The sequence below is a fragment of the Hyla sarda genome, chromosome 1 (assembly GCF_029499605.1).
Source record: "Hyla sarda isolate aHylSar1 chromosome 1, aHylSar1.hap1, whole genome shotgun sequence".
NCBI classification, from domain to species: Eukaryota; Metazoa; Chordata; class Amphibia; order Anura; family Hylidae; genus Hyla; species Hyla sarda.
Genome location: NC_079189.1, coordinates 601,939,694 through 602,083,872, shown reverse-complemented (window position 1 = coordinate 602,083,872; position 144,179 = coordinate 601,939,694). Strand labels below are relative to the sequence as shown.

At 44.6% G+C, this 144,179-nt stretch overlaps 4 protein-coding genes across 4 annotated transcripts in view; 3 read left to right on the top strand and 1 right to left on the bottom strand.

Moving 5' to 3' along the window:
• Positions 1 to 460: 460 nt before the first annotated feature.
• Positions 461 to 6,968, top strand: LOC130296890 (serine/arginine repetitive matrix protein 1-like). Its single transcript, XM_056548934.1, has 10 exons — positions 461 to 497; positions 2,615 to 2,704; positions 3,034 to 3,101; positions 3,195 to 3,263; positions 4,614 to 4,682; positions 4,770 to 4,874; positions 4,957 to 5,019; positions 5,213 to 5,441; positions 5,518 to 5,677; positions 5,756 to 6,968. Exons 3-10 carry the CDS (start codon positions 3,048 to 3,050, stop codon positions 6,786 to 6,788), a joined length of 1,782 nt encoding a protein of 593 aa, XP_056404909.1. The 5' UTR covers positions 461 to 497; positions 2,615 to 2,704; positions 3,034 to 3,047; the 3' UTR covers positions 6,789 to 6,968.
• Positions 6,969 to 7,109: 141 nt separating this feature from the next.
• Positions 7,110 to 8,065, bottom strand: LOC130297319 (uncharacterized). Its single transcript, XM_056549669.1, has 2 exons — positions 7,599 to 8,065; positions 7,110 to 7,527 (listed from the first exon to the last, which is right to left on the bottom strand). The coding sequence occupies exons 1-2, from the start codon at positions 7,916 to 7,918 to the stop codon at positions 7,224 to 7,226; spliced, it is 624 nt and encodes a 207-aa protein (XP_056405644.1). The 5' UTR covers positions 7,919 to 8,065; the 3' UTR covers positions 7,110 to 7,223.
• A 26,493-nt stretch (positions 8,066 to 34,558) lies between these two features.
• Positions 34,559 to 106,521, top strand: LOC130294315 (zinc finger protein 208-like). The gene is made up of 7 exons (XM_056543959.1): positions 34,559 to 34,894; positions 38,007 to 38,157; positions 38,241 to 38,308; positions 39,538 to 40,324; positions 46,216 to 47,945; positions 95,547 to 95,817; positions 103,324 to 106,521. The coding sequence occupies exons 1-7, from the start codon at positions 34,829 to 34,831 to the stop codon at positions 106,167 to 106,169; spliced, it is 5,919 nt and encodes a 1,972-aa protein (XP_056399934.1). The 5' UTR covers positions 34,559 to 34,828; the 3' UTR covers positions 106,170 to 106,521.
• Positions 106,522 to 134,968: 28,447 nt separating this feature from the next.
• LOC130294238 (oocyte zinc finger protein XlCOF7.1-like) overlaps positions 134,969 to 144,179 on the top strand; it is a 29,202-nt gene continuing 19,991 nt past the window's right edge. Inside the window, exons 1-3 of the mRNA XM_056543857.1 lie at positions 134,969 to 135,416; positions 136,081 to 136,486; positions 137,214 to 138,336. Of these exons, the coding sequence (XP_056399832.1) occupies positions 135,078 to 135,416; positions 136,081 to 136,486; positions 137,214 to 138,336 (1,868 nt within the window). The 5' untranslated portion in view covers positions 134,969 to 135,077. The remainder of the gene's footprint in view (positions 135,417 to 136,080; positions 136,487 to 137,213; positions 138,337 to 144,179) is intronic.

Sequence of the window (144,179 nt, the reverse complement as noted above, 5' to 3'; positions counted from 1 at the left end):
TCCTGATAAGATACCTAAATTGACAGCTGCACTTTAATAATCTTTTTTTACCCTAAAACATTCTAAGTAACTTCTCCTACTGTCTGATGACTTTTACGATATTTCTTCTACAGCTTATGGATCAGGGTAAAGATCTGAACTATATTAATGCTACAGACATAAAGGAAGAAGAGACATATGTGAGCGGTGATGAGCAGTATATGGAGGACATTCCTACAGGGAAAGATATGAACTATATTAATACAACATACCTAAAGGAAGAAGAAGAAGAAGAGACAGATGTGAGCGGTGAGGAGCAGTATAAGGAGGACATTCCTACAGGGAAAGATCTGACCTATATTAATGCTCCAGACCTAAAGGAAGAAGATGAGGAGAAAGATGTGAGAGGTGATGAGCAGTATAAGGAGGACATTCCTACAGGGGAAGATATGAACTATATTAATACTATAGACATAAAGGAAGAAGAGACAGATGTGAGCGGTGATGAGCAGTATAAGGTGGGCATTCCTACAGGTAACCCCCAAGGTGAGTAGTAACCACTAAATGTAGGGAAGCAATTTTACAGGGAATTAACAAAAATATCTAAAAATTAGTGTACGGCTGTTCTGTCACTTTTTGTGCTGTATATATTCCTCATTTAACCTAAATATGAATGAAATCTGGATAAGATTGTGACACTGTTATAGGCTATGACACATGCTGTGAGCTTATAATATGGATGTAGAATCATCTTCTGCTGTCAGTCATTATGAGGGAAATTTTTTATTTTTTTTTACAATTTTGGGACTAAGACATATTATCATCTTTTATATGTTGGTGGATGTATTTGGAAGTCAGCAGGTGGCACTGTGTTAGGCTGCTTTCACACTATAAAATTCTTCCGTTTTAATGATCCGTTTGATGTTCCATTATGAAAACCCTGAAAATCAGCCATTAAACGTCCATTACAAAATCCCATTATAGTCTATGGGATTTTTACATTATCCGTTTTAATCCTTTATAGCCAGTTATTAATAACGGACATTATTTTGTGACGGGAGAATGAATGGAAGAAATAGTGTATGTACTACTTCACCCGTTACTATCTTCCGTCACAAAATAACGTCCGTTATTAATAACTGACTACAGTGACCCCCCCCCCCCCCCGACCTACGATGGCCCCGACATATGATGAAATCGACATACGATGGCCTCTCAAAGGCCATCGCATGTCGATGTCAGCATCAACATACGATGCTTTTTTATGTCGGGGCCATCGCATTAAGTGCTATCCGGCAGCGCCAAATGCTTAAGCTGCTGCCGGATAGCAGCTTATTGTTCCCCATGTGGTGCGGTGAGTATTACTTACCCCTCCACGATGCTCCGGGGTGCCCTCCGGGTCCAGCGCTGGTCTTCCGGTGTCTTCTCGGCCCTCTCTGATGACGTCAATACGCTGCTGCGCACGTCATCCAATAGGAATGGCGTACGCAGCGGCGTAATTACGTCGCTACGCAGGCCCAGTAAGGTCTTGCGGAAGACAGCGGAGGACCGGAGAAGACAGCGGAGGACCGGAGAAGACAGCGGAGGACCGGAGAAGACAGCGGAGGACCGGGGAAGACAGCGGAGGACCGGGGAAGACAGCGGAGGACCGGGGAAGACAGCGGAGGACCGGGGAAGACAGCGGAGGACCGGGGAAGACAGCGGAGGACCGGGGAAGACAGCGGAGGACCGGGGAAGACAGCGGAGGACCGGGGAAGACAGCGGAGGACCGGGGAAGACAGCGGAGGACCGGGGAAGACAGCGGAGGACCGGGGAAGACAGCGGAGGACCGGGGAAGACAGCGGAGGACCGGGGAAGACAGCGGAGGACCGGGGAAGACAGCGGAGGACCGGGGAAGACAGCGGAGGACCGGAGAAGACAGCGGAGGACCGGAGAAGACAGCGGAGGACCGGAGAAGACAGCGGAGGACCGGAGAAGACAGCGGAAAGCCCAGCGGAGGCCGGGGTCACCATCGGGAGCGGCGGGGACACCATCTCGAGCGGCGGGGACAGGTGAATACAGCTTCCTATACTTTACATTGCACGAATCCCTCAACATACGATGGATTCGACAAACGATGGCTCGTTTGGAACGAATTACCATCGTATGTTGAGGGACCACTGTATAACGGATTAAAAGGGATAGTGTAAAAATCCCATAGACTATATAATGGGATTTTCTAACGGACGTTTAATGGCCGATTTTAAGGATTGTCTTAACGGATCCTTGAAACGGATTAATTTTATAGTGTGAAAGCAGCCTAAACGTCCGTTAGAAAAGCTTTAAAAAAGGATGTTAATCGTCCGTTACAAAATCCCATTAAAGTCTATGGGATATTTGATTATCCGTTATGACCTATTATAGTCCGTCATGACTAACGGACGTCACAAGAAATGGATAAATTAACGGCCGTTATTTTTAACATTGAGGTCTATGGCTGACGGACGTTGGCAAATACATCCGTTAATGTCCGTTATTATAGGAGACGTTATTTTATCTGAGGATGCATAGTAAAGCCCTCGCGACCTTGAAGTCACATGGTGTAGTGCTCACACCCCCTGTCACACCCGCTCTCTTTTCTTCTTGAATCCTACAGGAGGCAGCATTGAAGTTGGCCCCAACGCAATCCTTTGCCATCCTTCGCCATCCTTCGCTTTTTTACTGAAAAAATCACCTTTGACTGAAGGTGGGTACATAGATGGCTGCTATGCTGTATGTTTTGTGACTTTTTCAGTGTATTTGTGAACATGTGCTTGTAGCTACGGGCCTTTTGGTAGGGAAGTGCGCATGATCATTTTGGACCGTGTGGTGCCACTCTGCGGCATTTGTCTGTCCACCATTTTTGCAGGACACGGGCATTTTTGCACGCAGTTTGTATGGGGGCATGAATGCTTTGGCTAGGGTAGTGTGCAGAATGATTTTGGACCGTGCGGCGCAACTTTGCCTTTATAGATTTATTTTTTTTATTTTTTTTCTGTCATTAAAGTGTAATTTTTAATTATTTTTTTGTTTTAGACATTTTAGACAGAATGCCTAAGAAAAGAATAAAAAAATCAAGAGAGCCCAAGCAGGCAGAAAAAAAGGTGAGTTTTCACATTTTGGAATTATTTTATTATTTTTACATTATATCATTGCTATTATTTATTTTTTATTTTTGGTAATTTTGTATTTTTCAGAACGTAGACCCAACCTTATCCGAGGATGAGGAGCCAGATTATCGGAGGCAAAGTTCTCCAAGCCCCAATGTGAGTATTTTTTTTTTTTTCAGGATAAATGTTTCCATATTTTATCTAGATTAAATTTTTTTAATTCCAGTTGGATAATTTCTTTTGAATTGCACAGTACAATTTTGGACCATGTTGCGCCACTTTGTTTTTTTTTTTTTCCAATTTAGATCTTATTAAACTTGAATTTTTATTTTATTTTTTTTTCTAGCCCCACCGTATTCCAAAGGGAGAAACAACAACGAAAAAGGCACAATCTAAAAAGGTCGGACCCGACCTCTAACAACGGCCGGGACACGTGGCTAATAGCGTGCGGCACTGATTGCGGTGCCGCGCGCTATCAAGCCTTTAGACGTGGCGTTCAAAGTTGATCGCCGTGTCTAAAGTGAAAGTAAACTACCCCTGGTTAGCTCAGGGGGCTGTTCGGGATCATCACGGTGAAATCGTGGCATCCCAAACACCTGTAGGACAGCAGGAGGGTCCCTTACTGGGTCCCTCCTGGTGTCCAATCGCTGAATGACTGCTCAGTGCCTTAGAGCCAGGCATGAGCGGTCAAGCGGCAAAATGATTGATCAATGGTTTCGTATGAGAAACCATTGATCAATGTAAAAGATCAGTTTGTGCAGTGTTATAGGTCCCTATGGGACCTATAACACTGCAAAAAAAAGTGAATAAAGATCATTTAACCCCTTCCCTAATAAAAGTTTTAATTGCCCCCCTTTTCCCATAAAAAAAAATACTGTGTAAATAAAAATGGTATGGCCGCGTGCGGAAATTAAACAGCACGGTCAATGGCGTACGCGCAAAAACATTACAAAGTCCAAAATAGCATATTTTTTGGTCACTTTTTATATAATGAAAAATTAATAAAAACCGATCACAAAGTCCGATCAATACAAAAATAGTGCCGATAAAAACTTCAGGTCACGGCGCAAAAAAATGAACCCTCATAGCGCCCCATACGTGAAAAAATAAAAGTTATATTGGTCAGAAAATGACAATTTTAAATGTATAAAATTTTCCTGCATGTATTTCCTATATAAGTAGGGTATCATTTTAATCTTATGGACCTACAAAATAAAGATAAGGTGTCATTCTTACCGAAAAATGTACTACGTAGAATCGGAAGCCCCCAAAAGTTATAAAATGGCATTTTTTCTTCAATTTTGATATTTTTTTTTCTTCATTTTGCTGTAGATTTTTGGGGTAAAATAACTGATATAATTACAAAGTAGAATTGGTGGTGCAAAAAATAAGCCATCATATGGATTTTTAGGTGCAAAATTGAAATGATTATGAGGTGAGGAGAAAAAAAACAAAAATGCAAAAAAACTGAAAAACGCTCAGTCCTTGTTTTTTTTTTCCCCCCAGAAGCACGTAGGGCAAAAATCATCCTCCTCTGAGGAAAAATCCCAGAGCGAACATTCAAGTAGCCCAAGTGTGAGTATTTTTCTTTTTGAGTAATTATCATAAATTATTTTTCTATGACTTAATTTTTTATTTTATTTTATTTTTTGGCTTTTACAGTCAGAAGAGGATATAATTTCACATGAGGAATCCGAGGAGGAGAGTGTCCCTCAAGTGTCGGCCCCCCAGGACTCCCAGGATAGGCCTTCCAAAGAGCCTGAACCAGTATGTATTGTACAAATGATATTGCATTTTTTTCTACATGTTGTTATACCGTAATTTAAATTATTATTTTTTTTTTAAATAGCGTCCCGCTCCTCAGCCAACCAGAGGAAGACGCCTCATGATTCGTGGCAGAGGACGTGGTCGTGTGAGTATTTAATAAATAAATATAATTGTTTTAAGTGTACTTTGGAAGTCAGTTGCCCATAGCAACTATTCACATTGTTTCTTAATTTTTTTTTTCTCTCTATTTCGATTTAGAACCAATGTGATTGCTTGCGTAGTCAACTGTATACACTACAGTTTTTTCAAAACTAATAGCAGAATCGTTATATTTTCAGGGTGGCGCTCGGCTCGGTCGGACGAATATTGAAGGGGGGCAGGACGAGCCTCAGGTCATCATTGATACTAACCTCCTGATTGCGATGGTCGAGGCTCGGCCTGCTCTTTGGGATTCATCCGACCCAAACCATGGCAAGCGCCAATACTCCAAGGCTCTTTGGATGGAGATCTACAGAGCAATCTGTAATTCCTGGGAGGACCTGTCATCACAGGAAAGATGGATTGTCGGTAAAAATGTTACATTTTTTTCCATTTTTTGATTTTTTTTTAATTGTTTTTATTATAAATATTTTTTTCTTTCTAGGTGATCAGATTAAAAATCACTGGCACTCCATCAGGGACCGGCACATGAGGGACCTTAGGGAGGAGGAAGAGAGGCCCAGTGGATCCGGGGCCTCAAGCAAAACTCCGTATGTGCACCGCCCACTCCTCGGATTCCTCCAAAAGTGCCACAAACTGCGGAAGTACGTCCAAAGCTTTTTATTTTCTTTTATTTTTAATCTTCTGTGTAAATTTTACTAATTTTTATTTTTCTCTTTCAGAACACATTCCAGTGTAAGGGCGCACCAGACCCTGGCAGTGGCAACCCCCTCCCACCCCCCTCCCCTCCCTGGACGAGCCCACAACACTGCTGATAAAGGGCAAAAACCTTCTCCCCTACCAGCTTCCTCATCGTCCCAACCAAGTCGCCAGAGGATTGAAACCTCCTTTGGAGATTTGGTCCGGCCGTTGAAGACTGGTAGGAGACAGCATGGGATCCTTGAAGATCTCATAAAGCTCACAAAGGAGAGCTTTATGAGATTGGATGATAAAGTGGAAGTCTTAAGGAAGGAGATTTGCCAGTTACGGCAGGTGGGGGCAGGGCCGTCTACTGGTCCCCCTTCAGGCTCTCTACTCTATCTCCAAAGCCTGGCTCCCATGCTGGAGAAACTGCCCCTTGATAAGCAGTGTATTTTCCGTAAGGAGTCAAGCGACCTTATGAGTAGACTCTGCTGCCCCCCTCCTCCCATCCCCCCAAATCCCCCTACTGCCCCAAACCGCCCCACCCCACCCCCTATCCACTCCCCTTACTTGACCATGTCCCCTGCCCAAAGTAGCATCCGTTCCCCTTCCCGTCACCACTCCCGTTCCCATCACTATTCCCGTTCCCCTTCCCATCACTATTCCCGTTCCCCTTCCCGTCACTATTCCCGTTCCCCTTCCCGTCACTATTCCCGTTCCCCTTCCCGTCACTACTCCCGTTCCCCTTCCCGTCACCAGTCCCGCTCCCGTCACCAGTCCCGTTCCCGCTCCCGTCACCAGTCCCGTTCCCCTTCCCATGGCCGTTACCCTTCTCTTTCCACTCCCCATTCATACGGCCATCACCTTTCCCCTCCCCGTTATCCCCAGTCGATGTCCCACACCCTGCCCCACTCCCTGGAACATTCCCAGCATTTGGGCCAGTTATCCACCCCTTCTAGTAGCATGGTCCAAATGCTGTCCCAGTCCCATTCCACCCCTTCCTTCACACCTCCCAATTTCCCTCTGCCCCCTAATATTCCCTCCCCTTCAACACCTTTCCAACATTTTTCATAATTTCCCACTCCCATTCCTACTCCATGGAAACCCCAGAGTCCCAGATTGTACTCACAAAGTAGAATAGACTCCTTACGGCCCCCGGAGGACCCCAGCTCCCAAGACCCTTCCCATGCTCCCCTTACCCTGCTGTCCTTCATGGACTTATAGGGCTTATTCTGAATAAAAAACATTTTCTTCACTAGATTTAATGACTTTGTCTAATTTTTTTTTTTTGGTTTGCTTTCAGGAGTTTACTATGGTTTGCTTTCAGGATAGTAGAGGTCTTCTACAACCCAGTGTTAAATTAACACGGGGAGGGGGGGGGGGGTTGATGACTGCTGTAGTCCAGGCGGAACTGCTTCCACTTCTTCAGGATCACTGGGGAAGGCTCCTTGGTTAGGATGAAGTTGTGTAGAACAGCTGCCTTAACAACAGCTGCCTTAACAACCGCTGTCACGCCCCCTTCCCATAGATTTTCATTGAGGGGGCGGGTGTGATGTCACGAGGGGCCGGCCGCGAACACGGAAGCCCGCACACAGCGTTCGAAGTAATGAATTTCTGGACGCTGCGAGCGGAGCTCCGAAAGGCAGGGCAGCGCACAACCCCTTTAAGCCAATGTTCTGCTGAAGGTTGTGGGAGATATTCTTCTAGAAGGCAATCCCACAGGGCATCGCAAGTGGTCCGGACAACACCAGAGATGGTGGAAATTCCCAGGCGAAAGTGGAGCAACGAAAAACTCTCACCGGATGCCAGGATCCTGAAATTAAACAGTTAAAAAAAAAAGGGGTTTTAGTATTGTATAAAACACATAGGATTTTGATTACATACCTGAGGGTTACAATGAGGCGTTCCTCTGGCGAGATGCTCCTTCTGAGGTGGGTGTCTTGGCAGCAGATCCTTTCACTGATGCGTGGTAGAAGGTTGTCAAATGTTTCTACAGACATCCGTAGATAGTTTGCAAACTTCTCGGGGTGCTGGTGCAGCTCCGCGTACAAAGTACTGTGCACCCCATGGGTCATCCGTGCTGCAGTGATGGGATGGATCCAATCTCTTCGGCAGCGGCGCCGTGTCTCATCATCTTCGGATCTTCTTTGTTGGGCACGCCACAGCAGAACATCGAAACTGTAGAAAAGGTGCGTGGGAAACATGGTGAAATTCACAATGGTAAAGTCTGACAGCAAGCAACAGTACTCTCCTTCTCAATGCTGAAATTCAGACTGCAGCCGGATCATTGTGGCATCCTTTTATACCCTCCCCTTGGAATAGGAGGCGGAGCTTTAGGTGTTGCAATGTGTGACAGGTAGGAGAGGTCAAAAAGGGGTTAAAATAACGGACATAATAACGGATGTTTATAACGGACAAATTAACTATAGTGTGAAAGGAGCCTAAGATGGAGGATAAAGAGAAGACTGATAGAAAGTGGATAAGAATACCAGAGGAACCAGGAACATGGATAAACATTCACATATATCTTATGTATGTGTTCTGTGTATTCTCCACCATGAATCTCATGTACGTGTTCCCTGTATCCTCCATCTTATATCTCATGTACTTGTTCTCTATTTACTAATAAACAGGTAATTCTCGCACAATGGGCCTCATTTACTAAGCTGAAACCGACCCAGTTTTTGTCTGGTATTTTGGCGCAGAGTGTCTGAGACATGTCTGCGACAGTGAGCGCCCTGGAAAATCCGACATTGCACTGTGAAAAGCCTAAAAGGGGTGTGGTCTCTCACAAATGGGGCGTGGTCGGTCTGAAAGGGGGCGTGGTTTCACAACCCGACCGATTTACTATTGAATTCACAGAAAATCCCGTGGATAAATGGCTGGAAATATCTACCTAGAAAAAGCTGGTCAGAAAATGTTCCCGACTTTTCCCAATAGTAAATAGAGAGGAATCATACAAGTCAAAGCAGGCTCGCTGTCTTGGAGTTCTACTTGACTCTGATCTGTCTTTCACTCCCCATATTCAGTCCATTTCACGTTCTTGTCACCTGCATCTCTAAAACATTTCCAGAATCCGCCCGTTTCTCACTACTGAAACTGCTAAAACTCTCATTATTGCTTTGATTCACTCCCGCCTCGACTACTGTAACTCTTTACTAATAGGCCTTCCTTTCTCCAAACTTTCTCCTCTCCAGTCCATCCTTAATGCCGCAGCCAGACTCATCTTCCTCTCCAGCCGCTACACCGACGCCTCCTCCCTGTGCCAGTCACTACACTGGTTACCAATTCAGTCCAGAATACAGTACAAAATCCTCAGTCTCACACACAAAGCTCTCCACAATGCTGCACCTCCCTACATCTCCTCTCTCATCTCTGTCTACTATCCTACACGTTCTCTCCGATCTGCTAATGATCTCACACTAACATCTTCTATAATCCGAACTTCTCACTCCCGTCTCCAAGACTTCACTCGTGCTGCACCGGTTCTCTGGAATGCTATCCCTCAATCCCTCAGACTCAACAACAACATCCATAGTTTCAAGCGTGGCCTAAAAACACATCTCTTTAGACAGGCCTATAACAGTCTCTAATTGGCCTCAACATATCCCCAACATATCCTCAACATATCCTCAATATATACCCACACCTCTTGTTTGAATAGTTGTGTAATATTATGTCTGATACTTGTCTTTGTTTGTACCCCATAATTGTAAGCGCTGTGGAATCTGTAGGCGCTATATAAATAAATAAATAAAATAAATAAAATAAAGTCTGAAACAACTTTTCACACTAGTAAAAACCAGACACTCTTAGTAAATGATGCCCAATGTTTGAATGCTGAGCCTTATTTCCTCATCATCCATTGTCACTACTTAGAAGTGAATGTCACGATTCGGCTGGCTGGAGGTGGATCCTCTGTGTCAGAGAGGGATTGGCGTGGACCGTACCGGTGGACCGGTTATAAGTTGCTACTGGTATTCACCAGAGCCCGCCGCAAAGCGGGATGGTCTTGCTGCGGCGGTAGCAACCAGGTCGTATCCACCGGTAACGGCTCAACCTCTCTGACTGCTGAGACAGGCGCGGTACAAAAGGACAAGGCAAGAGCAAGGTCGGACGTAGCAGAAGGTCAGGGCAGGCAGCAAGGGTCATAGTCAGGGGCAACAGCAGAAGGTCTGGAACACAGGCTTGGGACATACACAAAACGCTTTCTCTGGCACAAGGCAACAAGATCCGGCCATACTGGGAAGGGGAAGTGAGGTTATATAGGCGTGGAGCAGGTGGAAGCTAATTACAGTGATTGGGCCAGGCACCAATCAGTGGTGCACTGGCCATTTAAATCTTAGAGAGCTGGCGCGCGCGCCCTAGAGAGCGGAGCCACGCGCGCCAGGACGTGACAGCCGGGGACCGGGACAGGTGAGTAGCTTGGGGTGCGATTCGCAAGCGGGCGCGTCCTGCTATGTGAATCGCATCCCAGTGTCAGTGCAGCGCTCCCGGTCAGCGGGTCTGACCAGGGCGCTGCAGAGAGGAAAACGCCGCGAGCGCTCCGGGAGGAGCAGGGACACGGAGCGCTCGGCGTAACAGTGAAAAGTATTTTCCCAATTTTTTGACTAAGGAACTTAAAGATATGTAGATAAAAAGAGAAAAGATTTGTTGAAATATAAGCAACAGCCGCAGATTTGTTAAATGTTGTCTGAAGTATATTGAAGTCAATAGGTGGCGCTGTGTTAAGTGTTTGTTGATGTGTACACTGATTTCTTTTGTATAAAGAACCACTTTCTACAGTTATAAGGTTCATCTGCTCTGTGTCCTTCATCTTGAATCTGATGTACATGATGTTCTCTACATGTCTTAAAGAAGCACTCCGGAAAATTATTTGCTTATATAGTGCAGTATAGGCTATTGTTAGAGGACATAGAAGACAAACAAAAACAGACAGCAGAGGGGGAGGGGAGCACAAGAAGTAAGGGATCAAAAGCGGGATGGGAAGGGGTCAGGAAGGCCGCCCGTCTACCAAATTATCCCAGGGTTCCCATATGGAGGTAAATAAGTCCATAGTATTATTCAGTGAGGCTGTGAGGGACTCCAAAAACCTAATTTCCTGCACCCTGACTATTAGGTCCAACAGGGAAGTGGGGGCTAAGCTTTTTCCAGAATTTAGCTATCAGTGTTTTAGCCGCTAAAAGGACATGTAGAAGTAATGTAACACCCTTCTACCCCAAGGAAGGAAGAGGGACAAGTAGAAGAGGTAAATCATAGGGTCCAAATATACAACCCCAAACAAATCCATCACCAACCGGCCAACCTCAGCCCAAAACCCCCCTATCAACGGGCATGACCAAAAGATATGAAGGGTCAACCCCCACCACCCCATCGCCATATCCTATATAACTGAGCAAGTGATATTACCTATGAGCAGGCGCACCATCTCCCACCGGAGCATTATAAAATAGAGAACATATCAGAGAGAAGGCCCTGGCTGCAGAACTGTTCAAACTTCATAGGGATAGATACCGCCAGCGCCCCCAATTTGGAGAACATGATGGCGTATGTGTAGGTCTCGCAAGAAGGGAATTCCGTATTTAGGAACGCAAAGTACAGGGAAATGGATCCACCACATCAGCGTAGCAAAAGACTTTTTTTGGGCCCCATATACGAACCGTACCCGAAGTCACACTAGGATGTGTCATGAAAACGCCAGCAGTCTAACAGAACCCGAACTTCGCGATAAAGAGAGGAAAAATTAGCTTAGTAGAGGGAGAAATAGTGAGGAGTGAGGTGGATACCCAAATATTTAAAGAGGTTCTCCACTGCCCCACATTTTGTTCCGAACACTACGTGTGGGCTGCGGGGGTAATGATGTTACACCACGTGGCTGCCACGCCCCCTCCCATAGACTTGCATTGAGGTGGCCTGGTGTCATGAGGGCGTGGCCATGATGTCACAACCCCCTGCAGCCCACACCCAGCATTCGAAACAAAATGTTCTGAATGCTGGGGCAGTGGAGTACCCCTTTAAGGGATTAGGGAAACCACTTGAAGGAAAAGTCTGCACGAAGAAGGGAAGAGGGGGAAGGAGGGAGATTAAGGGCATAGCTTCTGTGTTGCTGGGAGTTGTTGTTTTGCGACAGCTGGAGGCACCCTGGTTGGGAAGGACAGCCATAAACAGTAGAGGAAAATATAATAGATTCTTTCCTACAGTGTAATATGCTGGGCTTTGTAGTGCCATCAGTGTTGTTGGGACATATCTGGGGTTCAGAAAATGATTAGATCAGATGGGGAGAATGTTCTATGATGTCAATTTCTATTGTCAAATTCTATGATGTCGTGGAATAATTCAGCACCGACTGTACATGGGACTGACTGTACATGGGACTGACTGGACATGGGACTGACTGGACATGGGACTGACTGGACATGGGACTGACTGGACATGGGACTGACTGTACATATGTGCAAAATGTTTACGGTTCTATTACTGATAAATAACAATCTGTTTTATCCTTGGCAGATGACTGTACCAGGAGATCAGAGGAGAATCTTATATCTTCAGATTATAAAGCAGATGATGATATCACACAAGATACATATGAAGAACATTCCATTATCCCAGATACACCCTCAGCCCTTCACAGACAAGATCTGTCATTTTATCTTCTTATACCCGTCCTGTTTTCTGATCCATCACAGAATGTTCAGTCACCTCTTGTTGAGCATCAGAGAATTCACACAGGGAAGAAAACATTTTTATGCCAGGAATGTGGGAAATGTTTTATTTTTAAATCCCAACTTGATAGACACGTGAGAACTCACACAGGGGAGAAGCCATTTTCATGCCAAGAATGTGGAAAATGTTTTATTTTGAAATCACAGCTTGATAGACACGTGAGAACTCACACAGGGGAGAAGCCATTTTCATGCCAAGAATGTGGAAAATGTTTTATTTTGAAATCACAGCTTGATAGACACGTGAGAACTCACACAGGGGAGAAGCCGTTTTCATGCCAAGAATGTGGGAAATGTTTTACTATGAAATCATATCTTGTTGAACATCAGAGGATTCACGCGAGGGAGAAGCCCTTTTCATGCTCAGAATGTGGAAAATCTTTTATTTTCAAATCAAAACTTGATAAACATGTGGAAATTCACACAGGGGATAAGCCATTTTCATGCTCAGAATGTGGAAAATGTTTTATTTTCAAATCAAACCTTGATAAACATGTGAAAATTCACACAGGGGAGAAGTCATTTTCATGCCTAGAATGTGGGAAATGTTATTTTTTCAAATCACAGCTTGATAGCCATGTGAGAATTCACACAGGGGAGAAGCAATTTCCTTGCCAAGAATGTGGAAAATGTTTTATTTTGAAATCAAAGCTTGATACACATGTGAGAACTCACACAGGGGTGAAGCCATTTTCATGCCAAGAATGTGGGAAATGTTTTACTATGAAATCTTCTCTTGTTGACCATCAGAGAATTCACACAGGGGAGAAGCCATTTTCCTGCTCAGAATGTGGGAAATGTTTTACTGTGAAATCACATCTTGTTCGACATCAGAGAACTCACACAGGAGAGAAGCCATTTTCATGCCAAGAATGTGGGAAATGTTTTACTGTGAAATCATATCTTGTTGACCATCAGAGGATTCACACAGGGGAGAAGCCATTTTCTTGCCAAGAATGTGGGAAATGTTATTTTGCCAAATCGCAGCTTGATAGACATGTGAGAACGCACACAGGGGAGAAGCCATTTTCTTGCCAAGAATGTGGGAAAGGTTTTACTATAAAATCACGTCTTGTTCGTCATCATAGAACTCACACAGGGGAGAAGCCATTTTTATGTTCAGAATGTGGGAAATGTTTTACTCAGAAATCACATCTTGTTGAACATAAGATAATTCACACATAAAAGAAGCAAATTTCATGACCAGAATGTGGGAAAAGTTTGTATTGTTAAAAATCAGTTTTTTTGGCACAGTAAACATGTTTGCGTTTTTTGTGACTTTTCATCTACCACACACTCAGTTTGGGTTCACTGGACGGTAATTTATGTGAAGTGCGACGTGAAAAGGTGCAAAAAAACTAAACAAAAACAATTGTATCCCATTTGTTTGTTGTGTGTTTCACACAAACACTTGGTTTATCTACACTATAATCGTGTAGAAATGAATTGTTTATTTTATGGACATATATTATACAATTAAAGGGGTACTCTGCCCCAAACAGCTTATCCTCTATCTAATGGATATGAAATAAGATGTTAGATCGTGGGGGTCCTGCCGCTGTTAACACCCGCGAATTACGCTCCATGCTCCATTGGATAGGGGATAAGATGTTTGTGAGTACCCCTTAAAGGGGTATTCCGCCCCAGACATCTTATCCCCTTTCCAAAGAATAGGGGATAAGATGTCTGATTGCGGGGGTCTCGCCACTGGGGATCCCCACGATCTTGGCTGCGGCACGCTGCCATCATCATTACAGAGCACACTGGCTCTGTGCATGATGATGGACGATGCAGGGGACGGAGCATCGTGACATCACGGCTCCACCTCCGTGAATTCACGTCCCGCCCCCTTAATACAAGTCTATGGGAGGGGGGCGTGACGACTGCCACGCTCCCTCCCATAGACTTGTATTGAGGGGGAAGGACGCGATATCACGGAGGTGGAGCCGTGATGTCACGATGCTCCGTCCCCTGCATCGTCCATCATCATGCACAGAGCCAGTGTGCTCTGTAGTGATGATGGCAGCGTGCCGCAGCCAAGATCGTGGGGATCCCCAGTGGCGAGACCCCCGCGATCAAACATCTTATCCCCTTTTTTGCAAATCTGACCATTAATAACTCTGGGACGCTTTTACTTTTCATTCTGATTCCGAGACAGTTTTTTCGTGACATATTCTACTTTAACATAGTGGTAAATTTTCGCTCTTACTTGCATCCTTTCTTTTTAATCGCCAAGTCAATTGGTAAGTTGCGCAAATTGACAAAAAAATCCCACCATCAATTCTACATTTAACAATAATCTGGGATATATGAGAAATGAATAAAAATAAAACATAAACTTTATCGGGTATACAATAAAAGCAAAATGGTGGTACGTTATTTATACAAAAAAGAAGGTTGCAGCAGCACCCTTGGTCAAACAAAATGGAGGCTCTTAGCGCACTTTTTGATCAAAACGTGTCCCCCCATCCACCAGGGGCAGTGGCTCCCTCTGTAGCCGTGCATCCCCTCCCCTATTTTCACAGTAGGATGTTTTAGGTTGTTAGTGGATCCAGCATGTCGCCCAGCCTGAGGTGAGTGAATGTTAGGGTCCCATCTAGAGATGAGCGAACTTACAGTAAATTCGATTCGTCACGAACTTCTCGGCTCGGCAGTTGATGACTTTTCCTGCATAAATTAGTTCAGCTTTCAGGTGCTCCCGTGGGCTGGAAAAGGTGGATACAGTCCTAGGAGACTCTTTCGTAGGACTGTATCCATCTTTTCCAGCCCACCAGAGCACCAGAAAGCTGAAATAATTTACGCAGGATAAGTCATCAACTGCCGAGCCGACAAGTTCGTGACAAATCGAATTTACTGTAAGTTCGCTCATCTCTAGTCCCATCCTATATGAGGCCACCTCCGCGTGGTGGATGGGGGGGGGGACACGTTTTGATCAAAAAGTGCGCTAATAAGGGATAAGATGTGTGATCACGGGGGTCCCGTCGCTTGGGACCCCCGCAATATAGCACGCAGCACCCACCTGTTACTGCTCCGGAAGCGCTCGAGGGTCTGGCGCCACACCCTCCAGCGCTTCTGGAGCCGTAACAGGTGGGTGCTGTGTGCTATATTGTGGGGGTCCCCAGCGGTGGGACCCCCGGAATCAGACATCTTATCCTCTATGCTTTGGATAGGGGATAAGATGTCTGGGGGTGGAGTACCCCTTTAACTTTCTGGAGCCAGTTCATATATAGAAAAAAGTTTTTTCCTGGATAACCCCTTTCATAAAAATAGAGAAGAAGAATAGAAAGGAACTATTGAAAAAACACATAAAAAACAAGAAAATAAAAGATGTTTTCTCCGTTGCAAACACATGTATGAACTATATAATAAAGAAAAGTATTCTTAATAACTGGTTAATTTTTGAACATGATCCGGAACTACATGAATTTGCAATGGAGAGACCGATTATCACTTTTCGGCAAACAAAAACCAAAGGTGACACGATTAAAAATGTAAAACGTCAAGTTCAAAAGAAAAAATAGAATTGTCTCACTGCGTCTACTCCAAAATACTGCAAATTAAATTTAGCAAAACACAATTTTATATTAGGAGGTAAAAATATTTTCGGGAGTCAATTCATCTCTTGTCAAGCAACTTGTGTGGTTTACTCTTCAATTCATTCATTCCGGCTAGAGGAAGTGCGCTTAGATGCACCAAACAGCTTGTTCCGGGTCCCCGCCTGTAACCACCGATAGCATGACCGGACTGCAATAAAGACCTGAATGGTGAGTGCCCCTCTGCTTGTTCTTTGTTCCCACATTACTCTTAATTAATTTGTTCATGTAGGGGGAGATTTATCTAAACCTGTGCAGAGGAAAAGTTGCCCAGTTGCCCATAGCAACCAATCAGCTTGCTTCTTTCATTTTCATGAAGGCCTGTGAAAAATGAAAGCAGTGATCTGATTGGTTGCTATGGGCAACTGGGCAACTTTTCCTCTGCACAGGTTTTGATAAATCTCCCCCGTAATTTTTATTACGTTGGAAACACAAAAAGAAAATTGTGTACATGCATATGTGAACATTTCTATTCACTCCAGACCGGCAAGGGAGCAACCCCTTTTATTATGCATATGAAAGAGCATCATGAAAATAATATTTGTGCTCGGGCTCCACACATGTACTAGTGACGGGAAAGATTGCCTATATACCTTTACAAGATATATATATATATAGCGGTCTGAGTTGTGCCATAACCGCGCAATGAGGGCACGCCCTATAGTGAAGGAATAAAATAAGGGAGGGTTCCACAAATGACATGTGCTCCGCCCCTGTAGGAGAGGGGGGAGTTATATACACACGCCCCCACCTGTTCCGAATAAGCCCAACCTGGAAGTGCAAGGAGCGATTCATTACTTCTGCCCCTCGCACAAACACAGCCCTCCGGGCTTTATACTTGTGCTCAGGCTCCATACGTGTACTAGTGACAGGAAAGATTGCCTACATACCTATACAAGATCTTACCCTAGCATAGCGGTCTGAGTTGTGCCATAACCGCGCAATGAGGGCACGCCTATAGAGGGCAAAAAGCCACCATGCTAGGATAAATACGATTCCTGAAATAACACATCCTACACCCAGCATCAATCTTCACCTACCCGAAGTAGACTATACCTAGTGTGCTGAAAGAGTAGCGAGGACCGACTAGTGACAACTAGAGGAGGTAACCATACCTTGGAAACTGTGGTAGCAACTAGTGATGAGCGGCATAGGCCATATTCGAATTCGCGATATTTCGCGAATATATGGACGAATATTCGTCATATATTCGCATATTCGTTATCGTTTTTTTGGGCATATGCGAAAATATTTGCGCATATTCGCCAATATTGCTCCCTCCCTTCTTTAATGGTATGAGGGAACTGTGACTGGTGCATTAACTCTGTGATTTTTCACCTATTAAAACTAATAGGCCCATTGTGGTCTATGGGGATCTCAAGCCATGTAAAACAGTAAGCTAAGCAGGACTGGCTCGGCAGCACAGTGGATGGGAGACCACTAAGGTTTTGCGTCCCATGATAGCGTTTTACAGTGTTGTGGTTAAACTTTACTTTCTTGGAAAAGCTGCAGAGTTGCCCATAGCAACCAATCAGATCGCTTCTTTCATTTTTCACAGGGCCTCTGCAAAATGAAAGAAGCGATCTGATTGGTTGCTATGGGCAACTCAGAAACTTTTCCTGGGAAAGTTTCTGAGTTGCCCATAGCAGCCAGACTACTTCCTTCATTTTTCAGAGGCCTTTTCAAAAATGAAGGAAGCAATCTGATTGGTTGCTATGGGCAACTGCACAACTCTTCCTCTACACTGGTTTTCCGCATATGCGCATATTCGCGAATATTGAGACCTCCCTTCTTTAATGGTATAGGGAACTGTGACTGGTGCATTAACTCCATAATTTTTTGCCCATTGTGGCCTATGGTGATCTTACACCATGTTAAACAGTAAGCTAAGCAGGACCGCAGCACAGTGAGATGGGAGACCACCACAGGTTGAAGTCTCCGGGTGGGACAGTGTTACAGTGTTGTGGTTTAACTTTACCTTCCTGGAAAAGCAGCCCATATCAACCAATCAGATCGCTTCTTTCATTTTTCACAAAGCGGAAAAAATATGCCTATGATAATAGTACGGTCTGCATATGACCAATATATTCCCGGATAATTGAAGTAGAAAAAATCAACAAAAAGTAGTAATATTTCTTGTGCTGATCGGAGGGGAACTCCATAAAATCTAGCTTTTAATGTTTATAGTTAAAAGCCACCAGAGTAATCAGAAAGGAGTGCTCAAAACTAAATCCAACACCAAATCATAAATCAAAGGATTACCACATGTCAATGTGGATTTATCAAGAATGATCCCATTCTAATGCTCGTAGTGTAGACCCAACGCGTTTCTACCACATTTGTGTGGTGTCATCAGGGGACTAAAGAAGATACTAGTATGAGGCTATTTGTTCTAAGCCTACCATGCACTAGAAGTAATACAATTAGAAAAAAGTTTAGAAACTGAGAACCACGATTACTCATGGAAGGGGTACACCCGATACATAGTGTGCCCCATGCAAACTTTCAGGACACGGACTCCTAAGCAACAGGGTTAGTTGTCATCAGTGGATCTGTAAAGAAAACGTACACAGAATGGATGGTTTCAATAAACATTCCTCAAAAGTACTAATAGATTCCACTTATAAAATCACTCACATAGCCCTGAAGAGTCCAAAGGTACCTAGAGGGAAATAGAATATAACTTCCATAAGTGTACTGCTTATGTGTACCTGAAAGGAAAAGGGTGCAAAACGCACCAGCAGATGTACTCACTGTTAGGATGTACTTGCTTCCGGCAAATAAGGTCTCAGTGCTGCGCTCCTACCCGCAGTGGCGGGGAGCCGTCTAGTAATCACGGCTGCTGAGCGCACACTGAGACCATGCCGGCGTCTGACGTAATATCCGCTGCCAACCGGAAGCCGCGTCTTAGCGCCCAGCCCTCTAGACGCGAACAGAGGGCGGCGCTAGGTGAGACAAAACAGCGTCCTTAGTAACCGCAGCGATATAATAATAATAATCTGACAATATGCCTGATAGACAGAGGGAACCCCAATGTGTCACTATATATGTATATACTCGGAGCGAGGTAAGTTAGTTCCTACCAGAGGACAAAACATTAGAGACCAAAGCGTATAAGAATTACGTCACAGACAAAATTAGGGGGTTTGTGTGCCTAGCTAGGAGAGGAAGGGGAGAACTGCAGCGCATCCATGACCTTTAAAAGGATGCAAGGTCCCGCGAGCTAACTAAGCAGTAAAAACCCATGAATTATGACTCTCCTCACAAAGAAACCCCCATATAGGTGGAAGAAATTAATGGACTATGATCTGGAGCACCCAAATGTCTCTATGCTATTCTAGAGTATATGTATATATAAATATAGATGAATACTAACCCCCACACACATATAACATATCATGCGTATAAAATGATAATCGCTAGTGTGAATAAGTACAATAGGGGAAAAAGACTCTTGGTCCATATCTCTAGAAAAATAATCGGTCATAGTGTTACCAGAAGGAATGGTAGTTATTTATATAGTGAATGATTAGAAAATGATAATGCCCTGGTGTATGTTGCAGGTCACAAGGGGCCCCCGCATGTTATCCCCCCTTGGGATTTCCAAGCCGCTCCAGCTTTTGAGCCTCTAACCATCTGGTTTTTGAATTTCCTAATCTACCTATTTAGGATATTTAATTAGGGTCCACATAGTTGGATTAATCTCCATATGCACTATTTACCCTGACCTCTTATTCCTCATATATTGGTTGGGTTGATCCTTGCAGGTCATGCTCTTATTCCTCAATTATTGGTTGGGTTGATCCTTGCAGGTCATGCGCTTTCTCTAGTCATTATCATTTTCTAATCATTCACTATATAAATAACTACCATTCCTTCTGGTAACACTATGACCGATTATTTTTCTAGAGATATGGACCAAGAGTCTTTTTCCCCTATTGTACTTATTCACACTAGCGATTATCATTTTATACGCATGATATGTTATATGTGTGTGGGGGTTAGTATTCATCTATATTTATATATACATATACTCTAGAATAGCATAGAGACATTTGGGTGCTCCAGATCATAGTCCATTAATTTCTTCCACCTATATGGGGGTTTCTTTGTGAGGAGAGTCATAATTCATGGGTTTTTACTGCTTAGTTAGCTCGCGGGACCTTGCATCCTTTTAAAGGTCATGGATGCGCTGCAGTTCTCCCCTTCCTCTCCTAGCTAGGCACACAAACCCCCTAATTTTGTCTGTGACGTAATTCTTATACGCTTTGGTCTCTAATGTTTTGTCCTCTGGTAGGAACTAACTTACCTCGCTCCGAGTATATACATATATAGTGACACATTGGGGTTCCCTCTGTCTATCAGGCATATTGTCAGATTATTATTATTATATCGCTGCGGTTACTAAGGACGCTGTTTTGTCTCACCTAGCGCCGCCCTCTGTTCGCGTCTAGAGGGCTGGGCGCTAAGACGCGGCTTCCGGTTGGCAGCGGATATTACGTCAGACGCCGGCATGGTCTCAGTGTGCGCTCAGCAGCCGTGATTACTAGACGGCTCCCCGCCACTGCGGGTAGGAGCGCAGCACTGAGACCTTATTTGCCGGAAGCAAGTACATCCTAACAGTGAGTACATCTGCTGGTGCGTTTTGCACCCTTTTCCTTTCAGGTACACATAAGCAGTACACTTATGGAAGTTATATTCTATTTCCCTCTAGGTACCTTTGGACTCTTCAGGGCTATGTGAGTGATTTTATAAGTGGAATCTATTAGTACTTTTGAGGAATGTTTATTGAAACCATCCATTCTGTGTACGTTTTCTTTACAGATCCACTGATGACAACTAACCCTGTTGCTTAGGAGTCCGTGTCCTGAAAGTTTGCATGGGGCACACTATGTATCGGGTGTACCCCTTCCATGAGTAATCGTGGTTCTCAGTTTCTAAACTTTTTTCTAATTGTATTACTTCTAGTGCATGGTAGGCTTAGAACAAATAGCCTCATGCTAGTATCTTCTTTAGTCCCCTGATGACACCACACAAATGTGGTAGAAACGCGTTGGGTCTACACTACGAGCATTAGAATGGGATCATTCTTGATAAATCCACATTGACATGTGGTAATCCTTTGATTTATGATTTGGTGTTGGATTTAGTTTTGAGCACTCCTTTCTGATTACTCTGGTGGCTTTTAACTATAAACATTAAAAGCTAGATTTTATGGAGTTCCCCTCCGATCAGCACAAGAAATATTACTACTTTTTGTTGATTTTTTCTACTTCAATTATCCGGGAATATATTGGTCATATGCAGACCGTACTATTATCATAGGCATATTTTTTCCTATTAAGCTGTTATGGCAAGTCTGGTCACAGAGGTACCCAATTTGGCTGAGTGGCTCACAGAGGCCAAAGAAGTATTCTCTGAGCGAACATTTACACAACCTAAGTACACTCCATCATTGAAAATAGCCCTGAGAGATCTGGTTGTATGCTATAAACAGTATGCCCTCTCTTTCTGGGAGATTCAAGCATTTGAGAACTATCTGAGACATAAAATTGTCCCTAGAGGCCTCCGTATTCCAGTATTACCAGCAGCTAGGCTGAGGACCCCATTGGTCCTAAAGAAGTGGGAATCGGAGGCTACGTCCACCTCTCTGAGATTTATTGAAATTCTCCTGGAGGAAGAGAAGGCCAACTTAACTTTAGCTGAATCTAAATCGAAAGAACAGAGAGAGATCGTCCTGAAATTTAAGGACGACCCTGATTTCAGCACAAAAGAGACACATACTAAGACTGTCTTAGAGAGATTCCAATATCAACTTAAAGAGCGTAAACATACCCAGTTCATTAGGGATTTGCAGGAATTCCGTGAAAATAAGGCTTACACTGTACTATCTAGGAGTTCTAATTATCGGGACACAGATACAGAAATATCATCATCAGACACTGAACCCGGGGAGGGTGATAAAACAGGGTCTCGAGGCAAACGTGGACGAGGCAACTACTACCCAAGACGAGGTAGAGGTTCAGGTAGAGGTAGAGGAGAGAATAATAATAGAAAGCCCTATCCAGGTACAGAATGGTCTGGCGAAAATCCCTCTGGGCCCTCTCCCTCGGGCTCATCCTTTATTCCACCTTTTTTAGGGGGGGATTCTCGGGAAACCTCCAGGGACCCCTACCCTCAGCGAGTCAGGGAACCCCGAAAATAAACTACAATGATGAGGGTTCATTACAAGTGATTAACCTATCTAAATTCACTCTTACTCCTGCACAGATGGGGGTCCTTGGCCGTGGTCTGTCATTTGTCCCAACTGTGGGATTTGACCGTTTTACGTGGACCAAGGACCTCCATCTGTTCATACGCAAATTGAAATGGCATAAATTCCATAAAATTCGAGAGAGAAAGGAATGCCAAGAACTAGGAATCGGTATTCAAGAACTCCCAGTGGTACGTGACCTGGCATCTCTGCTTGACGATAACCCCAACATTCGAGGTGAGGGACCATTTACTACTTGCAAACTATCTAACAAGGCCTTCTCCCCGATTGGAGAGACGTCTTGTATAGATGTATTTCTAGAACTTGTCTGTAAAGATATGGAGATGATGGAGGTACCCACCCTATCTGCATCTAGGATGAATTTTTCTCGTGTAGAAAAACAAGCCATCCAGCAATTACAAAAAAATGAACATCTGATAATAAAAACTGCAGACAAGGGTGGCAACATCGTAGTACTGGATCGTTTCCAGTACATTAATATGTGTAATAGATTATTGAACGATAGATCTACTTATGAGATAATGACCTTAGATCCTACGAATATTTATAAACAGGAATTAAAGACTATTGTGACACAAGCTAGATCCAGGAGACTGATTAGTGACCAGGAATTAGATTTTTTACTAACAAAAAATCCCACCATTCCGACCTTCTATGCCCTGCCAAAAGTCCACAAGGGTGTTACGCCCCTTAAAGGACGACCTATAGTGGCAGGGATAGGAGGTCTCACACAGAATGCTGGGATTTACATTGACCGGATACTAAGAGATTTTGTAGAAGCTCTTCCTTCCTACACTCGAGATACAACCGACCTCCTCAAAAAACTAGAGGGGATATTTGTAGATAGGAACACTATCTTAACTAGTATCGATGTGGAAGCGTTGTACTCTTCAATACCCCATGAAATAGGAATGAAGGCTGTAGCCTACTTCTTAGCATTTCGAGGTAACCAGTATAAGGCACATAATGATTTCATTCTCGAACTGCTGCAGTTCACACTTACCCACAATTATTTTTTATTTAATGGGAAATTCTTCCACCAGCTCAGAGGGACCGCTATGGGGAGCCCTTGTGCCCCCAGCTATGCGAATCTCACTCTGGGCTGGTGGGAGGCTACCCAAGTTTTTTATGATTTCAGAGAACAGTTTACTGAGCGTGCCCTATTGTGGGCACGCTATATTGACGATATTTTTATTCTCTGGCAGGGGAACACGCAGCAGTTTGAGCAATTTTTGGAGTCACTAAATGTGAACAATATTGGTTTAACTTTTACTTATGAATATCATGAACAGTCCCTCTCTTTCCTGGATATAGCCATACATAAGAATTTTGACGGTAGCATCCGTACCACAGTACATCGTAAAGCCACTGCTACCAATTCTCTCCTGAGGTGGGAGAGCTGTCACCCGGTCCCCCTTAAAAGGGGGATACCGCGGGGACAGTACCTCCGCCTCAGGAGGAATTGCTCTGACAAACATGATTTCATTCGAGAAGCGCATGACCTGAGGAAGAGATTTACCAATAGAGGTTATCCTCAATACACCTTACGATCAGCATATCAACATGCCTTGAGGACCCCCAGAGACACACTTCTAGTACCTAAGAAAAGCCCGGATACTATTCCATCTATGCGTGTCATCGCCACCTTTGACCAAGGTGCCACCCATATGCGGGATGTCCTGAAAAAATATTGGGGCATCCTACAAATGGATGTTGACATCAAGGACGTAATTCCTGATTACCCCCAGGTCACATATAGAAGAGGTCGTAACCTGGGGGATATGATCACTAATAGCCATCTTTCCCCAGTGACATCGGATCGGATGACTTGGCTGGATAGAACCCATAAACCAATGGGTAACTACCCTTGTGGTCATTGCAAAGCATGCCCTCATATTCTCAGGAATAAATCCTTTCGAAGTGCAAGCACAGGTAGAGAGTTCAGGATCCGTAATTTTATTAACTGTACCACACGAGGCATCATCTACATGGCCATTTGTCCCTGCCTTAAAAAGTACATAGGAAAAACCTTTAGAGAATTTAAGAAACGGATCCTTGAACACCTTGGAGATGTGAGGCATGACCGAGATACTCCCTTAGCTAGACATATGAACTGTTTTCACAGGAATGACTCCAACAATTTAAAGTTCTTTGGGATTGAAAAAGTGGAACCTTCACCCAGAGGGGGAAATTTCGATCAACGGTTATTACAGAAAGAGTGTCGCTGGATCTATGAACTAGGTACTAGTGGCCCGGAGGGGCTAAATGAACAACTAAATTATGCGTGCTTTCTGTGACCTGCTCTCACCTTTATGGTGATTCCTAGGCAGTTAGTGGAGACCCTAGTGGGCCTATCAGTCAGTATCACCATATAGTTAGGGCTCTATGAGGCCAAGTAGGAGGTACGTGAGCGGGGCCGCCCTTATTAGGGCGTCCACCCTGCCTAGGGATTAGGGCATTCTAGCTAGATCAGGGATAGATTAGGCACCCTAGGCCCCTGTCTATCCCCTGTCACTCTCCCCTAGTTTTTGCCCTGGTGTATGTTGCAGGTCACAAGGGGCCCCCGCATGTTATCCCCCCTTGGGATTTCCAAGCCGCTCCAGCTTTTGAGCCTCTAACCATCTGGTTTTTGAATTTCCTAATCTACCTATTTAGGATATTTAATTAGGGTCCACATAGTTGGATTAATCTCCATATGCACTATTTACCCTGACCTCTTATTCCTCATATATTGGTTGGGTTGATCCTTGCAGGTCATGCTCTTATTCCTCAATTATTGGTTGGGTTGATCCTTGCAGGTCATGCGCTTTCTCTAGTCATTATCATTTTCTAATCATTCACTATATAAATAACTACCATTCCTTCTGGTAACACTATGACCGATTATTTTTCTAGAGATATGGACCAAGAGTCTTTTTCCCCTATTGTACTTATTCACACTAGCGATTATCATTTTATACGCATGATATGTTATATGTGTGTGGGGGTTAGTATTCATCTATATTTATATATACATATACTCTAGAATAGCATAGAGACATTTGGGTGCTCCAGATCATAGTCCATTAATTTCTTCCACCTATATGGGGGTTTCTTTGTGAGGAGAGTCATAATTCATGGGTTTTTACTGCTTAGTTAGCTCGCGGGACCTTGCATCCTTTTAAAGGTCATGGATGCGCTGCAGTTCTCCCCTTCCTCTCCTAGCTAGGCACACAAACCCCCTAATTTTGTCTGTGACGTAATTCTTATACGCTTTGGTCTCTAATGTTTTGTCCTCTGGTAGGAACTAACTTACCTCGCTCCGAGTATATACATATATAGTGACACATTGGGGTTCCCTCTGTCTATCAGGCATATTGTCAGATTATTATTATTATATCGCTGCGGTTACTAAGGACGCTGTTTTGTCTCACCTAGCGCCGCCCTCTGTTCGCGTCTAGAGGGCTGGGCGCTAAGACGCGGCTTCCGGTTGGCAGCGGATATTACGTCAGACGCCGGCATGGTCTCAGTGTGCGCTCAGCAGCCGTGATTACTAGACGGCTCCCCGCCACTGCGGGTAGGAGCGCAGCACTGAGACCTTATTTGCCGGAAGCAAGTACATCCTAACAGTGAGTACATCTGCTGGTGCGTTTTGCACCCTTTTCCTTTCAGGTACACATAAGCAGTACACTTATGGAAGTTATATTCTATTTCCCTCTAGGTACCTTTGGACTCTTCAGGGCTATGTGAGTGATTTTATAAGTGGAATCTATTAGTACTTTTGAGGAATGTTTATTGAAACCATCCATTCTGTGTACGTTTTCTTTACAGATCCACTGATGACAACTAACCCTGTTGCTTAGGAGTCCGTGTCCTGAAAGTTTGCATGGGGCACACTATGTATCGGGTGTACCCCTTCCATGAGTAATCGTGGTTCTCAGTTTCTAAACTTTTTTCTAATTGTATTACTTCTAGTGCATGGTAGGCTTAGAACAAATAGCCTCATGCTAGTATCTTCTTTAGTCCCCTGATGACACCACACAAATGTGGTAGAAACGCGTTGGGTCTACACTACGAGCATTAGAATGGGATCATTCTTGATAAATCCACATTGACATGTGGTAATCCTTTGATTTATGATTTGGTGTTGGATTTAGTTTTGAGCACTCCTTTCTGATTACTCTGGTGGCTTTTAACTATAAACATTAAAAGCTAGATTTTATGGAGTTCCCCTCCGATCAGCACAAGAAATATTACTACTTTTTGTTGATTTTTTCTACATTTTTCACAAAGCCTCTGCAAAATGAAAGAAGCGATCTGATAGGTTGCTATGGGCAACTCAGAAACTACTGTGTACACATACAGCTCAGCTACATGCACATTACACATATACAGCTCTACTGTGTACACATACAGCTTAGCTACATGTGCATTAACCTCTTAAGGACCCATGACGTATGCATACGTCATGAGTCCCGTTCCTGCGATATAACGCGGGGTCACACAGTGACCCCGCATCATATCGCGGCGGGCCCGGCGTCATAGTGAAGCCGGGACCCGCCTCTAATAGCGCGTGGCACTGATCACTGTGCCGCGCGCTATTAACCCTTTAGCCGCGCGCTCAAAGCTGAGCCGCGCAGCTAAAAACGAAAGTAAAAGTGCCCGTTTAGCTCAGGGAGCTGTTCGGGATCGCCGCGGTATAAACGCGGTATCCCGAACAGCTGTAGCACAGGAGGAGGTCTTCTTACCTTCTCCTGTGCTGTCCGATCGCCGAATGAATGCTTCAAGCCTGAGATCCAGGCTTGAGCATTCAATCGCCGAAAACACTGATTGATCCATTCCTATGGAGATGGATCAATCAGTGTAGAAGATCAGTACATGCAATGTTATAGCCCCTTATGGGAGCTATAATGTTGCATGAGAAAAGTGTAAAAAAATCATTAACCCTTTCAATTATCCCTTCCCCTAATAAAAGTTTGAATCACCTGGCATTTCCAAAAATAAAAAAAACATTATGTAAATAATAATAAAAATAAACACATGTGGTATCGCCGCGTGCGGAAATGTCCGATTTATAAAAATATACCGCTTTTTAAACCGCTCGTTCAATGGCGTACGCGCAAAAAAATTCCAAAGTCCAAAATAGCGCATTTTTAATCACTTTTTATACCACAAAAAAGTGAATAAAAAGTGATCAAAAAGTCTGATCAGAACAAAAATGGTACCGCTAAAAATTTCAGATGACGGCGCAAAAAATGAGTCCTCAAAGCGCCCTGAACACAGAAAAATAAAAAAGTTATAGGGGTCAAAAGATGACCATTTTAAACGTATACATTTTCCTGCATGTATTCATGATTTTTTTCGGAAGTGATACAAATTCAAACCTATACAAGTAGGGTATCACTTTAACCGTATGGACCTACAGAATAAAGATAAGGTATAATTTTTGACAAAAAATGTACTGCGTAAAAATAGAAGCCCCCAAAACTTACAAAATAGTGTTTTTTCATCAATTTTGTCGCACATTGATTTTTTTTCCCGTTTCACCGTAGATTTTTGGGTAAAATGACTAATGTCATTACAAAGTAGAATTTGTGACGCAAAAATTAAGCCATTATATATAATTTTAGGTGAAAATTTTTAAGAGTTATGATTTTTTAATGTTAAGGAGGAAAAATTGAAAATGAAAAAAACGAAAAAGCCCGGGTCCTTAAGGGGTTAAACACATACAGCTCAGCTACATGTACATTACACACATACAGCTCTGCTACATGTACATTACACATACAGTTCTACTGTGTACACATACAGCTCAGCTATATACAGCTCTACTGTGTACACATACAGCTCAGCTACATGTACATTACACATATACAGCACTACTGTGTACACATACAGCTCAGCTACATGTACATTACACATATACAGCTCTACTGTGTACACATACAGCTCAGCTACATGTACATTACACATACACAGCACTACTGTGTACACATACAGCTCAGCTACATGTACATTACACATATACAGCTCTACTGTGTACACATACAGCTCAGCTACATGTACATTACACATATACAGCTCTACTGTGTACACATACAGCTCAGCTACATGCACATTACACATATACAGCTCTACTGTGTACACATACAGCTCAGCTACATGTACATTACACATATACAGCTCTACTGTGTACACAGACAGCTCAACTACATGCACATTACACATATACAGCACTACTGTGTACACATACAGCTCAGCTACATGTGCATTACACATATACAGCTATACTGTGTACACATACAGCTCAGCTACATGTACATTACACATATACAGCTCTACTGTGTACACATACAGCTCAGCTACATGCACATTACACACAGCTCTACTGTGTACACATACAGCTCAGCTACATGCACATTACACATATACAGCTCTACTGTGTACATATACAGCTCAGCTACATGTACATTACACATATACAGCTCTACTGTGTACACATACAGCTCAGCTACATGTACATTACACATATACAGCTCTACTGTGTACACAAACAGCTCAGCTACATGTACATTACACATATACAGCTCTACTGTGTACACATACAGCTCAGCTACATGTACATTACACATATACAGCTCAGCTACATGTACATTACACATATACAGCTCTACTGTGTACACATACAGCTCAGCTACATGCACATTACACATGTACAGCTCTACTGTGTACACATACAGCTCAGCTACATGCACATTACACATATACAGCTCTACTGTGTACACATACAGCTCAGCTACATGCACATTACACATATACAGCTCTACTGTGTACACATACAGCTCAGCTACATGCACATTACACACAGCTCTGCTGCAGACATATATAACACACACATACACAGCTCTGCACCACGCACATCACACACACACAGCTCTGCTGCATACACATAACTTCAGCTCATCCAGCAGCGATCACAACCAGCACAGCAGAGTCCTGCATACACTGAGCAGATGAGCCTAGAGCAGCAGCCCCTGATCATGTGACTCCTCCTCCTCCATGTGACTGATCACATGACTGTGACATCATGGCAGGTGGTGTAAGCACAGGGTAAGTACACGGCTCTGTACAGTCTGTGGTGGAGGTATGTAGTGTATATATATATATATATAAAACTCAACGTGGGTGTGTGTATATATGTATGTATGTGTGTATATGTATGTGTGTATATATATATATATATATAAAACTCAACGTGGGTGTGTGTATATATGTATGTATGTGTGTATATGTATGTGTGTATATATATATATATATATATATATATATATGTATGTATATATGTATGTATGTATGTTCCACAAAAACTTCCATACGGCTAAAGATATTAACATGAAACTTGGTCACATGTTACTTATATGTCAACAACAAACATAGGATAGGTGATTTAACCCTTAGGCTATGTTCAGACTACAGAATTCTCGCGGAATTACAAGAGCGGAATTCCGCGGTGTGAACTTTAACATTAGTGTGAATGGGTCTCCGCAAGACCCGTTCACACTGCGGAATTTCTGAGGCAGACAACTCCGCCGCTGAAATTGTTCCGTGCAAAGGAAGAACATGTTCATTCTTTGTGCGGATTCCACGAGCACTGCATAGCCATCAATGGTGACGGCTCAGTGCCCTGCGGCCCTAGCGCCGAAGACACTTCGGCGGCGGCCGCCAGGCGGAAACTCCGCTCGCGGAATTCAGCGAGCGGAGATTCCGTAGTGTGAACGGGGCCTTACTCACCCCCATTTGCCAGGGTCAGGGTTTATGTTTAAAGTCCCATACAAATCAATGGGAAATGTTCCCACATAACTTCCGTATGGCTGGAGATGATACCTGGCACACTTATTACTTATGTCATATAAAAAGATATGATAGTTAAATTAACCCTTACCTACACCCTTATATAAAAGATGGCCTTTTGTTTCAAGTCCCATGCAAGTATATGGGACTTCCAGTACCTTACTCCACAAGCTGTGCTCTGCATCTCCTGGTGAATGTCAATCCGGCTTGCAAGCCACACCCCATCTCACAAAGACATGCCCACTGTTTAAGCCCTACCCCTTTTATTCTCTACCCTTTTAATTATCGGTCTGGCTTGCAAACCATGCCCAGTCCCACAAAGCCACGCCCCCTTCTATTTTCAGCTTACAATAGCTTAATCACAAATCAGTCCCACCTGAGGACAGGATATGAGGATGTGGCATGAGGACGGCATATGAAGTCGGGACAGGAGGTCGAGATAGGGGGACGGGGTATGGGGTCGGGCTATGAGGACGGGATATGAAGATGGGATATGAGGACGGGCTATGAGGTCGAGATATGAGGACGGGATATTAGGACGGGATATGAAGATGGGATATGAGGACGGGCTATGAGGTTGAGATATGAGGACGGGATATGAGGACGGGATATTAGGACGGGATATGAAGATGGGATATGAGGACGGGATATGAAGATGGGATATGAAGATGGGATATGAGGACGGGATATGAAGATGGGATATGAGGACGGGCTATGAGGTCGAGATATGAGGACGGGATATGAAGATGGGATATGAAGATGGGATATGAGGACGGGATATGAAGACGGGATAGGAAGATGGGATATGAGGACGGGATATGAAGATGGGATATGAGGACGGGATATGAAGACGGGATATGAAGACGGGATATGAAGACGGGATAGGAAGATGGGATATGAGGACGGGATATGAAGATGGGATATGAGGACGGGATATGAAGACGGGATATGAAGACGGGATAGGAAGATGGGATATGAGGACGGGATATGAAGATGGGATATGAAGATGGGATATGAGGACGGGATATGAAGATGGGATATGAGGACGGGATATGAAGATGGGATATGAGGACGGGATATGAAGGCGGGATAGTAGGTCGGGATAGGAGGTCGAGAGAGGAGGTCAGGATAGGAGGACGGGATATGGGGTTGGGATATGAAGTCAAAAGCTTCCTCCTTTGTGGATTTTCCTCCCCAATAAGGATTAGGAAGGAAAAACCGGGCAACGCCGGGTACTCAGCTAGTAATATATTTGTGGTCACATGTGAGGATTGTGATGTCATCAGGAGGAGTCGCAGTTCTCGGTGACGTCATTACGGGGGACATAGAAATTATTGAAGAACTTTTATTTACTTTGTATTTGTGGATGTAAACAGCAGCGATTCCTCCATTGTTACCATTAACCCTTTAGTTTCCCTCTTACAGACCCATATGAAGACTTGTTTTTTGCGTCACCAATTGCTCTTTGTAAAGACTTTTAATTTTACCTCATGTTCTATAGCAAGAGCAAAAAAAATAAATTTTTAGGGTGATATTGAAATAAAACGCCATTTTGTACATCTGGAGGCTTCGGTTTCTATGCAGTGCGCTTCTCAGTAAGTATGACGGGTTCTCTTTATTCTGTAGGTCCGTACGATTACAAGAATACCCGGTTTATGTAGGATTTGTTTTGCTACAAAAAAAAAAAACTTTTTATAAGAAAATACTTAAAATTGTCCTCTTCTGACCCCTTTAACCCTTTCATTTTTATGTGTGAGGGCGCACTTTTTTCTGTAGTTTTTATCAATGCCATTTTTGTTTTGATGGGACTTTGTAATCGCTTTTTATTAATATTTTATCTGGTATATCAAGGGACCAAAAATCAGCAGTTCTGTTATTTATTTTTTTTGTACACCATTGACCATGTGATTTAAAGAGGTATTCCGACTTTAGACGTTTTATCCCCGGCTCGTGATACCGCGATAATAAAAAAAAAATACCGTGATATTCATTTTAGGCCATACCGCCCAGCACTACTAGTTGGTAGTACCATCAGTAGGAAGTTCCCCCAGGTAGGTAATGCCCCCAGTAGATAGTAGGCAACCCTGTAGTTGCAGCCCCTGTACTGATTTTAAAGGATCTGCAGCCCATCTTGTGAATAGGGGCACACGAAGGGAGTTTAGGTAGAAAGACCTGGGGTTAGGGGCTGGAAGCGAGATAGATATGAGATAGATAGATATGAGAGATAGATAGATAGATTTGAGATAGATAGATAGATGAGATAGATAGATAGATAGATAGATAGATAGATAGATATGAGATAGATAGATATGAGAGATAGATAGATAGATTTGAGATAGATAGATAGATGAGATAGATAGATAGATAGGAGATAGATAGATAGATAGATAGGAGATAGATATGAGATAGATAGATAGATAGATAGATTTGAGATAGATAGATATGAGATAGATAGATAGATAGATAGATATGAGATAGATAGATAAATATGATAGATAGATAGGATAGATATGATAGATAGATAGGAGATAGATTAGATAGATATGAGATAGATAGATAGATAGATAGATAGATAGATATGAGATAGATAGGATAGATATGAGATAGGAGATAGATAGATATGAGATAGATAGATATGAGATAGATAGATAGATATGAGATAGATAGATAGATATGAGATAGATAGATAGATAGATAGATATGAGATAGATAGATAGATAGATAGATATGAGATAGATAGGAGATAGATAGTTATGAGATAGATAGATAGATATGAGATAGATATGAGATAAGAGAGAGATAGGAGATAGATATAGATAGATAGGAGATAGATAGATATGAGATAGATTAGATAGATAGATAGATAGATAGGAGAGATAGAGATAGATATGAGATAGATAGATAGGAGATAGATAGATAGATAGATAGAGATAGATATGAGATAGATAGATATGAGATAGATAGATAGATATGAGATAGATAGGAGATAGGAGAGAGATAGGAGATAGATATAGATAGATAGGAGATAGATAGATAGATAGATATGAGATAGATTAGATAGATAGATATGAGATAGATAGATAGATAGATAGGAGAGATAGATATGAGATAGATAGATAGGAGATAGCTATAGATAGATAGGAGATAGATAGATAGGAGATAGATAGATATGAGATAGATAGATAGAGATAGATATGAGATAGATAGATAGATAGATATGAGATAGATAGATATGAGATAGATAGATAGATATGAGAGATAGATAGATAGAGATAGATATGAGATAGATATAGATAGATAGATAGGAGATAGATATAGATAGATAGGAGATATATAGATATGAGATAGATTTGTAGTTTTGCAACAGCTGGAGGCACCCTGGTTGAGAATCAATAAGATGGACGTAAATAGACACTATCTCATTGTTTCTTAAAGGACAAGTCTCATGCTCAAAAACTAGTTCTAGATCGCTGGGGTCCGAGCGCTGGGGCCCCCCGCTATCTCATGTACGGAGCCTCTGTACTTTAGCACAGGAGCGCGTCATGAGGACACGGCAGGATCAGCGTTGTCAGCCACATGACATGCACTTTGTCCAGGACCTGCCCCCCTTATCTGTATACCTCATGCTGTATCTTCTAGGGGTCTGTGGCGTCACGTGCCTTTATCTATTGACTGGTCTTACCCCGAGGGTTTGTCTCTCAGGGCACTGGCACATCTGACTAAGCCTTACCTATTGATACTGAACACCAATATGGGCTAAAACACCCTGAATGTCTATCAAAACCTGTGCCCAGGAAAAGTTGCCCAGTTGCCCATAGCAACCAATCAGATCACTTCTTTCATTTAGCAGAGGCCTTGTTAATAATGAAAGAAGCGATCTGATTGGTTGCTATGGGCAACTTTTCCTCTGGACAGGTTTTGATAAATCTCCACCTTTGTGTGTTACCTGTGGCTTGTGTACTTACCGTATTTTTCGCCCTATAGGACGCTCCGGCATAGAAGACGCACCCAATTTTAATGGAGGAAAATCTAGAATACAGTGTAAAGTATAGGACAGTGATTAGAGATGAGCGAACTTACAGTAAATTCGATTCGTCACGAACTTCCCGGCTCGGCAGTTGATGACTTTTCCTGCATAAATTAGTTCAGCTTTCCGGTGCTCCGGTGGGCTGGAAAAGGTGGATAAAGTCCTAGGAAAGAGTCTCCTAGGACTGTATCCACCTTTTCCAGCCCACCGGAGCACCGGAAAGCTGAGCTAATTTATGCAGGAAAAGATATCAACTGCCGAGCCGAGAAGTTCGTGACGAATCGAATTTACTGTAAGTTCGCTCATCTCTAACAGTGATCTTCAACCAGCGAACCTTCAGATGTTGCAAAACTACAACTCCCAGCATGCCCGGACAGCCGTTGGCTGTCCGGGCATGCCAGGAGTTGTAGTTTTGCAACATCTGGAGGTCCGCAGGTTGAAGACCACTGGTATAGGAGTTAATACTCACGTGTCCCCGTCGCCCTGGACCCGTCACCGCTCGTCACCGCTGCCCTGGATGTCGCCCTCCATCGCTGTCGCCGCGTCCCCGGGGTGTCCCCGCCGCTCCAGAACGTCTCTGCTGCCCAGTATCCTCGATCTCTGTCGCCGCCATCACGTCATCACTACGCACGCCGCTCCTATTGGATGACGGGACGGCGTGCGTGATGACGACGAAGGAGAGCGCCGGCCATGCAGGGGATCCCGGCACGGAGCAGACACCGAGGAGGCAGGTAAGGTCCCTCCCGGTGCAGCCGGGTTAGTTTCACTTTCCCTTCAGACGCGGCGGTCAGCTTTGATCGCCACGTCTGAACGGTTAATACAGGGCATCACCGCGATCGGTGATGTCCTGTATTAGCCGCGGGTCCCGGCCGTTGATGGCCGCAGGAACCGCCGCGATAGGACAGGGTTTTAATGTGTATTCGCCGTATAAGACGCACCAACTTTTCCCGCCCAAGTTTTGGGGGAAGAAAAAGTGCGTCTTATACGGTGAAAAATACGGTACCTTCATACTAACATGTGGCATTTATGTTTATTTGGTGACCGTACCAACCTTTATGCTTCATCTGTGTCTTTATCTTACATGTATGCTCTCTCTGACTGAGCCTTGTGTAACCACTAATCCCAGACGAACACCTATTGACCCGTTCTATTCCGATTGTTTCTTTCTTATTATCATTATATTGTTGGAACAATTGTGTTCATATTCCTAACTATGATGTTTCTTATGTAACTAGCAGCATCTGTTGCACCATACTGTGGTCTCCTCTTATTCCCTGATGAGCCCTCATAACTAGTGAGCGAAACACGTTGGCAAGAGGTTTACCACAACGTGTACTATACATTTTTATTGAGTTCTATTCTGTTATCATCACTTCCCCCTTTTCCCTCATCCACACTTAATATATAGGAGGCTGTATTCCTGGTAGGGCCTTGTAGAGTAGGTATTCATCTGTATCCCGTCCCCGGTCTCACTGATATACCATGGTGCTTACTTTTATTAAAAGTATCTTTGTTTTTTTTACTTTTATTACAATTTCGAAGTAAAAGTTAAAGGGGTACTCCGGTGGAAAACTTTTTTTTTTTTTCAAATCAACTGGTGCCAGAAAGTTAAACAGATTTGTAAATTACTTCTATTAAAAAATCTTAATCCTTTCAGTACTTTTTAGCAGCTGTTTGCTACAGAGGAAAATCTTTATTTTTTGAATTTCATTTTTGTCTTGTCCACAGTGCTCTCTGCTGACACCTGATGCCTGTATCAGGAACTGTCCAGAGCAGGAGAAAATCCCCATAGCAAACCTATGCTGCTCTGGACAGTTCCTGACACAGACAGAAGTGTCAGCAGAGAGCACTGTGGACAACACAAAAAAAGAAATTAAAAAAGTAAAGAATTTCCCCTGTAGCATACAGCTGCTAAAAAGTACTGGAAGGATTATGACTTTTTAATAGAAGTCATTTACAAATCTGTTTAACTTTCTGGCACCAGTTCATTAAAAAAAAAAAAAAAAAAGTTTTCCACCGGAGTACCCCTTTAACCCCTTAAGGACACAGGACGTAAATGTACGTCCTGGTGAGGTGGTACTTAACGCACCAGGACGTACATTTACGTCCTGTGCATAACCGCGGGCATCGGAGCGATGCCCGTGTCATGCGCGGCTGATCCCGGCTGCTGATCGCAGCCAGGGACCCGCCGGCAATGGCCGACGCCCGCGATCTCGTGGGCGTCCGCCATTAACCCCTCAGGTGCCGGGATCAATACAGATCCCGGCATCTGCGGCAGTGCGCGATTTGAATGAATGATCGGATCGCCCACAGCGCTGCTGCGGGGATCTGATCATTCATAACGCCGCACGGAGGTCCCCTCACCTTCCTCCGTGCGGCTCCCGGCGTCTCCTGCTCTGGTCTGTGATCGAGCAGACCAGAGCAGGAGATGACCGATAATACTGATCTGTTCTATGTCCTATACATAGAACAGATCAGTATTAGCAATCATGGTATTGCTATGAATAGTCCCCTATGGGGACTATTCAAGTGTTAAAAAAAAAAAATAAAAAAAAATGTAAAAGTAAAAGTAAAAAAAAAAGGGAAAAATCCCCTCCCCCAATAAAAAAGTAAAACGTCCGTTTTTTCCTATTTTACGCCCCAAAAAGCGTAAAATTTTTTTTTTATAGACATATTTGGTATCGCCGCGTGCGTAAATGTCCGAACTATTAAAATAAAATGTTAATGATCCCGTACGGTGAACGGCGGTGAACGAAAAAAAAAACAAAAAAGTCCAAAATTCCTACTTTTTTTTATACATTTTATTAAAAAAAATTATAAAAAATGTATTAAAAGTTTTTTATATGCAATTGTGGTATCAAAAAAAAGTACAGATCATGGCGCAAAAAATGAGCCCCCATAACGCCGCTTTTACGGAAAAATAAAAAAGTTAGAGGTCATCAAAATAAAGGGATTATAAACGTACTAATTTGGTTAAAAAGTTTGTGATTTTTATTAAGCACAACAATAATATAAAAGTATATAATAATGGGTATCATTTTAATCGTATTGACCCTCAGAATAAAGAACACACGTCATTTTTACCATAAATTGTACGGCGTGAAAACGAAACCTTCCAAAATTAGCAAAATTGCGTTTTAATTTCCCCACAAAAATAGTGTTTTTTGGTTGCGCCATACATTTTATGATATAATGAGTGATGTCATTACAAAGGACAACTGGTCCTTAAGGGGTTAAAGGGGTACTCCACTGCTCAGCGTTTGGAACAAACTGTTTCGGGAGTTCTTGACGTCATAGCCCCGCCCCTCATGACATCACGCTCCACCTCCTCAATGCAAGTCTATGGGAGGGGGCGTGACATTAGTCACGCCCCCCTCCCATAGACTTGCATCGAGGGCGCAGGGCTATAACGTCACGAGCTCCCGGCGCCGGCTCCAGCGTTCGGAACAGTTTGTTCCAAACGCTGAGCAGCGGAGTACCCCTTTAAGTTTTATTTTATCTGAGCCTCATTGGTGATCTCCTTTTTTAATTTATGTCAATTCAGTAACCAAGGGCCCTACATATCTAGCGGATCATGGTTACTCTCTTATTGTTTCTCCAGATAAAGCTATATTTTATTATTATTATTATTATTATTATTATTATTATTATTAATATTGTATAGTTAGTACGGTTTGAAAAAAAGCCTTAGGTCCATATGTCTGCAGATCTGCCATGCACAAGGCTCAAAACGTTGGTTATTCTGGATTTTTTGTGGTATTTTCTGTACTTTCCTAATCTCACTAACCTGCCTGTCTGTGTCCCAATGGATGTAACTAATATAAAGTAACATTCCTTATATAGAGAACAGTGCTGAGGTCTCTCCAGGTTCCTATAAGGTGTCAGGACGTGGCGGTCTATTTCTCCATGGAGGAGTGGGAGTATGTAGAAGGACACAAGGATCAGTACAAGGATCAGGTGATGATGGAGGATCAGCAGCCCCTCACATCAGCAGGTAATAGACATGACTATATACACACGTCCTCTCATTATTTGTATGTAAAGAATGAATTCAGTCTCTGTATGTGTTCCCTACAGTCAGATCCAGTAAGAGAACAGCAGCAGAGAGGTGTCCCCGTCCTCTTCTTCCACAGGATCAGGATCAGGTAGATGGAGATATTCCCTATGATCTGTAGAAGGGCTGTGAAGCTCTTGTGTTCAGTCTTGTTTTATCCTACAGTATTATATGCTTTATACTTGTGGAATGAGAAAGGTGCACAGCTATGGGGCTCAGATAACTCCTCCTGTAATCTCAGTTTTGGCATCATGATAATGAAATGGTTACCATTATGGGGGGATGAATTTAGGGAGAAGAGACACACAGAGACTGCAAAGCTCCTGGTTTGCCCCCTAGAAACAGGGGCCCCAAAATGTATTACATTCTCCTCCATTTCTAAAGCCTGTGTGCACCTGCCGTTCCCAACACTCAGTGCCGCTGGGTTGCAGACACTGCTAAGGTGTGTTGTTTCTGATTTGTGCTGCAGAAACTATGCTCGGGGAAAAAAAATGCTAAACCTGGGTTGTCTACCACCACACTTCCACTACCTCGCTTCCAGCCTACTACTAACTCCTCCATACAGTCCCACCTCTGCCTGATTCCCGATGCCTGCCACTTGGACCATGTGCCCCACCTGGTAAATGGCTACAGACACCAGGACCACTCTTGTAAAATGTCCTGGTGTCTTCTACCAGCAGAGTTCCAGCTTGCACATCCTGGAGTGGGATAAAGGGTAGGAACCTTAGAGGGTACTTAGACTCCACTCCTGCAGTGGAAGTTGGAACTCTGCTGGTAGAGAGTACAAGGTCAGTACAGTTGTCCTGGCCTGGGTAGCTGCTTTTCAGGTAGGCCAAATGGTCCCTAGAGTGGAGTCCTAAGATATACTCTGGTTGAGTAGAGCAGCAGGTCCAGATCCATTGAATTTACCTCAAGGCTTGATTTTCAATGTAGACTACTCACTACTGATCTATAATGTCCTCCATGCTACAGTAGCTTTTTAGAGTGTACTATAAAGAGAATAATACGATCCTCTTGGTATGTGTGTGCTTGGGAGTCATCATAGAGGCTAGGCAGCACCCACCAGCTTAGAGACAACTAAAAATGAAAAATTAAGCCTCTAGAGCAGAACTCTGATGAAAAATGCCTTGTATGTTATTGTATGTAATGGCCAGAAACAGTGCTACTTGATATGTACACACACACACACACAAGGAAGCTTATCCTGATAAGATACCTAAAATGACAGCTGCGCTTTAATAATCTTTTTTTAACCTAAAACAATTCACATGACTTCTCTTCTTCTACTGTCTGATGACTTTTACGATATTTCTTCCACAGCTCATGGATCAGGGTAAAGATCTGAACTATATTAATGCTACAGACATAAAGGGAGAAGAAAAGAAATATGTGAGCGGTGATGAGCAATATAAGGAGGACATTCCTCTGAACTATATTAATGCTACAGACATAAAGGAAGAAGAAGAGACAGATGTGAGCAGTAGTGAGCAGTATAAGGAGGACATTCCTACAGGGAAAGATCTGAACTATATTAATGCTACAGACATAAAGGAAGAAGTAGAAGAGACAGATGTGAGTGGTGATGAGCAGTATAAGGAGGACATTTGTACAGGGAAAGATCTGATCTATATTAATGCTACAGACATAAAGGAAGAAGTAGAAGAGGCAGGTGTGAGTGGTGATGAGCAGTATAAGGAGAACATTCCTACAGGGAAAGATCTGATCTATATTAATGCTACAGACATAAAGGAAGAAGAAAAAGAAACAGATGTGAGTGGTGATGAGCAGTATAAGGAGGACATTCCTACAGGGAAAGATCTGGTCTATATTAATACTACAGACATAAAGGATGAAGAGACAGATGTGAGCGGTAATGAGCAGTATAAGGAGGACATTCCAACAGGGAAAGATCTGATCTATATTAATGCTACAGACATAAAGGAAGAAGAAAAAGAGACAGATGTGAGTGGTGATGAGAAGTATAAGGAGGACATTCCTACAGGGAAAGATCTGATCTATATTAATACTACAGACATAAAGGAAGAAGAGAAAGATGTGAGCAGTGATGAGCAGTATAAGGAGGACATTCCTGCAGGTAACCACCCAGGTGAGTTGTAACCATTAAATGCAGAGAAGAGTCACTGATTTCATTCAGTCAATTTTACAGGGATTTAACAAAAAATATCAAAAAATTAGTGTACGGCTGTTCTGTCACTTTGTGCAGTATATATTCCCCACTTAACCTAAATATGAATGAAATCTGGATAAAATTGTGACACTGTTATAGGCTATGACACATGCTGTGAGCTTATAATATGGATGTAGAATCATCTTCTGCTGTCAGTCATGATGAGGGAAATGTATTTTCATAATTTTGGGACTAAGGAGCTATTATCTATAAAAAAAAAATTTGAAATATAAGCAACAGCCACAGACTTCTGGTATTCTCTAGTATTCTTATCCACTTTCTATCAGTCTTCTCTGTATCCTCCATCTTATATCTCATGTACTTGTTCTCTGTTTCTAGTAAACAGGTAATTCTCGCACAATGTTTGAATGCTGAGGCTTATTTCCTCATCATCCTCTGTCACTACTTAGAAGGGAAAAGTATTTTCCCAATTTTTTGACCATAAGCTCCTTTTATATGTAGATAAAAACATAAAAGATTTGTTGAAATATAAGCAACAGCCGCAGACTTGTTAAATGTTGTCTGAAGTATATTGAAGTCAATAGGTGGCGCTGTGTTAAGTGTTTGTTGATGTGTACACTGATTTCTTTTGTAATTTGCGTTTCTTTTCAGCTTCTTTGTAATTCAGGAGTCAGAGAAAGCTTTGGCTGTTCAAGCATGCTGGGAGTTGTAGTTTTGCAAGAGCTGGAGCTGCAGTGTTTGTAAAGCACTGTGTTAGAGCAGTGTTGCCTTTAGCTGTTGCAAAACTACAACTCAAAGCATGCCCACACATCCTTTGTCTTTAGTTTTTTAAGAGCTGGAGGCACACAGCTGGAGAATACAGAATAAAGAATAAATACAGAATAAAGATTGTACCACCAGCTGTTTCAAAACTACAACTCTCATCATGGAAGTTTAGGAACGAAAGCTGTAGTGGTGCAATGGTGATCTCCTATACTGGATACCATCACACTTTACGGCCAGTATTCACTATGCTGCAAAATACAGAGTAGTCTTTCTGCATAAAGACAGATGATCCCTAGTGGTGGATATTTTCATTTTAAATTTTTTAGTAAAATGTAATTTTTGTATGTATGTATGTATTGAAAAAAGTCATCTAATCAGTAGTACTACAAAATATAAAAGGTTTTTCATAATGACAGTGCCTCTTTAACCCCTTAACGACACCGGACGTAAATGTATGTCATGGTGCGTTAAAGCGCAACTGTCATGAACTTTTACTGCAATAACCTGCACACAGCATGTGTACTGTGTGCAGGTGGTTGTTATAACAACCTTTCAACCTAATAGTTCCCGGCTTTTATTACCCTAAAAAAGGCTTTTTATGAAAGCCACGGACAGTCAGGTAGGCGTGGCGCGAGGTCCGCGATGCCCTGCCGCCAGCCACGCCCACCGACTGTAATTCAGCGCTGGGACTCAGTCCCAGTGCATGTGCCGTTCACTTCTTCTAACATGCGCACCGCTGCGTATAATGCTTGCAAGCGCTCGCTCCCTCCGCCGTCTTTCTACTCAGGGCGCACTGCGCAGGCGCCCTGAGTAGAAAGATGGCAGCGGGAGCGAGCGCTCTCTGGGGGAGCGAGCGCTCGCAAGCATTATACGCAGCGGCCGCACGTTAGAAGAAAGGAACGGCGCATGCGCTGAGAGCTGTGTGTCAATCACACAGAGTCCCAGCGCTGAATTACAGTCGGTGGGCGTGGCTGGCGGCGGGGCAACACGGACCTCGCGCCACGCCTACCCGACTGTTTTTTAGGATGATAAAAGCCGGGAACTATTCGGTAGAAAGGTTGTTATAACAACCACCTGCACACAGTAAACATGCTGTGTGCAGGTTATTGAAGTAAAAGTTCATGACAGTTGCGCTTTAACTCACCATGACATACATTTACGTCATGGACATGACCGCGAGCAGCGGACCGGTGCTCGCGTCATGCGCGGCAGGTCCCAGCTGCTATCATCAGCCGGAGACCCGCCGGTAATGGCTGACATGAGCGATCGTGTGCCAATGTTGCCATTAACCCCTCATTGTAATACTTTGCCAGATCCCGTACTGCCAGACCTTCTGCAGACTTACTGCCCATCATAACAGACATGGGCAAACTATGCCGTTTGGCGTTCAAAATTAAGCGGAAAACCGATTGCATGAAGCGGATCGCAGAAAAAAGGAACCCCAACAGGAAGGGTCTCAAAAAAATAAAGCAACTTAAGGAGGACCGTCTTCTAAACCACCACAATCCACCCATAAAAAAGATAAGTCATGGGAGCGCCAGCGGTCTAGCAGAGCCCAAATCTCGCGAAAAAGAGAGGGAAAATTAGCCAAGTAGAGGGAGGAATAATGAGGAGTGAGGTGGATACCCAAATGTTTAAAGGGGTACTCTACTGCCCCAGCGTTTGAAACATTTTGTCGTGACGTTACGCCATGCCCCCTCCCATAGACTTGCATTGAGGGTGCGTGGCCAGGACATTACAATGCCCGCAGCATGCACCCAGCGTTCGGAGCTAAATCTTCCAAACGCTGGGGCAGTAGAGTACCCCTTTAAGAGATTAGGGAGACCACTTGAAGGAAAAGTCCACATGAAGGAGGGAAGACGGGGTAGGAGGGAGATTAAGTAGCATAGTTTAGGTTTTGGAAATATTGATTTTATAACCCGAGACACGGCCATAGGACTATAGGCCAGGGGTTCAATGCAAAGAATGAAAATTAAGGGGACAAAGAACATCTTCTGGCGTGTACCATTGTACAGGGGGAAACTAAAAGAGGTAGAGTGGGGCAGATTTTAACTCCTTTAGCAAAAAAATTATAAATTAAAGTAAATCATTAAAAAAATGTGTTATCGTTGTAATCGTACTGACCTGAAGAATAGGTTCAGTAGCTGCTGCCAGACAGCTCTGCCGATGGCTTATCTAATGGAAAACAAAAAGGTCAGGTACCTATAATCCAACATGCCCAGCCCTTTTTTCTCCCAACATCATCTGTCAGGAGTTAGGAGGCCCTCATACCTCTTAAAGGGGTACTCCCATGCCCTAGCCTTCTGAACATCTGGTTCAGAAGGCTTGGAGCAGCATCCGCGGTCACAACGTCACACCACGTCCCCTCCATTGATGTCTATGGGAGGGGGCGTGACAGTCGCTACGCCCCCTCCCATAGACATCAATGGAACGGCGTGGCTGTGATGTCACAAGGGGGCGTTGCCGTGACCGCTGCCGCTCCTCCAAGCCTTCTGAACCAGATGTTCAGAAGGCTGGGGCATGTAAGTACCCCTTCAAAGGGTTCACTTGTCTTGTTGAAATCAACAGTGTTGGCAGACTTTTCACTAAAATGTATGTGGAATATAAAGGGGGAGTGAAGAGTATCTTTTTTTGATTATTTGATAGATTGCGCCCTTCCTGGTTTTAGGGTTGGGGGTATGAGAAAAGTGTAGACAGCAGATCATTTGCTGATTCAAGAGGCCAACTTAATGCAGACTCCTGTACATGTACGACAGCTGTTTTCTAACAGAAAATGTAGTGAGCTCGGAAGTGGCTTCATATATGGCGGGTGTCGGCTGCTATCAGCACCCACCACTCATTGTCATTGACTGACATCAGTGATCCTGCCGATGTTGGTTATTTGAGCCTTTAAATGCCATAAACAATAGTGATTGCGGCATTTAAAAGGCTAAGTGTCAGGTGTCGATTGGCATCCCTGCAATGTGATTGTGCCGCTGATCGGTCACTATGGCAGCCGTGTGCCCACCATAGTAATTCTACCGATAGTTTGCCTCAGGCAGGCTGTGCCAGCAAAGCACTGATCTAACTAGCATAGCATTGATCTGTATAAGCAATCACTATGTCTGTTTGAGGGGGGAAAAAAAAAAAACTATTTTAAACAAAATTTGAAAAAGTAAAAAAAACCTTATAAAAGATTTAATCACCACCATTTCCATTTTTCAAATAAAAACTATAAGCAAAATATAGAAAGAACTATCAAAATATGTCATTGATACCAATATTTCCTTGGTATAATGGAAAGGAAATATTAAATGCCAGAATTGCGGATTTTTTGTCAGAAAAAATACATAAAAAACTGTCAACAAGTCTCATCTACAAAAAATGTCTGCATACAGACCTGTAGACTGAAAAAAAAAAAAAGTTGGGTAAATGGTCAGAATTTGGGGAGTTTGAATTTATAATAAAACATTTTTTTTAAAGTGGTAAATTTAAACACATGCTCGATAAAAATAAAGTCGTTTTGGATGATTTGTTTTGTACAGTGCACTTTAGCGTAAAGCGGACCTGTTATTTTTATTCTGTGGGTCAATAAGATTAAAGCGAAGTGCACTGTAAAAACGAAAGCAACCGAATATATATATATATATATATATATATATATATTTTTTTTTTTTTTTTTTTTTAACCCACAGTGTTTTTTCCCCAGTTTTGCAGTACACTTTATGGTAACACGAAAGGTGTCATTACAAAGTACAATTGGTCTTTCAAAAAACAAGCCCTCGTATGGGTCTATGGATAGAAAAAATAAAGGGTTCTGGCTCTTTAAAGGTGAGGGGGGGAAAAACGAAAACGCAAAAATGTCTATTTCAATTTTTTTTGCACATGACAGGTTCACTTTAAAGGGGTACTCCGGTGGAAAACCATTTCTTTTTAAATCAACTGGTGCCAGAAAGTTTTATTCAGATTTTTTAATTATTTCTATATAAAAATCTTAATCCTTCCAGTACTTATCAGCTGCTGTATGCTCCAGAGGAAGTTGTGTAGTTCTTTCCAGTCTGTCCACAGTGATCTCTGCTGCCACCTCTGTCCATGTCAGGAACTGTCCAGAGCAGGAGAGGTTCTCTATGGGAATTTACTCCAACTCTGGACAGTTCCTGACATGGACAGAGGTGTCAGCAGAGAGCATTGTGGTCAGACTGAGAAAGAGCAACAAAACTTCCTCTGGAGCATACAGCAGCTGATAAGTACTGGAAGGATTAAGATTTTTAAACAGAAGTAATTTACAAATCTGTATAACTTTCTAGCACTAGTTGATTTTTAAAAGAAATTGTTTTCCACCGGAGTAACCCTTTAAAGTGAACCTGTCATATGCAAAAAAAAATTGACATAGAGATGTGTCCAAAAAAGTTTTTATCGAGCATAGAGCCACAAGCCAGAAGAAGAGCACAGCTCTGCGCTTCACTCCCGGGTCACTGCGATCTCAGTCTTACTGCAGGAGACGCCCCCCATAGACTTACAATGGACCTTGTCTCCTGCAGTGAGATGGAAAAGTCAGTGAACTGGGGAGTGAAGAGCACAGTGTAAGCTACAAGGATAGAGGTAATGAGAATGGAAACAAGGTGACTCCATACACCAGTGTTTCCCAACCAGGGTGCCTCCAGCTGTCTCAAAACTACAACTCCCAGTATGCCCAGATAGTCTTCAGCTGTCCGGGCATGCTGGGAGTTGAAGTTTTGCAATAGCTGGAGGCACCCTGATTGGGAAGCACAGCCATACACAGTAGAGGAAAATATAATAGATTCTTTCCTGCAGTGTAACATGCTGGGCTTTGTAGTGCCATCAGTGTTGTTGGGACATATCTGGGGTTCAGAAAATGATTAGATCAGATGGTGAGAATGTTCTATGATGTCAATTTCTATTGTCAAATTCTATGATGTCCTGGAATAATTCAGCACTAACTATATATGTGACTGACTGTACATGGGACTGACTGTACATGGGACTGACTGTACATGTGACTGTACATGGGACTGACTGTACATATGTGCAAAATGTTTAAGGTTCCATTACTGATAAATAACAAACTGTTTTATCCTTGGCAGATGATTGTACCAGGAGATCAGAGGAGAATCTTATATCTTCATATTATAAAGCAGATAATGATATCACACAAGATACATATGAAGAACATTCCATTATCCCAGATACACCCTCAGCCCTTCACAGCCAAGATCTGTCATCTCATCCTGTTATACCCGTCCTGTCTACTGATCCATCACAGACTGTTAAGTCACATCTTGTTGAGCATCAGAGCATTCACACAGGGAAGAAACTTCTTTCATGCCAAGAATGTGGGAAATGTTTTATTTTCAAATCCCAACTTGATAGACATGTGAGAATTCATACGGGAGAGAAGCCGTTTTCATGCCAAGAATGTGGGAAATGTTTTGCTATGAAATCATATCTTATTGACCATCAGAGGAAACACACGGGGGAGAAGCCATTTCCATGCTCAAAATGTGGAAAATGTTTTATTTTCAATTCCCAACTTGATAGACATATGAGATCTCACACAGGGGAAAAGCAATTTTCATGCAAAGAATGTGGGAAATGTTTTATTTTTAAATCACAGCTAGATAGACATGCGAGAACTCACACAGGGGAGAAGCCATTTTCATGCCAAGAATGTGGGAAATGTTTTGCTATGAAATCATATCTTGTTGACCATCAGAAATTTCACACAGGGGAGAAGCCATTTTCATGCTCAGAGTGTAGAAAAAGTTTTTTTTTCAAATCACAGTTTGATAATCATGTGAGAATTCACACAGGGGAGAAGCCTTTTCCATGCCAAGAATGTGGAAAATGTTTTATTTTGAAATCACACCTTGATAAACATGTGAGAACTCACACAGGAGAGAAGCCATTTTCATGCAAAGAATGTGGGAAATGTTTTACTGTGAAATCATATCTAGTTGACCATCAGCGGATTCACACAGGGGAGAAGCCATTTTCATGCCAAGAATGTGGGAAATGTTTTACTATGAAATCATATCTTGTTGACCATCTGCGGATTCACACAGGGGAGAAGCCATTTTCCTGTTTAGAATGTGGGAAATGTTTTACTATGAAATCACATCTTTTTCAACATCAGATAATTCATACAGGGGAGAAGCCATTTCCATGCGAAGAATGTGGGAAATGTTTTATTTTTAAATCACAGCTTGAAAGACATGTGAGAACTCATATGGGGGAGAAGCCATTTTCATGTCAGGAATGTGGGAAATGTTTTACTATGAAAGCATATCTTGTTGATCATGAGAGGATTCACACAGGGGAGAAGCCATTTTCATGCCAAGAATGTGGGAAATGTTTTACTATGAAATCACACCTTGTTCAACATCAGAGAATTCACACAGGGGCGAAGCCGTTTTCATGCCAAGAATGTGGGAAATGTTTTAGTTCCAAATCAAACCTTGATAAACATATGAAAACTCACACTGGGGAGAAGCCATTTTCGTGCAAAGAATGTGGGAAAACTTATACTGCAAAATCATATCTTGTTGACCATCAGAGGATTCACACAGGAGAGAAGCCATTTTCATGCTCAGAATGTGGGAAATGTTTTACTATGAAAGCAAGCCTTGTTGCACATCTGAGCATCCACACAGGGGAGAAGCCATTTTCATGCCAAGAATGTGGGAAATGTTTTGCTGTGAAATCACGTCTTGTTCTGCATCATAGAACTCACACCGGGGAGAAGCCATTTTCATGTTCAGAATGTGGAAAATGTTTTACTCAGAAATCACATCTTGTTGAACATCAGAGAATTCACACACATTAGAAGCCATTTTCATGACCAGTAAAAAGTTTGTATTGTTAAAAGTCTAATTTTTGGCTCAGTAAATGTGTTTTTACTTTCATGAAAAGTTGCAAAAAACAACAACAAGCCAATTGTATCCCATTTTTGTTTATTTCACACACATTATACTGCAATCATGTTGAAATGAATTGATTGTATTATGGAAGTACTGTATATATTATGTAATTAATGTTATGACAATTTTGGTAAAATTTGATTGTTTATTATTTGGGAGGTGTTGTGTCATTTAAAGAGTTTTCATAAAAAATCTCATGTATTGTGCACAATAAAATCTAGATCTAAGATCTAATATGTTGTTTAAAATGAACCGTTAAAGGGGTGCTCCGCTGCTCCAGCGTTCTGAACATTTTGTTCAGAACACTCGGGGCCGGAGGCTTTGTTTGTGATGTCACGGCCACGCCTTTCGTGACGTCGCTCCCCCCCCCCCCTCCATTCATGTCTATGGGAGGGGCGTGTTAGCAGACACGCCCCTCCCGTAGACATGAATGGAGGGGGCATGGTCGGGATGTCACAAGGGGGCGTTGCCGTGACGTTGCTGCCGCTCCTCCAAGCCTTCTGAACCAGATGTTCAGAAGGCTGGGGCATGGGAGTACCCCTTTAATGGGTTCACTTGTCCTGTTAAAATCAACAGGGTTGGCAGACTTTTCATTAAAATTTATGTGGAATATAAAGGGGGAGGGAAGAGTACCTTTTTTTGATTATTTGATTGCGCCCTTCCTGTTTTTAGGGTTGGGGGTATACGAAATATGTAGACAGCAGATCATTTGCTGATTCAAGAGGCCAACTTAATGCAGACTCCTGTACATGTACGACAGCTGTTTTCTAACAGAAAATGTAGTGAGCTCGGAAGTGGCTTCATATATGGCGGGTGTCGGCTGCTATCAGCACCCACCACTCACTGTCAATGACTGACATCAGTGCTCCCGCCGATGTTGGTTATTTGAGCCTTTAAACGCCATAAACAATAGTGATTGCGGCATTTAAAAGGCTAATTGTCAGATGCCCGATTGGCATCCCTGCCGTGTGCCTGCCTTAGTAATTCTACCGATAATTTGCCACAGGCAGGCTGTGCCGGCAAAGCACTGATCTAACTAGCATAGCATTGATCTGTATAAGCAATCTAGTGATTGCTTATAAATGTCCATTTGAGAAAAAAAATGTAATTAATAAAAAAAAACTATTTGAAAAAAATATGAAAAAGTAAAAAAGACCCCTCCCCTAATAAAAATCACCAACATTCCATTTTTCAAATAAAAACAATAATCAAAAAAAAAAAAAAAAAGAACTATGCAAATATGTTATTGATCCCACATGGTGTAATGGAAAGGAAATACTAAACGCCAGAATTGCGGATTTTTTTTGTCAACAAAAAATGCTGAAAAAAAACTGTCAAAGTCCCATCTACAAAAAATGAGCCTCCATACAGACCTGTATACTGAAAAATAAAAAAAGTTGGGCAAATAATTGTCAGAATTGGGGGGGGGTTGAATTTACCATAAAATTATTTTTTTAAAGTAGTAAGATGAAACAAATGCTCTATAAAAAGAAATTAAAGTAATTTTGGATGATTTGTTTTGTACAGTGAACTTTAGCGTAAAGCTGATGCGTTATTTTTATTCTGTGGGTCAATAAGATTAAAGCGAAGTGCACTGTAAAAATTAAAACATCCAAAATTACTTTTTTTTTTTTTTTACTCACAATTTTTTTTCCTAGTTTCGCAGTACACTTTATAGTAACACTAGCAGCGTTACCCGGCGTTGCCCGGTTTTTCCTTCCTAATCCTTGTTGGGGAGGAAAATAAACAAAGGAGGAAGCTTTTGACTTCATAACCCGTCCTCATATATTGTTGTCATATCCCGACCCCATATCCTGACCTTCTATCCCGTCCTCATATCACGACCTCATATCCCGTCCTCCTACCCTGACCTCCTACCTCGTCCTCCTATCTTGTCCTCCTATCCCGACCTCCTATCCCGTCCTCCTATCTCGACCTCATATTAAGTGCTCATATCCCGTCTTCCTATCCCGTCCTCCTATCCTGACCTCATATCCCAGTCCTCCTATCCCGTCCTCCTATCCCGACCTCCCATCCCGTCCTCCTATCCCGACCCGTAATATGTGTACCAGGTATTGAAATCTCTCCAGCCGTACGGAAGTTATGTGGGAACATACATTTCCCACTGATTTGCATGGGACTTTAAACAAAAACCCCGACCCTCACAAATGGGGGTAGTTAAGGGTTAAAATAACACTCCTATATTTTAAGTGGACATATAAGTAACATGTGACCAAGTATTATCGAAATATCTCCAGCCGTTTGGAAGTTATGTAGTAACATATATTTCCCATTGACTTGTATGGGAAAAGAACTACAAAACTTCCTATAACTTTCCTGCCCCAGTTGATTTTAACCTCTTAAGGAGCAGCCAATTTTTCACTGTAGGACTAGAGCGTTTTTTGCACACCTGACCACTGTCACTTTAAACATTAATAACTCTGGGACGCTTTTACTTTTCATTCTGATTCCGAGACTGTTTTTTCTTGACATATTCTACTTTATGTTAGTGGTAAAATTTTGTTGATACTTGCAAAATTTGATGAAAAAATTTAACATTTTGCATTTTTCTAACTTTGAAGCTTTCTGCTTGTAAGGAAAATGGATATTCCAAATAAATTATATTTTGATTCACATATTCAACATGTCTACTTTATGTTTGCATCATAAAGTTGACATGTTTTTACTTTTGGACGAACTGGTTTTTCATGGACCAGTTCAGGTTTGAAGTGGATTTGAAGGGCTTTCTTATTAGAAATACCCCATAAATGACCCCATTATAAAAACTGCACCCCTCAAAGTATTCAAAATGACATTCAGTAGGTGTGTTAACCCTTTAGGTGTTTCACAGGAATAGCAGCAAAGTGAAGGAGAAAATTCAAAATCTTCATTTTTTACACTGGCATGTTCTTGTAGACCCAGTTTTTGAATTTTTACAAGGGGTAAAAGGAGAAAAATCCTCTCAAAATGTGTAACCCAATTTCTCTCGAGTAAGGAAATACCTCATATGTGGATGTAAAGTGTTCGGCTGGCGCAGTAGAGGGCTCAGAAGGGAAGGAGCGACAGTGGAATTTTGGAGAGTGAGTTTTTCTGAAATGTTTTTTTTCTGAAATGTCACATTTAGGAAGCCCCTATGGTGCCAGAACAGCAGAAAAAAACCCACATGGCATACTATTTTGGAAACTACACCCCTCAAGGCACGTAAAAAGGGGTCCAGTGAGCCTTAATACCCCACAGGTGTTTAACAAAAAGTCATCAAAGTGGGATGTGTAAATGAAAAAAAAAATTTCACTAAAGTGCAGTTTTTCCCCCCAAATTTACCATTTTTATAAAGGGTAATAGGAGAAAATGCCCCCCAAAATTTGTAACCCCATCTCTTCTGAGTAATGAAATACCCCATGTTAGGACGTAAAATGCTCTGCAGGCGAACTACAATGCTCAGAAGAGAAGGAGTCACATTTGGCTTTTGGAAAGCAAATTTTGCTGAAATGGTTTTTTTTTTGGGGGGGGGGGGGCATGTCGCATTTAGGAAGCCCCTATGGTGCCAGAACAGCAAAAATACCCACATGGCATACTATTTTGGAAACTACACCCCTCAAGGAACGTAACAAGGGGTACAGTGAGCCTTAACACCTCACAGCTATTTCACGACTTTTTGTTAAAGTTGGATGTATAAATGAAAAAAAAAAATTTTTCACTAAAATGCTGTTTTTTCCCCAAATTTTACATTTTTACAAGGGGTAATAGGAGAAAATTACCCCCTATATTTGTGACCCCATTTCTTCTGAGTATGGAAATACCCCATGTGTGGACGTCAAGTGCTCTGCGGCCGAACCACATTGCTCAGAAGAGGAGGAGCGCCATTGAGCTTTTGGAAAGAGAATTTGTTTGGAATAAAAGTCAGGGGCCATGTGCGTTTACAAAGCCCCTCGTGGTGCCAGAACAGTGGACCCCCCACATGTGATCCCATTTTGGAAACTGCACACCTCACAGAATGAAATAAGGGGTGCAGTGAGCATTTACACCCCACTAGCATTTGACAGATCTTTGGAACCGTGGGCTGAGCAAATGAAAATTTTTCTCATTTTCACAGACCACTGTTCAAAAAATCTGTCAGATACCTGTGGGGCATAAATGCTTACTGTACCCCTTATTACATTACGTGAGGGGTGTAGTTTCCAAAATGGGGTCACATGTTGGTGGGTCCATTGTTCTGGCACTATGGGGGCTTTCAATTCCAGACACATTTTCTCTTCAAAATCCCAATGGTGCTCCTTCTCTTCTGAGCATTGTAGTGCACCTGCAGAGCACTTTACATCCACATTTGGGGTATGTTCTTACTCAGAAGAAATGGGGTTACAAATTTTTGGGGGCTTTTTTCCTATTTTCCCTTGTGAAAATGAAAAATTTAGGGTAACGCCAGCATTTTAGAAAAAACTTTAACAAAAATGTGTCAAAAACACGTGTGGGGTGTTAAGGCTCACTATACCCCTTGTTACGTTCCGTGAGGGGTGTAGTTTCCAAAATGGGGTCACATGTCGGTATTTTTTTTTTTTGCGTTTATGTCAGAACCGCTGTAAAATTAGCCACCCCTGTGCAAATCACCAATTTAGGCCTCAAATGTACATAGTGCACTCTCACTCCTGAGCCTTGTTGTGCGCCCGCAGAGCATTTTACGCTCACATATGGGGTATTTCGGAGAAATTGTGCTACAAATTTTGGGGGTCTTTTTTTTTCCTTTTACCTCTTGTGAAAATAAAAAGTAAAGGGCAACACCAGCATGTTAGTGTAAAACTTTTTTTATTTTTATTTTTTACACTAACAGGCTGGTGTAGACCCCAACTTTTCCTTTTCATAAGGGGTAAAAGGAGAAAAAGCCCCCCAAAATTTGTAGTGTAATTTCTCCCGAGTACGGAGATACCCCATATGTGGCACTTAACTGTTTCCTTGAAATACAACAGGACTCTGAAGTGAGAGAGCGCCATGCGCATTTGAGGACTAAATTAGGGATTGCATAGGGGTGGACATAGGGGTATTCTACGCCAGTGATTCCCCAACAGGGTGCCTCCAGCTGTTGCTAAACTCCCAGCATGCCTGGACAGTCAGTGGCTGTCCAGAAATGCTGGGAGTTGTTGTTTTGCAACAGCTGGAGGCTTCGTTTTGGAAACACTGCCGTACAAGACGTTTTTAATTTTTATTGGAGGGGGGGGGGGACAGTGTAAGGGGGGTGTATATGTTGTGTTTTACCCTTTATTATGTGGTAGTGTGGTGTTTTTAGGGTACATTCGCACTGGCGGAGGTTTACAGTGAGTTCCCTGCTAGGAGTTTGCGCTGCAGCGAAAAATTTGCCGCAGCTCATACTTGAAGCAGAAAACTTACTGTAAACCCGCCTGTGTGAATGTACATGGGGGGGGGGGGGGGGGGCAAACCTCCAGCAGTTTCAAAACTACAACTCCCAGCATGTTCTGACATACCATGCATGCTGGGAGTTGTACTTTTGCAACAGCTGGAGGCACACTGGTTGGAAAACCTTCAGTTAGGTTCTGTTATCTAACTCAATATTTTCCAACCAGTGTGCCTCCAGCTGTTGCAAAACTACAACTCCCAGCATGTACTGATCGCCGAAGGGCATGCTGGGAGATGTAGTTCTGCAACAGCTGGAGGGATCGCAACTACAACTCCCAGCATGCCCTGACATCTGGAGAGCTACAGTATAGAGATCACTGCAAACTGTGGCCCTCCAGATGTTGCAAAACTACAAATCCCAGCATGCCCTGACAGCAAACAGTTGTGTGGGCATGCTAGGAGTTGTAGTTTTGCAACATCTGGAGGGCTATAGTTCAGAGACTACCATATAGTGGTCTCAAACTGTAGCCCTCCAGCTGTTGCAAAACTACATATTTCAGCATGCCCAAACAGCTTTCTGGGCATGCTGGGAGTTGTAGTTTTGCAACATCTGGGTGCTACAGTATAGAGACCACTGTATAGTGGTCTCGGACTGTAGCCTTCCAGATGTTGCTAGGCAACTTACCGGCTTCCGTCGGATCCAGGGAGCCTGCTGCAAGTCATCGCCGCCCGCCGATCTCAGACGCCGATCGTCGCCCGCAGGGTAAGTGGACTCCGGCGCCGTTCCTCTTCGTTTTCCCCGTTCTGCCCCGCCTATTGTGGGTGGGCAGGATGGGGAAAAGAAAGTTAACCCCCCCCCCCCCCCCCCCCCCGCCCCCGATCTGCTATTGGAGGTCGCGTCTAGACCACCAATAGCAGGGATAGGAGGGGTGGCACCCCTGCCACCTCACTCCTATCTCTTCAGGGGGATCGTGGGTGTCTTAGACAACCGCGATCCCCTTTATATTCCGGGTCACCATAGACCCGTAATGACCCGGAATCGCGCAAATCACAAGTGTGATTTCACTTGCGATTTGCGCCGATCGCCGACATGGGGGGTCTGATGACCCCCCTGGGAATTTGCACGGAGTGACTGCTGATCGATATCAGCAGTCACCCCGGTCCGGTCCCCGCCCGGCAGGGACCGAAATTCCCACGGACGTACGCGTACGTCCTTGGTCCTTAACTACCAGGATGCTTAGATGTATGGGTACGTCCATGGTCCTTAAGGGGTTAAAAGAAATTGTTCTCCACTGGAGTACCCCTATAACACGTTCCCGCACCTGGACGAGAATACACGTCCATGGTTCTCGTGGTTACTGCCCAGGGTAACCACGAGATCGCGGCAGTAACACACAGCTGTGACCCTGCCGCACTGCTGGGACCGAAGTAAACTTCGGTCCCAGCAGCTTAACCCTTACAGCCGCGGTCAGAAGTGACCGCAGACTGTGTTTTGACAGAAGGAGGGAGCTCGATCGTGGGGTGCTGTGTGTGATCCCTGGTGGGCTGAGGCCTGCCGCACTGCCGGGATCGAAGTAAACTTCCGTCCTGGCAGTTTAACCCTTACAGCCGTGGTTGGGCTCTCTCTGTCTCTCTCCTGTAGCACCCTGCAATGATCGCGGGGTGCTACTAGTTACCTGGGCAGCCCGCGGTCTTACAAGGACCTCCAGGTCTGCCCCGGTTATTGCCAGAGGCATGTCCTGATATGCTGCCTGCCAGTGTAAAACTGGCAGGCAGCATATAACTGCAATGCTTTGGAATACTGAGTAAAAAAAAGTGTAAAAAAATATAAAATAAGTGTAAAATAATTTGAAAAAAATAATTAAAAATACATTCATTGTATACAGTCATGGCCATAAATGTTGGCACCCCTGACATTTTTCAAGAAAATAAAGTATTTCTCACAGAAAAGGATTCCAGTAACACATGTTTTGCTATACACATGTTTATTCCCTTTGTGTGTATTGGAACTAAACCAAAAAAGGAGGAAAAAAAGCAAATTGGACATAATGTCACCAAACTCCAAAAATGGGCTGGACAAAATTATTGTCACCCTTTCAAAATTGTGGATAAATAAGATTGTTTCAAGCATGTGATGTTCCTTTATACTCACCTGGGGCAAGTAACAGGTGTGGGCAATATAAAAATCACACCTGAGAGCAGATAAAGAGGAGTCGCTTAGTCTTTTCTTTGTGTGTTTGTGTGTGCCACACTAAGCATGGACAACAGAAAGAGGAGAAGAGAACTGTCTGAGGACTTGAGAACCAAAATTGTGGAAAAATATCAACAATCTCAAGGTTACAAGTCCATCTCCAGAGATCTAGATTTGCTTTTGTCCACAGTGTGCAACATTATCAAGACGTTTGCAACCCATGGCACTGTAGCTAATCTCCCTGGGCGTGGACAGAAGAGAAAAATTGATGAAAGGTGTCAAGGCAGGATAGTCCGGATGGTGGATAAGCAGCCCCAAACAAGTTCCAAAGATATTCAAGCTGTACTGCAGGCTCAGGGAGCATCAGTGTCAGCGCAAACTATCCGTCGACATTAAAATGAAATGAATCGCTATGGAGGAGACCCAGGAGGACCCCACTATGGAGGAGACCCAGGAGGACCCCACTATGGAGGAGACCCAGGAGGACCCCACTATGGAGGAGACCCTGGAGGACACCACTGCTGACACAGAGACATAAAAAAGCAAGATTACATTTTGTCAAAATGAACTTGAGTAACCAAAATCCTTCTGGGAAAACGTCTTGTGGACAGATGAGACCAAAGAAGGTTTTTGGTAAAGTACATCATTCTACTGTTTATTGAAAACGGAATGAGGCCTACAAAGAAAAGAACACAGTACCTACAGTGATATATGGTGGAGGTTCAATGATGTTTTGGGGTTGTTTTGCTGCCTTTGGCACTGGGTGTCTTGAATGTGTACAAGACATCATGAAATCTGAGGATTACCAATGGATTTTGGGTCGCACTGTACAGCCCAGTGTCAAAGCTGGGTTTGTGTCCGAGATCTTGGGTCTTCCAGCAGGACAATGACCCCAAACATACTTTAAAAAGCCCCCAGAAATGGATGGCAACAAAGTGCTGGAGAGTTCTGAAGTGGCAGCAATGAGTCCAGATCTAAATCCCATTGAACACCTGTGGAGAGATCTTAAAATTGCTGTTGGGAAAAGGAGCCCTTCCAATAAGAGAGCAGTTTGCAAAGGAAGAGTGGTCCAACATTCCGGCTGAGAGGTGTAAGATGCTTATTGATGGTTATAGGAAGCCACTGATTTCAGTTATTTTTCTCCAAAGGGCGTGCAACCAAATATAACGTTAAGGGTGCCATAATTTTGTCCAGACCATTTTTGGAGTTTGGTATGACATTATGTCCAATTTGCTTTTTTTCCTCCCTTTTTTGGTTTAGTTCCAATACACACAAAGGGAGTAAACATGTGTATAGCAAAACATGTGTTACTGCAATACTTTTCTGTGAGAAATACTTTATTTTCTTGAAAAATTTCAGGGGTGCCAACATTTATGGCTATGACTGTAAATATAATGAAAAATAAAAATGCGTAGGATCACACGGCACACATCCGCAGCATATTACATGCTGCAGATGCCCGCCAGCAGTCACAAGAATGAGCTCCCTCCTGCGGCTGGGTAGCTTTGTGTGTCCACTCATAGCGGCGGATTTCCCGCTGGCAGTCATGAGTGTACACACTCAGCTACCCCGCTGCAGCAATGATCTCGCCCTTGTGTCGTTCATACTGCGTTTCCACAGTGTTAGAGGTATTCGTCGGCATCACGTCAAAAAAAGTGATGTTGACGTATACTGTAGCAGCTCCATCATTTCTGAATGAGACCGGTACAGTATACATTGGCATTCCTTTTTTGATATGACAACGGACACCTATACTGCAGAAATGCAGTACGAATGGGGACTATCATCCAACCCCCCCCTCCTTCAAACAAAATAAACCATTTTTTTCAAGATTTTTCAGGAGTGGGCGCTTATTCCCACAACATGACGGATATATCCATTAGGAACCTTATCTGTCACAGACGGCCGCGCATCACTTCTAGCCGACCAAGGACTGATCAGAGCGGTCCCTGGTCCAGACAATACACTTGTAGGGGTGCGGTATTGTTCCGACAGCTCCGATCCTTTACAGGCATGGGGTGGGGTCTATAATTCATATAATGATGCCCTGAAAGCAAAAGGGGGGCTCCTCTCCTCCTTGGTCCTACCAGGTGGTCAGGCAACCAGATGTGGCCTAAGTAGGGGTACTGCCCATCCCGGGACAAACAGGGTGATAAAATATGGGTGCATTTCCTCCATTTCAGAAGCGACTTACCAAAATGATGTCCCACAAATTCTTTAGCTAATTGATATTTTTTTCCACTGAAATAATTCCAGCCACACAATAAGGACTCTCCTTTGGTCTAGGTGGATACTTTAGGGGGTGTAGTTTCCAAAATGGGGTCACTTGTGGGGGCTTTGTATGGTTCTGGCAGCTCAAACCCTTTGCAGGCATGAAGTGCGGCCTATAATCCATTCGGCCTAAAATGATGCCAAATGGCGCTGCTCTCCTTCTGGGGCCTACCAAATATGGCCTAAGCGGGAGTATTTCCAAACACGGGCCGAGCAGCTCAATAAAATATAGGGGGCATTTCTATCAATATAAGAAGCGATGTACAAAAAATATGTCCCACAAATGATGCATTTGTGATAAAAGCAAGTTTCCAATTTTTAACACTGACATTGTAATAATTCCTGCCAAAAAACTATTGCGTTAAAATTAGGGATCGACGGATATCGTTTTTTTAGGGCCGATACCGATAATCGGTGGAGGTTAGGGCCGATAGCCGATAACTTATACCGATATTCCGGTATAAGTTATTGGCTATTTATCCCCCCGCGACACCGCTGCAGGTCATTGATTTAAAGCGGGCGCTTTAAATCAATGCACTGCAGTGGCTTTTGCGGTGCCATAGGCCGCCGCCGCCACCACCCGCTTCTTTCCCCCTACCTGTCAGGGTGGTCCGGGCCATCCATCCTTCCTGTAGTGTCTGGGGGCGTTCCGGGTGAACCGGTCCGGGCTGTCCTTCTCCGGCGGTCATCTTCTCCACTACGGGCAGGCTCCGGCCTAGTACGCTGCATAGATGTCGCTGCGCAGTGACGCCCGTGCGCAGCGACGCACCTGACGTCACGGCGTAGCGGCGTCTATGCAGCTACTAGGCCGGAGCCTGCCCGGAGTGGAGAAGATGACCGCCGGAGAAGAAGGACAACCCGGACCGGTTCACCCTTCACCCGGAACGCCCCCGGACACTATGGATGGATGATGGATGATGGAATGATGGATGGCCCGGACCCCCCCCCCACCCCCCCATTACGGGTAAGTTTAAATTTTTTTATTGACTCGGAGGGTGGGGGAGGGGCCCGACCGGTATAGCAGTATGGGCAAAAATCCATACCGGTATACCGCCGAGCACTACTGTGGGGGGGGGGGGGGTGACGCGGTGCGGTGGGTCAGGTGGGCGGTGCGGGGCATTATCGGCTTATCGGCAAGGTAATTGCCGATACCGATAATGCCCAAAATCGTGATTATTGGCCGATAATATCGGCCATACCGATAATCGGTCGATCCCCAATTAAAATACTCACTGTACCCCCTAGAGAATATCTTGAGGGGTCTAGTTTTTTAAATAGGGTCAAGGGGGGGGGGGTCCCATGTTCTACCTCCTTCAAATTTCTGCAAACCTTGCATAGCACATAAAAATGTTTTACTTTTAACATTTTCAAGTAAAATTGTTAGGCTTCTAATTCATTTAAAATGTTAATAAAAAATGCTTTCAAAATAAAGTAGACATCTAAAAGTATAAGTTTCATAAACTATTTGGTCAGAAAGTATCAAATATATGCAACCTATTAGTGTTAAAATAGCCAAAAAAATCGAGGGGCGTGGCGAAGCGCCGTGGATGATGGCCGCTCTGTGCTAGAGCTCCGGCACCACGGGGCCCTCTGCCACCCTTTTTAGGCTACTGACCACAGCCTGCTCTATGCGGAATCCCTCCCGCAAGTCCCTAAGGACCCCCTGCTGTCGTGCACCTGTTGCCGGCGTCGGGCAGCATCAAACAGTACCTGCGGCCTCCTCCTTTGCCTGGTCCTGCTGGCCTGCCCACCAACTTGAGTCCTGCTGCTGGGCTCCGCTCCCGTGCTGGGCCCCCTGACGATTGCCTCACCACTGCCGGATCCTCTTGTGACCTCCGGAGTCCCGGCGTCTGCATCCCCGGAGCTGAAGGCCGGAGCTGGGGCCGGAAGTGAAGCAGCCACCGCAGGCGGTGTCCCTGGTGGGCTAGGCGTGGGCCCTGGAGACCATTCCGCACCATGCTCTGTACCAGGTAGTCCCTCAGTCACTGCTGCCCTCTCCCTCCACTACTGTAGCCCTCACTGGAGCTTCCTCAGGCCCTCCTCTCACACCTCTTGTCCCTCTCTGCCTCCCTCTTGGAGGACCTGTGGCCATTCAGCACCGCCCCTGGGCCGCCACTGTACAGGGGACCCTCTCCTCCACCCCACCCCCTCCACACTAGGACTGCCTGCATGCATCCGGGGGCCCAGGACTCCCTCGTCTCCCCTCTGAGCCTGCAGCCTACCCCACGGAACTGGTCCTCTCCACTCTCCTCCCCATCCTCCACTGTCCCTGGACCGTCCTGGGCCTCTCCACCTGTCTGTGCGCTCCCTGCTCCTGGACCCAAGCTTCCCAGGAGTGTGCCTTCTGCCCCGCAGTCTGTGGGTTCTTCTGGCTCCCCACCCCTGGCGGATGGGGGGGGGGGGGGAAATCACCTGACTGGGGCTCCTCTCCCGGCGGTGCCCTGGAGTGCTCTGGGCTTCCAGCCCCTACACCACCACCCTTCGACTTCAGCCAGCTTTTATCCCAAATTCCTTTCAAAGAGGACTTTCGCTCCTTAATTGCCGAGTTAAGGACGCATGCAGTGCTGAAATTGCCTCCATGCCAGGACTTGCAGCATGTTTCTGACAGGGTTGAGAACTTGGAAGAGGCCCATGATTCTACTAGGGCTTACATCGCCCAGCTCCAATCTACCGGAATAATATCCGGGTGTGTGACCTCCCTGAAGCTCTCTGAGAAGAAGACCTGCATACTACCCTGGAAGCTATCTTCAACCTTCTCTTGGAAGAACCTCAGTCTCATCGGATTAAATTGGATAGGGCTCATCGGGCCCTTTGTTCCAAGCCTTCCAAAGGCCCTCCTAGAGACCTCATCTGTTGTGTGCATGACTTCCAGCTCAAAGAGGCTATCATGGCCAAGGCCCGCTCCTGGCGGAACTCCTCTTCAGGTTTACCAGGACCTCTCTTGGATCACCCTCAGGATGAGACGCCTGCTTCAACCTCTTCTGGCAGTCTTTCGGGATCATCACATTCCCTACCGCTGAAACTTCTCCTTTGCCCTGCAAGCCCGTAAAGACGGACGCTCTGCTGTATTGCGTTCCCACTCTGACATGCCAGCCTCCTCTGCTCCGCTCTGGAGATTCCCCCTCCGCAAGTCCTGTACTGGGGCCTTTCTCCCCCATCTCCGCCTCTTCCTCCAGTGTGGCAACCAGACCGTAATCAGCGGTCCGGAGGGTGCAAGAAGCTTATCCCCGTGGGGCGCCATGGCCCCCCTCCTGCACCACCTTGAGATGGAGTCTGCGAACTGTATGATACTCCTAATTCCTGTGGACTCTAGTCTCTATTCCCGGGAGGACTTACCCTTGTTGTTGTTGCTTTGCATTTATTGACTATTTTTATTGTTTCCTGTATTCTTCATGGCGGTCATTTTTTCCTGCTACTTTTGGCATGGCCTCGTGGGGTGAGCCTTCCTGGGCTGGTTTAGTCATCCCCGGCAAGTTCTCTCATATCCCCACTGAGGACTTCTCAAACGTATTGGTACTGTTGAGGTGTTCTTGCACCTCGCTTTTGTTACTGTTGAATGCCTCCTCATTGACCCTGGGGTCGATGGTATTTTTATTGATTTGTTGTTCTTTCCTTTTTGTGTCTTTGTCTCTCTTGTCTTGTCTCTTCTGGTGTTTCTTGGCTCTCCCTTTCCTTGTGTGCCCTCTCTTCCCTTCCCCCTCTTCTTCCCTCCCTCTTTCTTCCCTCTTTTCTTCTAGGACTTAGGAGGAGACTACGTTTCCCCTTGATTCTCCCGTCCCTCGTCGGGGCCTATGGCTGCGGGGACCCCTCTATGTTACCTGGGTGAGTGCATTTTTTCTTTCAGCTTCCTTCTCCCTCTTTATCCCTGACCATGGCTAAGTGTGTTTTCTTGAAAGTTAAGGGCCTCAACTCCCCCCTAAGCGGCGCCTCTTGCAGCAGTTGTTATCGCAGAGGGCTGACATTGTCTTTCTTCACGAAACACACTTTCACCACTCTGGCTCCTTACAATTTCTGCACCATCTATATCCGCTTGCCATTTCGGCCTCTTCTGGTAGGAAGTCGGCTGGGGTGGCAATCCTGATTTCCCGGTCCCGCCCCGTCCAGGTTTCCTCCTCCTATACTGACCCTCAGGGCCGATACGTGATAGTGGAGGGTTCCCTCGGTGGTAAACCTTTGCTTCTATGCACTGTTTACGTGCCCAATCCATCTCAGATTCCCTTTTTGCGCCGGGTCCTCGCTCGGTTAAGTAAATACCCCAGGCGGACCACCTCCTTGGCGGAGATTTTAATCTTATTTTTTCTCCCTCAATGGACTGCCACTCGGTCCTTAGTAGTCCCACCCCTCCTGCCCAACTGCGGCTCGCTTCTTTGTTCCGTCGCCTGATTCGATCCTCTTCCCTGTATGACCTCTGGTGGATTAACCACCCCACTGACAAATCGTTCACTTTTTACTCCCACCCACATAAATTGCATACCCGTACAGACAAATTTTTTGGCAATCTCCCTATGGTCCGCATGCTCTCTTCTGCCTCTCTCGACTCTATTTCCTGGTCCGACCACTGCTCGATCCTTCTGTCATTCTCTCCTTTCTCCTCCTCCCCAGACACTGTCATTGGCGTCTTAACGATTCCCTTCTTAAATCTTTGCCCTCCCGGGACTCGATCCAGGCCTCTATAGTGGAGTATTTAGCCCTCAACCAGGGATCAGTCTCCTCTCAGGCTGTTCTCTGGGAAGCGCATAAGTCAGTTATTAGAGGGCATTGTATTGCCCTAGCATCTCATATGAAGCGCAATGCCTTGGTCCGAACCCGGGAATTGCAATCTCAAATCCATACCCTTGAGGCGACTCTGCTTTCTGCTCCTTCTCTCTCGGTGTTGAGGTGTCTGGTCGCAGGCTCGTGCCCAAGCTTGCACTGCATAAGGTGGAACGGCAGCTTCTTTATGCTAAACAGAGATTTTATGACAAGGGTAATAAGGTCCACTCGATGTTGGCTAGACATTTGTGAGACAGTGCCACGTCCCAGATGCCCTCAGCCCTGAAGGACCCCTCTGGCACTCTTCACTACCATCCTGATGCTATCTCTCGCCTCTTCCGCGACTACTACTCTAAGCTTTACTCCCTTCCTTCCCAACTGCCTTCTGACCCTGGGGAACGTGAGACTCTCTTAAACTCCTATCTCTCAGAGTGTTGCCTGCCCACGCTCACGGAGCCTGACCAGGCTGCCTTGAATGCCCTGATCACGCTTGAGGAGCTTACTGAAGTCCCTAAGTCCGTGCCATCCGGTCGCTCCCCTGGCCCAGACGCCTTTCCTACTTATACTATAAGACCTTCTCCACTCCTCTTCTTCCCCACCTAGTCTCTTTGTTCAATTCCTTTCTGGGGGGCGAGGGGATCCCGCAGTCCTTTTTGCACTCATTGCTTACCCTTATTCCCAAACGAGGTAAGGATCCACATGATTGCGCCAGTTATAGGCCCATTGCCCTGCTCATTACGGACCTGAAGCTGTTTTCTAAAACAGCCCACCGGAGCACCTGAAGGCTGAACTAATTTACGCAGGATAAGACATCAACTGCCGAGCCGAGAAGTTTGTGACAAATCGAATTTACTGTAAGTTCGCTCATCTCTAGTGTACACATACAGCTCAGCTACATGTACATTACACATATACAGCTCTACTGTGTACACATACAGCTCAGCTACATGTACATTACACATATACAGCTCTACTGTGTACACATACAGCTCAGCTACATGTACATTACACATATACAGCTCTACTGTGTACACATACAGCTCAGCTACATGCACATTACACATATACAGCTCTACTGTGTACACATACAGCTCAGCTACATGTACATTACACATATACAGCTCTACTGTGTACACATACAGCTCAGCTACATGTACATTACACATATACAGCTCTACTGTGTACACATACAGCTCAGCTACATGTACATTACACATATACAGCCTCTACTGTGTACACATACAGCTCAGCTACATGCACATTACACATATACAGCTCTACTGTGTACACATACAGCTCAGCTACATGCACATTACACATATACAGCTCTACTGTGTACACATACAGCTCAGCTACATGCACATTACACATATACAGCTCTACTGTGTACACATACAGCTCAGCTACATGTACATTACACATATACAGCTCTACTGTGTACACATACAGCTCAGCTACATGTACATTACACATATACAGCTCTACTGTGTACACATACAGCTCAGCTACATGTACATTACACATATACAGCTCTACTGTGTACACATACAGCTCAGCTACATGTACATTACACATATACAGCTCTACTGTGTACACATACAGCTCAGCTACATGTACATTACACATATACAGCTCTACTGTGTACACATACAGCTCAGCTACATGTACATTACACATATACAGCTCTACTGTGTACACATAGAGCTCAGCTACATGTACATTACACATATACAGCTCTACTGTGTACACATACAGCTCAGCTACATGTACATTACACATATACAGCTCTACTGTGTACACATACAGCTCAGCTACATGTACATTACACATATACAGCTCTACTGTGTACACATACAGCTCAGCTACATGTACATTACACATATACAGCTCTACTGTGTACAAATACAGCTCAGCTACATGTACATTACACATATACAGCTCTACTGTGTACACATACAGCTCAGCTACATGTACATTACACATATACAGCTCTACTGTGTACACATACAGCTCAGCTACATGCACATTACACATATACAGCTCTACTGTGTACACATACAGCTCAGCTACATGCACATTACACATATACAGCTCTACTGTGTACACATACAGCTCAGCTACATGCACATTACACATATACAGCTCTACTGTGTACACATACAGCTCAGCTACATGCACATTACACATATACAGCACTACTGTGTACACATAGAGCTCAGGTACATGTACATTACACATATACAGCTCTACTGTGTACACATACAGCTCAGCTACATGTACATTACACATATACAGCTCTACTGTGTACACATACAGCTCAGCTACATGCATATATACAGCTCTACTGTGTACACATACAGCTCAGCTACATGCACATTACACATATACAGCTCTACTGTGTACACATACAGCTCAGCTACATGCACATTACACACAACTCTACTGTGTACACATACAGCTCAGCTACATGTACATTACACATATACAGCTCTACTGTGTACACATACAGCTCAGCTACATGTACATTACACATATACAGCTCTACTGTGTACACATACAGCTCAGCTACATGCACATTACACATATACAGCTCTACTGTGTACACCTAGAGCTCAGCTACATGTACATTACACATATACAGCACTACTGTGTACACATACAGCTCAGCTACATGTACATTACACATACAGCACTACTGTGTACACATACAGCTCAGCTACATGTACATTACACATATACAGCTCTACTGTGTACACATACAGCTCAGCTACATGTACATTACACATATACAGCTCTACTGTGTACACATACAGCTCAGCTACATGTACATTACACATATACAGCACTACTGTGTACACATACAGCTCAGCTACATGTACATTACACATATACAGCTCTACTGTGTACACATACAGCTCAGCTACATGTACATTACACATATACAGCTCTACTGTGTACACATACAGCTCAGCTACATGCACATTACACATATACAGCTCTACTGTGTACACATACAGCTCAGCTACATGTACATTACACATATACAGCTCTACTGTGTACACATACAGCTCAGCTACATGTACATTACACATATACAGCTCTACTGTGTACACATACAGCTCAGCTACATGTACATTACACATATACAGCACTACTGTGTACACATACAGCTCAGCTACATGTACATTACACATATACAGCTCTACTGTGTACACATACAGCTCAGCTACATGCACATTACACATATACAGCTCTACTGTGTACACATACAGCTCAGCTACATGCACATTACACATATACAGCCTCTACTGTGTACACATACAGCTCAGCTACATGCACATTACACATATACAGCTCTACTGTGTACACATACAGCTCAGCTACATGCACATTACACATATACAGCTCTACTGTGTACACATACAGCTCAGCTACATGCACATTACACATATACAGCTCTACTGTGTACACATACAGCTCAGCTACATGTACATTACACATATACAGCTCTACTGTGTACACATACAGCTCAGCTACATGTACATTACACATATACAGCTCTACTGTGTACACATACAGCTCAGCTACATGTACATTACACATATACAGCTCTACTGTGTACACATACAGCTCAGCTACATGTACATTACACATATACAGCTCTACTGTGTACACATACAGCTCAGCTACATGTACATTACACATATACAGCTCTACTGTGTACACATACAGCTCAGCTACATGTACATTACACATATACAGCTCTACTGTGTACACATAGAGCTCAGCTACATGTACATTACACATATACAGCTCTACTGTGTACACATACAGCTCAGCTACATGTACATTACACATATACAGCTCTACTGTGTACACATACAGCTCAGCTACATGTACATTACACATATACAGCTCTACTGTGTACACATACAGCTCAGCTACATGTACATTACACATATACAGCTCTACTGTGTACACATACAGCTCAGCTACATGCACATTACACATATACAGCTCTACTGTGTACACATACAGCTCAGCTACATGCACATTACACATATACAGCTCTACTGTGTACACATACAGCTCAGCTACATGCACATTACACATATACAGCTCTACTGTGTACACATACAGCTCAGCTACATGTACATTACACATATACAGCTCTACTGTGTACACATACAGCTCAGCTACATGTACATTACACATATACAGCACTACTGTGTACACATACAGCTCAGCTACATGCACATTACACATATACAGCTCTACTGTGTACACATACAGCTCAGCTACATGTATATTACACATATACAGCTCTACTGTGTACACATACAGCTCAGCTACATGTACATTACACATATACAGCTCTACTGTGTACACATACAGCTCAGCTACATGCACATTACACACAGCTCTGCTGCAGACATATATAACACACACATACACAGCTCTGCACCACGCACATCACACACACACAGCTCTGCTGCATACACATAACTTCAGCTCATCCAGCAGCGATCACAACCAGCACAGCAGAGTCCTGCATACACTGAGCAGATGAGCCTAGAGCAGCAGCCCCTGATCATGTGACTCCTCCTCCTCTTTCTCCATGTGACTGATCACATGACTGTGACATCATGGCAGGTGGTGTAAGCACAGGGTAAGTACCCGGCTCTGTACAGTCTGCGGTGGAGGTATGTAGTGTATATATATATATATATATATATGAGGATTGTGATGTCATCAGGAGGAGTCGCAGTTCTCGGTGACGTCATTACGGGGGACATAGAAATTATTGAAGAACTTTTATTTACTTTGTATTTGTGGATGTAAACAGCAGCGATTCCTCCATTGTTACCATTAACCCTTTAATGACTCGGTGTATTTGCAATTTGTTTTGGTTTCCTCCTCGCCCTCTAATAGCCGTGATGCTTGTTTTTTGCGTCACCAATTGCTCTTTGTAAAGACTCTTTTAATTTTCCCTCAATAAAAATTTTTAGGGCGATATTGAAATAAAACGCCATTTTGTAAATCTGGAGTCTTCCTTTTCTATGCAGTGCGCTTCTCAGTAAGTATGACGGGTTCTCTTTATTCTGTAGGTCCGTACGATTACAAGAATACCCGGTTTATATAGGATTTGTTTTGCTACAAGAAAATGCTTAAAATTGTCCTCCTCTGACCCCTTTAACCCTTTTATCTTTATGTGTGAGGACGCACTTTTTGCGCCGTGATCTGTAGTTTTTATCAATGCCATTTTTGTTTTGATGGAACTTTGTAATCGCTTTTTATTAATATTTTATCTGGTATATCAAGGGACCAAAAATCAGCAGTTCTGTGTTGTCTTTTTTTACCTTTACGCCATTGACCGTAATTGAATTAGCATAATATTTTAATACACTGCTCAAAAAATAATTAAATAATTAAATAAAGGGAACACTTAAACAACACAATGGCCCTCATTTACTAAGAAAATCGGGTTGTAAGTCCATCTTGCTTTCTTACCCAACTTCTTTTTCCCCCTGATATTTATTATTATGTCGCGTCCTGTTTGTCGCACGTGCGTTTTGTTGGTTTTGGTTTCCAACTCCTCTGAGTTGTCGGGAAAAAATCCACAACAATTCAACAAATTCGGGTTGGAAACCTTTATAAATCCGTGGGAAAGCTCAGAAATGTCGGGTTACGCCCCTTTTTCGGGTTTGGGAGAATCCACATCGGGTCCGTCGGGAAAAAATGTCGCATCGTGTCGCAGACTGGCGCACAATGTCTGCGACATGGCACAGACAAAGATGCGCCAAAAAAACCCGACAAAAGAGGTCGGGTTTAGAATAGTAAATGAGGGCCAATGTAACTCCAAGTCAATGACACTTCTGTGAAATCCCACTGTCCACTCAGGAAGCAACACTGATTGACAATCAATTTCACATGCTGTTGTGCAAATGGAACAGACAACAGGTGGAAATTACAGGCAATTAGCAAGACATCCCTAATAAAGGAGTGGTTCTGCAGGTGGTGACCACAGATCACTTCTCGGTTCCTTTGCTTCCTGGCTGATTGTTTGGTCACTTTGAATGCTGGCGGTGCTTTCACTCTAGTGGTAGCATGAGATGGAGTCTACAACCCACACAAGTGGCTCAGGTAGTGCAGCTCATCCAGGATGGCACATCAATGCGAGCTGTGGCAAGAAGGTTTGCTGTGTCTGTCAGCGTAGTGTCCAGAGCATGGAGGCGCTACCAGGAGAGAGGCCAGTACATCAGGAGATGTGGAGGAGGCCAACAACCCAGCAGCAGGACCGCTACCTCCACCTTTGTGCAAGGAGGAGCAGGAGGAACACTGCCAGAGCCCTGCAAAATGACCTCCAGCAGGCCACAAATGTGCATGTGTCCACTCAAACGGTCAGAAACAGACTCCAGGAGGGTGGTATGAGGGCCCGACATCCACAGGCGGGGGTTGTGCTTACAGCCCAACACCGTGCAGGACATTTGGCATTTGCCAGAGAACACCAAGATTGGTAAATTCGTGTGCTCTTCACAGATGAAAGCAGGTTCACACTGAGCACATGTGACAGAGTGTGGAGACGCTGTGGAGAACGTTCTGCTGCCTGCAACATCCTCCAGCATGACCGGTTTGGTGGTGGGTCAGTAATGGTGTGGGGTGGCATTTCTTTGGGGGGGCCGCACAGCCCTCCATGTGCTTGCCAGAGGTAGCCTGACTGCCATTAGGTACCGAGATGAGATCCTCAGACCCCTTGTGAGACCATATGCTGGTGCGGTTGGCCCTGGGTTCCTCCTAATGCAAGACAATGCTAGACCTCATGTAGCTGGAGTGTGTCAGCAGTTCCTACAAGAGGAAGGCATTGATGCTATGGACTGGCCGCCCGCTCCCCAGACCTGAATCCGATTGAGCACATCTGGGACATCATGTCTCGCTCCTTCCACCAACGCCACATTGCACCACAGATTGTCCAGGAGTTGGCGGATGCTTTAGTCCAGGTCTGGGAGGACATCCCTCAGGAGACCATCCTCCACCTCATCAGGAGCATGCCCAGGTATTGTAGGGAGGTCATACGGGCACGTGGAGGCCACACACACTACTGAGCCTCATTGTGACTGGTTTTAAGGACATTACATAAAGTTGGATCAGCCTGTAGTGTGGTTTTCCCCTGTGATTTTGAGTGTGACTCCATATCCAGACCTCCATGGGTTGATAAATTTGATTTACATTGATCATTTTTGTGTGATTTTGTTGTCAGCGCATTCAACTATGTAAAGACGAAAGTATTTCATATGATTAGTTCATTCATTCAGATCTAGGACGTGTTATCTTAGTGTTCCCTTCATTTTTTTGAGCAGTATAGTTCGGACATTTGCGCATTCGGCGATACCACATATGTTTTTTTATTTTTTTAGTTTACATTATTTAACGTATGTTTTTTTTATTCCTCATAGGAGACTATTACTACTACATCTTTTGATTGCAAATACTGTTCAGTGTTATGCTGCAGCCCAGCATTGATCAGTGTTATCGGCGCTCCATTACTACAGGCTGATCTGATAGCACGGAGGCAGCAGAGGTTCCCTGTCAGCCCCCTGAGCTAGTCGGCAACGGTATATATTTAGATCAACTTAGATTGCGGTATCGTCAAAGGGTTAATGGCGGCCAGCGATCGTGCTGATGTGCGGCATTAGCAATAACACATCTGCTTATAGGGTATGAAGCGCACTCAGCTTGTAATCTCGCTTCATACACCCGGAATGTAACCAGGGTGTACATGTACGCTGTGTGTCATTAAAGGGGTACTCCAAAGGATCGGGGAGATGTCTGATCATGGGGGTCCTGCTGCTGGTGCCCCCTGCGATCTCCTGCAGCACCCGACATTCTAAACAAACACCGAGTTCCTGCGGCAATACTCGTGATTTTCTGGCCACGCCCCCTCCTGACATCACGACGTGCCCCCTCCATTTATGTCTATGGGAGGGGGCGTGTCGGCCGACACGCCCCCTCCTATAGACATTAATGGAGGGGGCGTGCCGTGATGTCACAATTACGGTGTCTGGCCCCAAGCGTTTTGAACAAAATGTTCAGAACACTGGAGCACCCCTTTAAAATGTTAAAGTGTTGCAGATGTGTCAAAACTTTTGATTAGTCAGGGTCTCATTGCTGGGACCCCCACTGACCACATTATAGCGAGCGGGAAGGATCGAACAGTAATGCCCTTCACTCTCCAGCTCGCAGCAATTTCCTTCCAGCTTCACTAGACGCCCCATAGACTTATAATGTGACTCGCTCCAAGAGTAGCGCCGCTTTTGCTGTCTAAGGGGCTTCTGCCAAATCCGTCTCAAGAGGCCGCTAGTGTCGGAACGAGATCAGAAGTTGCCTAGAAATGTAAACAGAAATCCATGCACTGGGACGGTCATTAGAGGGACCATATTTGCTGCACATTTTCTGATTGACTTAACAGCAGAAAATCCACAGCATATATGATATACAGTGGGGCAAAAAAGTATTTAGTCAGCCCCCAATTGTGCATGTTTTCCCACTTATAAAGATGAGAGGCTGTAATTTCCATCATAGGTTATAACCTCAACTATGAGAGACGTAATGAGAAAAAAAAAATCACATTGTCTGATTTTTAAATAATTTATTTGCAAATTATGGTGGAAAATAAGTATTTGGTCAATAACAAAATTTCATCTCAATACTTTGTTATATCCCCTTTGTTGGCAATGACAGAGGTCAAATGTCTTCTGTAAGTCTTCACAAGGTTTTCACACACTGTTGCTGGTATTTTGGCCCATTCCTCCATGCAGATCTCCTCTAGAGCAGTGATGTTTTGAGGCTGTCGCTGGGCAACAGGGACTTTCAACTCCCTCCAAAGGTTTTCTATGGGGTTGAGATCTGGAGACTGGATAGGCCACTCTAGGACCTTGAAATACTTCTTACAAAGCCACTCCTTCATTGCCTGGGCGGTGTGTTTGGGATTAGTGTCCTGCTGAAAGACCCAGCCATGTTTCATCTTCAATGCCCTTGCTGGTGGAAGGAGGTTTTCACTCAAAATCTCACGACAGGGCTCCTTTAGGTAGGTATGGTGTTCTTTGGATGCAACTCAGCATTCTTTCCCCTCCAAACACGACGAGTTGAGTTTTTACCAAAAAGTTCTACTTTGGTTTCATCTGACCATAATGACATTCTCCCAATCCTCTTCTGGATCCTCCAAATGCTCTCTAGAAAACTTCAGACGGGCCTGGACATGTACTGGCTTAAGCAGGGGGACACATCTGGCACTGCATGATTTGAGTCCCTGGCAGCGTAGTGTGTTACTGATCGTAGCCTTTGTTACTCTGGTCCCAGCTCTCTGCAGGTCATTCACTAGGTCCCCCATGTGGTTCTGGGATTTTTGCTCAATGTTCTTGCGATCATTTTGACATCACTGGGTGAGATCTTGCATGGATCCCCAGATCGAGGGAGATTATCAGTGGTCTTGTATGTCTTCCATTTTCTAATAATTGCTCCCACAGTTGATTTCTTCACACCAAGCTGCTTGCCTATTGCAGATTCAGTCTTTCCAGCCTGGTGCAGGTCTACAATTTTGTTTCTGGTGTCCTTTGACAGCTCTTTGATCTTGGCCATAGTGGAGTTTGGAGTGTGACTGTTTGAGGTTGTAGACAGGTGTCTTTTATACTGATAACAAGTTCAAAGAGGTGTCATTAAGGCTGGGTTCACACCACGTTTTTGCAATAGAGTTCCCTACATTTTCAATTTGAAAACAACCCAGAACCGTATTGAAAACTGTATACAGTGACTCTCCATTGAAAACCATATGCCAAAAGGCATCAGGTTGTGTCCGCTTTGCATCCTGTATGGTTTTGTCAGTTTTTTTCGCGTACCAAAAACCGTAGCCTACCACTGTTTTTGGTCCGGGTGAAAAACTGTATTGAAACGTATATGTAATTTTTTTTTTAACATGGTAGTCAATGGGAACTGTACAGAACTGTATGTGCGTACGGTTCCATCCGGTTTTCACCCTACGGTTTTTGACTTGGAATTTCAACCAAACAAATGAAACTTTATTCATATTAGAGTGGAAAGTTAAAAACGTATAGGTTTTTTTTCTTTAAAAAAATGATGCAACCGGACATCATTCTTCAAACCCGTATATGGATAAAAATTTGTACACCCGTTTTGATATAGTTTAGTCAGTTTTTGAGGAATCCCGTTTTTAATCAAAAACCTGATACGGGAACTGTATTATAAAAACGTGGTGTCAACCCAGCCTAATACAGGTAATAAGTGGAGGACAGAGGAGACTCTTAACCCCTTAAGGACCAGGCCATTTTATACCTTAAGGACCGGAGCGTTTTTTGCACATCTGACCACTGTCACTTTAAACATTAATAACTCTGGGATGCTTTTAGTTATCATTCTGATTCCGAGACAGTTTTTTCATGACATATTCTACTTTAACATAGTGGTAAAATTTTATGGTAACTTGCATCCTTTTTTGGTGAAAAATCCCCAAATTTGATGAAAAAAATGAAAATTTTGCCTTTTTCTAACTTTGAAGCTCTCTGCTTGTAAGGAAAATGGATATTCAAAATAATTTTTTTTGGTTCACATATACAATATGTCTACTTTATGTTTGCATCATAAAATTTAAGTGTTTTTACTTTTGGAAGACACCAGAGGGCTTCAAAGTTCAGCAGCAATTTTGACATTTTTCACAAAATTTTCAAACTCACATTTTTCAAGGACCAGTTCAGTTTTGAAGTGGATTTGAAGGGTCTTCATATTAGAAATACCCCACAAATTACCCCATTATAAAGACTGCACCCCCCAAAGTATTCAAAATTACATTCAGTAAGTGTTTTAACCCTTTAGGTGTTTCACAGGAATAGCAGCAAAGTGAAGGAGAAAATTCAAAATCTTCATTTTTTACACTTGCATGTTCTTGTAGACCCAATTTTTGCATTTTTGCAAGGGGTAAAAAGGAGAAAATTTTTACTTGTATTTGTAGCCCAATTTCTCTCGAGTAAGCACATACCTCATATGTCTATGTAAATTGTTCGGCGGGCGCAGTAGAGGGCTCAGAAGGGAAGGAGCGACAAATGGTTTTTGGGGGGCATGTCACCTTTAGGAAGCCCCTATGGTGCCAGAACAGCAACAAAAAAACACATGGCATACCATTTTGGAAACTAGACCCCTCAGGGAACATAACAAGGGGTAAAGTGAACCTTAATACCCCACAAGTGATTCACGACTTTTGCATATGTAAAAAAAAAAAAATTTTTTAACCTAAAATGCTTGGTTTCCCCAAAATTTTACATTTTTAAAAAGGGTAATAGCAGAAAATACCCCCCAAAATTTGAAGCCCAATTTCTCCAGATTCAGAAAACACCCCATATGGGGGTGAAAAGTGCTCTGCTGGCGCACTACAGGTCTCAGAAGAGAAGGAGTCACATTTGGCTTTTTGAAAGCAAATTTTGCTCTGGGGGCATGCCGCATTTAGGAAGCCCCTATGGTGCCAGAACAGCAAAAAAAAAACACATGGCATACCATTTTGGAAATTAGCCCCCTCGGGGAACGTAACAAGGGGTAAAGTGAACCTTTATACCCCACAGGTGTTTCACGACTTTTGCATATGTAAAAAAAAAAAAAATTTCCCCCTAAAATGCTTGTTTTCCCAAAAATTTTACATTTTTTAAAAAGGGTAATAGCAGAAAATACCCCCCAACATTTTTAACACAATTTCTCCCGAGTACGGCGATACCCCATATGTGTCCCAAAACTGTTGCCCTGAAATACAACTGGACTCCAAAGTGAGAGCACCATGCGCATTTGAGGCCTAAATTAGGGATTTGCATAGGGGTGGACATAGGGGTATTCTACGCCAGTGATTCCTAAACAGGGTGCCTCCAGCTGTTGTAAAACTCTGGCAATACTGGGAGTAGTTGTTTTGCAACAGGTGGAGGCTCCGTTTTGGAAACAGGGACGTACCAGATGTTTGTCATTTTTATTGGGGAGGGGAGGGGGGCTGTGTAGGGGTATGTGTATACGTAGTGTTTTTTACTTTTCATTTTATTTTGTGTTAGTGTAGTGTAGTGTTTTTAGGGTACAGTCACACGGGCGGGGGTTCACAATAGTTTCTCGCTGAGAAAATTTGCCGCAGCTCAAACTTGCAGCCGGATACTTACTGTAAACCTCCGCCCATGTGAGTGTACCCTGTACGTTCACATTGGGGAGGGGGGAACATCCAGCTGTTGCAAAACTACAACTCCCAGCATGTACGGACAGCGGAAGGGCATGCTGGGTCTTGTTGTTATGCAACAGCCGGAGGCATACTACTTTGGCTGGGGATGCTGGGGATTGTAGTTATGCAACAGCTGGAGACACACTGGTTTGCTACTTAACTCATTGTTTCACAACCAGTGTGCCTTCAGCTGTTGCAAAACTACAACTCTCAGCAGTCTCCGACAGCCAACGGGCATGCTGGGAGTTGTAGTTATGCAACCAGCAGATGCAACACTACAACTCCCAGCATGCACTTTAGCTGATTGTGCAAGCTGGGAGTTGTAGTTATACAACAGCTGAAGGTACACTTTTCCATAGAAAAAAATGTGCCTCCAGCTGTTGCAAAACCATAAGTCCCAGCATGCCCATAAGGGAATGCTGGGAGTTGTGGTGGTCTGCCTCCTGCTGTTGCATAACTACAGCTCCCAGCATGCCCTTTTTGCATGCTGGGAGCTGTTGCTAAGCAACAGCAGGAGGCTGTCACTCACCCAACTGCTGCTCCGCTGCAGGTCAGTCCCTCGCTGCCGCCGGCACTCCTGGGGCCCTGATCCCAACAGGGACGCCGGGGATCGGGGTCCCCAGCTCCCGGGGTCTTCTTCCCGCTCGCGTCCTCCGGAAGAGGGGCAGAGCGGGTTGCGGGAGTGACACCCGCAGCAGGTGCCCTGATTGGTTGGCCGGGAAACCGGCCGACGAATCAGGGCGATCGTGAGGTGGCACCAGTGCCACCTCACCCCTGCTGGCTATGGCTGTTTGGGGCTGTCAGAGACGGCCCCCAACAGCCAGTAATTCCGGGTCACCGGGTCACTAAAGACCCGATTGACCCGGAATCCGCCGCAGATCGCTGGACTGAATTGGGCTTAATGACCCCCCTGGGCGATATGCCGCGATGCCTGCTGAACGATTTCAGTAGGCATCGGGCACCGGCTCCCCTCCGGCTAGCGGCTGGGGGCCGGGAATGGACAGGACGTACTCCTATGTGCTCGGTCCTTAAGGACTCGGAAATGGGGGCGTAGGAGTACGTCCATTGTCCTTAAGGGGTTAAAGAAGTTGTTACAGGTCTGTGAGAGACAGAAATCTTGCTTGTTTGTAGGTGATCAAATACTTATTTTACTGAGGAATTTACCAATTAATTCATTAGAAATCCTACAATGTGATTTCATGTATTCTTTCCCCCCATTCTGTCTCTCATAGTTGAGGTTATAACCTATGATGACAATTACAGGAGCCTCTCATCTTTATAAGTGGGAGAACTTGCACAATTGGGGGCTGACTAAATACTTTTTTCCCCCCCAAATAATATGATATAGTTAGTACAGTTGAAAAGACTTGGGTCCATATGTCTGCAGATCTGCCATGCACAAGGCTCAAAACGTTGGTTATTCTGTATTTTTGTGGTATTTTCTGTACTTTCCTAATCTCACTAACCTGCCTGTCTGTGTCCCAATGGATGTAACTAATATAAAGTAACATTCCTTATATAGAGAACAGTGCTGAGGTCTCTCCAGGTTCCTATAAGGTGTCAGGACGTGGCGGTGTATTTCTCCATGGAGGAGTGGGAGTATGTAGAAGGACACAAGGATCAGTACAAGGATCAGGTGATGATGGAGGATCAGCAGCCCCTCACATCAGCAGGTAATAGACATGACTATATACACACGTCCTCTCAGTATTTGTATGTAAAGAATGAATTCAGTCTCTGTATGTGTTCCCTACAGTCAGATCCAGTAAGAGAACAGCAGCAGAGAGGTGTCCCCGTCCTCTTCTTCCACAGGATCAGGATCAGGTAGATGGAGATATTCCCTATGATCTGTAGAAGGGCTGTGAAGCTCTTGTGTTCAGTCTTGTTTTATCCTACAGTATTATATGCTTTATACTTGTGGAATGAGAAAGGTGCACAGCTATGGGGCTCAGATAACTCCTCCTGTCATGTCAGTTTTGGCATCATGATAATGAAATGGTTACCATTATGGGGGGATGAATTTAGAGAGCAGAGACACACAGAGACTGCAAAGCTCCTGGTCTGCCCCCTAGAAACAGGGGCCCCAAAATTAATTAAATTCTCCTCTATATCTAAATCCTGTGTGTAACGCCAGTGATCGGCCCCTGCCAGCATATGACGTTCCCAACACTCACTGCCGCTGGGTTGCAGACACTGCTTTGCCTTCCCAATGACAAGTCCCGTCTTCTGCCCACATCCCTCCTTCTGTTTCTTCCTCTGGCTGCTACTTAACCCCTTCCCACTATTGGACGTATACCTACATCCTGCTGATCTCCTCCTCTCAGTGCGTGTATCCCTGTCGGGCATTACCTTCTAAAAGCAGCTCTGTTCACTTACCTGTGCTTGAGCTACAGTGTTATTTTACCATAGCAAAGGTGTGTTGTTTCTTATTTATGCTGCAGAAACTATGCTGAAAAAATAAAAAATGCTAAACCTGGGTTGTCTACCACCACACTTCCACTACCTCGCTTCCAGCCTACTACTAACTCCTCCATACAGTCCCACCTCTGCCTGATTCCCGGTGCCTGACACTTGGACCATCTGCCCCACTTGGCAAATGGCTACAGACACCAGGAGCACTCACAGAAAATGTCCTGGGGACTCCTACCAGTAGAGTACCAGCTTGCACATCCTGGAATGGGATAAAGGGTAGGAACCTTAGAGGGTACTTAGACTCAACAAGGTCACTCCCTGAGAGTAGTCCTAGCGCGGGTAGCTGCTTGCCAGGTAGGCCAAATGGTCCCTATAGTGGAGTTCTACCCTACTCTGGTTGGGTAGAACAGCAGGTCCAGATCCATTGAATTTACCTCACGGCTTGATTTACAATGTAGACTACTCACTACTGATCTGTAATGTCCTCCATGCAACAGCTGCTTTTTAGAGTGTCCTATAAAGAGAAGAATAGGATCCTCTTCTCTGTGTGTGCAATGTATGGGAGACATCATAGAGGCTAGGCTGCACCCACCAGCTTAGGGACAACTCAAAATGAAGCCTCTAGAGCAGAAATCTGATGAAAAATGCCATATATGTTATTGTATATAATGGCCAGAAACAGCGCTACTTGTTATTTACACACACAAGGCAGCTTATCCTGATAAGATACCTAAAATGACAGCTGCGCTTTAAAAATCTTTTTTTTTTTTTTTTTTCTTTTCAATTTCTTTTTCTTGATTTTAACACATACCAATTGTACACAAAATCAAAATATAGGCATAATCCCAGGGAGAAAATAAAACAAACAAACAGAAAAAAAAAAGGGGGGAGGGCAGTAAACAAATAGATAACAAAAACATAAATTATATTAATATAGGGTATTGGTTGTTAAAGGGGTACTCCGGTGGAAAACATGTTTTATTTATTTATTTAAATCAACTGGTGGCAGAAAGTTAAACAGATTTGTAAATTATGTCATAACCAAGAAATGATGCGGAGCACTCACCCAGTATGTGGAGCAGGGATTTCTTTATTGCATTAACTTCTTCATATCAGGATACAGACAGGGGAGCGAGATGCTGCGTGTGCGGGGGTATGCAGGTAAGCGGCGACGGACCGTTTTCGCGCAGAGGCGCTTCGTCAGGCCGATGCTCAGTGACGTAGGGGAAGAGGTGTGCTTATAACAGGTAAGGGTCACCAAGGTTACTCCCAAACACAACACCTACTAAAATGTGCCGAAACAAATCCCATTAAAAACATCACAATCATCTTGCGGTTAACTGTACAGTTATAATTGTTGCTTGTATCAAGTGATCTTCAATACTTTTATATAAGTGAATTCGGGTAGAAAACAGACATGGTCGCACATCTACAATCTTGTATAATGATCCGATTGCTTCTCAGCATAATATCAAAAACTAACAGGTTGTTAGTCTACATTTTTGATCAAAAAGTACAAAGCCCACTCGCCACGTCAAGGCCACCTATTTAGAGTGGGTCCCTAACGTCCCTAGCATTAAATGGCGTAGCACTGGGCGGCGACCACCACCGCCGCGACACCAGTGCCCACGGGGGGGAAACGACCCACTGGCAGAGCGGCCCCAATGCCACTCAAACCATTATTTTTTTTTTTGAACATGTTGTCTGCACTCTTCCCCACCCCCTCAGCCCAACCCTATATAAGTAGTAGTTAGCTACACAAGGGCCTTTTCTTTCCTGGCAGCCTCCCAGTTTGACTGGAAGAGCATGGTAAGTGAGCCATTACACCTTGTTCACACTGGTGTGGTGCTGTGCGGCGTCCGTTGCTGCCGTGGCGCCGTGTCTGTGGGGAGGTGCGACCCATAGGCTGGTTTGAGTGGCGTTGGGGCCGCTCTGCCAGTGGGTCGTTCCCCTTGTGGGCACTGGTGTCGCGGCGGCCCAGTGCTACGCCATTTTATGCTAGGGACGTTAGGGACCCACTCTAAATAGGTGGCCTTGACATGGCGAGTGGGCTTGTACTTTTTGATGTAAACGTATATACTAACAACCTGTTAGTTTTTGAAATTATGCTGAGAAGCAATTCGATCATTGTGCAAGATTGTAGATGTGCGACCATGTCTGTTTTCTACTTGAGTACACTTTTATATAAGTGCACTCACTTCATATTTGTACTTTTATATAAGTGCACTCACTTCATATTTGTACTTTTATATAAGTGCACTCACTTCATATCTGTACTTTTATATAAGTGCACTCACTTCATATTTGTACTTTTATATAAGTGCACTCACTTCATTTTTGTACTTTTATATAAGTGCACTCACTTCATATTTGTACTTTTATATAAGTGCACTCACTTCATATTTGTACTTTTATATAAGTGCACTCACTTCATATTTGTACTTTTATATAAGTGCACTCACTTCATATCTGTACTTTTATATAAGTGCACTCACTTCATATTTGTACTTTTATATAAGTGCACTCACTTCATATATGTACTTTTATATAAGTGCACTCACTTCATATATGTACTTTTATATAAGTGCACTCACTTCATATTTGTACTTTTATATAAGTGCACTCACTTCATATTTGTACTTTTATATAAGTGCACTCACTTCATATTTGTACTTTTATATAAGTGCACTCACTTCATATTTGTACTTTTATATAAGTGCACTCACTTCATATTTGTACTTTTATATAAGTGCACTCACTTCATATTTGTTTTTTCATATAATCGCATATGGTGGTATTCCATCTATCGCTTATAGAAGGAATACCACCATATGCGATTATATGAAAAAACAACAAAAGAAGCAGCATAAAATACATAAACCAAATTGGTTAACAGACAGCAGGCCCATCGGGAATTTTCTGTGTGGGTCATGTCCGTTTTGCATACACAATGGTAAAAAGAAGTTTATCACCTTGGGAGGATAGGACATAACGATCGGACAATTTGTAACATGCAGAACTTCATTTGTTGTTTACTGCCTCATGTGTACCTGTGGGTACTTCTACATTGGCAAGACAATAAGGCCCCTATTTCATAGGGTTAGAGAGCATTTTAGATCCCTAAGGATAAGGGATCGACCGATTATCGATAATCACGATTTTGGGCATTATCGGTATCGGCAATTACCTTGCCGATAAGCCGATTAATGCCCTGCTCCCCGCACCGTGACCGCCCCCCCGACCCACCGCACCGCGTCGCACCCCCCACCGTAGTGCTGGGCGGTATACCGGTATGAACCGGATACCGTTTTTTTTTTTTTTCTCCCACGGTATGGATTTTTGCCCATACCGCTATACCGGTCGGGCCCCTCCCCCACCCTCCGAGTCAATAAAAAAAATTAAACTTACCTGTAATGGGGGTGGTCCGGGCCATCCATCCTTCCTGTAGTGTCCGGCGGCATTCCTGGTGGAGGGTGAACCGGTCCGGGCTGTCCTTCTCCGGCGGTCATCTTCTCCACTCCGGGCAGGCTCCGACCTAGTACACTGCATAGACGCCGCTACACCGCAATGTCAGGTGCGTCGCTGCGCACGGGCGTCACTGCGCAGCGGCATCTATGCTGCGTTACTAGGCCGGAGCCTGCCCGGAGTGGAGAAGATAACCCCCGGAGAAGAAGGACAGCCCGGACCGGTTCACCCTCCACCCGGAATGCCTCCGGACACTACAGGAAGGATGGATGGCCCGGACCACCCTGACAGGTAGGGGGAGAGAAGCGGGGGGTGGCGGCGGCGGCCTCTATTCCTAGAGAGAATAGAGAGACCCAAACCAGGTTTTACTAAAGACCAGGATCTTAAGAACAAACGCAACTGGCCCGCTCGGCCTTAATGATAAATATGAAGTGAGTGCACTTATATAAAAGTATTGAAGATCACTTGATACAAGCAACAATTATAAGTAGGTGTTGTGTTTGGGAGTAACCTTGGTGACCCTTACCTGTTATAAGCACACCTCTTCCCCTACGTCACTGAGCATCGGCCTGACGAAGCGCCTCTGCGCGAAAACGGTCCGTCGCCGCTTACCTGCATACCCCCGCACACGCAGCATCTCGCTCCCCTGTCTGTATCCTGATATGAAGGTAGTTAATGCAATAAAGAAATCCCTGCTCCACATACTGGGTGAGTGCTCCGCATCATTTCTTGGCTATGACATTGTTTGAACTGCATTCTACGGCGTGAATAGCACCACACAGTCTGCAGGTGAGACTTCAAGACGCAGTATCGCGTCACCGGCTTGTCATTGCATTTGAACAGCAGCAGGTGGTTAGTGCTCATACCACACCTCTTTCTGATATTAGATTTGTAAATTACTTCTATTAAAAAATCTTAATCCTTCCAGTACTTATTAGCTGCTGAATACTACAGAGGAAATTATTTTCTTTTTAAAACACAGAGCTCTCTGCCGACATCATGAGCACAGTGCTCTCTGCTGACACCTCTGTCCATTTTAAGAACTGTCCAGAGTAGGAGAAAATCCCCATAGCAAACATATGCTGCTCTGGACAGTTCCTAAAATGGACAGAGATGTCAGCAGAGAGCACTGTGCTCGTGATGTCAGCAGAGATATCTGTGTTCTAAAAAGAAAAGTATTTCCTTTGTAGTATTCAGCAGCTAATAAGTACTGGAAGGATAAAGATTTTTTAATAGAAATAATTTACAAATCTGTTTAACTTTCTGGCACCAATGGATTAAAAAATAAATAAATAAATAAATAAAAAAGTTTGCCATCGGAGTACCCCTTTAACCCCTTAAAGGGGTTCTCCTCCATAAGGTGATTTTAGTACGTACCTGGCAGACAGTAATGGACATGCTTAGGAAGGATCTGCGCTTGTCTTGGGGCTAAATGGCTATGTTGTGAGATTGCCATAACACTGTGGCTAGCTTTTTGTGAACTTATATTTCCTGTTTGACTTATGTTTTTTTGACTACAAATCCCACAATTCCATTTTCCTCCCTCTCACTCATCAGCCACCCCACCCATTGAAACAAAAGACCTGTGGTTTTCAATAAGGGTGCCTACAGCTGTTGCATTAGTTGCAGATTGATCCCTCCACCCATTGAAGCAGACAGGCTCCCTGTCATCAGCTGACTAGTGATGTCAGGTCTTGGCCGCATTGCAACCTGGGAAAAACCTGAGACAACAGTCATTTTGTATGTTGGTAAAAATAAATAGTGGGGTAAAAAACACAGAATTGTGAGAAAACCGTCACACACAGGTACAGACACTATATTATGTACTACACTAACTTTACAGCCCCTGTAGCATAGTCAAATAAAAACATTTCCTGGAATACCCCTTTAACCCCTTGGGGACGGAGCCCATTATGACCCTAAGGACGGGAGCATTTTTTGCAAATCTGACCACTGTCACTTTAAGCATTAATAACTCTGGGATGCTTTTACTTATAAATTTGATTCCGAGATTGTTTTTTCGTAACATATTCTAATTTATGTTAGTGGTAAATTTTCGGCGATACTTGCATCCTTTCTAGGTGAAAAATTTGAAAATTTCATGAAAAATTTGAAAATTTAGCATTTTTCTAACTTTGAAGCTCTCTACTTATAAGGAATATGGATATTCCAAATAAATTATGTATTGATTCACATATACAATATGTCTACTTTATGTTTGCATCATAAAATTGATGAGTTTTTACTTTTGGAAGACACCAGAGGGCTTCAAAGTTCAGCAGCAATTTTCCAATTTTTCGCAAAATTTTCTAAATCGGAATTTTTCAGGGACCAGTTCAGGTTTGAAGTGGATTTGAAGGGTCTTCTGGTTAGAAATACCCGATAAATGACCCCATTATAAAAACTGCACCCCCCAAAGTATTCAAAATGACATTCAGTAAGTGTGTTAACCCTTTAGGTGTTTCACAGGAATAGCAGCAAAGTGAAGGAGAAAATTCAAAATCTTCATTTTTTACACTGGCATGTTCTTGTAGACCCAGTTTTTGAATTTTTACAAGGGGTAAAAGGAAAAAAATCCTCTCAAAATTTGTAACCCAATTTCTCTCGAGTAAGAAAATACCTCATATGTGTATGTCAAGTGTTCGGCGGGCGCAGTAGAGGGCTCAGAAGGGAAGGAGCAACAATGGGATTTAGGAGAGTGAGTTTTTCTGAAATGGTTTTTGGGGGGCATGTCCCATTTAGGAAGCCCCTATGGTGCCAGGACAGCAAAAAACCCCACATTGCACACTATTATGGAAACGACACCCCTCAAGGAACGTAACAAGGGGTACGGTGAGCCTTAACACCACACAGGTGTTTGACAACTTTTTGTTAAAGTCGGATGTGTAAATGAAAAAAAAAAAATTTTCCACTAAAATGCTGGTTTTTCCCCAAATTTTACTTTTTTACAAAGGGTAATAGGAGAAAATGCCCCCCAAAATTTGTAACCCCATTTATTCTGAGTATGGAAATACCCCATATGTGGACGTCAAGTGCACTGCGAGCGAACTACAACGCTCAGATGAGAAGGAGCGCCATTGAGCTTTTAGAGAGATAATTTGTTTGGAATGGAAGTCGGGGGCCATGTGCATTTACAAAGCCCCCCGTGGTGCCAGAACAGTGGACCCCCCCACATGTGACCCCATTTTGGAAACTACACCCCTCACGGAATGTAATAAGGGGTGCAGTGAGCATTTACACCCCACTGGCATTTGACAGATCTTTGGAACAGTGGGCTGTGCAAACAGAAAAATTAAATTTTTCATTTTCACGTACCACTGTTCCAAAAATCTGTCAGACCCCTGTGGGGCGTAAATGCTCACTGTACCCCTTATTACATTCCGAGAGGGGTGTAGTTTCCAAAATGGGGTCACATGTGGGTATTTATTATTTTGCATTTATGTCAGAACCGCTGTAAAATCAGCCACCCCTGTGCAAATCACCAATTTCGGCCTCAAATGTACATGGTGCGCTCTCACTCCTGAGCCTTGTTGTGCGCCCACAGAGCATTTTACGCCCACATATGGGATATTTCCGTACTCAGCAGAAATTGTGTTACAAATTTTGGGGGTCTTTTTTTCCTTTTACCTCTTGTGAAAATAAAAAGTAAAGGGCAACACCAGCATGTTAGTGTAAAAAATTTTTTTTTTTACACTAACAGGCTGGTGTAGACCCCAACTTTTCCTTTTCATAAGGGGTAAAAGGAGAAAAAGCCCCCAAAATTTGTAGTGTAATTTCTCCCAAGTACGGAAATATCCCATATGTGGCCCTAAACTGTTTCCTTGAAATACGACAGGGCTCCAAAGTGAGAGAGCGCCATGCGCATTTAAGGACTAAATTAGGGATTGCATAGGGGTGGACATAGGGGTATTCTACGCCAGTGATTCCCAAATGGGGTGCCTCCAGCTGTTGCTAAACTCCCAGCATGCCTGGACAATCAGTGGCTGTCCGGAAATGCTGGGAGTTGTTGTTTTGCAACAGCTGGAGGCTCCGTTTTGGAAACACTGCTGTACAATACGTTTTTCATTTTTATTGGGGGGGGGGGACAGTGTAAGGGGGTGTATATGTTGTGTTTTACTCTTTATTAGGTGTTAGTGTAGTGTAGTGTTTTTAGGGTACATTCACACTGGCGGGTTACGGTGAGTTTCCCGCTAGGAATTTGCGCCGCAGCTCATACTTGAAGCAGGAAACTTGCTGTAAACCCGCCCGTGTGAATGTACCCTGTACGTTCACATGGGGGGGGGGGGGGCAAACCTCCAGCTGTTTCAAAACTACAACTCCCAACATGCACGGTCTGTCAGTACATGCTGGGAGTTGTAGTTTTGCAACAGCTGGAGGCACACTGGTTGGAAAACCTTCAGTTAGGTTCTGTTACCTAACTCAGTATTTTCCAACCAGTGAGCCTCCAGCTGTTGCAAAACTACAACTCCCAGCATGCACGGTCTGTCAGTACATGCTGGGAGTTGTAGTTTTGAAACAGCTGGAGGGACACTGGTTGGAAAATACTGAGTTGAGTTCTGTTACCTAATTCAGTATTTTCCAACCAGTGAGCCTCCAGCTGTTGCAAAACTACAACTCCCAGCATGCACGGTCTGTCAGAACATGCTGGGAGTTGCAGTTTTGAAACAGCTGGAGGCGCAATGGTTGGAAAATACTGAGTTGGGTTCTGTTACCTAACTCAGTATTTTCCAACCAGTGTGCCTCCAGCTGTTGCAAAACTACAATTCCCAGCATGTCTGATCACAGAAGGGCATGCTGGGAGATGTAGTTATGCAACAGCTGGAGGTACGCAACTACAACTCCCAGCATGCCGAGACAGCTGTTTGCTGTGTGGACATGCTGGAATTTGTAGTTTTGCAACATCTGGAGTGCTACAATTTAGAGACCACTGAACAGTGATCTCCAAACTGTGGACCTCCAGATGTTGCAAAACTACAACTCCCAGCATGCCCAGACAGCAAACAGCCTGTGTGGGCATGCTAGGAGTTGTAGTTTTGCAAGATCTAGAGGGCAGTATAGAGATCACTGTGCAGTGGTCTCTAAACTGCAGACCTCCAGCTGTTGCAAAACTACAAATTCCAGCATGCCCACACAGCAAACAGCTGTCTGGGCATGCTGGGAGTTGTAGTTTTGCAACATCTGGAGGGCTACAGTCTAGAGACCACTATAGTGGTCTCAGACTGTAGCCCTCTAGATGTTGCTATGCAACTACTCACCGGCTTCCGTCGCATCCGGGAGCCGTCCTCTTCTGCCGCACGCCGCCGCAGATCTCCGTCGCCGCCGCCGATCCCCGTCGCTCCGCTGCCTCCGGAGGGGTAAGTGGACTCCGGCGCCGCTCCTCTTCGTTTTCCCCGTTCTGCCCCGCCTATTGTGGGAGGGCAGAACGGGGGAAACGAAAGTAAACCCCTCCGCCCCAGATCTGCTATTGGAGGTCGCGTCTAGACCACCAATAGCAGAGATAGGAGGGGTGGCAACTCTGCCACCTCACTCCTATCGCTTTAGGGGGATCGTGGGTGTCTTAGACACCCGCGATCCCCCTTCTATTCCGGGTCACCGGGTCACCATAGACCCGTAATGACCCGGAATCGGCGCAAATCTAATGACCCCCCTGGGCATTTGCACGGGGTGCCTGCTGATAGATATCAGCAGTCACCCCGGCCCGGTCCCCGCCCGGCGCGCGGCGGGGGCCGAAATTCCCACGGGCGTATGGATACGCCCTTCGTCCTTAAGTACCAGGACGCAAGGGCGTATGCATACGCCCTTCGTCCCCAACAGGTTAAGGACCAAGCCAATTTTCACTGTAGTACCAGAGTGTTTTTTGCACATCTGACCACTGTCACTTTAAGGATTAATAACTCTGGGATGCTTTTACTTTTCATTCTGATTCCGAGAAAGTATTTTCGTGACTTATTCTACTTTATGTTAGTGTTAAATTTTTGCCGATACTTGCATCATTTTTTGGTGAAAAATTCCAAAATTTTATGAAAAAATTAAAAATTCTAATTTTTTTTTTAATTTGAAGCTCTCTGTTTATAAGGAAAATGAATATTCCAAATAAATTATATATTGATTGTCACGATTCGGCAGGCTGGAGGTGGATCCTCTGTGCCAGAGAGGGATTGGCGTGGACCGTGCTAGTGGACCGGTTCTAAGCTGCTACTGGTTTTCACCAGAGCCCGCCGCAAAGCGGGATGGTCTTGCAGCGGCGGTAGCAACCAGGTCGTATCCACTAGCAACGGCTCAACCTCTCTGACTGCTGAAGAAGGCGCGGTACAAGGGAGTAGACAAGAGCAAGGTCGGACGTAGCAGAAGGTCGGGGCAGGCGGCAAGAATCGTAGTCAATATGGCAATAGCAGGAGGTCAAGTACACAGTATGGACAAACACAGTAAACGCTTTCTCTAGGCACTAAGGCAACAAGATCCGGCAGGGGAGTGCAGGGGCAGAGATCAGATATAGTCTGGGAGCAGGTGGAAGCCAATTAAGCTAATTGGGCCAGGCACCAATCATTGGTGCACTGGCCCTTTAAGTCTCAGGGAGCTGGCGCGCGCGCGCCCTAGAGAGCGGAGCCGCGCGCGCCAGCACATGACAGCAGGGGACCGGGACGGGTAAGTGACCTGGGATGCGATTCGCGAGCGGGCGCGTCCCGCTGTGCGAATCGCATCCCCGACGGCCATGACAGTGCAGCGCTCCCGGTCAGCGGGACCGACCGGGGCGCTGCGGAGAGAGAGACGCCGTAAGCGCTCCGGGGAGGAGCGGGGACCCGGAGCGCTAGGCGTAACAGTACCCCCCCCTTAGGTCTCCCCTTCTCTTTGTCCGGTAACTGCCTCCCCTGGGATGAGGACACCGGGAAAGAATGGAGGGTTTCCTCAACGGCAGGCAGTACGGCAGGAGTGGGAATGGGGAGGGAGGGCAGAGGGCGAGGCCAGGCACGGGGCAGTGTGACACCAGGACGGGGGCCATGAGGAGGCACCGAGGCTTGCCTGACTGGACTGGGAGGGGGGGAGAGGCACTTCTTATGGCAGGCAGAGTCCATAAAGACCTTAGGGAGACCGGATACAGGGGGAACCACAGGGTCACGGCAGGGAGTACTGGGAACCGGTTTAAGGCAGTCCTTGAAACAAGAGGTACCCCAGCTCTTGATCTCCCCTGTGGACCAATCCAGGGTTGGGGAATGGTGTTGAAGCCAGGGTAGTCCAAGGAGAATTTCGGAAGTGCAATTGGAGAGGACCAAAAACTCAATTTTTTCGTGATGAGGTCCGATGCACATTAGGAGGGGCTCCGTGCGGTAACGCACGGTGCAATCCAACCTGACTCCGTTGACCGCGGAAATGTAGAGTGGCTTGACGAGACGGGTCACCGGGATGCGGAATTTATTCACCAAGGAATCCCGAATAAAATTCCCAGAGGCACCAGAGTCCAGGCAGGCCACGGCTGAGAGGGAGGAGTTGGCTGAAGGAGAAATCCGCACGGGCACCGTGAGACGTGGAGAAGCCGACTTTGAATCAAGAGACGCCACACCCACGAGAGCTGGGTGCGAGCGTGCGTCTCCCAGACGTGGAGGACGGATAGGGCAATCCACCAAGAAATGTTCGGTACTGGCACAGTACAGACAAAGATTTTCTTCCCTACGGCGATTCCTCTCCTCCTGGGTCAGGCGAGACCGATCCACTTGCATGGCCTCCTCGGCGGGAGGCCTAGGCGTAGATTGCAACGGAGACTGTGGGAGAGGTGCCCAGAGATCTAAGTCTTTTTCCTGGCGGAGCTCTTGATGTCTCTCAGAAAAACGCATGTCAATGCGAGTGGCTAGATGAATGAGTTCATGCAGGTTAGCAGGAATTTCTCGTGCGGCCAGAACATCTTTAATGTTGCTGGATAGGCCTTTTTTAAAGGTCGCGCAGAGGGCCTCATTATTCCAGGATAGTTCAGAAGCAAGAGTACGGAATTGTATGGCGTATTCGCCAACGGAAGAATTACCCTGGACCAGGTTCAGCAGGGCAGTCTCAGCAGAAGAGGCTCGGGCAGGTTCCTCAAAGACCCTTCGAATTTCCGAGAAGAAGGAGTGTACAGAGGCAGTGACGGGGTCATCGCGGTCCCAGAGCGGTGTGGCCCATGACAGAGCTTTCCCAGACAGAAGACTGACTACGAAAGCCACCTTAGACCTTTCAGTAGGAAACTGGTCCGACATCATCTCCAAGTGCAGGGAACATTGTGAAAGAAAGCCACGGCAAAACTTAGAGTCCCCATCAAATTTGTCCGGCAGGGACAAGCGGAGGCGAGGAGTGGCCACTCGCTGCGGAAGAGGTGCAGGAGCTGGCGGAGGAGATGGTTGCTGCTGTAGCAGAGGCAGAAGTTGCGACTGAAGTTGCTGCACCATGGTGGACACTTCCGACAGCTGGTGGGTTAGATGGGCGATCTGTCGGGATTGCTGGGCGACCACCGTGGTGAGGTCAGAGATAGCTGGCAGGGGAACCTCAGCGGGATCCATGACCGGATCTACTGTCACGATTCGGCAGGCTGGAGGTGGATCCTCTGTGCCAGAGAGGGATTGGCGTGGACCGTGCTAGTGGACCGGTTCTAAGCTGCTACTGGTTTTCACCAGAGCCCGCCGCAAAGCGGGATGGTCTTGCAGCGGCGGTAGCAACCAGGTCGTATCCACTAGCAACGGCTCAACCTCTCTGACTGCTGAAGATAGGCGCGGTACAAGGGAGTAGACAAGAGCAAGGTCGGACGTAGCAGAAGGTCGGGGCAGGCGGCAAGAATCGTAGTCAATATGGCAATAGCAGGAGGTCAAGTACACAGTATGGACAAACACAGTAAACGCTTTCTCTAGGCACTAAGGCAACAAGATCCGGCAGGGGAGTGCAGGGGCAGAGATCAGATATAGTCTGGGAGCAGGTGGAAGCCAATTAAGCTAATTGGGCCAGGCACCAATCATTGGTGCACTGGCCCTTTAAGTCTCAGGGAGCTGGCGCGCTCACGCCCTAGAGAGCGGAGCCGCGCGCGCCAGCACATGACAGCAGGGGACCGGGACGGGTAAGTGACCTGGGATGCGATTCGCGAGCGGGCGCGTCCCGCTGTGCGAATCGCATCCCCGACGGCCATGACAGTGCAGCGCTCCCGGTCAGCGGGACCGACCGGGGCGCTGCGGAGAGAGAGACGCCGTAAGCGCTCCGGGGAGGAGCGGGGACCCGGAGCGCTAGGCGTAACATTGATTCACATATACAATATGTCTACTTTATGTTTGGATCATAAAGTTGACATGTTTTTACTTTTGGAAGACATCAGAGGGCTTCAAAGTTCAGCAGCAATTTTCCAATTTTTCAAAAAAATTTCAAAATCGGAATTTTTCAGGGACCATTGTTCAGGTTTGAAGTGGATTTGAAGGGCTTTCTTATTATAAATACCCCATAAAGGACCCCATTATAAAAACTGCACCCCTCAAAGTATTCAAAATTACATTCAGTAAGTGTGTTAACCCTTTAGGTGTTTCACAGAAATAGCAGCAAAGTGAAGGAGAAAATTTAAAATCTTCATTTTTTACACTCGCATGTTCTTGTAGACCCGTTTTTGAGAAAAATCCTCTTAAAATTTGTAACCCAATTTCTCTTGCGTAAGGAAATACCTCATGTGTGTATGTAAAGTGTTCGGCGGGCGCAGTAGAGGGCTCAGAAGGGAAGGAGCGACAGTGGGATTTTGGAGAGTGAGTTTTTCTGAAATGGTTTTTGGGGGGGCATGTCACATTTATGAAGCCCCTATGGTGCTAGAACAGCAGAAAAAACCCCACATGGCATACTTTTTTGGAAACTACACCCCTCAAGGCACGTAAAAAGGGGTACAGTGAGCCTTAACGTTTTCGTTAGTCGGATGTGTAAATGAAAAAAAAAATTCTCACTAAAGTGCAGTTTTTCCCCCCAAATTTACAATTTTTACAAAGGGTAATGGGAGAAAATGCCCCCCAAAATTTGTAACCCCATCTCTTATGAGTATGGAAATACCCCATGTGTAGACGTCAAATGCTCTGCTGGCGAACTACAATGCTCAGAAGAGAAGGAGTCACATTTGGCTTTTGAAAAGCAAATTTTTCTGAAATGGTTTTTGGAGGGTATGTCGCATTTATGAAGCCCCTATGGTGCCAGAACAGCAAAAAAAAAAAAAAAAAAACACATGGCATTCTATTTTGGAAACTACACCCCTCAAAGAACGTAACAAGGGGTATAGTGACCCTTAACACCCCACAGGTGTTTCACGACTTTTTGTTAAAGGAGAACTCCAGAACATAAAAATTGTCCCCCATACTGCCGGCAGTAAAAAAAATAAAGATGTACATACCTTCCTCCGCTCCCCCGGGGCCTTCGGTAACCGGCTCCGGCCTCCGCCGTGATCCACTTCCTGGTTGCCGGTGGTCGGACAATCACCGGCCGCAGTGAAGTCCCGACTTGGCTGGCGATAGGCTGAGCGGCAGTGTGACATTTTCGGCCCCGGCAGCAGGTGCCGGTGTAGTGAAGGATTTTGTGTCCTGAAGCGTTTTCACACTGCCGCTCAGCCTATCGCCGGCCGAGTCTGACTTCGCTGCGTCTGGGGATTGGCTGAGCGCAGTATGATTCATCCGACCACCAGCAACCAGGAAGTGGATCACGGCGGAGAACGGAGATGGTTACCAGAGGCCCGGGGGAGCGGAGGAAGGTATGTACATCTTTATTTTTTTACTGTCGGCAGTATGGGGGACATTTTTTTTTTTTTTTTTTATTCCAGAGTTCTCCTTTAAAGTTGGATGTGTAAATGAAGAAGAAAAAATGCTGTTTTTTCCCCAAATTTTACATTTTTACAAGGGGTAATAGGAGTAAATTACCCCCAAAATTTGTAACTCCATTTCTTCTCAGTATGGAAATACCCCATGTGTGGACATCAAGTGCTCTGCTGGCGCACTACAATGCTCAGAAGAGAAGGAGCACCATTGAGCTTTTGGAAGGAGAATTTGTTTGGAATAGAAGTCAGGGGCCATGTGCGTTTACAATGTGCCAGAACAGTGGACCCCACATGTGACCCCATTTTGGAAACTCCACCCCTCACAGAATTTAATAAGGGATGCAGTGAGCATTTACACCTCACTGGCGTTTGACAGGTCTTTGGAACAGTGGGCTGTGCAAATGAAAAATTTAATTTTTCATTTTCATGGACCACTGTTCAGAAAATCTGTCAGACACCTGTGGGGTGTAAATGCTCGCTGTACCCCTTATTACATTACATGAGGGGTGGAGTTTTCAAAATGGGGGGGTCCATTGTTCTGGCACCACGGGGGGCTTTGTAAACAATGGCGCTCCTTCTCTTCTGAGCATTGTAGTTCGCCAGCAGAGCACTTTACATCCACAAATGGGGTTACTATTTTTCCTATTTTCCCTTGTGAAAATGAAAAGTTTAGGGTAACACCAGCATTTTAGTGAAAACATTTTTTTTTTTCATTTTCCCATCCAACTTTAACGAAAATTCGTCAAACACCTGTGGGATGTTAAGGCTCACTATACCCCTTGTTACGTTCCCGTGAGGGGTGTAGTTTCCAAAATGGGGTCACACGTGGGTATTTATTTTTTTGCGTTTATGTCAGAACCGCTGTAAAATCGGCCTCCCCTGTGCAAATCACCAATTTAGGCCTCAAATGTACATAGTGCGCTCTCACTCCTGAGCCTTGTTGTGCGCCCGCAGAGCATTTTACACCCACATATGGGATATTTCCGTGCTCAGGAGAAATTGTGTTACAAATTTTGGGGGTCTTTTTTTTCCTTTTACCTCTTGTGAAAATAAAAAGTATCTGGCAACACCAGCATGGTAGTGTAATTTCTTTTACACTAACAGGCTGGTGTAGCTCCCAACTTTTCCTTTTCATAAGGGGTAAAAGGAGAAAAAGCCCCCAAAATTTGTAACGCAATTTCTCCCGAATACGGAAATACCCCATATGTGGCCTTGAACTGTTTCCTTGAAATACGACAGGGCTCCGAAGTGAGAGAGCGCCATGTGCATTTGAGGACTATATAAGGGATTGCATAGGGGTGGACATAGGGGTATTCTATGCCAGTGATTCCCAAAAAGGGTGCCTCCAGCTGTTGTTAACTCCCAGCATGCCTGGACAGTCAGTGGCTGTCCGGAAATGCTGGGAGTTGTTGTTTTGAAACAGCTGGAGGCTCTGTTTTGGAAACACTGCCCTACAATACGTTTTTCATTTTTATTGGGAGGGACTGTGTAAGGGGGTGTATATGTAGTGTTTTATTATGTGTTAGTGTAGTGTTTTTCGGGTACATTCACACAGGGAGAGGTTTACAGTGAGTTTCCCGCTAGGAGTTTGCGCTGCAGCGAAAAAGTTGTCGCACCTCAAACTTGAAGCAGGAAACCCACTGTAAACCTGCCCGTGTGAATGTACCCTGTACATTCACATGGGGGGGCAAACCTCCAGTTGTTTCAAAACTACAACTCCCAGCATGTACTGACAGACCGTACATGCTGGGAGTTGTACTTTTGCAACAGCTGGAGGCATACTGGTTGGAAAACCTTCAGTTAGTTTCTGTTACCTAACTCAGTATTTTCCAACCAGTGTGCCTCCAGCTGTTGCAAAACTACAACTCCCAGCATGTACTGATCGCCGAAGGGCATGCTGGGAGATGTAGTTATGCAACAGCTGGAGGTACGCAATTACAACTCCCAGCATGTCGAGACAGCTGTTTGGGCATGCTGGGATTTGCAGTTTTGCAACACCTGGAGGGCTACAGTTTAGAGACCACTGCACAGTGATCTCCAAACTGTAGCCCTCCAGCTGTTGCAAAACTGCAAATCCCAGCATGCCCACACAGCAAACAGCTGTCTGGGTATGCTGGGAGTTGTAGTTTTGCAAGATCTAGAGGGCCACAGTTTAGAGACCACTGTATAGTGGTCTCAAACAGTAGCCCTCCAGATGTTGCTAGGCAACTCACCGGCTTCCGTAGGATCCAGGGAGCCGCATCGCCGTCCTCTTCTGCCGCCAATCCCTACTGCCGCCGCCGATGGGTAAGTGGACTTCGGTGCCGGTCCTCGTCGGTTTCCCTGTTCTGCCCAGCCTATTGTGGGTGGGCAGAACGGGGAAACCGAAAGTTAAACCCCCCTCCCCCGATCTGCTATTGGTCGTTGCTTCTTGACTCCTATCCCTTCATGGGGATCATGGGTGTCTTGGACAACCCTGATCCCCCTCATTTTCCGGGTCACCTAAGTCCCGTATGACCCGGGATCGGCGCAAATCGTGAATGACCCCCCTGGGCATTTGCACGGGGTGCCTGCTGATCGATACCGGCGCTCGGCAGGGACCGAAATTCCCACGGGCATAGAGGTACGCCCTTGGTGCTTGGGACCCCCCCCCCAATGTCGGTGATCGGAGAAAATCGCATGTCAATTCAGACATGCAATTTTCTCCTATTCCGGGCTGATCGGGTCTCTGGTGACCCGATCACCCGGCAAATAGGGATGATCGGAGCTGTCAGTGACAGCCCCGATCATCCTGAGGGATAGGAGCGAGGTTGCAGCGCTGTGATCTCCTCCTATCCCCTGCCATTAGTCAGAAATGAGTTCTGACCAATGGCAGTGCACGACAGGGGGTTGCCATGGAAACCCCCTGCTTTGCCCACCCCTGGATGTCGGGCAGAACGGGGGGAGAAGATGGCGGCCGGTACCTGGAAAGAAGATGCCGTGGGGACCGCCGATCATCGGTGGAGACAGCGGAGATCAGCGGCGCAGGTAGGGAAGCTGCTGCCCTTCTAGTGGTTGCCAAACTGCAACTCCCAGCATGCCCAGACAGCCAAAGGCTGTCTGGGCATGCTGGGAGTTGTAGTTTGGCAACATCTGGAGGGTCACAGTTTGGAGACCACTATTACAGTGGTGCCGAAAGGGTAGCCCTCCAGATGTTGCCAAACTACAACTCTCAGCATGCCTAGACTGCCCAGACATGCTGGGAGTTGTAGCTCTGTAACATCTGTCCCTTCAGATTTTGCAATTTTCATGAAACGTTTGAAAATTGCTGCTCTACTTTGAAGCCCTTTTTTTTCAAAAAGTAAAAATATGTCCATTTTATGATGCCAACATAAAGTAGACATATTGTGTTTGTGAATCAATATAACATTTATTTGGAATATCAATTTTCCTTACAAGCAGAGAGCTTCAAAGTTATAAAAATGCAACATTTTCAAAATTTTCATGAAATTTGGGGATTTTTCACCAAGAAAGGATGCAAGTAACAATGAAAATTTACCACTAGCATAAAGTAGAATATGTCACGAAAAAACAATCTCGGAATCAGAATAATCGGTAAAAGCATCTTAGAGTTATTAATGCATAAAGTGACAGTGGTCAGAATTGCGAAAAAGGGCTGCGTCCTTAAGGGTTTAAATGCAAATATTTAAAGAAGTCCTTATTTGAAATTTTGAATTTAGAGCAATAATCTTTTTTTAACCTTAAACATTTCACATGACTTCTCCTACTGTCTGATGACTTTTACGATATTTCTTCCACAGCTTATGAATCAGGGTAAAGCTCTGTTCTATATTAATGCTACAAACATAAAGGAAGAAGAAGAGACATATGTGAGTGGTGATGATCAGTATAAGGAGGAGATTCCTACAGGGAAAGATCTGAACTATATTAATGCTACAGACATAAAGGAAGAAGAGGAGGAGACAGATGTGAGCAGTGATGAGCAGTATAAGGAGGACATTCCTACAGGGAAAGATATGAACTATATTAATGCTACAGACATGAAGGAAGAAGAAGAGACAGATGTGAGCGGTGATGAACAGTATAAGGAGGACATTCCTACAGGGAAAGATCTGATCTATATTAATGCTACAGACCTAAAGGGAGAAGAAGAAGAGACAAATGTGAGCGGTGATGAGCAGTATAAGGAGGACATTCCTTCAGGGAAAGATCTGATCTATATTAATGCCACAGACATAAAGGAAGAAGAAGAAGAGACAGATGTGAGCGGTTATGAGCAGTATAAGGAGGACGTTCCTACAGGTAACCACCCAGGTGAGTAGTGACCATTAAATGCAGAGAAGAGTCACTGATTTTATTCAGTCAATTTCACAGGGAATTAACAAAAATATCTAAAAATTTGTGTACAGCTGTTCTGTTACTATTTATGCTGTATATATTCCCCATTTAGCCTAAATATGACCATCTTCTGCTGTCAGTCATGATGAGGGAAAGGTATTTTCTCAATTTTGGTACTAAGGATCTATAAAAAAAAAAAAATGTTGAAATAGAATCAACAGCCACAGACTTATTAAATGTTTTTGGATGTATTTCTGGATTTTGCTAAAGCATTTGATACTGTCCCTCATAGACGTCTGACAGGTAAGTTAAGGTCTTTGGGTTTGGAAATTTTAGTTTGTAACTGGATTGAACACTGGCTCATGGATCGTACCCAGAGAGTGGTGGTCAATGATTCGTACTCTGATTGGTCCCCGATTATTAGTGGTGTACCCCAAGGTTCAGTACTGGGCCCGCTGTTGTTTAATTTATTTATCAATGATATAGAGGATGGTATTAACAGCTCTGTTTCTATCTTTGCAGATGACACCAAGCTTTGTAGCACGGTACAGTCTATAGAGGATGTGCATAAGTTACAAGATGACTTGGATAGACTAAGCGTCTGGGCATCCACTTGGCAAATGAGGTTCAATGTGGATAAATGTAAAGTTATGCATCTGGGTACTAATAACCTGCATGCGTCGTATGTCTTAGGGGGGATTAAACTGGCAGAGTCACTGGTAGAGAAGGATCTGGGTGTACTTGTAGATCACAGACTACAGAATAGCATGCAATGTCAGGCTGCTGCTTCCAAAGCCGGCAGGATATTGTCATGTATCAAAAGAGGCATGGACTCGAGGGGCAGGGACATAATACTCCCCCTTTATAAAGCATTGGTACGGCCTCACCTGGAATATGCTGTTCAGTTTTGGTCGCCTGTTCATAAAAGGGACACTGCAGAGTTGGAAAGGGTGCAGAGACGCGCGACTAAACTAATATGGGGCATGGAACATCTTAGCTATGAGGAGCGATTAAAGGAGTTACAATTGTTTAGTCTTGAGAAGAGACGTTTAAGGGGGGATATGATAAACGTATATAAGTATATTAATGGCCCATACAAAAATTATAAAGAAAAACTGTTCCAGGTTAAACCCCCCCAAAGGACGAGGGGGCACTCCCTCCGTCTGGAGAAAAAAAAGTTTAGTCTCAAGGGGCGACACGCCTTCTTTACCGTGAGGACTGTGAATTTATGGAACGGTCTACCTCAGGAACTGGTCACAGCAGGAACAATTAACAGCTTTAAAACAGGATTAGATACATTCCTGGAACAAAATAAGATTAATGCTTATGAAGAAATATAAAATCTCACCACACCCCTACCCCTTAATTCCCTGGTTGAACTTGATGGACATATGTCTTTTTTCGACCGTACTAACTATGTAACTATGTATTTGGAAGTCAGCAGGTGGCGCTGTGTTAAATGTGAATGTTTAACCATGTTCCTGGTTCCTCTGGTATTCTTATCCACTTTCCATCAGTCTTCTCTGTATCCTCCATCTTATATCTCATGTACTTGTTCTCTGTTTCTAGTAAACAGGTAATTCTCGCACAATGTTTGAATGCAGAGGCTTATTTCCTCATCATCCGCTGTCACTACTTAGAAGTGAAAAGTATTTTCCCAATTTTTTGACTAAGGAACTTATAGATATGTAGATAAAACGATAAAAGATTTGTTGAAATATAAGCAACAGCCGCAGATTTATTAAAGAGTACCAGTCACCAAACTAAACTTTTTAATATATTGTTCCTTATGTAATTATAAGATACTTTGCTCTTTACTTGCTGTAAAAATTCTTAACCTTTATATGTTTTTATTGTGATTGAAAAAACACAAGTCAAACATTTAGTGGGGTCTCCTCCCAGCCTGGCAGGCGACCACACTCAGAAGTGCATGCGGGGCATGGGGAGGCACAGCTCTCGCAGGCTTCAGTGACGTCCCGTCTGTTGGGAAACGCCCACTTTCTCCTGCCGGGAGCTCTCACAATGTGAGCAAGGGGAAAGGTATCATACAGAGCTCTTTAAAGCTCGGATTTTTTTTTTATAGTCAGGAGGGCTGTTAAAAGTGGTTAGGGAATATAATCTGAGTTAGTTTAGAAAATATGGTTTGATGACAGGTTCTCTTTTAACCTCTTGAGGACCAAGGGCGTACCTGTACGTCCTTGTCCCACTCCCCTTCTATCATGCTCCTGAGCACACGTCATAGCGGGTCAGTCCCAGCGGCTATCTGCCACTGGGACACGTGTCTAATGGCGGACGTCACTGATGGCGGTCAATTAACCCCTTAGACACCGCGGTCAAAGTTGATTGCGACGTCTAAAATAATTAAAAACAGGTCCCCGCAGCTGAGAGAACGGCGGGAGGGCCCTTACTTTACCTTGCCATTCGATTGTTGCTCTGAAAGGGGTACTCCGGTGAAAAACTTTATTTTTTATTTTTTAAATCAACTGGTGCCAGAAAGTTAAACAGATTTGTAAATTACTTCTATTAAAAAATCTTAATCCTTCCTGTACTTATTAGCTGCTGAATACTACAGCGGAAATTCTTTTCTTTTTGAAACACAGAGCTGTCTGCTGACATCACGAGCACAGTGCTCTCTGCTGACATCTCTGTCCATTTTAGGAACTGTCCAGAACAGCATATGTTTGCTATGGGGAATTTCCTTTTACTCTGGACAGTTCCTAAAAATGGACAGAGATGTCAGCAGAGAGCACTGTACTCATGATGTCAGCAGAGAGCTCTGTGTTCCAAAAAGAAAAGAATTTCCACTGTTGTATTCAGCAGCTAATAAATACAGGAAGGATTAAGATTTTTTAAGAGAAGTAATTTACAAATATCTCAAGAATATCACCCTACTGGGTACACAATGAATAAGAAATGAGACAGATGGTTTCTGAAAAAATGCAAATTTTAATAAAAAAAACAGAAATAACAATATAAAATAGTGGTTAAAAAGATCAGAGCATTAGTAATAGTGAACAGTCATTGGGCCCTAATGACAGATAGATGTTGAAGCAACTACCTAATCAATTCTAGGATAATCCATGGGTATTAGTCCGAATTGGACCGTTAGTCTGGCAAAAAATAACACAATAGATGTTTCAATGATGGCACAATTTTTAAAGTGGCATTAGATGGATTCGCTCACAGTTTGTATAGAATGAATGGGACAGTCTCACCCTGGCTGCTGGTTCCGCACTGCGGCAGCCAATGGAAACAAGTGCTGTAATCTCTGCGGTGTTCTCGGCATGAATGCCTTGGCAGCTGGAGGGTTCCGGCAAGGAGCTCCCTCGTAAGCGGTCCGTGGTGTCAGCAAACACCGATGTCGGTGACGGACTCGCACTAGAAGCAGCAGACTTGTGGTAGGCTCGGTGAGCAAGATCAGTAGTTAGTGCAGCAGGTGGTTTGGGTTGCGAACTTCCGTCCCGGCTAAAATTCAGATGTTGTTGGTAATTAAGGTAGTGCTTGTATAGCGCTCTGTTCAGATGAAACGGCCTAGACGCGTTTCAGGGTGCTCAAATTGACCCCTTCTTCAGTAGGCAAGTCACCGAGTGGATCTCTCTCTGAGCAGTTTATTGAGCACCGGGTGATTATGTTCTGTTATTCTCGTTATAAGTCTTTTGTACATGAATGAAAAATCGAGATAAAAGAACTTTTTAAAGGGGTACTCCGCCCCTAGACATCTTATCCCCTATCCAAAGGATAGGGGATAAGATGTCAGATCGCCGGGGTCCCGCTGCTGGGGACCCCGGGGATTGCTGCTGCAGCACCCCGCTATCATTACTGCGCAGAGCGAGTTCGCTCTACACGTAATGACGGGCGATACAGGGGACGGAGCATTGTTATGTCACGGCTCCGCCCCCTCGTGACGTCACAGTCCGCCCCTGTCAATACAAGTCTATGGGAGGGGGCGTGGCGGTCGTCACTCCCCCTGCCATAGACTTGCATTAAGGGGACGGTCCGTGATGTCATGAGGGGCGGAGCCGTGACGTAACGATGCTCCGGCCCCTGTATCGCCCGTCATTACGCACAGAGCGAACTCGCTCTGTGCAGTAATGATGGCGGGGTGCCGCAGCGGCGATCCCCGGGGGCTCCCCAACAGCGGGACCGCGGCGATCTAACATCTTATCCCCTATCCTTTGGATAGGGGATAAGATGTCTAGGGGCGGAGTACCCCTTTAAGTGCAATTCCCAGTTGTATGTCTATTTGTACATTTATGGTCTATTGTGTTCAGGAAACGGAGCCCTGAGAAAAGACATAGGGAAGCCACCCAGCTGGTGCACACATGTGGTCTGACTACTTTGGGAAGTTGATACGGATTGGTTGCTATGGGCAACTGGGCAACTTTTCCTTTGCACAGCTTTTGATAAATCTCCCCCACTGATCCAGGGAGTGAAGCGCACAGTGTAAGCTACAAGGATAGAGGTAATGAGAATAGGAACAAAGTGACTCCATACGCAGTAGAGGAAAACATGATAGATTCTTTCCTGCAGTGTAACATGCTGGGCTTTGTAGTGCCACCAGTCTTGTTGGGACATATCTGGGGTTCAGAAAATTAGATCAGATGGTGAGAATGTTCTATGATGTCAAATTGTGGAATAATTCAGCACCAACTATATATGTGGCTGACTGTACATGTGACTGACTGTACATGTGACTGTACATGTGGCTGACTGTACATGTGACTGACTGTACATGTGACTGTACATGTGGCTGACTGTACATGTGGCTGACTGTACATGTGGCTGACTGTACATGTGGCTGACTGTACATGTGACTGACTGTACATGTGACTGACTGTACATGTGGCTGACTGTACATGTGGCTGACTGTACATGGGGCTGACTGTACATGGGGCTGACTGTACATGGGGCTGACTGTACATGGGGCTGACTGTACATGGGGCTGACTGTACATGGGGCTGACTGTACATGGGGCTGACTGTACATGGGGCTGACTGTACATGGGGCTGACTGTACATGGGGCTGACTGTACATGGGGCTGACTGTACATGTGACTGACTGTACATGGGGCTGACTGTACATGGGGCTGACTGTACATGGGGCTGACTGTACATCGGGCTGACTGTACATCGGGCTGACTGTACATGTGGCTGACTGTACATGTGGCTGACTGTACATGTGGCTGACTGTACATGTGACTGACTGTACATGTGACTGACTGTACATGTGACTGACTGTACATGGGGCTGACTGTACATGGGGCTGACTGTACATGGGGCTGACTGTACATGGGGCTGACTGTACATGGGGCTGACTGTACATGGGGCTGACTGTACATGGGGCTGACTGTACATGTGACTGACTGTACATGTGGCTGACTGTACATGTGGCTGACTGTACATGGGACTGACTGTACATGGGGCTGACTGTACATGGGGCTGACTGTACATGGGGCTGACTGTACATGGGGCTGACTGTACATGGGGCTGACTGTACATGTGGCTGACTGTACATGTGGCTGACTGTACATGTGGCTGACTGTACATGGGACTGACTGTACATGTGGCTGACTGTACATGGGGCTGACTGTACATGGGGCTGACTGTACATGGGGCTGACTGTACATGGGGCTGACTGTACATGGGACTGACTACATGGGACCGACTGTACATGTGGCCGACTGTACATGGGGCCGACTGTACATGTGGCCGACTGTACATGTGGCCGACTGTACATGTGGCTGACTGTACATGGGGCTGACTGTACATGGGGCTGACTGTACATGGGGCTGACTGTACATTGGGCTGACTGTACATTTTACTGACTGTACATGGGACTGACTGTACATGGGACTGACTGTACATGGGACTGACTACATGGGACTGACTGTACATGGGACTGAGTGTACATGGGACTGAGTGTACATGGGGCTGACTGTACATGGGGCTGACTGTACATGGGGCTGACTGTACAGGTGGCTGACTGTACAGGTGGCTGACTGTACAGGTGGCTGACTGTACATGGGACTGACTGTACATGGGACTGACTGTACATGTGGCTGACTGTACATGTGGCTGACTGTACATGGGGCTGACTGTACATGGGGCTGACTGTACATGGGGCTGACTGTACATGGGGCTGACTGTACATGGGGCTGACTGTACATGGGGCTGACTGTACATGGGGCTGACTGTACATGGGGCTGACTGTACATGGGGCTGACTGTACATGGGGCTGACTGTACATGGGGCTGACTACATGGGGCTGACTACATGTGGCTGACTGTACATGGGGCTGACTGTACATGGGGCTGACTGTACATGGGGCTGACTACATGGGGCTGACTACATGGGGCTGACTGTACATGTGGCTGACTGTACATGTGGCTGACTGTACATGTGGCTGACTGTACATGGGGCTGACTGTACATGGGGCTGACTGTACATGGGACTGACTGTACATGGGACTGACTACATGGGACTGACTGTACATGGGACTGAGTGTACATGGGACTGAGTGTACATGGGACTGAGTGTACATGGGACTGAGTGTACATGGGGCTGAGTGTACATGGGGCTGACTGTACATGGGGCTGACTGTACATGGGGCTGACTGTACAGGTGGCTGACTGTACAGGTGGCTGACTGTACAGGTGGCTGACTGTACGGGACTGACTGTACGGGACTGACTGTACATGTGACTGTACATGGGACTGACTGTACATGGGGCTGACTGTACATGGGGCTGACTGTACATGGGGCTGACTGTACATGTGACTGACTGTACATGTGACTGACTGTACATGTGGCTGACTGTACATGGGACTGACTGTACATGGGACTGACTGTACATGTGGCTGACTGTACATGTGGCTGACTGTACATGTGGCTGACTGTACATGGGACTGACTGTACATGGGACTGACTGTACATGGGACTGACTACATGGGACTGAGTGTACATGGGACTGAGTGTACATGGGGCTGACTGTACATGGGGCTGACTGTACATGGGGCTGACTGTACATGGGGCTGACTGTACATGGGGCTGACTGTACATGGGGCTGACTGTACATGTGGCTGACTGTACATGGGACTGACTGTACATGGGACTGGCTGTACATGTGACTGGCTGTACATGTGGCTGGCTGTACATGGGACTGGCTGTACATGGGGCTGACTGTACATGTGGCTGACTGTACATGTGACTGTACATGTGGCTGACTGTACATGGGACTGACTGTACATGGGGCTGACTGTACATGGGGCTGACTGTACCTGGGACTGACTGTACCTGGGACTGACTGTACATGTGGCTGACTGTACATGGGACTGACTGTACATGGGACTGACTGTACATGGGACTGACTGTACATGGGACTGACTGTACATGGGACTGACTGAACATGGGACTGACTGTACATGTGTGCAAAATGTTTAAGGTTCTATTATTGATAAATAACAAACTGTTTTATTCTTGGCAGATGACTGTACCAGGAGATCAGAGGAGAATCTTATATCTTCATATTATAAAGCAGATGATGATATCACACAAGATACATATGAAGAACATTCCATTATCCCAGATACACCCTCAGCCCTTCACAGACAAGATCTGTCATCTCATCCTGTTATACCCGTCCTGTCTACTGATCCATCACAGGCTGTTAAGTCACATCTTGTTGAGCATCAGAGAATTCACACAGGGAAGAAACTTTTTTCATGCCAAGAATGTGGGAAATGTTTTATTTTCAAATCCCGACTTGATAGACATGTGATAATTCATACGGGGGGAAAGCCATTTTCATGCCAAGAATGTGGGAAATGTTTTATTTTCAAATCCCGACTTGATACACATGTGAGAACTCACACAGGGGAGAAGCCATTTTCATGCCAAGAATGTGGGAAATGTTTTGCTATGAAATCATATCTTGTTGACCATCAGAGGAAGCACACGAGGGAGAAGCAATTTTCATGCTCAGAATGTGGAAAATGTTTTTTTTTCAAATCCCAGCTTGATAGACATGTGAGATCTCACACAGGGGAAAAGCCATTTTCATGCCAAGAATGTGGGAAATGTTTTATTTTTAAATCACAGCTTGATAAACATGTGAGAACCCACACAGGGGAGAAGCCATTTTCATGCCAAGAATGTGGGAAATGTTTTGCTATGAAATCATATCTTGTTGACCATCAGAAAATTCACACAGGGGAGAAGCCATTTTCATGCTCAGAATGTGAAAAACGTTTTATTTTCAAATCACAACTTGATAATCATGTGAGAATTCACACAGGGGAGAAGCCTTTTCCATGCCAAGAGTGTGGAAAATGTTTTATTTTGAAATCACAGCTTGATAAACATGTGAGAACTCACACAGGGGAGAAGCCGTTTTCATGCCAGGAATGTGGGAAATGTTTTGCTATGAAATCATATCTTGTTGACCATCAGCGGATTCACACAGGGGAGAAGCCCTTTTCCTGCTCAGAATGTGGGAAATGTTTTACTATGAAATCACATCTTGTTCGACATCAGAGAATTCACACAGGGGAGAAGCCATTTTCATGCCAAGAATGTGGGAAATGTTTTAGTATGATTTCAGGGCTTGTTGCACACCTGAGCATCCACACAGGGGTTAAGCCATTTTCATGCCAAGAATGTGGAAAATGTTATAGGCAGAAAGAAAGTCTTATTCGCCATCAAAAAATTCACACAGAGGAAAAGTCATTTTCATGTTTACAGTGTGGAAAATGTTTTATTATAAAGTCACATCTTGTTCAACATCAGAGAATTCATACCGGGGAGAAGCCATTTCCATGTGAAGAATGTGGGAAATGTTTTATTTTTAAATCACAGCTTGAAAGACATGTGAGAACTCACACAGGGGAGAAGCCATTTTCATGCCAAGAATGTGGGAAGTGTTTTATTTTTAAATCACAGCTTGATAGACATGTGAGAACTCACACAGGGGAGAAGCCATTTTCATGCCAGGAATGTGGGAAATGTTTTACTATGAAAGCATATCTTGTTGACCATGAGAGGATTCACACAGGGGAGAAGCCATTTTCATGCTCAGAATGTGAAAAATGTTTTACTATGAAATCACATCTTGTTCAACATCAGAGAATTCACACAGGGGCGAAGCCATTTTCATGCCAAGAATGTGGGAAATGTTTTAGTTTCAAATCAAACCTTGATAAACATATGAAAACTCACACTGGGGAGAAGCCATTTTCATGCCAAGAGTGTGGGAAAACTTATACTGCTAAATCATATCTTGTTGACCATTATAGGATTCACACAGGGGAGAAGCCATTTTCATGCTCAGAATGTGGGGAATGTTTTACTATGAAATCAAGGCTTGTTGCACATCTTAGCATCCACACAGGGGTGAACCCATTTTCATGCCAAGAATGTGGGAAATGTTATAGACAAAAAGAAAATCTTATTCGCCATCAAAAAATTCACACAGGAGAGAAGTTATTTTCATGTTCACAATGTGGGAAACGTTTTACTATGAAATCAATGCTTGTTGCACATATGAGAATTCACACAGGGGAGAAGCCATTTTCATGCCAAGAATGCGGGAAATGTTTTGCTGTGAAATCAAACCTTGTCGAACATCAAAGAACTCACACAGGGGAGAAGCCATTTTCATGCCCAGAATGTGGAAAATGTTTTACTGTGAAGTCAAACCTTGTGGAACATAAAAAAACTCACACAGGAGAAAAGCCATTTTCATGTAAAGAATGTGGGAAATGTTTTTCTCAAAGAAAAATGCTTATTGACCATGAGAGGATTCACACAGGAGAAAAGCCATTTCCATGCTTAGAATGTGGAAAATGTTTTAATCAAAAATCAGCTCTTGTAAAACATCAAAAAACTCACACAGGAGAAAAGCCGTTTTCATGCTCAGAATGCGGAAAATGTTTTAGGGAGAAATCAGATGTTATTCGCCATCAAAAAATTCACACAGGCGAGAAACCATTTTCATGCTTAGAATGTGGAAAATGTTTTTTGGAGAAAGCAAGGCTTGTTGAACATCAAAGAACTCACACAGGGGAGAAGCCATTTTCATGTTCAGAATGTGGGAAATGTTTTACTATGAAATCAAAGCTTGTTGCGCATCAGAGAATTCACACAGGAGAGAAGCCATTTTCATGCCAAGAATGTGGGAAATGTTTTGCTGTGAAATCACGTCTTGTTCTGCATCATAGAACTCACACCGGGGAGAAGCCATTTTCATGTTTAGTATGTGGGAAATGTTTTACTCAGAAATCACATCTTGTTGAACATCAGAGAATTCACACACAGAAGAAGCCATTTTCATGACTTGCGACAAGTTTGTATTGTTAAAAGTAAAATTTTTGGCGCAGTAAATGCGTTTTTACTTAGTAACTTCTGTTTTTGGCAGATGCAGTGGACAGTGATTTATGTGAAGTGCGACTTTCATGAAAAGTTGCAAAAAAAAAAATCAACCCAATTGTATCCTATTTTTGTGCATTTCACACACATTACACTGCAATCATTTTGAAATTAATTGTTTATGGAAATTATGGAACTTTATATTATGTAATTAATGTTATTACAATTAGCTTTTGTTTATTATTTGTGTGGTGTAGTGTCATTTAAAGTGTTTTCATTAAAAATCATTAAAAAAATCTCACGTATTATGCACAATAAAATCTAGATCTAAGATCTATTGTGTTGGTTTTTTTTTTAAATTGAACCCTTAACCCCTTGGGGACGGAGGGTTTTTCCGTTTTTGCACTTTCGTTTTTCCTCCTTACCTTTTAAAAATCATAACCCTTTCAATTTTGCACCTAAAAATCCATATGATGGCTTATTTTTTGTGACACCAATTCTACTTTGTAATGGCATCAGTAATTTTACCCAAAAATCGACAGCGAAACGAAAAAAAAATAAAAATAATTGTGCGACAAAATTGAAGAAAAAACTCCATTTTGTAACTTTTGGGGGCTTCCGTTTCTACGCAGTAAATTTTTTGGTAAAAATGACACCTTATCATTATTCTGTAGGTCCATACGGTTAAAATGATCCCCTACTTATATAGGTTTGATTTTGTCGTACTTTTGGAAAAAATCATAACTACATGCAGGAAAATGTATACGTTTAAAAATGTCATCTTCTGACCCCTATAACTTTTTTTTTTTCTGCGTACAGGGCGGTATCAGGGGTCCTTTTTTGCACTGTGATCTGAAGTTTGTATCGGTACCATTTTTGTATTGATCTGACTTTTTGTTCGCTTTTTATTCATTTTTTTTATGATATAAGAAGTGACCAAAAATACGCTCTTTTGGATTTGGAACTTTTTGCGCATACGCCATTGACCGTGTGGTTTAATTAACAATATATATTTTTATAATTCGGACATTTCCGCACGCGGCGATATCACATGTTTATTTTTATTTATGGGAAAAGGGGGTGATTCAAACTTTTATTAGGGAAGGGGTTAAATGATCTTTAATCACTTTTTTTTTGCAGTGTTATAGCTCCCATAGGGACCTATAACACTGCACACACTGATCTTTTACATTGATCAATGGTTTCTCATAGGAAACCAGTGATCGATGATTCTGCCGCTTGACTGCTCATGTCTGGATCTCAGGCACTGAGCAGTCATTTGGCCATCGGACAACAGGAGGCAGGTAGGGACCCTCCTCGTGTCCTAGAGACACGTCTATTCTCTCTGCGGATACCGAAAGGAAATGCATTGCCGTCTATGACGGTGCATTCCCGAGCAGTCCTAGTGCCCTCCGTTAAGTCAAATGTGTGGAATGTCCAAACTTGTTTTCCTTCAAGACATTCCGCACATTTTTCGCAAGTGTGTGCCCAGCCCTTTTATAGTACCCAAATGGTAATAATGCCATATCTTTGTGGGACTCACCGGCAATATCTTCCATCATCAGAGTCGTCCCCTTTTAGAGCAAGTTCCCACTTGGCATATATGCAGCGTATTCCACGCTGCGCAAAATCTGCAGCAGCGGGAAATACACTGCGTATCCCTCAGGGCTGTGGAGTCTGAGTCGAGGAGTCGGACGAAATTTTGGGTATCTGGAGTCGGAGTCGGCAAACAATGCAGCGACTCCGACTAAATTTAGATAGGAATAATAAAAAAAAAAAGCAAGTTTAAATGTCCCAATTCACAAAAAGTTACAATTAATGACTTCTCTACTTTAAGAATAAAGACCAATGCATGCAGTGCCTCACGTAACCACAAAACGAACACGTTAAGTGACTGTGAAGAAGCTTGTCATGTGCTTTACTTTATGGCGCACAACGCACAATTAGGAGCGGCAATACCTATACTTTCCATAGTGTTGTGTTCTGCTGTTACAGGGAACCCATGGGTAACCTAGCCTCTCACTGATAAGGGGTTAAGTAAATATGTTTTTTGCAGGACTAGAGACACTTGTATAAGTGAAGGGAATGGAGGGTCAATAGTTCAAGACTGAAACCATTGGAAAAACTGCTGCCATTCAGCTAAGGCTATAAAAACTTGTAAACTCGATTGTTAGCTTAAAGGGGTACTCCGCCCCTAGACATCTTATCCCCTAGCCAAAGGATAGGGGATAAGATGTCAGATTGCGGGGGTCCCGCTGCTGGGGACCCCCTGGATTGCCACTGCGGCACTGCGCTATCATTACTGCGCAGAGCAAGTTCGGTCTGTGTGTAATGACGGGCGATACAGGGGCCAGAGTATCGTTACGGCTCCGCCCCTCGTGATGTCACGGCCAGCCCCCTCAATACAAGTCTACGGGAGGGGGCGTGGTGGTCGTCACGCCCCCTGCCATAGACTTGCATTAAGGGGGCGGGCCGTGATGTCACAAGGGGCGGAGCCATGACGTCACGCTGCTCCGTCCCCTGTATTGCCCATCATTACGCACAGAGCGAACTCACTCTGTGTAGTAATGAAAGCGAGGTGCCGCAGCGGCGATCCCGGGGGGTCCCCAGCAGTGGGACCCCGGCGATCTGACATCTTATCCCCTAGCCAAAAGATGTCTAGGGGTGGAGTACCCCTTTAAACATGACTATGGGATTCTACAAGGGAAATCATGTTTCATAATAAATGCCCCTTCCTGGATCCTCCCACTGCCCTATCTTCAGCAGCAGATCAGCACACAAACTGTTCAATACAGTAGACTGTTGGCTTCCCAGCCAGTAGTCCTGTGGTAATGACAGGTATGTTGCCTTTCTTTCCTTCAAGGAATGTATAAAATACAATCACATATTAATACAGAGGAGTCGGAAGTACAAAAAACTCCGGAGTCGGAGTCCGAACATTTATCTACCGACTCCACAGCCCTGATATCCCTCGCTCACCATACACACAAGGCTTTCCGGTGGCAGCCCTATATGTGCAGTGGGGTTTGGAGGCGGGGCCTTGTGGCGGCTCCGCCTCCAAACTCGCTGTGTATGGTGAGCGAGGGATACACAGCGTATTTCCCACTGCTGCTTCAGATTTTGCGCAGCGTGAAATACGCCAAGTGGGAACATGCCCTTATTTTATTTTCCTTTGCGCTCGGAGCGCTGTGCCGATTACGTATATCGTTTCTGCAGAATTGGTAGGGAAACATTTTAGGCCCAGCAATGCATAAAGTAATACAGTTATGTCATTTAGAAACAAGGAAAGGCTCTTCACACCTAGCTTTTTCATGCTCCTGAATGGCATATTTGTTTATAATAGCTGAGCTGATAAAAGCAGATCAGATAGTTTTTTCATGCTCCTGAATGGCATATCTGATCTGCTTATATCAGCTCAGCTATTATAAACACATATGCCATTCAGGAGCATGAAAAAGCTAAGTGAGAAATGGTCACCAAGCTTTTCCGTCTTCCTAAACTAGCATACCTGCTTATAGGCACATCTGTCTTATCTAAGAAGATATGTCATTCAGGAACAAGGAAAAGCTCTTCACACCTAGCTTTTTCTTGCTCCTGAATGGCATACTTGTTTATAATAAATAGCAGATCTATTATGAGCAGATGTGCCATTCAGGAGACTGGAAAAGCCAGGTGAAAAATTGTCACCTAGCTTTTTCATGCTCCTGAATGCCATTGCTGCTTATAGCCTTTAACCCTTTCAGGACCAAGTCAATTTAGATTTTTGGTGTTTCGTTTTTTTTCCCCTTCGCCTTCTAATAGATATAACTCTTATTTTTCTACCTGCAGACTCGTATGAGGGCTTGTTTTTTGGTCACCAATTATACTTTTGCAGTGACATCACTTATTTTACCACGAAATCTACAGTAAAAATAAAAAATAAAAAATTTTGTGGGACAAAATTGAAAAAAAAAATTAGAATTTTTTTGGGCTTTTTACACAGTGCACTTTTCGCAAACAGTGACACGTTGGGGGAGATTTATCAAAACCTGTGTGGCAGAGAGGTGCAGTTGCCCATAGCAACCAATCAGATTGCTTCTTTTGTTTTTCAAAGGCCTTTTTTAAAATGAAAGTAGTAATCTGGTTGCTATGGGCAACTGGACCACTCTTCCTACACAGGTTTTGATAAATCTCCCCCATTTGCTTTATTCTGTAGGTCCATACGATTACAACATTACCCAAATTGGGCTATTGACCATGCGGATTACTCAACATTATATTTTAATATTTTGAACATTCATGCACGCGGTGATACCAATTTTTTTATTAGAAAAATTAGAAAAGGGAGGTGATTAAAACTTTTATGGAGTTGATTCAATTTTTTTGTTTTTTTATTTTTATTTTTTTGGGTGGGGTAAGGGGTTAAGCACATCTGTCTATAATAGCTGAGCTATTATAAGCAATTGTGCCATTCAGGAGCATGAAAAAGCTGGGTGACAATCTTTCCCTGAGCATTTTCATGCTCCTGAATGGCATATCTGCTTATCATAGCTCAGCTATTATTATAGACAGATTTGACCAAAAGTTATACGTAAATCTATCTATAATAGCTGAGCTATGATAAGCAGATATGCCATTCAGGAACACAGAAAAGCTAGGTGACAATTTCTCAACTAGCTTTTCCATGCTCCTGAATGGCATGTCTGCTTATCATAGCTCAGCTATTATAGACAGATTTGACCAAAAGTTATACGTAAATCTATCTATAATAGCTGAGCTATGATAAGCAGATATGCCATTCAGGAACACAGAAAAGCTAGGTGACAATTTCTCAACTAGCTTTTCCATGCTCCTGAATGGCATGTCTGCTTATAATAGCTCAGCTATTATAAGCAGACATACCATTCTGGAGCATGGAAAAGCTAGGCGAGAAATTGTCACCCAGCTTTTCTGGGTACTTAAATGGAAAGTGAGTTCATGGCTGGTGGTGGTACCTTTTTGGGGGACTCCAGAGGTAGAGAGCATTGACCGCCGGCAGGACCTCTGTCACACAGTCACATTTAAATTTGACAGGCGTGGGCCGAGCAGGAAGGCACCACATAAACTGCACTTTCTGGCAGAGCGTCCTACGCTACCGGGACGTGGGTCACGCAGGTCAGGAGTTTACCCAGACCATGTGGCCACCCAGCACCGTAAATAAGAAACAGGGCCGGCCTGGGACATTGCAGGGCCGGCCCTCTTTTTCTGTTAACGTAATTATCACGGGTGCTGGGCGACCTATTCGGCCTGCTGGACCTATTTTCACGTAGAGGCCTGGAGCTGAAGCCCCATCCGCTCCTACATTAATCCGGCCCTGGTCGTGAGCGTGCATACAGGACATGGAGGTGTGTGGTGAGCGTGCATACAGGACATAGCGATGTATGGTGAGCGTGCATACAGGACATAGCGATGTATGGTGAGCGTGCATACAGGACATGGAGGTGTGTGGTGAGTGTGCGCACAGGACATGGTGGTGTATGGTGAGCGTGCATACAGGACATGGTGGTGTGTGGTGAGCGTGCATACAGGACATGGTGGTGTGTGGTGAGCGTGCATACAGGACATGGAGGTGTGTGGAGAGTGTGCGCACAGGACATGGTGGTGTGTGGAGAGTGTGCGTACAGGACATGGAGGTGTGTGGTGAGCGTGCGCACAGGACATGGTGGTGTGTGGTGAGCGTGCATACAGGACATGGAGGTGTGTGGTGAGCGTGCGCACAGGACATGGTGGTGTGTGGTGAGCGTGCGCACAGGACATGGTGGTGTGTGGTGAGCGTGCATACAGGACATGGCGATGTATGGTGAGCGTGCGCACAGGACATGGTGGTGTGTGGTGAGCGTGCATACAGGACATGGCGATGTATGGTGAGTGTGCATACAGGACATGGCGATGTATGGTGAGCGTGCGCACAGGACATGGTGGTGTGTGGTGAGCGTGCATACAGGACATAGCGATGTATGGTGAGCGTGCATACAGGACATGGAGGTGTGTGGTGAGTGTGCGCACAGGACATGGTGGTGTATGGTGAGCGTGCATACAGGACATGGTGGTGTGTGGTGAGCGTGCATACAGGACACAGCGATGTATGGTGAGCGTGCATACAGGACATGGAGGTGTGTGGTGAGCGTGCATACAGGACATGGTGGTGTGTGGTGAGCGTGCATACAGGACATGGCGATGTATGGTGAGCGTGCACACAGCACATGGTGGTGTGTGGTGAGCGTGCATACAGGACATGGCGATGTATGGTGAGCGTGCATACAGGCCATGGAGGTGTATGGTGAGCGTGCATACAGGACATGGCGATGTATGGTGAGCGTGCGCACAGGACATGGTGGTGTGTGGTGAGCGTGCATACAGGACATGGCGATGTATGGTGAGCGTGCATACAGGCCATGGAGGTGTATGGTGAGCGTGCATACAGGACATGACGATGTATGGTGAGCGTGCATACAGGCCATGGCGATGTATGGTGAGCGTGCATACAGGCCATGGAGGTGTATGGTGAGCGTGCATACAGGACATGACGATGTATGGTGAGCGTGCATACAGGCCATGGGGTGGAGTGCATCGCTTACTGTACCGGCTAATTCCTGGTCTTTTTGTAGCTCTCCACAAGTGTCCTTGGCTAGTAGACCTGGTTCACACCAAGTTTTTGCAATACAGTTCCCATATACGTTTTCAATACGGAACCGTATTGAAAACCGTATGCCAAAAGATGCATCAGGTTGTATCAGTTTTGCATCCTGTATGGTTTTGTCAGTTTTTTTCCCAGTACCCAAAACCATAGCCTACCACGGTTTTTGGTCCTGGTGAAAAACCTTATTGAAATATATATATGTTTATTTTGTACATGGGAGTCAATGGAAACCGTACAGAACCGTATGTGTGTACGGTTTTTGACTTTGCAGTTTTTTTCATGGAATTTCAATCAAACAAGTGAAACTTTATTCATAACGGAATGAAAAGTAAAAAATCGTACACGTTTTTTTTCTTAAAAAACAGATGCAACCGGACATCATTTTTCAAACCTTATATGGATAAAAACTCGTACACACATCTTGATACAGTTTAGTCAGGTTTTGAGGAATCCGTTTTTTTTTTTTTTTTTTTTATCAAAAACCCGATACGGAACTGTATTGCAAAAATGTGGTGTGAACCCAGTCTAAGACAACTGTTCTGATGATTCTTCTCTCCTCTGTCAGACATCTTGTGAGGAGCACCTGGTCGAGGCAAATTTATGGTGAAATCATCGTCTTTCTACTCCCTTATTATGGCCCCTGTAACCAACATCATGGTTATGTTCTACAACAATTAGATTGTGAAGGTCTGGAGACGGCTCTTTGCTTTTACCCATCTTGAGATGTCTCTTGTGTGACCCCTCAGCAATGAGACCTTTTTGTAGCCATCAGTTGGGACTGAAGCAGCTAATATGAACCTCTTAAGGACGCAGGGTGTACCTGTACGCCTTGTGCCCACAATATAACGCGGAGTCACAAAGTGACCCCGCGTCATATCGGGTCGGTCCCGAAGTCTAATGGTAGCCGGGACCCATGGCTTATACCGGACATCACCGATCGCGGTGATGCCTTTATTAACCCTTGTTAATCACCGCGTCTAAAGTAAAAAAAAAAAAAAGCATTCCCGGTAGCTCAGTCGTGCTGATCAGGACCACCGCGGTGAAAGCGCGGTTTCCCAATCAGCTGAGGACACACGAGCTGGGTCCCTACCTGCCTCCTCCGCGTCTGATCGGCGATTGATTGCTCCAAGCCTGAGATCCAGGCTGGAGCAATCGAGCGCCGATAACACGGATCAATGCAATGCATTGATCAGTGTCTGCAATCAATATACTGCATGTTATAGTCCCCTTTGTGATTTAACCCCTTCCCTAATAAAAGTTTTAATCACCCTCCTTTTCACATAAAAAACTAAAAACTATGTAAATAAAAATAAATATAAACATATGTGAGATCGCCATGTGCGTAAATGTCCGAACTATAAAAAAATATCGTTAAATAAACCGCACGCACAAAAAAAATTCCAAAGTCCAAAATAGCCGATTTATGGTCACTTTTTATACCATAAAAAAATAAAAAGCGATCAAAAAGACAGATCAAAACAAAAAATGGTACCAAAAAAACTTCAGATCACAGCGCTAAAAATGAGCCTTCATACCGCCCTGTACGTGGAAAAATAAAAAAAGTTATAGGGGTCAGAAGATGACAATTTTAAACGTATACATTTTGCATGAAGTTATGATTTTTTCCAGAAGTCCGACAAAATCAAACCTATATAAGTAGGGTATCATTTTAATCGTATGGACCTACAGAATAAAGATAAGGTGTCATTTGTACCGAAATATGCACTGCGTAGAAACGGAAGCCCCAAAAATTTACAAAATGGTGTTTTGTGTTTAATTTGTCCCACAATTTTTTGGGGAGGAGTTTTGCCGTAGATTTTTGGGTAAAATTACTGATATCAATACAAAGTAGAATTAGTGGTGCAAAAAACAAGCCATCATATGGGTCTGTAGTTGCAAAATTGAAAGGGTTATTTTTAAAAGGTAAGGATGAAAAAGCGAAAGTACAAAAATGGAAAAACGTTCCGTCCTTAGGGGGTTAATTCACACAGAAAAAAGCTGGATTGCTTTTTAATTACCGGTAATGATAGATTTCTGCTGTTGTCTTGGCTTTCCTTGCCTTTTTTCACCTTGCTTTTTTCAGGTGTTTAATTCCTTTTCCCTGTACCATTTCACATTATTAGTTTTGGTTTACATGTATGTATAGATTACTTGGGTTGTTACCAACAACTGATAGAAATGTCATGTCAATAGGACCTGGTAATATATTTAGTGTGAAAAATTGTGACGTGTTCAATATTTATTTCACCTACTGTATACAGCTCTATTGTTTATACACATACAGCTCAGCTACATATCCATTACACATGTACAGCTCTACTGTGTACACATACAGCTCAGCTACATGCACATTACACATATACAGCTCTACTGTGTACACATACAGCACTACTGTGTACACATACAGCTCAGCTACATGCACATTACACATATACAGCTCTACTGTGTACACATACAGCTCAGCTACATGCACATTACACATATACAGCACTACTGTGTACACATACAGCTCAGCTACATGCACATTACACATATACAGCTCTACTGTGTACACATACAGCTCAGCTACATGCACATTACACATATACAGCACTACTGTGTACACATACAGCTCAGCTACATGCACATTACACATATACAGCTCTACTGTGTACACATACAGCTCAGCTACATGTACATTACACATATACAGCACTACTGTGTACACATACAGCTCAGCTACATGCACATTACACATATACAGCTCTACTGTGTACACATACAGCTCAGCTACATGCACATCACACATATACAGCTCTACTGTGTACACATACAGCTCAGCTACATGCACATTACACACATACAGCTCTACTGTGTACACATACAGCTCAGCTACATGTACATTACACATATACAGCTCTACTGTGTACACATACAGCTCAGCTACATGTACATTACACATATACAGCTCTACTGTGTACACATACAGCTCAGCTACATGCACATTACACATATACAGCTCTACTGTGTACACATACAGCTCAGCTACATGCACATTACACATATACAGCTCTACTGTGTACACATACAGCTCAGCTACATGCACATTACACATATACAGCTCTACTGTGTACACATACAGCTCAGCTACATGCACATTACACATATACAGCTCTACTGTGTACACATACAGCTCAGCTACATGCACATTACACATATACAGCACTACTGTGTACACATACAGCACAGCTACATGCACATTACACATATACAGCTCTACTGTGTACACATACAGCTCAGCTACATGCACATTACACATATACAGCTCTACTGTGTACACATACAGCTCAGCTACATGCACATTACACATATACAGCACTACTGTGTACACATACAGCTCAGCTACATGCACATTACACATATACAGCTCTACTGTGTACACATACAGCTCAGCTACATGCACATCACACATATACAGCTCTACTGTGTACACATACAGCTCAGCTACATGCACATTACACATATACAGCTCTACTGTGTACACATACAGCTCAGCTACATGCACATTACACATATACAGCTCTATTGTGTACACATACAGCTCAGCTACATGCACATTACACATATACAGCTCTACTGTGTACACACAGCTCAGCTACATGTACATTACACATATACAGCTCTACTGTGTACACATACAGCTCAGCTACATGCACATTACACATATACAGCTCTACTGTGTATACATACAGCTCAGCTACATGCACATTACACATATACAGCTCTACTGTGTACACATACAGCTCAGCTACATGTACATTACACATATACAGCTCTACTGTGTACACATACAGCTCAGCTACATGCACATTACACATATACAGCTCTACTGTGTACACACAGCTCAGCTACATGTACATTACACATATACAGCTCTACTGTGTACACATACAGCTCAGCTACATGCACATTACACATATACAGCTCTACTGTGTACACATACAGCTCAGCTACATGCACATTACACATATACAGCTCTGTGTACACATACAGCTCAGCTACATGCACATTACACATATACAGCTCTACTGTGTACACATACAGCTCAGCTACATGCACATTACACATATACAGCACTACTGTGTACACATACAGCTCAGCTACATGCACATTACACATATACAGCACTACTGTGTACACATACAGCTCAGCTACATGCACATTACACATATACAGCACTACTGTGTACACATACAGCTCAGCTACATGCACATTACACATATACAGCTCTACTGTGTACACATACAGCTCAGCTACATGCACATTACACATATACAGCTCTACTGTGTACACATACAGCTCAGCTACATGCACATTACACATATACAGCTCTACTGTGCACACATACAGCTCAGCTACATGTACATTACACATATACAGCTCTACTGTGTACACATACAGCTCAGCTACATGCACATTACACATATACAGCTCTACTGTGTACACATACAGCTCAGAAACATGTACATTACACATATACAGCTCTACTGTGTACACATACAGCTCAGCTACATGCACATTACACATATACAGCTCTACTGTGTACACATACAGCTCAGCTACATGTACATTACACATATACAGCTCTACTGTGTACACATACAGCTCAGCTACATGCACATTACACATATACAGCTCTACTGTGTACACATACAGCTCAGCTACATGCACATTACATATACAGCTCTACTGTGTACACATACAGCTCAGCTACATGCACATTACATATACAGCTCTACTGTGTACACATACAGCTCAGCTACATGCACATTACACATATACAGCTCTACTACATGCACAATACACATATACAGCTCTACTGTGTACACATACAGCTCAGCTACATGTACATTACACATATACAGCTCTACTGTGTACACATACAGCTCAGCTACATGTACATTACACATATACAGCTCTACTGTGTACACATACAGCTCAGCTACATGTACATTACACATATACAGCTCTACTGTGTACACATACAGCTCAGCTACATGCACATTACACATATACACCTCTACTGTGTACACATACAGCTCAGCTACATGTACATTACACATATACAGCTCTACTGTGTACACATACAGCTCAGCTACATGTACAATACACATATACAGCTCTACTGTGTACACATACAGCTCAGCTACATGCACATTACACATATACAGCTCTACTGTGTACACATACAGCTCAGCTACATGCACATTACACATATACAGCTCTACTGTGTACACATACAGCTCAGCTACATGTACATTACACATATACAGCTCTACTGTGTACACATACAGCTCAGCTACATGCACATTACACATATACAGCTCTACTGTGTACACATACAGCTCAGCTACATGTACATTACACATATACAGCTCTACTGTGTACACATACAGCTCAGCTACATGCACATTACACATATACAGCTCTACTGTGTACACATACAGCTCAGCTACATGTACATTACACATATACAGCACTACTGTGTACACATACAGCTCAGCTACATGTACATTACACATATACAGCTCTACTGTGTACACATACAGCTCAGCTACATGTACATTACACATATACAGCTCTACTGTGTACACATACAGCTCAGCTACATGCACATTACACACAGCTCTGCTGCAGACATATATAACACACACATACACAGCTCTGCACCACGCACATCACACACACACAGCTCTGCTGCATACACATAACTTCAGCTCATCCAGCAGCGATCACAACCAGCACAGCAGAGTCCTGCATACACTGAGCAGATGAGCCTAGAGCAGCAGCCCCTGATCATGTGACTCCTCCTCCTCTTTCTCCATGTGACTGATCACATGACTGTGACATCATGGCAGGTGGTGTAAGTACAGGGTAAGTACACGGCTCTGTACAGTCTGCGGTGGAGGTATGTGTGTACTGTAATATATACTGTATATATATATATAATGTGGTCTATGATCTCCGCAGTAGTGTATATATATATATATATAATGTGGTCAGGCCGTCTCTTCCTCAGTGAATACATGTATAGAGGGAGGCGCAGCTGAGGAGGCCGCAGGTTTGTAGGTTTTTCCTTCTCTGGTAATTCAGGAGATATAAATCATCAGGGTCCGGACAGGTTCCCATCTCTGGCGGCTCCTGTGTTCTTACCAGGAAGGTTTATATATTCCAGCAAGTTTAACCCTTCCACAGGTTCACAGGAGCAGCCAGAGGGGGGAAGGGGGGGAATTTATATGACAGGCGGTTGGTCCTTTCCAAACCCTTTTGTTAACCTCCCTAAGCCCTCGCTGTCCCCTCTAGACCCCCTGTATTCCTCCAGACCCCTCTGTCCATCCCTGTCCCCCTCTGTCCATCCCTGTCCCCCTCCAGACCCCCCTCTGTCCATCCCTGTCCCCCTCCAGACCCCTCTGTCCATCCCTGTCCCCCTCTGTCCATCCCTGTCCCCCTCCAGACCCCCCACTGTCCATCCCTGTCCTCCTCCAGACCCCCCACTGTCCATTCCTGTCCCCCTCCAGACCCCCCACTGTCCATCACTGTCCTCCTCCAGACCCCCCACTGTCCATCCCTGTCCTCCTCCAGACCCCCCACTGTCCATCCCTGTCCTCCTCCAGACCCCTCTGTCCATCCCTGTCCCCCTCCAGACCCCTCTGTCCATCCCTGTCCCCCTCTGTCCATCCCTGTCCCCCTCTGTCCATCCCTGTCCCCCTCTGTCCATCCCTGTCCCCCTCCAGACCCCCCACTGTCCATCCCTGTCCTCCTCCAGACCCCCCACTGTCCATTCCTGTCCCCCTCCAGACCCCTCTGTCCATCCCTGTCCCCCTCCAGACCCCTCTGTCCATCCCTGTCCTCCTCCAGACCCCACTGTCCATCCCTGTCCTCCTCCAGACCCCACTGTCCATCCCTGTCCTCCTCCAGACCCCACTGTCCATCCCTGTCCCCCTCCAGACCCCTCTGTCCATCCCTGTCCTCCTCCAGACCCCCCACTGTCCATCCCTGTCCCCCTCCAGACCCCCCACTGTCCATCCCTGTCCCCCTCCAGACCCCACTGTCCATCCCTGTCCTCCTCCAGACCCCACTGTCCATCCCTGTCCTCCTCCAGACCCCTCTGTCCATCCCTGTCCCTCTCCAGACCCCTCTGTCCATCCCTGTCCCCCTCCAGACCCCTCTGTCCATCCCTGTCCCCCTCCAGACCCCTCTGTCCATCCCTGTCCTCCTCCAGACCCCACTGTCCATCCCTGTCCCCCTCCAGACCCCTCTGTCCATCCCTGTCCCCCTCTGTCCATCCCTGTCCCTCTCCAGACCCCACTGTCCATCCCTGTCCTCCTCCAGACCCCCACTGTCCATCCCTGTCCCCCTCTGTCCATCCCTGTCCCCCTCCAGACCCCTCTGTCCATCCCTGTCCCCCTCTGTCCATCCCTGTCCCTCTCCAGACCCCTCTGTCCATCCCTGTCCCCCTCCAGACCCCTCTGTCCATCCCTGTCCCCCTCTGTCCATCCCTGTCCCCCTCCAGACCCCTCTGTCCATCCCTGTCCCCTCTGACCCCCTCCAGACCCCTCTGTCCATCCCTGTCCCCTCTGACCTCCTCCAGACCCCTATGTTTAACCCTTTCTAGTATAGAAGGTGACCAAAAATCTGCATTTCTGGACTTAAATGGGTACTCTCATTAAATATAATTTTTTTTTCGAATTCCAAAAACATTTTATTAAGTATATAAGACATAAAAGGTACAAAGAGCACATAATGCAAGGCACTGAAATAGCCAACGTGACCATATATCAAATACAATACTCAGAACAATAAGAACCTGAATGAATATGAACGACAAACCTAGGAAAAAGGGTTAAATGAGAGACAAAGGAAAAATACGTAAGTAAAGTGAGGAAGAAGTCATGGAGAAGGAGCACCGAGGGGAATAGATAAGAAGCCGATAAGAGCAGGGATAAGGGGACGAAAACAGAAAAGATGGGGGAGAGGGGTAAGAAGACTGGGGGGGGGGGACAGAGTACAGGGGATCGGGGGGGGGGGACAGAGTACAGGGGATCGGGGGGGGGGGGGACAGAGTACAGGGGATCGGGGGGGGGACAGAGTACAGGGGATCGGGGGGGGGGACAGAGTACAGGGGATCGGGGGGGGGGGGACAGAGTACAGGGGATCGGGGGTGGGGGGGTGGGAGAAGACAAAACCTATGTGTTAACCGCCCCCAGTTTGGGAAATTGTGAGTGGAAATCATCCGGGGAGTAAAAGCCGGACCAGGGCAGCTATGTAGAGGAGAAACGTGTCAGATCAGAGGAGGAGACAGCGAGGAGTTCCTCCATCCGTTGGGTTGAGGCGACTTCAGTAACCCACTCCCCCATAGAGGGGGCCTCTTGGGAGCGCCAGTGTCGAGGAACGACTCTTTGCTGCTTGTAAGAGGTGGCGCAAGAGTGAACGTCTATATTTAGAGGCGGCCATGGGAAGCATGTAAACGTAATTATTTTTTTTTTTTAATATTCAAAACACAACTTTATTAAAGGTTATAAAAGACAGAAAAACAGGGCAGTGCAGTACAAAGTCAGCAACATTAACAGTCAGGAGAGCACAATCCAACCGTAATATACAGCAGGCACGTAAATGCAAAATTCAGGAGTGTTACATCCACCATTTCTACCAGTAATGGGTAAAACATCATTTTTTTTAATTAGATTATTCCTAAATACAAATGTTTCTAATATACCGGTATGTCATCTTTCACTCTTTAACCCTTTAAGGACGCAGGGTTTTTCAGTTTTTGCATTTTCGTTTTTTCCTCCTTACCTTTTAAAAATCATAACTAGGGATGTCCCGATACTGATACTGGTATCGGGGCCGATACTAGCCATTTACATGGTATCGGGGACTCCTTTAATGTCCCCGATACCATGTCCAATACCTGCTGCCCCGTTCTCCGGTCCTCCCGTCCGCTTCTCAGTGTTCCATGGAGGAGCATGTGACACACACGTCACTCCGCCTCCTCTCCTGCGCCCAGCGTAACGCTACGGAGGAAGCGGAGAGACGTGTATGTCACATGTTCCTGCATAGGACGCCATGATGCGGACAGAAAGAACGGGGCAGCGGAGCGGTAGCACCCGACGGAGGACAGCCGCAGGTAAGCTGTGTGCTGCTGCTAATGTCTACAGGGGGGCCCTGCCGCTACTAATGTCTACAGGGGGGCCCTGCCGCTACTAATGTCTACAGGGGGGCCCTGCCGCTACTAATGTCTACAGGGGGGCCCTGCCGCTACTAATGTCTACAGGGGGGCCCTGCCGCTACTAATGTCTACAGGGGGGCCCTGCCGCTACTAATGTCTACAGGGGGGCCCTGCCGCTACTAATGTCTACAGGGGGGCCCTGCCGCTACTAATGTCTACAGGGGGGCCCTGCCGCTACTAATGTCTACAGGGGGGCCCTGCCGCTACTAATGTCTACAGGGGGGCCCTGCCGCTACTAATGTCTACAGGGGGGCCCTGCCGCTACTAATGTCTACAGGGGGGCCCTGCCGCTACTAATGTCTACAGGGGGGCCCTGCCGCTACTAATGTCTACAGGGGGGCCCTGCCGCTACTAATGTCTACAGGGGGGCCCTGCCGCTACTAATGTCTACAGGGGGGCCCTGCCGCTACTAATGTCTACAGGGGGGCTGCTGTCTACAAGGGGGGCCTGCAGTCTATGGGGGGGCAGCTGTCTACAGGGGGGGCAGCTGCCTACAGGGGGGGCTGCTACTAATGTCTTCAAGGGGATACTACCTACTATTAAAGACAATCTTACAGCAGAGTCACCTGCACTAACTTGAATTTATTTGTAGGTAGGTCAGGTGACCCGGTTTCTATCGCTGCTCATCATGTGGTCATCGGTCTCACCGCCAATGCAAATTCCCTGTTCTGTCTAATGGAGAAGAGAGAAATCTTGGCTCATACTACAGCAGCCGCCTCCATTGTACACAACAAGGACCCACATATCGTACAGTAAACAGCGCCAGAAACCGGGTCACCCTGGGGTCAGATTCCCTTTAAAATATAAGTACTCGTACTTGGTATCGGTGAGTACTAGAATTAAAGTGTCGGTACTCGGTCTAAAAAAATGGTATCGGGACATCCCTAATCATAACCCTTTAATTCTTCCACCTAAAATTCCATATTATGGCTTATTTTTTGCGTCACCAATTCTACTTTGCAGTGACATTAGTCATTTTACCCAAAAATTCACGGCGAAACAGAAAAAAAATAATAATTGTTTGACAAAATCGAAGAAAAAACGCCATTTTGTAACTTTTGGGGGCTTCCGTTTCTACGCAGTGCATATTTCGGTAAAAATGACACCTTATCATTATTCTGTAGGTCCATACGGTTAAAATGATCCCCTACTTATATAGGTCGGATATTGTCGCACTTCTGGAAAAAATCATAACTACATGCAGGAAAATGTATACGTTTAAAAATGTCATCTTCTGACCCCTTTACCTTTTATTTTTCCACGTACGGGGCGGTATGAGGACTCATTTTTTGCGCCGTGATCTGAAGTTTTCATCGCTATGATTTTTGTTTTTGATCGGACTTTTTGATCGCTTTTTATTCATTTTTTAATGGAATAAAAAGTGAAAAAAAATAAGCTTTTTTTGGATTTTTTTTACGTGTACGCCATTGACCGTACGGTTTAATTAACGATATATATTTATAGTTCGGACATTTACGCACGCGGAGATACCACATATGTTTATTTGCACTGTTTTATTTCTTTAATTGGAAAAGGGGGGTGATTCAAACTTTTATTAGGGAAGGGGTTAAATTATCTTTATTTACACTTTTTTGCAGTGTTACAGCTCCCATAGGGACCTATAACACTGCACACACTGATCTCTTATACTGATCATTGTTATCCCATAGGGACCTAGAAGACTGCACACACTGATCTCTTATACTGATCATTGTTATCCCATAGGGACCTATAACACTGCACACACTGATCTCTTATACTGATCATTGTTATCCCATAGGGACCTATAAGACTGCACACACTGATCTCTTATACTGATCATTGTTATCCCATAGGGACCTATAACACTGCACACACTGATCTTTCATGCTGATCACTGGCGTGTATTAACACGCCTGTGATCAGTGTTATCGGCGCCTGCCTGGATCTCAGGCACCGAGCAGTCATTCGCCAATCGGACACCGAGGAGGCAGCAGACTGAGCAGCCGGGATAGTTTCACTTTCCCTTCAGACGCGGCGGTCAGCTTTGATCGCCGCGCCTGAAGGGTTAATACAGGGCATCACCGCGATCGGTGATGTCCTGTATTAGCTGCGGGTCCCGGCCGCTGATGGCAGCCGGGACCGCCGCGATATGACCCCACGGCATATTGCGGGAGCCGGCGCAGGACGTAAATATACGTCCTTCGTCGTTAAGGGGTTAATTTACATTTGAAATCCTGGCCACTAGGTGTCACCCTACATGGTCCAGGAATCATTCTCCCCCCCCCCCCCCCCAATCTTATTGGTGCAATCATCTGTTAGTAATAGTGATATAGACAATATAATAAACCCATTTATAAAGTGTCTAGTGCCATAAAACATATATAGTGCATCGTAATAATACATAGGTACCTGTGATCCTCTCTGAATTGTGCCGATCGTAGCCATTCAAGTATACATACTTGTTTGTAAACGTAGTAGGGATCGACCGATATCGTTTTTTTAGGGCCGATACCGATAATCGGTGGAGGTTAGGGCTGATAGCCGATAACTTATGCCGATATTCCGGTATAAGTTATCGGCTATTTATCCCCCCCGCGACACCGCTGCAGGTCATTGATTTAAAGCGGGCGCTTTAAATCAATGCACTGCAGTGGCTTTTGCGGTGCCATAGGCCGCCGCCGCCACCCACTACTCTCCCCCTGCCTGTCCGGGGGTCCTGAGACCTATCACCGCCACCGCTCCCCCCGCCGCACCGCGCCTAGGGGTGCCTCCAGCTGTTGCAAAACTACTACTCCCAGCATGCCGGACAGCCGTTGACTGTCCGGGCATGCTGGGAATTGTAGTTTTGCAACAGCTGGAGGGCCTACTGTAGGTATAGTATATTATACAGACCCCTGTCCATCCCAGAACCCTGACTCACCTTCCCAGTTGCTGCAGGGACCGTCCGGGGAGGGTGGTCCGGGCCATCCATCCTTCCTGTAGTGTCCGGCGGCATTCCAAGTGGAGGGTGAACTGGTCCGGGCTGTCCTTCTTCTCCGGGGGTCCTCTTCTCCACTCCGGGCAGGCTCCGGCCTAGTAACACTGCATAGACGCCGCTGCGCAGCGACGCACCTGACGTCACTGCGCAGCGGCGTCTATGCAGCGTATTAGGCCGGAGCCTGCCCGGAGTGGAGAAGATGACCCCCGGAGAAGAAGGACAGCCCGGACCGGTTCACCCTCCACCCGGAATGCCGCCGGACACTACAGGAAGGATGGATGGCCCGGACCACCCCCATTATGGGTAAGTTTAATTTTTTTTTATTGACTCGGAGGGTGGGGGAGGGGCCCGACCGGTATAGTGGTATGGGCAAAAATCCATACCGATATACCGCCCAGCACTACGGTGGGGGGTGCGTTGCGGTGGGTCGGGGGGGGCGGTGGCGGTGCGGGGCATTATCGGCTTATCGGCAAGGTAATTGCCGATACCAATAATGGCCAAAATCGTGATTATCGGCCATACCGATAATTGGTCGATTCCCTAAAACATAGTGTCTGCGCATGTGTCGGAAAAGTTCCAGTATCTATGTTCGTCATTTCCGCCCCTCACCGTTTACAAAAGTGTGTGTCAATCAAGCACACGTCGTGCCCTTACCCATATTAGGCATCCTATGGCTTCTGCGGCTGCGCGGACAAGGCTGGGGATCGCGTTGTTCTTTTGGACATATCGTGATCGCATCGGCCAACCGCGCATGCGCACTGCCACCAATATATTACGTTAAGATTAGGGCACATGACATCAACAATTGACATTAATTGTAATCAAATAAAAGTTTTTTTGATGATATAATATAAAAAGAAAAAGCGTAAACACAGGGAGGAAAGAAGATCTTTCTTATGAAACCTATTTAGAGTGGCTACAATGGCTGCGATCTCGGCTGTAATGAAGATCCGTGACAGAATATGAATCTAAAAGGTAATAGAAAAGTCATATTAAAATCACAAAATTCCAACGAGCTTGCATGTAAACGCTGAACAGGATGAAGAGCGGATGGGGAAAAAAGAGTAAATGAAGAAGCAAAAGGTAAAGAAAAAATTATAATAAACAACGGAAAATAAAAATGGAAAACAACATAAACTAAAAATAAAATAAAAAAAATAAGGAATAAAGAATAATAAAAAATGTAAAATAAAAAATAAGAGTAAAAAATAATGATAAAGAAATAAAAATAATTATAATTAGAAATGAAAAGAAAAAAGAAGGGAAGGAAAAGGAAACAAAAATGGAAAACAACATAAAAAAGCTAAAAATAAAATAAAAAACTAAATAAGAAATAAAGAATAATAAAAGATAAAAAAATAGAAAATGAAAAATAATTACCGGTAAGAGTAAAAAGTAAAAAATTAGAAAGAAATAGAAATAATTATAATTAGAAATGAAAAGAAAAAAGAAGGGAAGGAAAAGGAAAGAAAAAAGGGGGGGAGGGAAAGGAAGAAAGGGCAGGGAGGAAAGAAAAGGGTGAAAATTAGAGAGAAAAAGGGATAAAAAGGGGAGGGGGAATAAACCCTGGATATAAGAAAAGAGAGAAAAGAATTAAAGAAGAGGAAATAATCAAACATAAAATATAGAATACGTTACATAAAAGGTTTTTAGCTGAAATCTCTATTTAGACCTTTAGGGGACATAGTGTCTAGTGCGTGGATCCGTGGATCCATGCAAAAGTTTATCTCGATCACCACCGGACGTAGTGGAGGGACATGATCAATTATGCGGAATCGGATCTGTCTACAATTGTGTTCCATCTCCAAATAATGGAGCCAGGAGAGGTAGCGGCATAAAATCAAGGCAGGTTTATTGGATGCAACGCGTTTCGCTTCCTGATGAAGCTGCGCATGCGCAGCGAAACGCGTTGCATCCAATAAACCTGCCTTGATTTTATGCCGCTACCTCTCCTGGCTCCTTCATCCAGCGCCGATATCTCCTACTCCCACGGTCTATCTGCTAACCTATCGTTCTCAAGGAGGGCTGCGGATGAGGACACAAACTTTCAGGCGCTTCCCGTTGTTGTGTGCACACAACCAACTCTGGTAAGCGGCTTGGGATAGATCTCTTCCCCCTCCCTATGGGCCTGACCTGCTGATCCCGCACATGGAGCGCCTTCTGCTTTCTTTTTAGATTATCTCCAAATAATCTCCAATATATATATATATATATATATATTACACATACATACAAATTAGTTGGCTGTTTGAACTATGCCTAAATCCTGACACAACTGATGCCATAACTGATGACAAATTGTCATCAGTTGTATGGCCTCCGGCATCTATTGTTTCTGCGCAGCGTACAGGTGAACCCAGCAAGCTGTGTGCTTCTCATCACTTTTTCAGCCATACGGGACCGTATGCAATGTATTTCAATGAGCCGACCGGAGTGAACCATTCAGCTCATTTTTCCCCGTATGCGTTTTCCCACCAGACCTAAAACCGTAGTAAACAACAGTTTTAGGTTTGGTAGAAAACCGCAATTATATTTGAAATACATTGCATACGGCAGGGATACAGGAGCGCCCGATTTTTGCTTCCACCCTCCAGCCGTATGCGGTCCCGTATGGCTGAAAACGTGATGTTAACCCCTCCTTACCCTGTCAGGTGCCCTCTCATATGTCCAACCATCCTGCGTCACAATTGAGATGCTAAACTGTACCATTATAATGATTGGGATCAGTTCTAGCATCAGTTTCCCTCCTGTACCACGTTTTTGCAATACAGTTCCCATATCAGGTTTTTGATGAAAAACTGATTTCTCAAAACCGGACTAAACTGTATCAAAACCTTGTGTACAAATTTCAACTCGTATACGGTTTGAAAAATGGTGTCCGGTTGCATCCGTTTTTTTTAAGAAAAAAAACTTATACGTTTTTAACCGGATGAGATGCAAAACGGACTAAAAGGATGATGCGTTTGACATGCAGTTTACAATGTTAAGTCAATGCATACGGTTTTCTATACACTTCCTTGCGGTTTTTAACTTGAAACCGTATACGGGAAATGTATAGCAAAAACGTGGTGTGGGTGCAGCCTTACAGACACGGGGGCAGATTTATAAAAACCTGTCCAGAATAAACATTGGTTAGATACAAAACGGACACAACCTGATGCATTTTTGGCATTGGTTTTCAATGGAGAGTCAATGCATACGGTTTTTCAATACGGTTCCGTACGGTTTTCACATTTTAAAACGTATACGGAAACTGTATTGCAAAAACGTGGTGTGATACCCGGCCTAAATCGCTTCTTTCATGTTTTTAAAAGGCCTCTGAAAAATAAAATAAGCGATCTGACTGTTTTCTATGGTCAACTCAGCAACGTCTCCTTCAGACAGGTTTTGATAAATCTCCCCCACAGAGTGTAAAGGGTAGTCGGCTTTTTTGTCTAGACAAAGATTCCTGAGCGCATAACATTATATAGGGCTGGGTGGAAAACCTTTTTTCTTTTAAATCAACTGGTGGCAGAAAGTTAAACATATTTGTAAATTACTTCTATTAAAAAATCTTAATCCTTCCTGTACTTATTAGCTGCTGAATACTACAGAGGAAATTCTTTTCTTTTTGGAATGCTCTCTGATGACATCGCGAGCACAGTTCTCTCTGCTGACGTTATTATAATAATAATAATGCTTTATTTATTGTTGTCCTTAGTGGGATTTGAACCCAAGTCCCCAGCACTGCAATGCAGCAATGCTAACCACTGAGCCACCATGCTGCCCTTAGCATACATCTGCTATGCATGGTTGCTAAAATGCAGAGAGCACTGTGTTCGTGATGTCATCAGTGTTCCAAAAAGAAAGGAATTTCCTCTGTAGCATTCAGCAGCTAATAAGTACTAGAAGGATTAAGATTTTTTTAATAGAAGTAATTTACAAATATGTTTAACTTTCTGCCACCAGTTGATTTAAAAGAAAAAAGGTTTTCACCAGAGTATCCCTTTAACTCACCTTCCCCCATCGGTTCGGACCTGCTTCCTGAAGACTGGAACGTCAGAGAGCCGTCAGCCTATCACCGGCCGCAGCTATGTTCCGCCTCGGCCGGTGATAGGTTGAGCGCACTGTCATGTAAGAAGCCGGCCAGAGCTCCTTACATGACAGTGAGCTCAGCCTATCGCCAGCCGAGGCGGAACATTGCTGCGGCCAGTGATAGGCTGACGGCTCTCCGACGTTCACGTCCCCAGGAAGAGCGTAAGGCTGAAGTAGGAACGTACGTTAAAGTTTATTTTACCTTTTGCAGCCCGGGCATAGGGATACAGCGTACAGTATAGAGTGTCAGCGCCGGCGGCCGCAACAAACAGATGGACGAGGAGGGCAGCGCTTGCGGGTGATATGTGAGTATTTACCCCGATGGGGACAGCGCAGCGCTGGGCTGATAATTAATTTTGGGGGGGGGGGGGGGGAACACCGTTATATACCGTGGAACCGCCATAAGTTACAAAAATACCGTGATGCACATATTTGGTCATACCGCCCAGCCCTCATATATTTTAAAAATATTGGGCACCACTTGTGGTAATTCCTTGTGGGTAAATAGATTGGGACACTGAGTATTACAGTCTATGCGCCGTAGCCGGCGCGGTGTGCTTGTAGGTAATATGCTAATATCTTGCCCACAATGAATAATAGTAAATAAAGAGTTTTTGGCATCGGTGTCATAGCATTGCATGTTGCTGGCACGGGCAGCGCTGTGCCGATGGAGGGGATAAAATTCAGTAACTATAAAAAGTTCAGTGGCAGCGCTGGAAGCCCCCTGTTTGCTGCCCACTCTACCCTGTTGGCACAGGGCTTCTGTATGAGTGGTTTTGAGTGGGGTGGGGGTGAGGACTGAGTGTTAAATCAGGTGCACACTGCAGCGCTGGAGTCCTTCACTTTGGGACCCACTTTTACCCTGACGGCGCAGGGACAATATTACACAAGTTCTAAGCGTAATGAAAGTTTGGCAGTATGTGCCTCTTACCGGCAATGCCGATGGTGAGGCTGCTGGACTATGCTCGCTCCAGGGCCCAATGACCGATCCAGCTGGCCAGCGGTCTGATCGGTGGGGCGTGCTCTCGGCTCTCAAGTGAGACGGCAATGGCTCCTGAATTGCGGGTACTCCGATGTGTCCACTATTGGGGTATTGGTGTGTGTAGTCTTAGGATAGACGCGTTTCGAGGAGCCACGTCCCCTTTTTCAATAGCAATGAGAATGGTTGACTGATAAGTTGGCATCTGTTGTGTCATCCATTGTGTCACCTATGGTGTCTAGGTATTAGATTTTAAACAAACTGGGCAAAATAGTTTAAAAACATAAGTAATAAAATGATGTATTGGTCTGTATGTCTGTGACATTATCCTTTTCATTTTTCAGAAGACTCATCTACAGTTATTTTTTCTTTTGGTTTATTGTCGACTACTCAACAGAACTGCTATACAGGTTGGCGTAAACTAATACCTAAATTTATGTAATTAGGGATCGACCGATATCGTTTTTTTAGGGCCGATATTGATAATCGGTGGAGGTTAGGGCCGATAGCCGATAACTTATGCCGATATTCCGGTATAAGTTATCGACTATTTATCCCCCCCGCGACACCGCTGCAGATCATTGATTTAAAGCGGGCGCTTTAAATCAATGAACTGCAGTGGCTTTTGCGGTGCCATAGGCCGCCGCCACCACCCGCTTCTCTCTCCCTGCCTGTCTGGGGGTCCTGAGTCCTATCACCGCCACCGCTCCCCCCGCCGCACTGCACCTAGGGGTGCCTCCAGTGGCTGCAAAACTACTACTCCCAGCATGCCCGGACAGCCGTTGGCTGTCCGGGCATGCTGGGAGTTGTAGTTTTGCAACAGCTGTAGGGCCTACTGTAGGTATAGTATATTATACAGACCCCTGTCCATCCCAGAACCCTGACTCGCCTTCCCAGTTGCTGCAGGGACCGTCCGGGGAGGGTGGTCCGGGCCATCCATCCTTCCTGTAGTGTCCGGCGGCATTCCGGGTGGAGGGTGAACCGGTCCGGGCTGTCCTTCTTCTCCGGGGGTCATCTTCTCCACTCCGGGCAGGCTCCGGCCTAGTAACGCTGCATAGACGCCGCTGCGCAGCGACGCACCTGAAGTCACGGCGTAGTGGAGACTCTTTCCTAGGACTGTATCCACCTTTTCCAGCCCACCGGAGCACCGGAAAGCTGAACTAATTTACGCAGGAAAAGTCAGCAACCGCCGAGCTGAGAAGTTCGTGACGAATCGAATTTACTGTAAGTTCGCTCATCTCTAGTTGTGTTACTCCATTATTAGTTATTCATATTACCTGTGATTCATCCTTTCCCCTTATTCCCCCCTCTTTTTCCCTTCCCTCGCTTCTTTTCCTTCTCTTCCCACCTCCCTTTCCTTTTCCCCCCATCCCCCTTATTTTTTATTCCTCTCGCTGACCATCTGTTTAGTATTCTGATACTTTTCAGTTCCTCTCCTCTCTGTATACATATTTTTTCTTTCCTCATTTATTGAGTATTTGGTTGGTATTAGAGATGAGCGAACTTACAGTAAATTCGATTCGTCACGAACTTCTCGGCTCGGCAGTTGATGACTTATCCTGCGTAAATTAGTTCAGCTTTCCGGTGGGCTGGGAAAGGTGGATACAGTCCTAGGAGACTCTTTCCTAGGACTGTATCCACCTTTTCCAGCCCACCGGAGCACCTGAAAGCTGAACTAATTTATGCAGGAAAAGTCATCAACTGCCGAGCCGAGAAGTTCGTGACGAATCGAATTTACTGTAAGTTCGCTCATCTCTAGTCACTTTCCGTCTCCTGTTCAATACTGTACTCTTCTTATTCAAAAAATAAATAATTAAATAACCTAATAATAAGTATTAAAAATATATATAAATACATTGTCAAGAATATTTATTAGCTCTGATCTGAAGATTCTTCTGGACTATATACAGTGACCCCCCCCCCCCCCGTCCTATGATGGGCCATCGCATAAACGGCTATCCGGCAGAGGAGACTGCAGCTGCCACCGGATAGCCGTTTACGGTGCCCCGTGTGGTCCGCTGACGATCACTTACCTGTCCTCGGGGCTCCGGCTCTTCCTCTTCTGGATCACCTGCATCGTCGGCGCTCTCCATCGTCGTCATCACGTCGCTGCGCACGCTGTCCCGTCATCCAATAGGAGCGGCGTGCATAGCGACGTGATGGCGGCGACTGAGAGCGAGGATGCCGGGGAAGCAGAGGCCTTGTCGGAGCGTCGGGGACACCTGGGGACGCGGCGACAGTGATGGAAGGCGACATCCAGGGCAGCGGTGATGGTCCGGAGCAGCGGGGACAGGGGAGTATAACCTCCAATACCAGTGGTCTTCAACCTGCGGACCTCCAGATGTTGCAAAACTACAACTCCCAGCATGCCCGGACAGCCGTTGGCTGTCCGGGCATGCTGGGTGTTGTAGTTTTGCAACATCTGGAGGTTCGCAGGTTGAAGACCACTGTCCTATACTTCACATTGCACGGATCCCTCAACATACGATGGTTTCAACAAACGATGGTCCGTTTGGAAGGGATTCCCATCGTATGTTGAGGGACCTCTGTACTTCATCCCTTTCCTCCTCTTCATCATATGAAAATCCAGTCGCCTTTAGTAAATAGATGAATGGAGTTTGTAATAGTCTACAGCAAAATGATCCGGTACTTGGTTGGGTCTTGTTGAGATAACATGTTAGGGGCGATCATGCTATGCACGCTCATTATGTATTGAGTCTGCATGCTATGCACGCTCATTATGTATTGAGTCTGCATGCTATGCACGCTCATTATGTATTGAGTCTGCATGCTATGCACGCTCATTATGTATTGAGTCTGCGTGCTATGCACGCTCATTATGTATTGAGTCTGCATGCTATGCACGCTCATTATTATGTATGGAGTCTGCATGCTATGCACGCTCATTATTATGTATGGAGTCTGCATGCTATGAACGCTCACTATTATGTATTTAGTCAGTATGCTATGCAAGCTCATTATCATGTATTGAGTCTGCATACTACGCACGCTCATTATCATGTATTGAGTCTGCATGCTATGCACGCTCATTGTCATGTATGGAGTCTGCATGCTGTGCACGCTCATTATCATGTATGGAGTCTGCATGCTATGCACGCTCATTATCATGTATTGAGTCTGCATGCTATGCACGCTCATTATCATGTATTGAGTCTGCATGCTATGCACGCTCATTATCATGTATTGAGTCTGCATGCTATGCACGCTCATTATCATGTATTGAGTGTGCATGCTATGCACGCTCATTATCATGTATTGAGTGTGCATAGTATGCGCGGTAAATTTCAGATTTTGGACTTTTGATCACCATCTATATTGTAGTGCTGCGGTTTTATTGAGTGTAAAACCAGATCACTCCAGTATAGATGGTGATCAAAAAAAGTACATTTAGTCTGGGGGGAGGGGATGGTGTTATGTTTACTACTTTGTTTAGAAATATATAGATAAAAATATAGATAGTAAATGCTCAGCAATACAGTATAGATGGTGATGAAAAAAGAGAATTTATTCCATCCAAAAATTATGCATAATTTTGGATGGGATAAAATCGCTTTGATCTACACCATTTATAATGTACTGCTGCAGCCATTCATTTGAGACTGCAACCATACATTTTTTACTTAGTGATTTTTTTTTTAGTTTTATTTTTTTTTATAAATAATTATGATATAATTTACCCACCATTATGAATAGATTCCCTGCAGGGCACGGCAGCTCAGTCTTCCTCTCTGTATTGCACGTGTATAGCCAAACAGAGCGGAGGAGACTGAGAGGCTGCCGTCCCTGCCCTGTACTCCGCCTGTATGCGCGCTCCCGAGAAGGAGCGCAGTATACAGGAAGACGGGCGGAAACTAGCCCCGGCCAGGCTTCAGATGACGTTGCGCCTGCCGGGCCACGCCCATTTCCTGCCCTCCGCCCATCCTACACTGATCAGAGCTCTGCCATTGTAAAGCACTGATCAGTGTAACTGGCGCTCTGCTGCTACTCCTGCCTGCTTCGCAGCCATGGAGCAGTAGATCGCCAATCGGACAATGGAGAGGTAGGTGAAGACCCTCTGGTCGTCCGGTAAGCTGATCGGGACATCGCGATTTTGTCGCCATAGTCCCGATCAGCTCCGCTGAGCTGCCCGGGATTCTTTTACTTTTGTTTTAGACGCCGCGATCAACTTTGATTGTGGCGTCTAAAGGGTTAATGCCGGGCATCGGCCATGCCCGGCATTAGCCATGGGTCCTGGCTGCTGGTGAGAACCGTTTAAAACCAGTAAACAGGACCAGGGCGTACAGCTACGCACTGAGTCCTTAAGGATCGGGGATGCAGGGCGTATACATACGCCCTGTGTCCCCAAGAGGTTAAAGGGGTATTCCGGCCATGGACATCTTATCCCCTATCCAACGGACTGATTTCTGTTCATGGAGTGTCCTCCGCTTGGCCCCCCCCCCCCCCGTGATCTCTATGCCGGGCTGCTGTTCTAGTCTTGGAAACCTCCGTGTTTATAGGACTGGAGATGTGACGTCACACCATGCCCCCTCCATTCATGTCTATGGGAGGGGGCATGACAGCCGTCATGCCCCCTCCCATAGACATGAATGGAGGGGGCGTGGTGTGAAATCACGTCTCCCGCTGTGGGAACCCAGCGTTCTAAACATACTGTTTAGAATGCAGGTGCTCGGGGAGATCACGGGTGTCCCAGCGGCGGGCCCTCCATGATCAGACATCCATCCTTTGGATAGGGGATAAGATGTCTATGGCCGGAATACCCCTTTAATCTAGTAAAACTCTAATCGAAATGACCCTCAAAGATGGCAATCTGAATATGTGGTTCCCGGTTGCGATCCAAGTACTTAAAAACCCTTAAAGGCGCCAATTACAAACTTTCTTCAGCAGAATGCAATTACAAATTGAGGATAAAGAACTGTATGTCATCATTTTGTCCCTTATGGAGTGATGACACTTTCGTGAGGTGCTACCGTACCTATTTTAATACCACGAAAATGTCATCTACTTCTCCGAGGCCAAAAGTTTATCTCCACAACAGGCTGAATGGGCTCTCTATTTCTTTACCCAATTCCATTATGTGGTCTCCTATCTTCCTGGTTCTAAAAACGCCAAAGACAATACAGTGTCTCACCAGTTTTCCTCCGAATTTAGGAAAGAGAGTACTCCTATGCCAGTCAAACCTGACGAAACATTCTAGCAACCCAAAAAGATATAAAGGTCGGCCATGGACAACAGTGAAGGAAGCTGAAACTCTGCTGGTACAAGGGTGGTTCTGGTGTGGGTAGCTTCATGGGAGGTAGGCCAGATGGTCTCTGGAGTGGAGACTTCACTGCTCACTATTGCTCTATAATGTCCTCCATGGTACTACTGCTTTTTAGAGTGTACTATAAAGATATCAAAATAACAGGATCCTTTTGTCTGTGTGTTCAATGTATGGAAGACATTAGAGATGAGCGAACTTACAGTAAATTCGATTTGTCACGAACTTCTCGGCTCGGCAGTTGATGACTTTTCCTGCGTAAATTAGTTCAGCTTTCAGGTGCTCCGGTGGGCTGGAAAAGGTGGATACAGTCCTAGGAAAGAGTCTCCTAGGACTGTATCCACCTTTTCCAGCCCACCGGAGCACCTGAAAGCTGAACTCATTTATGCAGGAAAAGTCATCAACTGCCGAGCAGAGAAGTTTGTGACGAATCAAATTTACTGTAAGTTCGCTCATCTCTAGAAGACATCATAGAGACTAGGGTAAACCCACCAGCTTAGGGACAATTAAAAATGAAAGATGGAGCATGCAGAACACACATCTGGTGCGTAACGTGTAAAATGGCCAAAAACAGAGCTACTTTTTTTTTTTTTTTTACCCTAAAAACATTCCACGTGACTTTTTTCTTCTGTCTGATGACTTTTTCTATATTTCTTTCACAGCTTATGAATAAGGGAGAAGATCTGAACAATATTAATGCTACAGACATGAAGGAAGAAGAGGAGACAGACGTGAGCGGTGATGAGCAGTTTAAGGTGGACATTCCTACAGGGAAAGATCTGATCTATATTAATGCTATAGACCTAAAGGTAAAAGAAGAGGAGACAGATGTGAGCGGTGATGAGCAGTATAAAGAGGACATTCCTACAGGGAAAGGTCTGAACTATATTAATGCTATAAAAGTAAAGATAAAAGAAGAAGAGACAGATGTGAGCGGTGATGAGCAGTATAAGGAGGACGTTTCTACAGGGGAAGGTCTGATCTATATTAATGCTATAAAAGTAAAGGTAAAAGAAGAAGAGACAGATGTGAGCGGTGATGAGCAGTATAAGGAGGACATTCCTACAAGTGAGTAGTAACTACTAAATGCAGAAAAGAGTCACAAATTTCACAGGGGATCAACAGAAATATCTAAAAATTAGTGTTCGGCTGTTCTGTCTTTTTTTCTGCTGTATATATTCCCCATTTAGTCAAGATTGTGACATTGTTAAAGGCAAAAACACATATTGGGGGCAGAGTTATCTAAACCTGTCCAGAGGAAAAGTGGCCGAGTTGCCCATAGCAACCAATCAGATCGCTTCTTTCATTTTTCAGAGGCCTTTTCAAAAATGAAAGCAGCGATCTGATTGGTTGCTATGGGCAACTCAGTAACTTTTCCTCCGGACAGGTTTTGATAAATCTCCACGATTGTTTACAATATGAATGTAGAATGGGGCCATGAAATCTATATCTTCATTGTCTGCTGTCCCTGCTAATAAGTATCTTCCAAATTTTGAGACGGGAAATGGTTTGTTTAAATAGTGCAGCATAGACAGGCATGAGATTGGTCCCATGTTCTTTTGTAAATCCATCACTGAAGGGGTTCTGTGATGTAGCCTATATTTCCCATGAATCCTCTGGCTGAGGGTTTGATCCTTGCAGATGGTCATCTATTCATGCAGCTTGTGCTGGAGGTCCCCTGGTTGAACTCATTAGACTCATAGTAGATGACAGATAGTAGCCCTTAAAGGGGTACTCCACCCCCAGACAAATTGTTACTCTATTACTGAAAAATAACAAACTTTCTTATCCTCAGCAGATGACTGTACCAGGAGACCAGAGGAGAATCTTATATCTTCATATTATAAAGCAGATGATGATATCACACAAGATACAAATGAAAATCAGAGAATCCACACAGGGGAGAAGCCATTTTCATGCTCAGAATGTAGGAAATGTTTTTCTCAAAGAAGAAATCTTGTTGACCATCAGAGAAATCACACAGGACCGAAGCCATTTTCCTGCTCGGAATGCGGGAAATGTTTTACTATGAAATCAAGGCTTGTTGCACATCTGAGCATCCACACAGCAGTCAAGCCATTTTCATGCCAAGAATGTGGGAAATGTTATAAGCAGAAAGAAAAGCTTATCCGCCATCATAAAATTCACACAGGGGAAAAGCCGTTTTCATGCTCAGAATGTGAGAAATGTTTTACTCAGAAATCGAACCTTGTTGAACATCAGAGAACTCACACAGGGGAGAAGCCATTTTCATGCAAAGAATGTGGGAAATCTTTTACTGTGAAATCAAGTCTTGTTGAACATCAAAAAACGCACACAGGAGAAAAACCATTTTCATGTCGCGAATGTGGGAAATTTTTTTCGCAAAGAAAAAACCTTGTTGAACATGAGAGGCTTCACACAGGAGAGAAGCCATTTCCCTGCTCGGAATGTGGGAAATGTTTTTCTCAAAAAAAAAATCTTGTTGACCATGAGAGGATTCACACAGGAGAGAAGCCATTTTCATGCCCATTTTGTGCGAAATGTTTTAATCAAAAATCAACTCTAGGTAAACATAAAAAAACTCACACAGGAGAGAAGCCATTTTCATGTTCAGAATGTGAAAAATGTTTTAGGGAAAAAACTGATCTGATTCGCCATCAAAAAATTCACACAGGTGAGAAGCCATTTTCATGCTTAGAATGTGGAAAAGGTTTTTTGGTGAAAGCAAAGCTTGTTGAACATCAAAGAACTCACACAGGGGAGAAGCCGTTTTCATGCTCAGAATGTGAGAAATGTTTTAATATGAAATCAAAGCTTGTTGCACATCTAAAAACTCACAAAGGAGAGAAGCCATTTTCATGCCAAGAATGTGGGAAATGTTTTGCTGTTAAATCACATCTTGTTCTACATCAGAGAACTCACACTGGGAAGATGATGCCTCTTTCATGACCAGGATGTGAGAAAAGGTTTTACCCACAAATCTCATCTTCATAAATACCAAGTAACTCATAGGAAGAGGCCTTTTTTTTTATAATCTTTTATTGGCAAATATAGTACACACAATAAAAATAGTTGTACAACAAGAGGAAGAGAAAGCAATTAAAGGGGTACTCCGGTGAAACCCTTCTTTCTTTTAAATCAACTGGTGGCAGAAAGTTAAACATATTTGTAAATTACTTCTATTAAAAAATCTTAATCCTTCCAGTACTTATTAGCTGCTGAATGCTACAGAGGAAATTCCTTTCTTTTTGGAACACTGATGACATCACGAGCACAGTGCTCTCTGCTGACATCTCTGTCCATTTTAGCAACCATGCAGAGCAGATTTATGCTAAGGGCAGCATGGTGGCTCAGTGGTTAGCACTGCTGCCCTGCAGTGCTGGGGACTTGGGTTCAAATCCCACTAAGGACAACAATAAATATAGAGTTATTATTATAATAACGTCAGCAGAGAGAACTGTGGTCGTGATGTCATCAGGGAGCATTCCAAAAAGAAAATAATTTCCTCTGTAGTATTCAGCAGCTAATAAGTACAGGAAGGATTAAGATTTTTTAATAGAAGTAATTTACAAATATGTTTAACTTTCTGCCACCAGTTGATTTAAAAGAAAAAAGGTTTTCACCGGAGTACCCCTTTAAGTGGATGAAATCCAAAAAGCAATTAGGAGGGAATTTATCATTGTATTTACACTTGTTTTTGCGTTGTTAAAAGCCGCATTTTTGGCGCAGTGTACATATTTGCGTATTATTTATGTCTGTTTTCATCTACCACACTTTCTTAGTTTGGGTTTACTTTTAATAACTTTTTTGGCAGATGCAGTGGACAGTAATTTTATAAAGTGCAACTTTCATGAAAAGTTGCAAACAATTTGCGCAATTGACCACAGTTTTGTGCATGTTTGGTATTCCACACACACACACTTGCTTTACTACACTGTAATCATGTGGAAATTGATTGTTTTATTGACCTATGTTATGTAAATAATGTTATGATAATTTTGGTAAAATTTGATTCTTGCTTTGTTACACACTATTTGTGAAAGGCGTAATTAAAAAAAAAAATAATAATAATTGTTTTTATTAAAAGTTTTGGACAAGAAAAGTCACCACCATATACATGGTTGTGAGTAGAGATGAGCGAACTTACAGTAAATTCGATTCGTCACGAACTTCTTGGCTCGGCAGTTGATTACTTTTCCTGCATGAATTAGTTCAGCTTTCAGGTGCTCCCGTGGGCTGGAAAAGGTGGATACAGTCCTAGGAGACTCTTTCCTAGGACTGTACCCACCTTTTCCAGCCCACGGGAGCACCTGAAAGCTGAACTAATTCACGCAGGAAAAGACTTCAACTGCCGAGCCGAGAAGTTCGTGACGAATCGAATTTACTGTAAGTTCGCTCATCTCTAGTTGGAACGCAACAGCACCCTGGTCAGAAAACACTGGTCTATTGCAGTGAAGGCAGCAGAGGTGTGTTTCAATGAGTAGGGTGGCTGATGTGTGTGTGAGGAAGAAAAATTACCTCACACTTACAAACAAGGAACTATGGGATTTGTAGTTTGGGGGAATGAACTCCAACAGGAAATACCCAGTTCACAAAAAAGATAGCCACAGAGTTCTGATAATCTCATAACAAAGCCATTTAGCCCGCAAGACAAGCGCAGATCCTTCCTAAGCACGTCCATTACTGTCTGGCAGGTAGGTATTAAAAAATTATTTAAAGGGGTTCTCCGGTGCTTACACATCTTATCCCCTTATCCAAAGGATAGGGGATAAGACTCCTGATCGCGGGAGTCCCGCAGCTGGGGACGCCCGTGATCATGCACGCGGCACCCTGTTTATAATCAGTCCCCGGAGTGTTTGCTCCGGGTCTGATTACGGGCGACTACAGGGCCGGCGGCGTGTGACGTCATGCCCCGCCCCTCAATGCAAGCCGACGGGAGGGGGCGTGATAGCTATCACGCCCCCTCCCGTAGGCTTGCATTGAGGGGCGGAGCGTGACACCACACGGGGGAGGAGGCATGACGTCACACACCGCCGGCCCTGTAGTCGCCCGTAATCAGACCCGGAGCGAACATGCTCCGTGGACTGATTACAAATGGGGTGCCGCGTGCATGATCACGGGCGTCCCCAGCTGCGGAACTCCCGCGATCAGTCATCTTATCCCCTATCCTTTGCATAGGGGATAAGATGTGTAAGCACCGGAGTACCCCTTTAATGGTGGCGAACCCCTTTAGCATGAGGGAAGAGAAACACACGGTGCCCAGAGGAAGCAGGAAGTCCAGGGAGATGATGTCAGGTTGACCAGCATTCCTTGCAGCTATCACAGGATAACCCCAGGTTATACAATGATTTGCTGGTTCATTTGTCAATCTGCTCCCAGACCAATAGAAGACATCAAAGGGGGACTTTTTCACAGTTTTAAAGGCATGTAGCGCGCCGCTCTCAGCGATCTGGAGACAGATCTGCAGAATCCCCCCCCCCCCAAAAAAAAAAAACTTTTCATATTACGAAAACCTCCACAGCAGGCTGAGCACAAACCCTAAGCTATACAATTCCACAGCAAAGTGAGAAGCCTCATCGTGCACTACAAATCCCAGCCAGCATTGTTCAAGGCACATGCAAGTATCTGTACAACTGAGCAAAGCTGTAGCAATACATTTTTTAAATCCATCTAAAGAGCCTTTTACGTACATTTATGGGATTTAGTCACGTACACAATGGGGGAGATTTATCAAAACCTGTGCAGAGGAAGAGTGGTGCAGTTGCCCATAGCAACCAATCAGATTGCTTCTTTCATTTTCCACAGGCCTCTAAAGAGGCCTGTGGAAAATGAAAGAAGCAATCTGATTGGTTGCTATGGGCAACTGCACCACTCTTCCTCTGCACAGGTTTTGATAAATCTCCCCCAATATATCTACCGGTTGTAAGTTAAAGGACATCTGTAGTGCAACATAACTTAATAAGTTATAGATTGCTGGGTGGTCCGAGCGCTGGGAACCCCCCCCCCCCCCCCACAATCTCCTGGACGGGGGAAGTGCTGCAGGAAGTGCAGTTTTGTCCCCAGCAGAAAGCCGCAGCATACACACCCCCTCCATGTATCTCTATGGGGTACATGGAGGGGGCGTGTCGGCCACCGCGTCATGCGGGGACAGAACGCCCCCTTTTCAGCATACTGTCCAGGAGGTTACGGGCGGCCACAGCGCTCGGACATCCCTCCCCCCCCCGCGATCTATAACTTATCCCCATACATTTAACATGCATTAGGGATTGCACGTATATATTTTTGGTTTATTCAGACATATTTACCTAGTTGTAAGGTAACAGTGGGGGAAAAAAAAGTGTTAACATGTATAGTGCATTCGTTTTCTAAAGCGCCTGTTCATTTATATATTCTTGGTTTATTCAACCACACAGTATACCTACCTGGTTGTAAGAAAACAACACAGTTCAAAGCATTGGAAGTTAAAGGGGTACTCCGGTGAAAACCTTTTTTATTTTAAATCAACTGGTGCCAGAAATTTAAACAGATTTGTAAATGACTTCTATTAAAAAATCTTAATCCTTCCTGTACTTATTAGCTGCTGAATACTACAGAGGAAATTCTTTTCTTTTTGGAATGCTCTCTGATGACATCACGAGCACAGTGCTCTTTGCTGACGTCATTATAATAATAATAACGCTTTATTTATTGTTGTCCTTAGTGGGATTTGAACCCAAGGCCCCAGCGCTGCAAGGCAGCAGTGCAAACCACTGAGCCACCATGCTGCCCTTAGCATACATCTGCTATGCACGGTTGCTAAAATGGACGGAGATGTCAGCAGAGAGCACTGTGCTCGTGATGTCATCAGTGTTCCAAAAAGAAAGGAATTTCCTCTGTAGCATTCAGCAGCTAATAAGTACTGGAAGGATTAAGATTTTTTTTTTTATAGAAGTCATTTACAAATATGTTTAACTTTCTAGCACCAGTTGATTTAAAAGAAAAAAGGTTTTCACCGGAGTACCCCTTTAAAGGGGTACTCTGCTGCCCAGCATTTGGAACAAACAGTTCCGAACGCTGGAGCCGGGTGCTCGTGACATCATAGCCCCGCCCCCTTATGTCACACCCCTGCCTCCTCAATGCAAGTCTATGGGAGGGGGCGTGACGGCCGTCACGCCCCCTCCCATAGACTTGCATTGAGGAGGCAGGGGTGTGACATAAGGGGGCGGGGCTATGATGTCATGAGCACCCGACTCCAGCGTTTGGAACTGTTTGTTCCAAAAGCTGGGGAGCAGAGTGCCCCTTTAAAGATGACTAGTAAAAATATCTGTCTGGTATAGGAATTATTGGACGAGGGAGAGGACAGAACACCCCTGCCACGTCCTCTGCCAGTTAGAATGTAGGTGGCAGTACCGGCACCAGCAGTATGATGGTGGTGGTAGTAGTAGCAGTCAGCCATGTAAATTTCTCACTGTCTGCCAAGGGTTGTGTGGTTTTACAGGATAATACGGCCCTTTGGGACTGGTTGACTCATTTGAGGTCTTCTCAGGAGTTGGGTCACGGTCAACCTTTGGAGAGAGCATAGCACTACTGTTCGTAGGGGTGGTGGAGTTACTGTAAAGCATCATTGTGGATATACTGAGGAGGAACAATGAGGCCATGATCACACATTAGAAGTTCTTACCGAGAGAAGTGGTGGCGATGATGTAGAGGAGTTTGCTGATGTCAGCAGGCCTGTCTGAGCAGCTCAGGAGGGGGTGATGGGGACACTGCTGCATCTGTAGGCTTCGGGTGGTGGTGTACCTATCACTTAAAGGTATCCTGCCGTGTGGAAATTCTTTACTATCTTACCGGATGCAGTAAATCAGGCACAGTGCCGTCACGCCCCCCTCCCATAGACTTACATTGAGGGGGCGGGGCGTGACGTCACACGGGAGCGAAGTCGTGACATCACGATACTTCGTCCCTGTGGTCGGGAGGCCTAACACTGAGAGCCTCCAGCGCTTCCTGCAGCGCTTACAGGTGGGTACTGCATGCTAGATTGCAGGGGTCCCCAGCAGCTGGACCCCCGCGATCAGACATCTAGGGGATAAATTGTCTTGGGGCCAGAGTACTCCTTTAAAGGGACTTATTTCATTCCAGGTTTGCGACAAGCTAGTTCAACCAGAATCTTTCCATAGATTTTTAATAGGATGTAAGTCATGTGATCACTTGACCGAAATATCTCAGTAAATTTGCCCATTCATCCTTCCTTCCTTTAATGATATGACGTTTGTCGGAACCAGCCGCCCCCACACCATGATGTTTTATATCTAGGAATGGATTGCTAATGGCCCATCAACACCCAGGGATGCTGTATTAATGCCCCTTATATCTCTGTGGGCATTTAGGTATATATATATATATATATATATATACACACACACATCTTTCCACTATTGGGCTATATATTCAGGCTTCCCCTGAGGATGCTGGTTCATCCTGGCAGAAACGTGTCAGAACCCGTTTTTTATATACGTGTGTTACTATTTACCATACAGAGAGTATTGTATTGAAGCTATTTCTAGTGCTTTATCATGAAGCCTCGACTATGACAAGTCTGTGATGTGTCTATCCGGCAAAACCAGGGACATTGGTTTGTCACCTCCTGGAGTGTTTTATTGACACATATTAAAAGATACGTTTTAAGGCTTCTCCCCTGGTATATTACCCTTAATAGTGGTGTATACAGTTCTTTATGTACCATATGCTGGGAGTTATGATTACGTATTACTGGGTCTTCTGCTAGACCATTAGACCTATT

Bases quoted from the DNA above. Each gene is read 5' to 3' on its own strand.
- LOC130296890 (XM_056548934.1), top strand. From the start codon at position 3,048: ATGCCTAAGAAAAGAATAAAAAAATCAAGAGAGCCCAAGCAGGCAGAA. The intron at 3,264-4,613 runs GTGAGTATTTTT...TTTTCCCCCCAG, and splicing joins AAAGTTCTCCAAGCCCCAAT to AAGCACGTAGGGCAAAAATC. The intron at 5,020-5,212 runs GTGAGTATTTAA...TTATATTTTCAG, and splicing joins GTGGCAGAGGACGTGGTCGT to GGTGGCGCTCGGCTCGGTCG.
- LOC130297319 (XM_056549669.1), bottom strand. From the start codon at position 7,918: ATGTTTCCCACGCACCTTTTCTACAGTTTCGATGTTCTGCTGTGGCGT. The intron at 7,528-7,598 runs GTATGTAATCAA...GTTTAATTTCAG, and splicing joins CGCCTCATTGTAACCCTCAG to GATCCTGGCATCCGGTGAGA.
- LOC130294315 (XM_056543959.1), top strand. From the start codon at position 34,829: ATGACGACGAAGGAGAGCGCCGGCCATGCAGGGGATCCCGGCACGGAG. The intron at 38,158-38,240 runs GTAATAGACATG...TGTTCCCTACAG, and splicing joins GCAGCCCCTCACATCAGCAG to TCAGATCCAGTAAGAGAACA. The intron at 47,946-95,546 runs ACACATTAGAAG...GCTACAGACATG, and splicing joins TTGAACATCAGAGAATTCAC to AAGGAAGAAGAAGAGACAGA.